This window comes from Haemaphysalis longicornis, unplaced genomic scaffold (genome assembly GCF_048455015.1).
Source record: "Haemaphysalis longicornis isolate Haplotype H1 unplaced genomic scaffold, Haemaphysalis longicornis Haplotype H1 scaffold_3, whole genome shotgun sequence".
Taxonomy (NCBI): Eukaryota; Metazoa; Arthropoda; class Arachnida; order Ixodida; family Ixodidae; genus Haemaphysalis; species Haemaphysalis longicornis.
Genome location: NW_027526335.1, coordinates 37,404,765 through 37,548,943, shown reverse-complemented (window position 1 = coordinate 37,548,943; position 144,179 = coordinate 37,404,765).

The window sequence follows — 144,179 nt, the reverse complement described above, 5'->3', positions numbered from 1 at the left end:
AAAGCCGACCGAGCAACCACCGACATTGTTGTAGAGCTTGCTGTAGACGCCGGAAAGGGAAGTGCGATTACCGTTTTATTTAAACGGTATTTAAACAAACACATGTTGACTGCCTCGAGAAGTAGTTATGCGTAACTAGGATATTGTGTTGAGCATGTCTATCATTCCGCGCGACTGTTATCTTCGGTACTTAGCATTTCGATACGGATAAGAAATATTCACCACGTCAGCGCTCCGCAACGACTGCATAAGTGGACATGTTTTGTTGCTGCCGACACATCTACAAAAGCGCGTTGGAAGCATAGGACCAAAGGACATTATGTAAATTTCTGTCGCTGCTCCCACGTGAGTTCCCCGTCGGCCGGCTTTTTCGACACTGTTTCCCACATACAAGTACGTCTACGCAAACGGTAGCCGAGGGACAACTTGCCTTTACGTCCCTTTCGTACGCCCTGCATCGTTTAGTAGGCGGATGAAGTTCTGCACCACGTCCAACGCAACTCATCAAGCTGAAACGACTCGAGGAAAATAAGCTTGTTTTTCGTACATGGCTAGCGTATAACTTGGACATCTTTATTACGTTTGCATCCCTTAACACCCAACTAATGGTGCCTATTTCAGCCTGAAGTCCCAGCGCTTTTTTTTTAATTGTGAGAGATTGCCCTACGGCCTAACAGCAAGTTTTAAAAGTGAATATTGCCCCCCGTTTCACGCAAAAATCTGAGACGAGACCGATGGTGGGTTCCCCCTATCTTACGGTTGAGATCTGGGAGTCTGCCAGGACGGAGCCCTGTGCCTCGGAGGTGTAGCATTCAGGCGTTTCTAAGACCTGAGCAAGTCCACAACATGTGTTCAACATCAGCTTCGGACGCAGGAGTGACGCAGAAGGGGCAGGTGTCGTGAACGGGGCGTGATATCGGGCAGGCCAAGTGTGGGTAATTGCTGGGAATAACCCCACCCAAACTCGAAGCCTCCACAGCAAGACCTCTTCACAGCGAGGGAGCCCACTGTGGAGGTCAATTCCACGCGGTGGAAATAAAACACGCGTGGCGCGGTGAAGGTTCTCCTTTTCCACCAACAGTTCATCTACGGTAGATACTGGAAGAAATGATAGGGGCCGTGGGAGGCCTCTTCAGCAGCATGCGCGACCTGTCGCTGTGTGGGCAGGAAGCATGTCCCGACGAATCCACAACACACGGAAAGAGCATGGGTAAGTGTCCAAAATCGCGTGAATGCATGCAGCCAGGTTTGCACAGCGTGCAACGTGACGTAAATCCCGAATCGCTGCCGTTGAGCCTGTGAAAGTGTCCAGCTTCACCCCACTGTCGATGCAAGCACCTGCAGACCACCCCGAAAGGCGGTAATTTCTTCTAGCAGGCTAAGTAGAGCACGAAGGTCCTCGTACGTGCAGCTTTGGCTCAAGGCAGGGTAAGACAGATACGTCAAGGCCATGGTGACGATGCAGTCGTGTGCCCTGTCATCTATGAAAGCCTGGACAAGCGGTTGCGTCGCAGGCGCCCTGTCAAGGACACCAAGGACGGTGTATGGGGGCTGAGGAAGGCCAGAGCTACGGACATGGAGCCTTGTCAGAGGCTTGTTGCGCGTCACCTGACGGTAGACCCAAAGCGGCCTAGCGGAAGAAAAGGCTGGCATCGTATAGGGCGGCTGCAGCCCAGTGCGCGACAAGAGCTGCCGCCTCTGGAACTAGTCCACGATTCAACAGACGGGAGGAACGACGCTGATGTATGATTTTATCTAGACGTGCTTAATTGGGCTTCTGTTTGCAACTGCGGAATTGGCGTTAAGCGGGGGAGGCCAGTGCTCCTGGTAAATGCCTCCCTTCGCTTTCCCGCTCACCTCACATGCTGTTCCTCTCCCGTCTCGTTCCTCCCGAGATAAAACGCTAGATTTCCTCAAATCAATCTAAATTTACCGCGTTACACTGCTCCATGCCAGGTGCCTCGATGCCAACGCTACCGTACTGCGGGGACGCGCGTGAATCGAGGCGCCCTACTTCAACGTTTATAGAACTACGGTGCCCTACTCCACGTGCGTTCCAAGCAAAACGTGGAACCTATCTAGTGGAACCTTTCTTAACTGTTGCCGCTTGATTTCTGGAAATGCCGGCAGAAGGCGCGGCCGACAGCAGGCGATGGAGCGAATTTTTTTTTCAGCAGTGGATATGTAGTATTTCATTTCGCAAACATCAAGAATCTATGACTTTTTTTATAAAAGAACACTGTAACTATCACTTATGTATTAATTTTTTGTCTTATATTTGCGTAATGTCTTCTTCTTGTTCAACAATATTGACAAGCATGAGCATTAAAACCGGACTTGGACGTTTAGATTTGGCTGTGAGTATATAAGACAATTGCGTAGATTTTGTTCCACTTTGGCCGGGTGGCTGAATCGAGTCACAGACAGACAGACAGACCAAAATTTCTGGGCTTAAGTAGCCCAAGAAAGATTTAATAGAAGAGCACGCTAGAGATCACGGCACGAATTATGGGCACAGGGTTCTCGAAGGTCGAGCTGCAGCGACACCGGGCGCTGCTCACGAGGAGCACGCTGACGTGCGCTTCCTATTTTCTCTTGGCTCTTTTTAGCGAGCTTCGCACGTGGCGCAAGCCTAACCGACGTTGGGCGCTCCTCACGAGGCGCACGCTCACGTGCGCTCGGTCGTTTTTCTTGGTATTTTTTGGGTAAATCTAACGGCGGCACTGTAAGCTTAAACAACTCTGCTGTTAATAACAATTCTTTTTTAATGCGGAGTAGAGGAATGTGCAGGCTTTCACTCCGAAAGAGGTTCAGAAACGGCCCAGCGCAGTTCACCGCTTTGATTTTGCAAGCGTCTCACCGAATCTTGCTCGATACACAGTCCGGCGGCACTGCCAGTTATGGAGGCCATCTGTTTCCATCAATGAGTTTGGCCGGTGAGTGCCCGGCCGGAGCTGTCAGAATATTTCTTTTTGCTTTTTCGGCACAGTGGCCCTTTTTTCCGGCGGTAATAAATATACAAAGATATGTTGACTTGTGCTTGCTGGCCTGGGCCTCTTTATTTTACTTTTGGTTAGTTTGCTTTGAATGGGGCCCATGCGTCAATAGGTTGGCTACAGGCTTCATGATTTACGAGCCCTGCGAATTTTTGTTGAAAGATTGGTACCCTTGGTCCAGGCACTCAACATATATTCTTATCTTTGCGTGATCTACACTGCGTCTCCGACATTCTCAGAGGGCACGCCTTTGTAGCAGATCCGCAGTGGCCCAGGGAACAGATATGCTTGCTTAAGATTGATTCACTCTGAACCCCCACCCTGGCCACGCCACGAAGTGCGCCTACTGCGAGTTCTACTTTTGAAAGCACAGAAGCGATGGCCGAACGGTTTTAGGGGTCACTAACCTCAACTTGATGCCGAAAAACATACATTAGGTGTTTTTCTCTTGTTTCTAGAGGAACAAGAAGCTACGCATTCCCGCATGCCATGATGTCTGCTTTAGAATCGCCGCCGGTTTTCCGCGTGCTTCTTCAGCACTAACACAGAACTCCTGACTGAAATGAAAATATCTAGAGTATGTCAAACTTTGAATGGATTCCTCCATATTCAGCTGGTTCGCGTGTGTAATATGTAGTTTTATTATTTTTTCCAGACCACGAAACTTCCCAAGAAAAGAGTGAAAGTTGGGCTAGTTGGTGTTCACTTAGAACCATTTTAGCTGCGAAAAAAGGGCAGGGACCTAGAAATAAGTACACGGGACAATCGCTAGAAAAAAAACTCTTTCTGTGGTCGGACTCCAACCTGGGTAGCTCGCGTTATGAAGCCGACGTCGATCCTGTTGCGCCATTCCGAGAGGGTCGAAACAGCTTGAATTTTGGACTTCGACCCACACTCCCTGGGGAAATGCATCGCGTTTTATTCATTTTTCTGGTTAGATAAAAAGGGTTTTGAATTATTTTATTTTTCCATCGCAAATATCAAGCGCACATCTATCACGATAGGTACACGGATAGATGCAGGTGGTGCGACATTACAGCCGCCACTCGGCTACACGTGATCTGGAAATGCGCCAATGAACCACAGTCCCCTGAACAAGCCATGCGTATTAGAAGTGATGAGCAGTGGGAAGCTGCGTTGGTCAACTCTCTTCCTGGGATATACCCACCGCGGTGGATCAGTGACTAAGGCGTTGCGCTGCTGAGCACGAGGTAGCGGGTTCGATTCCGCATCCGCGGCGGCCGTTTTTCTGATGGAGGCGAAAAGCAAGAACGCCCGTGTGGAAGAAATTTCGGCGCACGTTAAATATTCCCAGGTGGTCAAAATTAATCCATTACAAAATTAATCCATTAAGCCCTCTCCTGCGGCGCACCTCATCGCCTGTGTTACGTCAGCGCAATAAACCCTACAATCATCAATCACCTTCCTGGGAAATAATCTGCCATCGTCCAACTGGCCCAGGATGCCGCCAGGGAACCGGCTTCCTGACCACCGTCCGATGAGACGAAGACACCAGACATTCCCACACAGTGCGCTCATCCTTAAAAGGGAGGAGTGTAAGGTCTTTTCTCTCTCTTGCCTTAAACATACCTAATGCTTTTCTTTTTTTGCTGAAGGATGTTGATAATTATGAAGTATGGTACAATTAAGAGTAATGCTTTGGAAACGTTTTGCCTATATATAAACTTTCTTTTAATAATTCTTTAACCTTTTGGCAACGTTGCTTTTGGCTGAGTGGCTGAATGGAGGGATAGACAGACAGACCGGCAGGGAGACCTTTATTTTCGAGTTTAAGTCGCCCAATCCAGACCATCATTTTTATAAAAGTTTTGTCACTCCAGAGATTGGTCTCTTCCTTTTCATGACAAGCGCTGGCCATCTCGGCTCAAAAACCTCTCGGATAAGAATGACACATTTTTCGATAACATGTTCACCAGCTCGAAAAGGGATACTTTCCAGCTATTCCTTCGCCACAAAGATTGTGACAAGATCTCCCGGAAACTTCCCAAACTTATCAGACGAACCTCTCATTTTCTTCTGACAGGCAGATTCACTCCTGCTTCAATCATTTCCGACGGCTCCATCTTCTTTTGCGTATTCAACAAGAGAGACTCTAGAAATTCTATTCATCCTCTTGCGCCGTTCAGAGATGCATGTTATCATCACATCTTTCAGAGCATTGTCCTGAATACTGGGTTTTCTTCGCGTATCAGGCAGCCTTCTCGCCAGACTGCCTTCTACACGAAACGCCTGAACGCCGGTGCGGCCGTCTATTGTGATGCTAATTCCCCGCAGCAGTTTGCTCGCTTCATGGGCCGTCCGTCGCTGTCGTCTCTGTACACAGGCCAGTATGTGGGAGCTTTTTCTTTCTGGAAAGAAAATCCAGTTTCTCCTTATTTTTCTTGACCGGGGTCCTCACAAAAGAGAAAAAAAAACTGGGTCATTTGGGGGAAGCAAAATAAGCTTTGCAAACAGCTTCAATCCTCGCGCGCGGAAAAGAGAATAAGCACAAGACGTCTTTTCATGATGGGATCAAGAGCAGCCGCGGAGAAATGCCAATTTTCTCATTTTCGCTGTTCAGACTTGAAGCGGTCGTTTTGGGGAGAAATTGGCTACTTTTCAAAGCGGGACCGAAAATTTGGGGAGAATTCCATACACTTCGCTACGTGTGGTTGTTTTTGTCGAGTTTTTTGCTTTAAATTCAACACCGGCGTTGTAGCGAGGATGGGTAACTGGCGTAAAGTTCCACAATTTCTGGAGGGAAGAAAACATGAAAAAGAAGAAAATGGCAAAACAAAAATTCAGCCAACGCTGACTTCCCTTTGATGCTTCCAGCTACGTTGCCAGCTTTCAGTTGCTCGTTTCATTGTATTGAACTTTCTCTGCCATTAGGTTACAAAAAAAGAATCATGGGTTCGTTTTCAATGAGTTTTGTTGAAAGTTTCGATTTAAAAACAGGCATGCTTTTGACATAATTTGGGTTATTTTATTACTACAGTAGCAGCTTTCTCTATTTATTGGATAAAGCGGCTGCGATGATATGCAAGTAAAATCACCCAAGTGGCGTTCCTAGGCTATGGTTTTTACATTTCATGTATACAGCCCGTGCTTTCATACGTGGTGCAAGAAGGATATAAAGGAATATAAACACTTTAGAATGATTGAAAATTCATACATTTTAGGCTACTGCAATTAAAACTCTCAAAGGTTCAGTTCTACGCACCGAGTTTGTGCAAATTGTCAGAGACAGACGCACAAAAAAATAGATCAACCTTTATTTCTTTTAAGCACATAAAATCTTTTGTAGGTAGGCTCTTAGTTTGCTTTGATGCAGTGAGAAGCGTTGACTAGTACGGGTGCTAGTAAAACCACCGAAGTTACTTAGTGTAACAAGCTGTGTGGCGAACGAAAAAAAAAGGTCACACGTGTACATTAAATGTAATGGTTGAGGCATCATCGTAACCACCACCACCGCCACCACCATCGTCCTTATTTATTTTCTTAAAGATCCCAAAAAGGGGTATTACATGAGGGGCATAAAAATATTGATATACTGGGTTTTTACACCATTGCCACAAGTTATCCCTGACAGAGATGACTAGTTACATTTTTGTTAGATTTTTAATGAATGTTAGGTGAATGCGACGATGTAGTTTGGAAGCTCGGGCCAGACCTTTCCTGCACGGGGAAAGAAAGATGAGGAGCCATATTACAGTATTCCCCTGATGAGGGATGTGCATGCGAGCAAATTTACGTGTTGTAGTCCGCAAGCATAATAAAGAGAAATGCGGCAATGATGCAAATGCCAGCTTCTAGCAGTGGTTTAACAAGGGGTTTGTATATTTTTCCCTCAGCAGCAGTAACATCTTTCCTGTTGAATGGATAAGAAGGTAAAACGCAGCTCCGGTTTCCTTTGCATGGTGTGGAAATAAAATTTTCGAGACGATAAAAGCTCGGCCTTCTGCGTAAGTGCGTTCCAGGAAAGACTTCCCGTGCAGAATAAGCACGACCCAGGCTCTTTCAGCCGTGCTTGCGAAGGAAAAGGCCGGGTTCATTTAAGAGATAATCAAGCGAAGCGCCAATCTCTCCTCTTGACCTTAGGTCCAGGATCAGGCTGCATGGCAGAAAGCCTGTAGCTACGTATCAACCAACTGCATTTTACTAGCAAAAAAGAGACGCGGACGAAGAAGTAGTACAGAGGACACTCGCTAGACTACAACTAGTCTAGTCCAGTACAACTGCGCAACTAGTCTAGTTGTAGTGTAGTGAGTGTCCTGTGTACTTCTTCTTCGTCTGAGCGAAAAAGAGACGCGGACGAAGACGTACACATGACACTCGCTAGACTACAACTAGCGTAGTTGTACAGTTGTACTGGACTAGACTAGTTGTAGTCTAGCGAGTGTCCTGTGTACTTCTTCTTCGTCCGCGTCTCTTTTTCGCTAGTAAAATGCAGTCAGATAACCAACTAGTCCAACTTTCTGCCTTAACTGTATCAACCAAGTTGCTTACAAAACGGGTCACCACATTCACCAAGATACTAGACGTCATGCGCAGCCGGCCACCAGGCCTCCTGACATTAATACATTTGTCAGTACATGTATCGCGAGAAAGAGACATCATGCAGTATTAGTGAGTTAGTGGCCGTGAGGGCAACCTGTACGGTCAAGTTTTTACGGCTCCTTTCATGTCATGCATAATCATCCTGGATCTATACACCAGCCATCTCCATAAATTTTTAGTCGCTACTCTTTTCTTCTTGCTGAGATAATTTAGTGGTTCATTGTGCGTCTGAGTTATCATCAAATACCCTTGTTTTTAGCGCTCTTTGCCCTTGTTGGCCTTGTGCCATTAAACCGAAACCATCATCACCAACCTGTACTGGAAAAAAAGAAGAAAAAGTCGGCAGTGCTATACTTGTACTACTTGCCAGACCTCATGACTTGTGCAGTGACAGCTACATGTGTTTCGGACGGCAAATGATAGCCTGGCTCTCAGCCGTACCTAAATTGTCATGACCAAGTTGCTTCATGTCGTGCTTTCATGCAACGCTCACATCAACGCGACTAATATGTGACAAACAGGTAACGCATGCGCGGCTTTAACTGTTTTGTATGAAGTCTAGACAGCATGCGCTTCTGGAGCTCTGCGCAGGGGGAAGACGTACGCGGTGTGCCGCATTTGTATAAATGAATTGCTCTACCGCCGATGGTTACTACCGAAAGAGTATATGCAACCCATTCTTCTCAATTCGACTGCGTAAACAACACTTACCTGTCTCTTATCCTGACATGCAGTAATTTAGTGCTATCGCTCGGGATACAGACAACCAGACAATTACGCACGCTGAAGGAGGTGGGCTTATGGAGACACAACTATATGTTCCAGTTTCTTTGTATCAGCCGTCACTTTGATGCACAAATATTTAGAAAAAGATGTCCTCTTATTATTTTCACTAATTTTTTGTTGCTGCCTTTTCTTGCATAAATTATTATTTTAAATAAACTGATATTCTCAAGGAATGTCGTTTGTAGCTGAAGACGAATTACATTTCAAAAGGGACATAGGTGATACTAACTATCCTGATGTGTTCAGGCACAGCTAATATGCACGCAACCGCCTGCCGAAACAAAAGACAATGTTATTAGACCGTATGCTAAAGCTACAAAGGAATGTATTAGGGTAAGCAAAATGACGTTTGCAAGAGAGCCGAGAAGGAGCAGCTCAAAATAGTTTCGATGCGCCATATTCACCCTGTTTCACAATTTTTGAGGAAACACTCGCAGAATTTATTTGATGGCATCACTACCGGGGATCGTCTGACTTCCGATGGTACGATAATCTGCAATGCCTTGATAATCCACAGAGGAAAACTACTTCTCTATCATGAGTGCCTTCAAGGGAAACTAAGGTATTAAGTTAGTCTAGTTGGTTTCCACTGGACTTCCTGAAAAGCAGCGCTAAGACAGGGACCATGTCAAAGAATAATTAGGCTTGTCCGCCACCACTCGTGCTTTTTTTTTTCACCGGCCGTCTTCGCACCGTTCGACAGTATGTTTAGTTAAACTAAAATATCACCCGCCGCGGTGGCTCAGTGGCTAAGGCGTTGTGCTACTGAGCACGAGGTCGCGGGTTCGATCCCTGGCCGCGGCGGTCGCTATTCTGGTGGAGGCGAAAAGCAGAAACGCCCGTGTGTTCAAGATTTCGGCGCACGTTAAAGAACCCTGATTGTCTAAATCAAGCCAAAGCACTCCACTACGGCGCGCCTCATCGCCTGTGCTACCCCAGCAAGTTAAACCCTACAAGCAAGCAAATAAACTTAAATATCAGGACGAACACACTGCACATTTTACCATTTTTTTTTAATTCTGCTGTATTTGCTCTAGCGTTGCGTTATGTAAAGTGCCCTCCGGAGTCTTAGAACAGCGGCTACGGCATTTGGAATATGATAAGGTGTAAAAAAATGCTCCCGAATGCTTTAATTAATATAACAACTTTATTCTAATCTTACGATAAGTACAGGGCACATAAGAAAGCTGAAATTCAACTTTGGTTAAAAAAGGTAAGTATGTTTCCACTTTTACCGTCTTCACCAGCTGGTTCACCACGCCCGCTGCAGAGACATTTACTGATAAAGTCTCGATGCAGCAGTTATTTTCTCTGAGTGTTGTTTTTTATTTGTGACAGTTTTCCATGTATCATATCAGATCGATGCATTGTCAGAAACAATCTAATCGAAACACTTTCTTGGCGCTCTTTGCCCTAGTTCGCCTGGTGCCATTAACACTCAAACATCCTCATCATCATTTTCAGAAACACGAACAGGTTACTTTTGTGTATGAAGTTCCGGAGTTGCCGGTGAAACTTCACCATATGCATATGCTCTCAAACATTGATTTGCGCTCTGTGAGGTATTTATTTTTTCGCGGAAATGGCATCTTAGCTACCAGGAAATATTTCTTACTTGCTGCGTATTTGTTGTAATATATACCATCTACTTTTGGTAGTTCATCGCGTTGATATTGTTTGCCAATTATTCCGCTTTCTTCTGCTCTCTTTTTGATGTCTTTGTGGCTAAAATTAAAAGTGCCTTCATACTTCCTTTTTAGTTCACCTCTTTCTTACAAAGTATTACAAAGTATTACAAAGTGAATAAACTCACTTTCTACTTGTACCCACCTATGAATTGCATCAGTCCTAATTTTAAATTATTTCAATAAAAATCGACCATGCTCCGGTATTTCTACTATGATTGCTCGCGAATGTCGCACCCATGAGGATACTTCTTACTCATCTACGCCCACGTAGAGTATAGGCGTGCTTTGGCAGCTTTCAATTTCCCCAGATTTCCTGCTCAAAATGTTAGCCGTATTGAGTTCTGAGGCACACATTGTGTTCGTGCTAATTACTGAGAGCAACATTGCAGGAAACCCGTGCACAAATATGACTATTTATTACATACTCTGGCAATCTGGGCCAACCTGTACCTCGATTGCGCGTTGGTATTTAATATCAAGCCACTTGCGTCGTTGCAGAGCAAAACATCGATTCCCAAGATCGCACCAGTAACATTCATTTCTCCGTGACATGAAAGTGCTTCGGGCTGTGGCGACGGAGCTCATTCACACCTCCTTGGACCTTTGCTGCATTGTGCGAAAAATACAGCGCCACCAACGCAGCCCTATATTTGACAAAAAGAAGGTATTGTGTGAAAACCCGCATACGAGAACTGGGTATAAGGGAGTACATGCGGGCCGACAGCAGCAGGCGCCATCATATAACTCCAGAGAGCGCACTCGAAATTCCCGTTGAGGTACGTTCTTCCTTGTGTTTCTCTCTTTTCCTTATTCAATCGCTGTGCCATGTGTGTTGAGTCCGACGTGAATGAGTGTGTTTTGCATATTGCTTACGGCTGCGGTTAAAGCAGACGACGTTGCCGGTAGTCAGCGTGTCCGGCCTCCGGAAGTATTTTTCTATTTCAGGAACTTCGTGTTACTATCGAGGTAAATATTTTGTTTTTGTTTTGTTTTTTTGCTAGCACATTTGCTGAGCTTCCTTCCCGTTTATATTTCTGCTCGGCTCACACAGCGCACTTCACAAACGATGACTCCACTCAATTCGAGAAATGTTGGGCTTTTACTTGCACTTAGACCCAGTGCGAAAATTTGGTTGCATATGCTGTCGCTTCCTGCCCTTGGGAAAAATGTATGAATTCCCCCTCTCTTGTCTATGGGTCTCTTTTTTTCACCTTTTCTTGATTATTATATACTGGTTGCAGGGATTTTCACTCCCTCCCTATTTTTTCGAGCGGCTGAGCTTACCGTATTCGTTGTGTATTTTGTATGCTAGGAAGGATTTCTTTCAACGGGCCCAATTTTTGGCATCCAGCGCTGCCTGGAATGTGGGAGCGACGTAGAAAACACGAAAGGTCGACACTGCTGAACTATAAGCGTGAGCACGATCTCTGTGCTTGCGTGAACCACGATGGCACAGCGCGACTTGACGGCATCAGTAAAAAGAAATTCCTAAACAGGATGATGAAACGTTCATCTTGTATGACCGTGACTTGAGATAATAAGTTCTACGGCTTCCTTCAGATACCGAAAGTGATGTTCATTCAACTCCGCCTGCATGACATTGCTCTTCGCGTGAGCCGCCTTCCAGTGTGGATGGTAGGGACTCTTGGGCATGTCCGCCGCCGCGCGCCACACCACGGATCAGCGGAGACACTAGCCGTCCTTGGGGCCCGAAATATTGAGGCGTGATACCGCCACTGTTGCCATCGCTGGGGGTCAGACATCCGCTAAAAAGCAATGAGAAATCCGCCAGATTCCGCTAGATTCTAAAACATATCCGCTAAATTTCCCGCTAGGGCCTATTTTATTTAAAATAACAGTGCAATTTCGTATCATAAATACCTTTATCATTCTTAAAAGCTCCCCAAAACTACGAGAGCTGAAATAATAAATAAAAGAGTCTTCCAAGGAGTCTAACAGAACACTTCAGGTTTCAGTGCTGCGCTGGTCGTCATTGGTCAACCTCATCACAGAAGAGGCTAAAAGTTATAAATGTTCACACTGATGAAAAAAAAAAAGAAATCACAGGTCAACGAAAAACACATCGATGTCTTCGTCGCCGCTGTCGTCGTCTGACACCATCTCCAGAGGACCGCTGGTACTCGTTGAGGGACCAGAAAGGTGACTTGGTTGCACATACGTTGCAGATGTCCCGATCGCACTAAGAACTGCTGCGGGAAGTTCGTAATCAAAACAACTTTTCTGGTGTCACTTCAGTCCCGCTCTTACGACGAGGATGGAGTTTGTTGTTTCGGGCTTCGGCTTGTTCCTCATCTTGGATTTTACTATGTTAAGCTGACTAAACCTCATCTCTACTTCGGCATTTGAATACGGCAGCCCCAGCATCGACATGGCAAATCCGGCCAGCTCGGAGAACGGGTTTTCGCCGCAGGCGTCCTTATAGAAGTGAACTTCCCACCACAACGACAGCGTGGACGATATTTGATTCCAGTCCAGGAGGGTAATTTTGCTCCACTGGTTTTGAATTTTTTCGATTGTCTCAGAGCCGTTTTGAAACCTCACGGATTTTTTTGTCTGAGATAGGCGGAGCAAGTGAACAGGAGCCCTCCTAACCCCTGCAGTTAAGCAATTTCTGCATTTTTAGAGGACACGGAAATGGTTTCTTGCAGGGCGATTTTGAATCGGTGCACTGCGTGAGGTATCCGCCAGAAATCCGCTATGTATAAAAATGGCCCGTCAAAAAATCCACTAGCCGCTAGACTAATTTTTTCCCCGTCAGAATAAAATGAAATCCGCCAGATTTAGCGGAAAATTCGCTAAATTGGCATCACTGAATACCGCCCCCTTTAGAAGGCTTGACGAACCCTGTCGATGTTTCTTATAGTTTTTCTGAAACGGAGCTTCCGGGCGGACAAGTACTCAGTCCTGCAGCACGCGGAAAGCCTAGCAAGCAGAGAAGGGCAGATGAGAGAAACGGGGAAGCGGCCGTTTCGCCATTATCAGCTGACGCGAGAGGCAATGTTTTGCCGGCGGCGCTAGTCCAATTCATCTTGTTTTGTAATAAATTCGCATATTGCCGTGCAATTCAATATGGTATGCATGGAAAATCAATTGGTTAGGAACATCAAAAGTATCTAGGTTGCGTTAACATGGTTCCAATTTAAAAAAAATAGGTTTTTAAACCTCTTTTTAACGGCCTAGATTTGCGCTACTTCTCTTTCCGTTCTCTTTCTGTGCGAAAAGAAGCATGTCAAGCCTATCATTAAGTGCGCGATAGGCATTGTGTATGAGATTATTTTGATTTGTGGTAAAGTGTATATCGGCCAAACCGGTCGATGCATCAATGACTCTTTAAAAGAACATGCCCTGTCGATAAAAAAAATAGAACTGGTTCACACTCGCCGCATCTTTTTTTTTTTTTTCGTTTCTTTTTCTTCAGCGCATGCCTTTTATATATATGCTTGTATTTTTCGAAATAATTTCAGTTAGTGGCGCCTGTCTCGTCTGCCACCGTCCTTGTCTTTTTTGCGCTAAGCCTCTCAATCAGTCCTCCATTTCTACGGCGTTTTTCCCTGAAGCTACCCTGTTTAGAATCAAAGACTGTCTACGCTATTAACTCAAAGGGTAACACTGCACCAATCTAGTCTAACATGCATACATATTGAAATGCATGGTTAGCCTTAACACGTCTGCTTAGATCCTAAAATATCACGCACGTGACAAAACTTTAGTTTCCTGGATAAGACCAGGCTTGCAGGCGAGCACAGCCGTTGCCTCCTCGCACACGCGCTGCTTTCTACTAGTTAGTGTGCTTTGGGTGGAAGCAGCTCTCACGAGGAGTTCTTCCGCATCGCCCAAATTTCTAAACGCTCATGTGTTTTCAAATGAACTGCACACAAGGCAAACACGGCCGTTGTGTCAAACTCAAATAGACACTTTGTGTTTTTTTCTTGCCGCAGAACTCTTCTCAAACATCGCAGCCGTGTGTAGTGCAAACAAGCAATACGCGCCGTTCGCCGCTTTCGCTGCAGAACCACATCTGGCCCCGCTCCTTCACTTGTGACCTACATGTGCGGGACCGCGCGTGGAATTCCGCTTGTTTGTGTACGCTTCGAACATGCCAAACACTCCACTTTACAGCTGGCAAAAAAATTTGTCGTTTCCAGGCGAGCCAGCGAAGGCACTAGTTTGCATCGTTTCCGTTCACCTAGCAGGAGGGGAGAAGCTCCGCTCAGGTTCTAGCTGGATTGCAGAAGACAATCAACAAGCTTCAGTTGATATGGCCAACTAATGTTGTTGCGACTGACCACCCGAGCGCAGTCACCGGTGTAGCGATGTTGCCTTGCTCCGTCCGCTATCGACGCGGCGCAGAGCAGAGCGACGAAGTCCTCGAGCCGACGAAGAGTTAAAGTAACATTTATATATACAGTATTTAGAGGGTAAGCAAACGTTACATCATTCGCACAAAGGCGACAGCACCCTTTTCACTCGGTGCTTCCGAAGAGACTGGTGCCGGAGAGAAGCCGCCGAGGAATGCCGACGATGAGAGCCTCCGGGCTTCTTTTATAGCCCGGGAAGTTCGTTGTGGCCCCAAGAAGTTCGAAAAGCTCAAATCAGGGCTCTCGCTGCCGGAAGTTTGAATTCCGACGAATGGTAGCGAAGCGGTGAGTCAGCTGCGCCGCCAATGGGGAAAGGGAGAGCGATGCCGCCGCCGTCTCCGTGACCTCGCCTCCGGGCGTAGCGACATGCCCTTGTTTGGGTCCATGGAGGAAAGAAAAGTTTGGGTCGTTCTCCGCTGAGGGATTCGGCCGCGCCGCAGCGTTTCGAGATGCAGGAGTCGGCCGCGCCGCAGCGTTCTGAGATGCGGGATTCGGCCGCGCCGCAGCGACGAAAGGGAGAGGCGTGACTCAGCCTCGCTGTCGGCGCGTCGCCTCGTGCAACGCCTTTGGGCCAAGCGCTCTGGCACAACAATGTGAACATAGACTCGGAGTTGTGGAGATGAGTACAATGGCTGTGCGGAAGAATAAGAACGATACAGTCGTCACATAAACTAACCCTGGTGAACCTATAAGGGCTGTCCCCATTTAGTAGGCATCGTTTGCGAGAGACCCACGTACGCAGACTGTAAGAGGCAATGTGCGTTTGTATTTACGCCTAATACTTTTGACGGACCATGAGACAGACTCATACGTGCGAGCAAAGCACGCGGGCGTTTTTTTGTCAATTGTTAAACATTACGTACTCGATTTAAAAGTTCTGCACATTGCTTTCCCGTCAGTTTCTATCCTTATCTATCCTCTAAAATTTCACATCACCTACTCAAGCCCGTTCACGTTAAAATTCCTTTTTCGAGTTTTAAAGCAATATGTACTTCATTTAACAGTCTGATCAGTTTTCCCTTCAGTTTGTATTCTTATCTGTCCATGAAATAGTGATTCTGCCTAATGTGTAACGCTGTTTTTCACGTTCAAATGAGCGTGCCATTTTTTACGGCGTGTTTCAATACTGCATGAAAACCCAAGGCAACCGACCTTTATTGAAAGAAAAAGTCAGAAAGACATAACCACTGTTTTCGCGCTCTTTGCCCCAGTTGGCCTTGCGCCATTAACATCCAACCTTCATCAAAAGCTCAGCAACATATTACAAACACTGCTACGACCATTATCGACAGACGGGAGCCCAAAAAGTACATTGCATTAATAAAAACAGTTTACAGAAATTCGTTCGTCGCGGAGAGCGTCTCTGCGAGTTTTTTGCTTTGTTACCAATGAATGATGTTCTTGTTTTGATTCCCGTATGAAAAGCTAGGGATAATCCAGTGAATATAAGTGGGACCTTGTATCAATCATCGCGCAGCGAAAAAAGGGGGCCCCCTGCTAACATTCAAGTCAACGACTCTAATAAAATTGCCTATATCCAGACTTTCAAAAAATATCTTAGTTTTGCCCTTTAGTCGAAGCCTGCTTACGTTCAATAAGAGTTAATGGTCCTGCACAGATTTTACATTCCTTTCGTTTGCAAAACATCCTACTTCTACAAGACGTTTATCCCGAAAGAAAGCTCTCACGATATGCCGGCATTTTTGCTGCAGCATAAACCCCTTCTATTATAAGACAACCTCGGAGACGGCTTGTCAGATTCACGATAGTCGGGCGTTGTGACATTTGGCCGGGCCTCAACGCTACATTGTGACGAAGACAAAGGCTGGACTTTCTTCGAATGGCAATAAAGACACAGAACTTTTATAAATGAGCTTCTCTATTGTGGATTTCGAGAGTTTCTGGTGCCACACTTGTTTCTTCTTGCTGGCATCAGGGAGAGTTATGACAGCTTAGACCAGTGACAAAGCTGTTCCTTGTTTACGGCCTGGGGCGAATGAGCGAGACAGAGTTAATGAATGGGGAACAATCAGAATAATTCTCGCAATTCATCCCGTATCATACACACAAAAAATGTCATTGATATGATGTAAATGCTGAATATGGAAAAACAGCGCTAAAACGGGACAAAGAACGTGACAAGACTGGGCGCTGACTAACAACAACGAGTTTTATTTCGCCGTGGCGGAATATGGCGGAACTCGTTGTTGTTAGTCAGCGCCCAGTCTTGTCGCGTTCTTTGTCCCGTTTTAGCGCTGTTTTTCCACATTCAGTTATGTACCAACAAGCCCGCACCAACACAGTTTTTCAGTTGAAGACAACACACTTTTTCAGCTGAAGACAAAGCAAAGCATTGGTAGGTCCATATCCGCTCATAAACATATGGAGGCCAGCTAGACCGACGATTGGACAAGAGACGACGACTGCAATTCATGCGACAGCGACAACGATCCAGCGTTTCCGGAGTTTAGAATTTTCATCAAAGAAATCATAGGATCGCATATATACTTGTTATAAGCAGGACTGGTAGTCTGATGCTTGTGAACACAATTTGGTACTCCTTCGGAGATATGGTAATACATCAACCTTTCCTTAATTGTAAAAATGCCCTACTATTCGCCCAGTTTTTCTCGAAAATTTCTAGGCCTAGCTGAAAGTGCTTAGGTCGCAAAAAATTCAATGCACAAGCTTACGCCCTGACCGAGGCTGAAACGTTTTATAACAGAAAGCTAGAGAAAACACCTTTCATTCTTACTGTAAAAAAATATTTTTGTCACAATTCAAGGTACAGCTTTTTCTTTGAAATATTTATGGGGGAGAAGGCTTTGGATTGGCGTAGAAAATTTTGACAAAGCGTGTACACCTATTGTGCCTCAAATAGGGCATTCCTAGCTTTAGGATAAATAATGTTCACACGTATTGGCCATGTCATGTGGTACAAGTTTGTAAAGGTCTTGCCTACATCAGCTTCATGTTCCCGCTGTTTGGTTTGGCAGAAATGTCTTCAATGGGCGCCAAAAAGCAATGATGAAGGGGGCGCAAAAAATATACGCAAATATATTTCGGGGCTCGCGGAGATATGCCCGGTATAATGACAACCCGACAAGCGACATATGTTCAGGTAAACTGCATTTCAGAGCACAGTTGGTTCAGAGAAAACACAGGTTACGTGCATTTTGGAGATAGACGTATAAAGAAAACTGGAAACCGGAAAACAGCAGAAATATTTGTTCTTTGAGCCCCTGCTTGAGTGTCAATAATCTTGTTTCCTTTTTTGTGGACTTTCTCTCGGCTGCCCGACTCTATGTATCCGAAGTTGTGGATTGTTTTGTTTTGCCTGCATTCAACCTCGCTCTTGCGAATACTCTGCTTCACCCACAAACTCGTGAGGCTCACATGAGGCGAAGGCACGGATGGGATGTTTTTAATGGCGCCATAAACGTTCCATGAGCTTGTCTCCCTGTCAGACGTGGTTACACGCATGAAGGGTACTTCGTTGTTCTGTTGTCTGCTCCCTACTCTTTTCATCGTTGTTTGCTTCGTTTAGTGTGTGTTGCACGATCTAAGGTTGCTGCCGTTTAAGGCAAAATGTAAGCGAATCACGTCAAGTTTGTATCTCCTCTGGCAACGTTGAGCCCATTGTGCGTAAACAGTGTTGCTGTTGGGTACTTTTTTGCGGCTATCCCGATTTTATGGTTACTTTGGCTTTGTCGCGCTTGTTTTTACGATGTGTTGGTTTTGTGGATCACCAGAACACAAAATGCAATCTGTTATCGTAGCAACTTGACTTGGAAGAATTTTTTGTGTCATTTTAATCACTTTTCCTGCGCTCCAACTTCCCAGATAGCGAAATAAAATGGTTTTTCTTTGGGAAATTCTTTATAAGAAACAAGAGATAAAACTTTTTTTACTGAAACCTGGTCTGCCCCCGAATCAGTTGAAGCCGGCCAGGTACATCTTAAAGGCTTGTTATAACCTTCTGTGTTTTTGCTATGAGGCGTCTGAGACTTCTTGGTCGCCGCATAAGTATAACCATTTACAAGGTATACGGAACAAAGCAAAGTAATTCGGAGAATACTCGGTGCTATACTCCAGCGCTGTACACCAGGCAATGACATACTAAGATTCACATCATACGAAGTCGAAACGCCATTGGAAAGAAAAATGATTTTTTCCACTTACGTTAGCCAGTCAGACTCGATACTAAAATGTACTCCAAATACTAAAGCGCACTTTAAATCTGGACACTAAATGAAAGATGGCTAATTCAGCTTCTTCAAAATGTTCGATACGCGACGGCCATTTTCTGATGGAGGCGAAAAGCAAGAACACCCCTTTGTACGAGATTTCGGCGCACGTTAAAGATCTCCAGGTGGTCAACATTAATCCAGAGCCCTCCACTACGGTGAGCCCCATCGCCTGCGTTACGTCGGCTCGTTAAACCCTACAATCAATCAATCAACCAGCTTCTTTAAAATGAAGTGAGGCGAGAAAGCCAATCTCTGGGCCGTAATTCGAGTTCTAGCACATACGAGAGCCCGTGCTTGTTTGTAGCATACATAACCTAAATTAAACTGTATGAATGACCTCCCAGATGTCCTTTGATGGCTACTGTGGCAGCCATGAAATGCTTAAAACTTAAAAGCGCAGCCCATTGGTTGCGGTGACCTCATTCTTGCAGTAGATTGGGTTAAGAATTTATATATCTTACCTCCTGTGCGACCCATCGCAACATTTTCTACCAGAAAGGAACGCTGTCTTGTCAATGGTAGGTTCTTATCTATGGTTGCTGTCGCATTAAGCTGCACAAATAAAGTTTTCTTTCGCTGATGCTTTATAAAGGAACAGAGAAGCTACGAACAGCAACGTATCTGGCTCAAACTCAAATATGTCTAAGTGTTTCGGTGGGATAGGGTACTATTGAATGGCGTAGAATATCAGAAATAAAATGTTAACCCTAATACTCCAGAAAAATATACATGTCATATCAGAAAGGAGTGTGAAGAACCTATGACGATCACATGAGAGCTTCTTGGGAAGAGACTGCTGCAACAAAACGTTTGGCGTGCAGTGGGCACCCGTGCCCCCCACAGCGCAGTTCTTACGGCAGCAAAGAAGGAATAGCGAAATAACATAAAAGACAAAACAACGAAAGTGTCCATGTTTCTGATTCTTATAAGATCAGTTGTAACGCCAGGAAACGATTCATTTAGAAACAGACCCGTGTAATCCCTTGTTTTGTTGCAAACTGCGCAATATCATTGACGGACGTGCAGACATGATGGCTGACATTGTGACTTACCTTCGTCTGACAGGCATATAAATATGTGCGCATTTGCGTTTTTTTAAGTGTGGTTGGACCCAGTATTTGTTGTTTTTTTCAGCAAGCCCACGGAACGTCGTGTGCCAGGAAGTTAAACGCCCAGGAAGGCAAGAATGCAGGCAGGAAGCAGACTGCCTAAAAAAATTGTACAATAACACTATCAAGCCAGCGCCTTCAAACGTGGACAAACCTTCGTGCTAACGCCATGGCGGCAGATAAAATATGCCAGAAAACAGCTTCATCCTAGGCAAGTAACCGCTTCCTACATTGTCCCACAAGGGTAATGAAAGAAAAATCAGGCGGACAAGAGGATATCATCGCAGGAATTGCGCCTTTTGCCATGACCATTAAATTATCCATCACTTCTGTCCAGCACGTGCTTCCTATGGCTACTGCGTAAAAATAATGATGTAGAAATAAAGTTCACCACGAAAATGCTCCCGCGCAAAAAAAAATTGTTATGTCTGTTGCGCTCCTTGGTTCCTCCTTTCAGAAAGACGCAACTCTTCGGTGTTCAAGAAAAAGGGTAAACACGCATTACAACAGAACGAGAACACTCCGCCCAGCCATTGTTAATAAAGCTACTACTAGAGGCTCATTTGGCACTGCAAAAGCGGTCGCTGCGTCGCATCCGGTTCTATGCAACGCTGGTGTCTTCCACCAAAAAGGAAACTCCGTGGCTGTCGTGGTGCGTCTCACTTGTGCCCAGCCGAGAACGCGTTTCCTGGGACAATAAGTCGAGTTAATTACGTGAGTCCCCACAGTTCCGAAAATGGAGACCCCTCTTTTGGTAGAGATGGGTCGACACACGTTTGTTTATATCCAGCTTAAGTAGAGGCAGTAGATGCTTGGGCTTTTTTTTTATTTTCTTCTAGTGTGTTGCCATTTTTGTTTATAATTTCATGTATTTCATAATATCTGTTGCGCTACTTAAGGGTTTACTGGGAAAGAATCCCAGATCCACAGAAGTCCTGCCTAGGCAGCTGTACGAGGATGTAGGAATCACATAAGTAACCAGATTTTATTACGAGCGTAGGTTGTATGTATGATCGTAATAATTACATTTTGTTTAGCATTTATAAGGTCCCGGAACTGAGTGTTGCGAACGTAATTACGTTCCACTAAACCTGCCTTGGTTTACCTTATCGGCAGCAAGTAATAAAGTTTTCTGGAACGTCAATGATCATTCAATGTGTTCCTTCTCAACCCACTATACCCAACACATCTCATTATTATACACGCACGCTGACACCTCTCATTCCATTGCACAATTTGATCTTCCACGAGCAAGTTAAAGGGATAGGCCTAATTATCAAGGGCCGAAACTATTTCCACATAACAACTCCTACTACAAAAAGGCCCATGATAAGATCAAGATCAGCTCCATTCAAGAACTTAACCTTAGCCCTATCCGTTATATTTTCCTCAAAAGTCTTAAACCTCCTTCCCTAAATAAAGATGTCTTCTGTTTGCTGATTTCATACCCAGTGAGCGAGTGAGTGAGTGAGTGAGTGAGCGAGTGAGCGAGCGAGTGGGAACTCTTTCTGTTGTTTTGAAGCTTGGTGGCAAGTTTGAAAGTGACCACTATGCTATCTAAATAACTATTTTAGATGTGAAGGCATCTCATTCACTCGTCTCGCCCCTGCATCCGGCGTCGTCGTCGGCGTCCACCCCTCGCCCATTCTCCTCGCCGCTCCAGCTGCGCTCTCCGCCGCTCACCCCCTCTCCTCTCCGATAGCGAACACTCTCTCGCGAGGGGCATTGGATTGGATTCGATTGGATTGGCTTGGCTTGGCTTGGATTGGATTGGATTGGATTTAGATTTGGATTGGATTGGATTAAAGTAGATTGTGTTGCGTCATAGCCGCGGCAGACGCACTGGCGCCGGCGCGTCCCCTCACCGTTAAGCGTGAACCGCATGGAGCGTTTTCTGCTCGCGAAAACGCGCCGCGCAAGCCACAGGCGCGCTGCCGCTGCCGCGGAGCCACCCGCACGCTGCGCGCGGCGTGGCAGGCGGCGGAAACATGGCGGCGGCTTCGGCTGCGAAGTGGCGTCGAGAGCTCGAGCGACCGCTTCTGAGCGCTCTCTAAAATGCCGCTCAAGACACGCACGAAGTTGCTTGAGCGGTAAAGGAGCTTATAATGTGGGTAAAAACGGTACTATAAAACATCATCCGTGCCGATACTGAATGCGCCGAAGGAATATCTGCCGGGGTGGTAAGCCTAAAGATCCCCGGCGGAGCCAGCCGGCTGTCTTGAGTGCTTTGAAACCGCCGCCATGAGGCGCGCGCCTCCCCATTGGCGCAAGTCGCCAGGCTCCTCCCACTGCTGCGCGTGACGCGCGTCAAAATCTAGCGAAGGCAGATGCTGCCGCGGGTGCGGAATCGTCGACTTGGGCGTCGAAAAAACGCACGCGCAACGCCGACGCGCGCAAATCGCGTGAAAAAACGCTCCATGCGGTTCACGCTTTATGCGCGCTATAAAACGCGGTGCCTGCGCCGCTCCGCTCCATCGTTCCAGCGCCGTTCCTCCGCTGTCCAACGCTGAGACGTGAACCCCCTATGCGTCGCATCTACACAGGGGTTCCCGCGAGGGGAGGTGGGAGTTTTTTTCAGACACGCTCTAAAGTAGTGATTTTATAATCCATAATTTCTGTATTTCCTTTACTAAATCTGCACATAGCGTTCACGGCGTCTAAAATCTGGGTAGTCAAAATTATCTTTTTTGTCGGTACTGCCGGAAGCTTGGCTTTTCCGCGGATCTAGTTAGCTTCATGAATATTGTTAACCTAGGTGACAAGGACAGGTCGCCTGAGGTCACTCTCCTAAACCCCGGGCATGACAATCAGGAACCAACGAGGCAAGTTCAAGCGCCAGTTCAGCCCGAAGCAGCATAACCAGTGGCATATCTCCCTTTACAATAACGCATTGACCACCTTATTTGGTAAAACAGCTTACTGACAAATCATTTATTTTTGGTTGTTAATAGAAAAACAATCGGCCGCTGATGTCAGAAAGGTAGAAGAAACTACCCGCCTAAAACGTGTGCTTCCCAAAAATGAAAACGATCATCAATGACCTGAAATCGCAATGACGACAGTGCATTTCACCGCAGAAGTTAAAAGTTCACGGCAGGTTAACCGATTCGGCCGTGGTGTACTATATTTAAGACATCAACCAAAACACTTCTAGAAATTTGAAAGCAAAACCAAAACTGCTAGTTTTCATGAAAATAGTTCTTCAAGGACGCCTTTTAGGTGTGGAGTACCTTAGGACCGCACAATGTCCGTCCGCGTCCGTGCGCATTGCATTCACAATCGCAAAAATCACACAGGCACCGGCAGGCTTCCAGCCTGAGTCTGGTAGACCGGACTGAGTTAGTGTCCGTCGTCTTACCAATTGGGCTACGACCGTAAGTTAGCACCTGAAAGTCAAACGGCTTACTCTCTCACTTGTAACCGTGCGGAGTACCTTTAGACCTCCCAATGGCCGTCCGCGTCCATCCGTGCGCAAAAATGAAGCGAAATTCGATTTGAGGTGTGAGTTGCAGTTTACTTTATGGAATAATCAAAATGCAACTCACGACTCAAATCGAATTACGGTCGAGGCGCAAATCGGATGTCACTCGGGGCGCAACTTGGATGTCATTTCGAGTCCCCGTACTCCGCAACCTCTCCATCATCCACGGGGTGAAAACGCTGCAGTTTTTATAGATATCATTGTTGTTAATTTTGTTGAAAGCTGAACGCTACAAAAAGGAAGGCATTGCAGTGAAGACCAAATTGACGTCTGGTTGCTCATCTCATTGACGTTACTCATTGGCGTTAAGGTTACTAATCTTCTCATGAGTTAATGAGAACGAATATGGAGGCCATTACGGTAGGAGGAAAAACAGGAATAAGACAGTAACGGATTGATGTTAGCCCGTGCATTATGGTGACAGAATGCGCCTTTAGGGGAAAGGTGCGCAGCATTAGATTTGAATATGGCAGGTGTGGGCAGCAGGTGTGGGGAGGGCTTATCCGTGGTCAATCTCCTAATCACATGCAAGACACTCGACACAACAAGACACAGACTGTTCAAGGAACTATACAGACAACGCAGTCCGCTACACCCTCCCTTGTTTTCGGGTGACAATGCCATGGTGTATGTGCAACGCGTTTTTAAATATTTGTCTGATGTAACTTTTTAAACCTCATTTCCTATCATGCGTAATCAAAATTGGCCCTACACCAACCCTCACCATTGCCTTTAATTGATTTTACTGTTATTCTGGCTTACACATTTTAGTAGCCACTCGTTTCTTTTAGATACTGTTGTTTGGCGCTCTTTCCCAGCTAGCCTTGCGCCAAAAAAATCCTACAATCATCATCAACATTACGGTTCCCGAAGAAATTTTGTGATTCTCCAATTTCCTAAGTACAGAAAAGATGATATACAGCAGATATTGGATCATCTTATCAAATACCACGTTCCAAGAGTTAAAAAGTCAATGAACATAAACAATGAACAACCTTTTCTTTGTTTTTATGGAAAAAACGCTTGATTTATTTCAGAAGAATGGCATACTTGTATAAAAGGTTGGAAAAAATTCTGGTGCGCCAGTTTTCAGAAGGGGAGCTGCCACAGAGGACTTCGAATTGCGAGTGATGAATGGAGCGCCCACTGTTATCGTTGTACTGCCTGCATTAGGGTCGCTTTCGCTCGCCCGTCAAAATTGTGATGGATTAATCGTCGTCGCTCCCCGGAACGCACTCATTAGTGAAACTTTCCCAAATGGCGTGCATGACGACCCCTTCCATGCCGAACTCTGAAACCGACTTAGGGCAGCCATAAAACCGGATGACCAAGCCACGCTAGGCTGGCGCTGCCTACGCAGGAAGGCGCGGTCAGTTTTAGGCCGTCTAGCACTGACATATCACCGTGCAGGCCAGAAGTGTCCTTGAAAAAGTCCTGTTTCAAGCCTTGTTCATAAAACATGGAGTCGCCACACATCGTCTTCGCAGACATCGAACATTGAGTTTTATAGCATTGCTGACAGAAAATAATGCCGTACCGTCTTTTGAACTTAACTAAACGATAAGTAGTCCTTTTTAAAGGGCAGAAGTCTGCATAGCTTAGGGTTAATTAGGGGAAAATGCTGCAGTAGCTCAGAGAATTGGGATGTAGTCGCCTATATATGCGGTATAATGTATTATAACTTACAAATTGTCCAAAACAGTTACAGAAGTCACGTTCAAGGGGACTCAGCTGATCACATTCCTAAGGGACTTACTGGTTCATGACCCACGGGCTTAAAAGCATCGTGCACTAACATAAATAGTTTTATAAATTCATTAAAATGCTCTTGAAGGCCTAGTTTGCTTCTTTTAGAAATATTAGACATATTTAATGATTAACAAGACAACTGATCAGCATTAACAAGATTAACAAGGTTACTGATCACCATTAACAAGAAATGCATTTTAGTTTATCTAGTCTGAATTAGAAGGTGCTAGAGGTGGTCCATGCGAGAGATTTATTTTTTTATTTCTGTGCAGAAATGAAATATTTTTGAAATAAGCAAACGAGGCCTTTTTTCGTATTGGTGCGAAACTTTACGTATTTGTGCACGATGGTTTTTAAGCCCGTGCTTCATGAACTGGTAAGTCCAATGGGAACACAGAATAAAACAATTTTTGTTTTTTAGCGCCTTGAACATGTGTTTATTGACGAAACTGTGCACTGGTATCTGTACTTTAAAAATTTGAAGTAGACATTGGAGGATAACGCGACACAAGCAGTGCTGAGGAATTTCATGGAAAGTAACAAAAAATATTGTTGATACCATCAGCAGACACTGGACGTTGAGAGACGACAACGAGTAAGCTTCTGAGATCGGTTGTACGCGCCTAATCCAGGCACTATTGGAAGAACCGAAAATCTGTGGTATGTGTGGCTCATAAAAATTTACAGAGGCTATGGTTGGGGCTAGGCCATTCCTTCGCGCCCTCTCCGTATTTTGCAAGGAGGGTTGGCCGAAGAAAGGCTTCAATGCCTTTCGATGAAAATGTCCGGCGAGGCGTGTTGAACTTGTCATTGCGGAAGCCTACACTGGACGATGTCTTCCACAGAGAGCGCGGAAATGTCCACAGTGGTTATAAGGCCAGCCGTGTTCTTTACGGTTTGGGAATCAAAGGTTTTATAATCATACGTGTAAGCTTTTGTACGTTTCTGTTAGACCTGCTTTGGAACGTAGATGCATGATGGTAGAAAAGGCGCGAGTAAAAGAAGGCTTGCGATCTCATCTTTCTTCTGCGTCCAGGGATACATACAACTTTTATTGGCCCTTCCTCATTCATTCGTTTGTTAACGACTCGTGGAGGTGTCTTGCTTCGAGATGATCCCTGCAAGTTTGAACAGGTTCGACATGGTTTGCGTATACCTCCGTTGCAAAAGACTCATGCGTTTATAATATTACGTAAAGAAATAAGAGAGACATTTGAAGTAGTGGATTAACAAAAAGAAGTTACTTCGTGCATGGTAGGCTTCATACTGAAGTTAGACAGCTAATACAAATTCAATATTGCGAAGTTACTAGAAAGAATTCGACAAACAGATCTATAGTGGACATTAGGCTGGTGATGCTTGTTTATTGAACGATGGTAACTTTTCAACTAGGCGCAATTTTATTTCACGTGTCAAAGTTAGAATAGCGCACTACAATGGCGATGCAGCATATTTTTCTAAGCATGTTTAAAACAGGCTACAAAAATTAAAACATGCTAATTAACCTTCAATATAGCCTAGCCTTCCGGAGCAGACATCTTCATTAATGCCGCGAACGAGGTCTAAGATTAGGCCTGACGAGGCATGTTTAGGCTTAACCTTATGCCCCTGTAATGTGAGCCTTACGATGCGCCAAGCAAAGTTATGCTCACTGTGCGTCGAGACACCCTAAACTGCACCGTTAGGCCTAACGTCGAACCCTCGCATACTCACGTGGTACCTTCCTGCTGCGCATCAATCTGCGTTACCGCTCACATCGGCTGCACTCCTTGAAAACAAACACTTACGCGTCACGTATCAGGAAACAAATACGAATTTAACTGCCACGTTTCTCTAACGGTGGCTTTTCCCTCAATGGGACACATTATGCTTTATAAATAAAGACATAGGGGCTGAAATAGCGGCGGTAGAAATCATTGCACAATGTGAAATAATTTACACCGTTAAGGGGTAGTTTTCTCTGTAACTAACACCGTTACAACACAGCGAAGATACAGAAAAAAAAACAATTTAAAGGGTGTTATAAATGACGAAACACCCTATAGAAGGGTGTTTAAATTTCCCCTGTGGTTTTGAGTGGGGTAAGGGTGTTAGCTACACTCCACGCCCTTCAAGGGTGTTTCCTGGGGAATTTTGGTATGGCATAAGGGCGTTTGTGATAGACAGTGGAAATTACCCTCAAGGGGGTGAATCACTTTGCCGCGCAGGATTAGCCAAGGTACGCTTCGACAGTGCGTGTGCATACATAGCCCAGTGCGCTTGTATGCTTCGTGGGAATTCCGCGAATGCGTCATTTAAGCAAGTGTCTCAGCTCTAGCCACGTATAAGCGGTGCTTCAGACTTTGTCAGTGGCATGAATTAGGAAAACAAGCAGACGGCCAGGACCCGTCAAGCAAGCGTTCCTTGAGTTCACACCAGCCGAACTTGATGCTGGATCGCCGAGAAGGCAACGTCAAGGCGCAGGAAAAGAAAAAGGAAATGCACGTTCTATAAAAGCCACCAGCAAGTTTTCTTATATGCTCATCGATTACAACTGGCGGATTGACGGGTATGTCCCCAGGGTACGATAGTGGACGTCGTTCCCGCGAAATGAAACATACTGCCGTTTATAAGGACGAGCAGAAAAAACGTGCCGACATGAAAATAAAAAGGAAATGTTGAACGAAGAGTGAAGGGAGGAAGGCCATCAAATGAAAAGGAGAATAAATTAAACTCCTTTTTATTTTGGGAGGACTTAGGTTGAGCGTACTATAAATATGTACGCGTCTGGGGAATGCCGTTGGCTGCTGGTGAGCCTCGAAATCCTTTATTTGTTTTGAGGGCGTTTCCTTCGCTTTTGTTTGCTTTTAGAGGTGAACCTTGGTTCGCCATGCGTACTTTTTGTCTGATTTTTTTTTGTCTTGTATTTCGTTTATGTTCTCGTCGGCGCATTTAAGGGTTGTCCATCAGCTACAATCATACTATGTAGTTAGATGGCGCTAAGTTGTGCTTACTCGACAGGCCACCCGAAAGGTGCGGCACCAAGGGGGGCGGTGCTGTTCTGAGGTTCTAGAGAACGCCTTCACCTTCCCCCTCGCCTAGCCTCATCATTTACTTCTCGAGTTTAGCTCAAAGGCTGCGGCACGTTTTATTTAAACGTTTCTCGTATGTACTAATGACATTTCTAGAATGTACGTCCTTGAATCTGACTTCTACCTTTCACTGCTGACAATCAAACTCTAAGCAGAGATATGTGGTGTTTCGATGTTGTGCTCCTTACGAGCACTGAATTATTATGCGCAGACGTAAAAGCGGATTCGGGATGTGCTACCAGTTTCCAAAGAAATGGAGTTAAAAGGAGATCATGTGGGAAGCGTCTAGCGTCCGTTATTCCCGCTGGCTACTTGGATCTGGCTCCTCCGATGCCTCGCTCTGCGGAAATCTTCATGAACAAAACTATTGCTAACGCAGCCCTCACACCTTACATCATAAGACAATGGATTCACCCAGCAAGATCTCCACCTCCTTACTGCCCCTTCTGTCAGTCGTCAGTATTCGTCACCCTCAACCACTTAATCTGGCACTGCGCCGCATTTTCTTTCTACTGCCCTATACTCATCAACGCTTGGCCACGTTATGCCTCTCAAGACGACTTCCCCTTCGAAGATCCCAATTTTCTCACAGCCCTCGGGGTGTTCGGACTAGAGAGTGGTCTCTCAAGATTAGTGTAAACCGGGCTCTACCCCAGTCGTAATAGTTGACTTGACCTCACTTGACTCATATGATCACAACTTTAGCCTGGCTCTGCTTACGGCAGTGATTTCTTCTATGGCGTTCAAGGGCCCACCATTTGTGCTACTCGGCTACTCTTCCCTGCCACTTCCCTCTCTTACCGTTTTTTGTCGCATGGCTTTCTCTCTCGCTCTGAAATAAAGGATTACAACAACAACAGCAACAACAATTTGCGGTTCCGTTCGTTACCACTTGAGCAGCCCCTTCGACAGCACCCTCCAAAACTTATTCAGCTCGCTAGCCATTGCCATTTCACGACGTGCGCTGCATCGCCCCATCGCCGAGCCCTCCTCCGACTCGCCTTCCGCACTGCTGTTTTAACAGCGGAGAATGTTACTTGCCGTAAGTTCGGTGCTACAAGAAAAAATACCAAGAAAATGCCGAGCGCTCGTGAGCGCGTGCCTAGCGGCGACGTCGAGTCCCCGGCTCGCGCAGTTGTTTAAAAATTAAAAACTCTAGCGTGCGTTCTAAGCGTACCTGCATGAAAGAGGTCACAGCGGCCGCCGCATTCTCTAGAAGCCATTACGGATGATTGGAGACACGGCTACGAGTGAGCCCCTCCATCCCGAGACGACTTGTAGGTACCGACACCGCTGCCTCGAGTCGATGACGAACAGCTGGTCTACAATGCTGAGGATGACTTTGCATCAACCACTCGCAGCGAAAAAGACGACGACCTCTTGGATTCCTATGACGACGATTACTAACACCGCAACCACGCAAACAAACATTAATACTCAAACTTAACTATGCGTCCACCAGTGCTCACCTACAACAGCTTCACCATTCAAGTCTTGCACGTGAGTGCAAGCTTTCCTGAATTTTTCTTTCCTGGCCCCCTATGACGGGGTCAAGCTTCCCGGCTCACGCAACATCTTCAGAAGTCTACACGGCTTTCATCTTCACAATCTGAGAAGGTTCTAAGCCTTCCGCACAATTTTTGAGAGGAAAGCCTCAAACACCCCATTTTTCGAAAAACCTAGTCTTCTGGTTTAGAAAATGGCCGCCGCTCTGAAGAGTAAATAAGAAATAGACACAGTCATTTAGAGGATTAACCGTGGTTAATCCTATAGGGACTACTACCTTTGCACACTGCCAGACGTTTTTCCTCGGTAGATGGTTGACTGTTGCGTTATTGTGCGATATTTTTACTAAATCGCAGCGTGTGTTTGTTATAGGTGTTTAGTGTGTTAGGCGGGACAACCAGCGGCACAAGTCTGGCCGCTGAGTTTACTAGCAAGAAACATCGGGCCAATTTTACCACCGACAATTGCATGGGCCAGATATTCATTTCATTTATTGCATACTGCAGACCTTCGCATTTCCAAGCAGGTGGGCACGGTACAAGTAGCAAGTACATACCAGGCACTCAAGTCAGGTAGAAATGTAAAAGGAAAAAGGAAAGAATTCAACATACAAGTACAGGTTTACGGACCCAACAATACACAGTTAGCAAAACAACCAAAGTGAATCTTTAAGCAGAGTCTTTTAGAAAGTTCCATTCTTCCACTGTTCGTGGAAAAAAAGAAAATTTAAATGTATCTGTCTGTGCAAAATAAGGTGTTAGGGTTCCCGGGTGATGGTGTCTCGTATGCCTTGTCGATATGGGTGTCAGGTACTGTGTCGGGTCTAGTGCTCTTTGTCTCTGAAGAAGTTGGGAAATAAAATCAAGCCTAAATGTCTTCCGTCGTGACTCAAGGAGTTCAATGACATTAGCTCTAATTGAATCAGAAGCTGAATCAGTGTGACGAAACTTAGAGTATATATACCTTACAGCTTTTCTTTGGATTCTTTCTAGTTTATTGACGTTTTTCTGTGTGAACGAGTCCAATATTACGCATGCATATTCTAACTTTTGTCGGATTACTGATTGGTAGGCCAGGAGTTTGACATCTGAAGGAGCGTTTTTTAATTTGTGTCGTAAGAAAGACAGTTTACGGAAAGCGGAAGCAGAAATATTGTCAATATGTTGATTCCAAGATAAATTACTTGTGAGTGTTACTCGAAAATATTTGAATTCAGAAACTTGCTGTACAGGTGACTCATTTAGTGTTTAAGTATACTGAAGTGGATTTTTCTCCCGGGTTATACGCATACATACAGTTTTATCTAAGTTCAAAGCCATGCCCCAGCGATTGCACCATTGGAAAACATTAAACAAACTGTCATTAAGGTCATGTTGATTTCCAGTTGATATTCGTTAGCCGTTGATATCAACGGCGAACGAATATAGGGTAATTAGGGCTTAGCATGAGGCTGAATCATTTCAAGGGTAAACACGCATGTTTTGATGCATGAAAATTCAATTTCCCGCCATGCCGTAACTCCGAAGTGTAAACTTTCCGAAAACCTAAACACGGACGATAAACGTCCTCGTGTAATGCCTGTTGAGGCATGTAGCCTGTTTCAAGCACCTTGCGTTGAAAATGGCTTCGTGAATCCCGGGAAAATTTTCAGGTTGGAGGTTTCATCCTGAGCATACAAACTGCAGCCAAATGTAAGACAAGTGCGCGTGCAATCTGGCTTTGAGTTTTCTCTAACACGCTAACGCAATTTCAGCGAGGTTTAATCTAATTCTAGCATGGAAGACCCCGCTTCATTTACAAAAGCTGATACGAGTTTTTCTTGTCGGATTCTCGTAGTCCCTTTACTTGCAATCATTCTTGCCGCTGGTAGAAAGTGCAAAATTTATTCAGAGCGAGAGCACGGTAAAAGTAGGAAAACGTAAGCGCCATTTGCAAATAAAAGCGAACTAAACAAGAGAGCGCCTCTAGACGCACTGCCGAAAACGCTTGCCAAGTGCCTGGCATAAATTATAACGGTTGGAAACGTTGCTTGGAGGCCCAGATTAGAGCGTGGGTAAGCTTCTCCCGAGATTCATTATGCATGTTGCCCAAACAACGCGGTACCCATTAAGAAACACCGCGTGGCAGAAGGAACCTTTGCTTTGCGTTGCGCCGCATGCTTCTTCTGCGGCGTTAAGTGCCTGTTTGCTTTTTCTTTTCTGTAGGAGCGCTGTTGTTTTCAAACCGTCTTGAGTTTCGGGCCTTCGAATTCAAGTGCCGGAAACTTCTGCGACACCGCCAACCTTTGTAAACACGTTAAATCAGACGGTTCCTTTACCGATGTTGATTCAATTAGGCCTCCCAATTTTGGGTAACATCGAATTTTTTATTTCTTTTATAGTCGCTTTTATCCTCCAAAAACAGTGTCTTGCCACGCCATTAGGTGCATAACGCTAGCCTCTATTGCATCTATTTAGCCCTTATGTAATGTCCATGACACCGATTGCTGTCAAAACCATCACTTAAACCAACCAGTGACGTTTTATACCTTTGGCAGTTTGTCCTGTCCGTAATTTAGATAATCGTGGTCCTAACACTGAGAACAATTATAAACTGCAAGTGTTGTTCCAATGATCTCCAATAGTAGCGTTTTCAAACTCGACAGAAGAAACAGCGAAAACAACAAACTGCACTCACCACCGGACGCTTTGAGGAGAACAGCACCCCGACTGTAAGGATGCCATTTCGGTTGTTTTCCTTTGCTGTTTTTTAGGAGCCCATGCGAACACTTAAATAAAACCAAGTCCCATCAGGCCCCCCTTTCCCTTTTTTTTCTGGGCGGCACAGATACACTTTGTTGATACACAGCAAGCGAAGCTTTGCAGTACGTTAGCAGTATGTCGGCTGGTCAGATGGACGTGATGCGTATTGTGCCATCTGTGGAAAGCATGCAGCAGCCCTCTCCTGGATAGTGGGGCCATCGAAAAGTAACCAAGCCCAAAGACCATAAGCAGCGGAGGGATAAATGATACTGGCCAGTGGCGCAACATGAATATCTCATGAACAATCTTGGCGCCTGTTTCCGCCGCCGCCGAAGCAGGCTCGGATTGGGCTGGTCTGATGCACCGGCCACGCATCCGTGCGAGCCCCGTTCGTGGCCGACGGATAATCAATGTATGCATGACTTCGCACAAGGTGGCACCAGGAAAGCAGGAACTACGGCTCAACGTATCACCACCGTTAGAACGTGTAGATGCGGGTATATGTCGCCTCTAAACCTTGCTAGGATCCCGCACCTAGTGTAGTGTGAGAGCTTGCTGAGATTCGGGCACTGGTTTTGGTTGCAGAAACAACCTTTATTTTATTTCAGCTTGATCTTAACAGCTAGCAAAAAAAGGAAATGAGATGCGCATTTAACATTTGGTCGCGGGATTCTCCAGGAGAACGGAGTGCAAAATTTCCTGCAGGTCTTTCCTGCCAAAGCCAAGTTTAGCTATTAACAAGTTCTGGAGTGGTGGGGCAAGCTGCCGATGGTAAGTACTTATATATCCTTTATATATGTAGTCGCGTAACCCCATGCCGAAAGAGTAACGTCTAGCGGAATTTCTCGCCGCAGTTTTCTTCTTCGTTGTGCGAAAACAAAAATGCCCTAGCTAACATTATGAAGCACAGATCAGAGTGAACTGGAGAAAAGACGCCTAACCAGCTTTAGTTGCACGTGGTCTTCTGGCGTGGAGTTGTGAGGTTACTAGGACCTTCTTATTTGTGTGCACTGTACGGAACAATCACTCTACGTACAATTGTCAGTCACAAGGTTTTATGGGCCGCAATATTATGGTCAGTGAACGTGTCCATCAAAACCACAAAAACGACAAAAACAAAACAACCTTCATTCGCGACGAGAGGACAACACGGAAACCAAACTTTTAATAGCTACGCGATTATGTTTCAAATGTGGAATATTGTTTGGTATTTCCATAATTATGGCCGCTTGTTTATTCAGGAATAATTGAACCAGCAATAAGTTTTGTAGTCACATTTCAGAGGTGTCAGATGATTATGAGGAGTAAATTCCATAATAGAAGCCAAGGCATTATTAGAATACGATGCAGATCGGGCAATACAGTATAAAAAATCAGGCATGCTCACAAAAAATAATCATGGTCATTGGCTAAATCAATGAAACCGCGTCCGCTTTTGCAGCGCGGCACTCGCCCCCGCACTGGTGGAGAATGGCGTCAACAGCCGAGCGCCGGCGCCCGGGCCCTGGGAAAAAATGGCCGCGTTATTTCTCTTTCCGTTGCACATGTAACAAAAGACGATAGTCGTCTTGCGCCCCTGGCAAGTAAACGCCTCCCTTCTCTTTCCCGCTCACCTCTTATGCTGTTCCTCTCCCGTCGCGCTCCTCACACGATGAATATCCTAGCGGTGTGCTCAGTTTTAATTTACGCGTTCCACTGCTCCAGGTCAGGTGTCTCGATGAAAACGCTGCCGTACGGCGGAGGCGCGTGTGAATCAAGGCACCCTACTAACACAAGCAAAAACGCCCGTGTGTACGAGATTTCGGCGCACGTTAAAAATCCCCAGGTGGTCAAAATTAATCCGGAGCTCTCCACTACGGCGCGCCTCATCGCCTGCATTGCATTGGCGCGTTAAACCCTACAATCAATCAATCAATCAATCAATCAATCAATCAATCAATCAATCAATCAATCAATCAATCAACCCTACTAACACGTTTATAGAACCACTTTTCCATACCCCACGCACATCCCAAGCGGAACGTGGAACCTGTCTAGTGGAACCTTTCTTTACTGTTGCCGTTTGATTTCTGAAAATGCTGCCAGGAGTAATAGAGGCGCGGGTGACAGCAAGCGACAGGCTAATTTATTTTTCTGCAGTGTATGTAGTATTTTATTTTCTAACGCAAAAACAAGGAATCCATGTATTTTGTTAATAAATTAACACTCCAAATATCACTCATGTATTGATTTGCTACCTCATATTTGCGTGATGTTTTGTTCTTCTTCAACAATGTTGGCAAGTATGAACATTGCCACTAGACTATCATTATCACGTCCGCGTCACCACTTGTAGGAAAGAGCTGTGGACTCGGTAGAGCGGATGTGGCTTCCTACATTTATTGCGGCTGCGTAGGTCCGGCCAGAGCAAGGAGCGGACATCACATGCGACCGCCCAGGCCCGCAGTCGTATTCGATCTGTAATGCACCGCGTGGCACTCCTCACGTGCCAAGTAACGCACCGCTGCTGATGATGGTAGGTTGCTGGTGATTATCATGATAAATCAATCAATAGTCAATCACTCAATCAATCAATCAATCGATCAATTAATTCATCAATCAATCATGTTTATTTATTGTGCCCATGGACATCCTTGTGGCCTCAGTACTGGCGGGCGCATAGGGGGAAACAAGTTGAAAAGATTGCAGGGCAAAAGAAGACAAGGCACGTCACGACAAAGAACTGACGATAACAAGAGATAACAAGTAAAACAGATCTTTGACAACCATATTGACGACATAAGAAAGAAATAAAGCAACCTTGACACTGTATACGAACCACGTATAAGTAGAAAACACTATAACACATTGAATAAAATATGTATACGCTGTACTCACAATAAATACAAGCAATGCTGACATGACACAACAGAACAGATAAACCGCCTACAGATCAAAGTAAACATCTCTATAACGCAGACAGATGTGAAAACTTGTAACATCAATCCTTAACGTTGCAAAATAACATTCCGTGGGCAGTATACTCTGCAGAGAGCAGGCCAACGTAAGACGCAGACAGTCTAACAAGCGTCAAACTAAAAGTAAAAAGATGAACGGATTGCTACAGAACAGAGAAATATACAGTACTTTTCTATGAATGACAATATGTGCGAGTGTCTAAATGAGGGAAAGCTGTGCTAATGTCTGAACTGAACTGATGGAATGAGCTGTAAAAAAAATCTACGTCAGCAGAATAAAAGTTCAAATGCTCTGCAGCCGGAAAATCAGGCAGTGTCTGTTACAGGCGCGGTGAGTACGAAAAGGATGACATTTTCTCATGGTTTTTAGAGGAATTATTAAATGTAGCTCAGTACGAAGATCATCATCTTCACTTTCATTTGCCCATGTATTAGCTTAAAAAGGAATGATAGGTCAGCTGTATCGTGCCTAGTTTTTAGATCAGGCAGCACTCCCGAGTACCGTCATCCTGAATCAAGGCGGTGATACTCCCGAGAGAACCGGTCCAACTATCGACAGGAACTTACTTTGCACTCTATCAATAGCCACGCCGTTATATCTGCGCTTGCCGTTCCATACAAACGAGATATATTCGCGCAAAGAACGACACAGTGAAGTACAGTTTTGGGAAGGGTGTTCCTGAAACTGCACGCAATCCTGCATACTATACTCCGTAGACATCCTGCACATCCTTCCCGCTATAACTGTAGACATCCTGCACACTATGCCAGGCGGCGGAGAGCTCGCTGCTTAATAGATTTAACAGGCGGTGTAAACGTCAGCTCGCTGTCAAAGAGCACGCCAAGATCACTTGTCGTAGAAATGCGAGGCAAACAAACATCATTTACAGAGTATTGGAACGCCACGCAATCATTTTTACGCATGTAAGACAATTTACTTTTCGCTGCGTTCACTATCACTTCTCTTTGCACCAGTGACCAAATGCATCGACGTCTCTTTGCAAATTGTTGCAGTCGCTGATACACGAGACTTCTTTGAAGATGTTGATGTCATCCGCGTAAAGCAGAAAGTATGATGCCTCATAGCGGCTCAAAACATCGTTTACAAACAAGGAGAACAATAGTGGGCCTAGAACAGACCCGTGCGGTAATCCCCTTGAGGCACAGTAGCGGTAAGACCGCTGGCCGTTAATATTTACGTAACAGGAGCGCCCACGCAAGTAACTGCTTAAGGAGTCAAGAAATGTTCAGGAGGGAGAGTTTAGACATTAGCAAGCGGTGACTGACGACATCAAAAGCCTTGCTTAGGTCAGAGTATACAGTGTCTAGCTGCCTCGTATATTGAACCGCTACTGTCATGGCGTGGCCTGACGAGTGAGAAAGCACCAGGCCACGCACCACTGATGATAATGGTAAGATGCCGCCTATGATAATGATAGTGGCTGTGATATCAAATGAAGCTGCCGTCATTATCAGCGCCAGTATCATGATAATCACCGGCATCCTACCACCATCATCGGCGGTGCGTGACATGGCACGTGAGGAGTGCCACGCGCCTCATTAGAGATCGAGCACGACTGCGGGCCTGGGTGGTTGCAGGTGATCCCCTCTCCAAGTTCTGGCCGGGCCTACGCACCAGCAATAGATGTAGGAAGCCGCACACGTTTTACCGAGGCCACAGCTCCTACCTACAGCATCAATAAGGGGCCCGCAACAGATCGTCCTTTCATAATTTTTTCGTTGCAATGTATGTTTTCCAATGATTTCTTTTTGCCGCAGCTTCTATATGCGGGGATAAGTTCCCTTCAATGCGCCCAGGGTATCGTTTGGGTAGTAATAAGGTTTGAGATTTATGAATTACTCCGCAAATTAAATAGCCTTGTTTTTCTGTTCTGTCTCGGATATGCTTCCTCAATAATTCTTACGTATACTCCGTATGTATACAATACGAATTTGCATGCATATGCCCGTCGGGAAAGTATGATTTTGGGAATACAGTCATACGCCGCTACAACGAACACAGCTACTACGAAATCGCCTGTACAACGAATTGCCTTATGGCCTAGCCAGACTCGTATGTTTTCTATGTATTGTGGACGCCGCTGCAGCGAAGACCACTACGGGGAGTTTGCGTGTTTTGCGAAGAAATTTATGCGTTCGCAATCACTGAATTGTTGTTTGATAACGGATACGCTTAGCCGCACTCGTATCAACGCGCAGCTGATAGGTGTGCGAACGAGCGTGAGTCATGCAGTTTTGTCCATGGAGCTGCAGGAATCGATAAACATATACAGCGCATGTTGCAGCGCAGCATCGGTTGTGGCGACCGACTATTACGCCTCGGTGGACGACTAGGCCTTGGTTTGCACTGACTTGACAACTGGCGACATCGTGAAAGCCATTAAAGACTAAAGGGGCGCCACAAATGATCAGGCGAGCAGTGATGAAGAGCTTGCAAGGAGCCAAGTGTTATGACTACCCGCGAAGCGCTAGCGGAATTTATCGCGCTGCAGATATCTCTCTACACTCCCTGACTTCGCGCCGCAGCATGCCTTGAACCTCGACAGCATCAGTTCGGCAGTGGTTGCGCATTCAGTACGTCATACTACTGTGCAGAAGAAAACTGTGAAGTTTTTTCGCCTACTGCAGCTTAGATATGATGATTTCTTCTCTAAATATGCTTATGTGCTTTTTAGGGGTGAAGTGAAGTGCGCGACGCATATAGCAAAGGGACGTGTATATCCAACAATTATCCCGGTCCCGCACGCTTCGCTCTACACGTGTTTAACTGTACCACAGCACAATAGCTCCGTCTGTATCCGCCTGTGTGAAACTTAAAGCATTTTTATAACGCCAACACATCGTGAGACCAACGTTACCCCACCCCTTTTCGCCCTGAAAGAGCGGGCTTAAAACAAATCCGTCACACTAGATGCAACTGACACTCTCTGTTCAATTTATACAAAAGCACACACAAAGGCCCCACGAGACGTCGGGAAAGTACACGGGGGAGATATTCTAGGTCTGAAGCTGTTGGGAACTGCGTCAACCAAGGCCTGCGCGTGACGGAAACATAAAATTGAGGTCGGCGTCTCGCGACATCCGAACACGGCCAAAGCAGGTCACCTGAAAGCAAGCCTTCGAAGCGAATCTATTGTGTACTTTGCGAAGCTGGAAGTTTCTGGCTGGTTTCCTTGGAAACTTATACGCACGGGTAAACCGAACTCCATAGTTCTTGCGAGCTATTCGCCACACACGCAGGCGTTTTAAAGCCCAGGAAAGACATAATCGCGGGCCTCGCACAAAGAGCCGAAGTAGCCGGATTTAAAGTACACGCTCGAGGATTTCTTACAAACGCCAAGAAAACCTCCTCCTTCTGACTTCGCCTCGCCGGTCGTTAGCCTGTTCAACGCAAGTTCACTTTCGAAAGCAGGCGGGAGTTCGGACCAGTCTCTGTTGACACTTTAACAAACACTCGCGCTTGTACTCTCGAGTCGAAAACGATCGCAGTATTGCGACTTCGGATATTTGTGCCACTCCGTTATGCATTGGTTTACTGTAGTGGCTAATTCATAATGCCTAGCATTCTTTGCCGAATACTCCTAAAGCGAACACCGTGTAACGCTCTGCGTTTCCACAAAAATGCAGATTTGGGAAAATGAACACCTATAATCGTTATAGTGGCGTAAATGGAGATAATTGGTGGGACACAATGTAGAAAAACTCAATGTTGAAACAAGAAAAATAGAAAAACAATAGCGACAATGGCGAACCTGTAACGCCCTGAATTTCCACAAAAATGCAGATTTGGCGGAAGTAGCACCTTTATTAGTTATAATTGCGTGAATGAAAATAATTGGTTGGATAGAACTTCGCAGAACCATAAAATAGGAAAAATAGAACCAAATAGCGAGAATGGCGAACCATGTAAGCATTTGCATTTGTAATAAATATGCATTGCCACAAAAATGCATATTTTCCGGGAGTAACACCTTTCATCATTACAATAGCGTAATTGGAGATGATTAGCAAAATCTTGAAAGCCCAAAAATAAGAAAAATAGAAAACTATAGTGAAAACGGCGAATCGCTTAGCATCCTGAATTTCCATGAAAATGCTGATTTGGCGGAAGTAACTTCTTTAATCGTTATGTTAGCGTGACTAGATATAATTTTTTGGTCGTACAAAATTTCGAAAAACCAAGAACAAAGAAAAACAGAAAGAAATGACCGAAATGGGGAACCCTGCAACGACATTCATTTGCCCAAAAATGCAGATTTCGCGGAAGTAACACCTGTAATGTTATAATAGCGTGAATGGAGGCGATTGGTCGGACAGAATTTATAAAAACGAAAAACATTCGCCGTAAAGAATTCACTCTAGACAAGCGCCATTAGAGCGCTGCGCATTAGTTGCCAATTGTCTTAATTTTTGCACACTTTTTATCCCATGAAAGCAATATCCTGTGATACATAGCAGTAAAACGCCTCTTTACTGCATTCAACGATGACAATTGTGCTGGAACTCCAATACGTGCTTACGTTCTGGAAGTTCTATAATATTGTTTATTTTCTTTTTCTCTCGGTAAGTCTTGAATCAATGTTTGGAACTGTCTTTAAGTAAAAATACGGGCTTAATTTGAATGAAATGAAATGAGCAGCTATGGCATGTCAGGTGTATCTAGACTATGTCGAAATTTTCAGGTAGGGTCCGGGAGAAGGGGGGGGATTCATCTTACAGATTTTCTTTTAGTTTTATAGTTCCGGTCATCACTACTTGAGCTGACAAAAACGTGTGGTGACAGTGATGATACTCTACAGTCAGCTGCAGGTCAATTCTGCCTGTCTTCAGAGACTGCGACAATTACAACGAAAAATCTTGCACCACTCCGTCTACCGATGACGATGGTTGAACGCGAAGTTTTCTTGCGATGAATTCTTCGGTTGGCCAATCCGACAAAGCGAGTATATGCTACTGTGGGCGTACGCACCACTGCTCTTGAATACCCACAGCTATAGTCTCGGGCGTGCACTCCGTAGGCCTAACTTCGGGGTTTGGGGTGTACGATGTGAATTGGTACCGACTGCTTGGCGTTTGCATCGATTCTGTCGAAATGGAGCAATCTAACAGATACCTGCTTCATAACGCGAAGGACCCAGGTTGGATTCCTGCCACGGGAAGGTTTGTGTGTGTGTGTGTGTGTGTGTGTGTGTGTGTGTGTGTGTGTGTGTGTGTGTGTGTGTGTGTGTGTGTGTGTGTGTGTGTGTGTGTGTGTGTGTGTGTGTGTGCGTGTGTGTGTGTGCGTGTGTGCGTGTGTGTGCGTGTGTGCGTGTGTGCGTGTGTGTGTGTGTGTGTGTGTGCGTGCGTGCGTGCGTGTGTGCGTGCGTGCGTGTGCGTGTGCGTGTAAGTGTGTGTGTGTGTGTGTGTGTGTCACCCAGGATATCATCCATCGTCTTTGAGAAAGTTGGCTTTCCTGCAGGACATATTCGCGTTCAATGGCACCAGCGAGGACGCTATAGCTTCGCTTTAGTAATCTCAGGTAGTCGCCAATAGTAGCCAAATTCGGGCAGTTTCTTCCGCAATGCTGTCATTCCATGAAGATTCATTTCATTTCTTATCTTCGCGTTTTCATCTTTTCTGTTCTTTATTTTTATTTTTTGTGCCGCACTTCGGCCGGCAGCAGAAAGTGCACGAAAACTGAGAGTGTTCCACGGCAGAGGCACAACTTCATCCGGGCCGTAGGCAACAAGTATCTGCACCTTTATTTCAGGTTGCCTCATTTTTCCCGTTGCTACTACGTGAGGGAAAACCTACACATAATATTGGTCGGGCCCCGACAGTTCAAATAAGCGTGCGTAGTGAAACAAATATCCAAGGACACCGCAGCACTTCTTGTGAGTTGTGAATTCCAAATCATCGAATAACTGAATGCTCTGGGGATGACGTGGCACCGAGCGGATATGCCAGCATCTTGGGCGCTGTCATCGAGCTGAATCAGCCGCAGCATCTGGAGTCCGTGTGGTGATTCGTGACTGCTGCGCCTCAGGGTAAGGCTAGCGCGTACCCACGTCTCTCCTTCCTGCTGCGCCGCCAGCAGCTCTGCTGGCTCCTTAGCAGCCATGACAGCGGTCTCACGCCGCAGCAAATGATCACGTCATACCGACACTTATAAATACTGCCCGCATTCAACCCCCATTAGAATTGAGGCGCTGTTTTGCTGCTACGAACAACGCCGACTTTGACGCCGGCTTTTCCGCTGAATGGGCCATTTGGTGCTTTCGCATAGCAGTTTCGCATGCTGTTGGCGTAAAAGTAATGGGATCAAATGTGCAAAGGGAGACCTCGGTCTACGTGTGGGTGAGTAATAATATCCTGGACATAAAGCCTCAACTTCCTTGATAATTATACTCCATATGTGTGGCACACCAGTATCTGGGGAACAGCGATGACAAGAGTAATTGCAAACAACGGTAAGAGCGACGTAGCCCTATTACCTTGAGCGTCTACAGACTCCACCAGGTAAAAAGTCGCGACAGCACGACTCTTAAAAGAAAAGGGCGCCGCAGAGGTCGTAAAGGTATTTAACATATTTACGCTACGACACTAGCCGTCCGTGTTGTTAATGCACAAAAAGTGCAACATAAAAATTTTTCCAATTAGAGACGTCTGGTTCTATGTGGGACAGGATTTTTTGACAGTCTGCAGCCACCCAGGGCAGTATTTCATTCTTTTATACTCGCTGTTCCGAAAGATTTGACTCCAGACGAAACTTAGGCTGGTCTTTATCCTCCGGCGACAACTTTCTTACTTCTACCGTGCCCCCTTTTATTTGTACGCGTCTCACGGAATCGGGTTTAGAAATCCCCGTTTGCAGGCTACGTATTGGCAGAGTGCTTCAATTGAAGTACTCTGGTATTGGTCTGTGGCTCGCACACTTGTACCTCCTTAGAGTCGCAAGTGTCCTGCTGCTAAGCCCTCATTCTTGGTGAATTCTATCCCCGATAGGTTGTACTCGTATTTTAATTGAAGGGAAAGCTAAAGTAATGGCTTTAAAAGCTACTGCGGTGGCCTCCTATTTTATGATAAATTAGGGCTGCCCAGTACAGAATGCAGCAGCAGCAGGTTCTTTATCAGCTGAATCAGGTCGGTACTTCTCCTGGTAAATGAGATAACACTTCCATTTAGCAGGCGAATATCTTGGAACATTGGCTTCGACCGTCACTGTCTGCGATTAGTGCATGAAGTTTTCAGTATTGTGCGAACGGTGTGCGAATGACACCAGCAGTATGCAGGGAACTGTGTGGACTCCTGTTGCTGTGGACCGGTAGGGCTTGGATAAATATGCTGCTACTAAACAGCATATTTATGAGCTGTATAACCCGCGGGAAGTTGCAACCTTTTGTGCAAGCAAAAGAAGAACGGGGAACATTTTATTTGACTTGCCCGCCACAAATATCGCATAAATTGTGTAGGCCTATTGAAAGAGTACGGTACTGAGGCCTGGCTCTAGGACATAACCAATCCGGGTAAAAAGACCACGCTAAAGAGGGTAATGGGGGGGAAGGGAAGTCTCGGGACGAAGTCTGGGACAATAAGCTATTGTACGCTAAAAAAGGAGACAGAATAAAGGTCCGGTTGCATACGCCTGTACAATAACGCGAACGGTTCACAGATGCGCAGCACCAGGTCTTAAGACGTGCAGAACAAATATTAAACGTCCAAAGGAAAGGGCTGCACTGCAGGCGAAATATTTCCCGCACAGGTCCCTGTAATGCCCCAGTTTGAAGAAACACACCTTTCGTAGCTTGGTAGAAACGTAATGGTAATTAATACCAGAGTGCTTGTTTAGAGAGTTTAAAAATCCCATTTCTCCACTTCGGGAAGCCCAGCACTATTTAAACTTCGGTCTCCGGCGTGCTGTTCCTTCTCAGAATTTGTCGTGTCATGTCAAAAGGAGGGAAAAAAGACAAAAAATTTCCACTCTTTATGTTTAATCTCTAAATGTAAGGGGCATATTCCATCATTGATACAACGAAAGAACGTATGCAATATCCAATTTTTGTCTTTAAGAAGATCTTTTAGTTTTTCGCAGGGTCGTGTACAAGTTCTGGCTCACATAATTCCCATTATGCACTGAAGTTAAAGAGCACAAGGATGTTGTGCATCTAACAGAAGTGTTGCAAGGAGTTCGTGATGAGAGATAAGGAACTCGAAAAGTTTAGGCAGGCCTGAGGGTGGAAGCATACATGGAGGGAGCGTGAGCTAACACTAGCGTTTGTGTTCCTACCGCACGGCACCTTTCTGGAAGGCAAAGCCCACTCCAGGAGCTGTGCCGCAAGCGGTGCTCAACGGTGTGAAGCAGGGAAGCCGGTGTGCCAACCCTGGCTGGCTTCGAAAGGCTAAGTGCCCAAGGTGTTTGGGGATGTTAGCTGAGCAACACTGAATCAAGATTAATTCAGCCTCATGGGATTTCTTAATGGAAGCAGCGTTCTCCTTGCGACATCCATAATGAATCTCGGTAGCCCCAAATGCTCTCCGACTGTGAGGGTGTGTGCAAAGGCGCCGTGGCGGCGTCTGCTATTCCTGCGACGCTCTCAGTACATCTTCCGAGAAATCTCGAGTATCCGGTCTTGCCTGCTGCGGAATTTTGGTCGAATTTTCTTCCTCGGATGCGCTCAACCCACTTCGTGCATAGTTACGAAAAGAAGTGAGGCGGATGGGTAGGACAGGCTTGAAAGGAAAGAAATGCCGCAAAATAGCTCCGGTTGAGGTCGAACAAAGGAAAGTCCGTGTGTGGTAAGGCTTCTCGAAACAGATGTGGGAGGTAGGGCGTCATTTCCAACACAATCATCTTCTGCACACACCATCCTTTTCTGCTTGACAGTTACAAGCGCAGTTGATTCTTAAGAAAACGCTCAATTCGCGCTCTGTCCTCAGGGTCATGTTTTCCCGTGTGGTTGTAAGGAACAGAAATCGCATCGCATTTAGTGCAAAAAGAGTGCAGCCCTGCGCGTCATATAATAGATTGTATTAAAGGGACCCTGCAACACTTACCATGGACTACTAGTAATGTATTTTGGGGTAAAGTCTATCGTCCCAGCAATCTCCTCCAAGAATTATGGAAATCCGTTCACTATCACCGAAACTACGCGCGATGAGAAATCGCGCATAATTATTCCCTCTCAACTCGACCGCGGACAACGCGACAAAAGCTGCGGGCTCTCGCCCGGAGAGAGGAGCGGCTCGCGACGTTCTGTTCGGTGGCCTTCGATATACCGCATGCCGGGGAGTTTTCTCCTTTTCTCCGCAACGTGGAGGGGTCTATTTCCAGTCCGGTGCCACAAAAAAGCAGGCATGGCTGCCTGCTCCCAAACGCGCGCTCAGGCTGGTGGGACGTTTTTCAAGGAATAAACATATGTTGTCGAGTGGTCTCATTGAAAGGGGAGTATTGAGTCCATCCCTCAAACTCCCCGCGCACTCAAAACACAAAATAAACGCCAAAACTACGCGTACGGGTTCAGATAGAAGAGGTTGGTACACAGCGCCGACGACGGCGGACGAGAAATAAGCCGTGAAGTTGACCAGCGACAGCCAATAGAACAGTAATGGTCCAAATGACGTCTTTAGGCCGTGCCAGGGGTGCATAATGAGGAGAACTGAAGAGAGCGCGGTTGGTTTTCCCGTGTCTTTCAGAGCGATTTCCGCGCTTACCGCTTCACGTGCACGTGTAATATTTGGCTCAGGTATTCTTGGCAGTGTAATCTAAATGTCGCGCAGGTTTACTTGCACTGCACAAAGAGTGTTGCAGGGTCCCTTTAAGGTCCCTTTAATTGCCATCTAGACGCAATATTGCCGAAAGGTTCCTGTTAGGCTGATAGGTTAGGTGGATCTCCCCAAATGAGGGAAGTAATGCTGGTGTGATGCTCGAAAAAAATGATCGTCTGGATGCTCGACAAAGCTTGCTTATTATGTGTATGTCTTCAGATCAGGTTCGTCAGCTTCAATAAAAATTAACCAATGACACCGCAAATTTAGTGGGAGTTTGTCAATACAATGTGATAGTCAGGGTGCCTACTCACGTACGACATTGCTTCATCAAGCCATCTGTTGTGCAATCAATTGAAAGGCCAGCCTTTCTTTTCTATCCTACTCCTACACACCCACTCCATGACTTCAGCTGCGGCGATTTTCTAGATCTATATACCAACACCTATTAGCTGGATACAGAATAAAGGAAAGGCACATTTGTTACAAAACATCAACAAAGAAGCGGCTGATATCCCAGGAGATTTGGAGTGGTGTATTTGATTGATTGTAGTTTTTAACGTGCCGATGCAACGCAGGCGATGAAGCGTGCCGCAGTGGAGGGCTCCGGATTAATTTTAACCACCTGGGGATCTTTAACGTGCGCCGAAATCTCATACAACGGGCGTTTTTTCTTTTCGGCACCATCGGAAGGAGTGGTGTATTAGATGCGACGGCATCTCATTCACTCGCCTTGTCCCTCCATACGGCGTTGTCATTGTCAATCCACACCCCTCCCCCATTCTCCTCGCCGCGCGAGCTCCGGTCTCCGCCGCTCACCGCCTCCCCTCTCCGATAGCGAACACTCTCTCGCGAGGGGCATTGGATTGCATTGGATTGGCTTGGCTTGGCTTGGATTGGATTGGATTTGGATTGGATTGGATTGGATTAAAGTGGATTGTGTTGGATTGTGTTGCCTCATAGCCGCGCCACGTTGTGTCATAGCCGCGGCAGGTGGTTCACGGCACGTTTCACGCGATGGGAGAATCAACCTAACGGAAACAACAACGGAACCCCCTATGCGTCGCATCTACTCAGGGGTTCCCGCGAGGGGAGGTGGGAGTATTTTTTTTTATGAACTGTCCAATCTCGATTCCAGGCCTCGAGCAAAAACAATTTAAAAGATCCGAACCGAAAATCAAGTCGAGCAAGCCGCCAATCATAGACACCCGCCGACCCATTCTCCTTTTCTCCGTGAAAGTATTTTGTAAAGCCACATTATCTCAGCTCGCTCCTCTGAGTTGGTCTGGTCTTGCAGAAGGCTTGAGTTATATTTGGGGCCTGGATTGACGGCAAGCGACGTCTAATCATCGATCACCCTTGGATTCCTGTAACCGAAAATTGCGTCTCTTTACTGCTTCTTTTCTTTTCACCTGCGAACCCATGTGTCGACACCTCTGTCGTTGCAATACTGGGCATATGGAGCAACAGCGGCAGCCATGTGCAGTCAATTTCTGAGGCAGTGCACTGCCAGGTTTCTTATTGATCTTTATGTTTTCCGATATGCCTCATCAAGAGTCTTCAAGACCAGTGTATTAATCAGTGGATGACACTTTAAAGGGGTAGTAACACCAATTTTCGGCATTAATATTATTGCATAGTTCGCTTCCTTTACGCAACAGAATGCCCTGGCTGAAATATGAGCGGTCTGTGACGCAAAGAACATACTTTAATTGGATCACATTAATCGCGCCGACAGAACAGCACGCGGAGTGGCGCTCAGCAAATGGACATCAGCGTGACATTATCCCGAGGTAGCCAAAAGAAGTGACGCGGCCAGCGCCCGTCAAAAACTCGTGACGTCACTTCACGCACCTGCGCGGCCGCGCAAGCGCCGACTGCGGGTGCACGTAGCCTTTCGTTACCACGCCTATTCAAATCGATCACCGGTGATCGATGATTTATATTTGCTATTTCAACATGTTGTAGTCGTTTCTCGTACACCTAATGCGGCCAGTGGTTAGTCTAGGCACTGCCCTTTTAGAATCAGTTTAAATTTTCCCGCTCCAGCGACATTGAGATTTGTGACGGCGTTTTTTGTGAGCTGAGGTGCATATGTTTTTGAGGAAGGGGGCGTGGCTGCTGCACTTGAGAAAAAAGGATGCAGATCGTGGTTAGGCTGCATTACCATAATATTTTTTTTGTCAAAAGGCTCCTGGCAAGTCAAATACCAAATAATCAAATAATGCGGTCAGCTTTGTAATCCGACAGCGTTGAGAGGTGATAATTACTTGAAAATGGCCCCAGCTATTCACTAATAATCTTTGGTTCAGGCAAAGGGCAGCTTTATTCTCTCAACGCTTATTTCTGATGGTCCCCCGCATGTCTAGCAAGTGTGCCTGCCATTCTCAACCAGTTTCCAGCAGTTTCGGTTTCGTTTTTGCATTCCGAAATTCATATTTGGCGCTACTACGCCGTTACCCAACTACAAACTCATTTGCCATGGCGCCTCCGTTGCCCACTACTGCTCCTCAAAACAAGCATGCCGCTCGCGCTTCCACTTTATCTACGCCTTGCTTCCGCGATAAGAGCTTCCGCGGAAAGTCAAACGATAGCACCAAGTCGTCGGGTATCAGTTCAGACGAAGAGAACGCCTCCAATTGGCCTTGAACACCGCCAGCTGTTCACCGGTCAGTTTCGGTTTCATACGGGGGTATTTCCGGAGGTCTAGTATCGCTTCTTAGTAGTACTGTCTATTCTGACGATGTCTCCAACAGCCTTCTATTTGTTTCTTTTCAAAACTGTTAGGTGGCGCTGCAATGTAGTAGGCTCGTAGTGCTGAACTCGCTTCACAGCCCGACGGCGGCTTGGTGAAAGCTTGCTGGGCATGATTCTAGCGCATCGTACCTTATTCCTGCAAGCAGGGCTACCATAGTGAGTCAGAACAGGGTAATAAACCGAAACTGAAAGTTCTGACTGATACGTGATCATAAGAACGTCAACAAGCATCCACCAAAGAGTTTGATTCTCAACTCCAAGCGGATTTTTTCACATCGCTTGCTTGCCTTCAATATTGTGCCCGTCATAATCATTGACAAGGTGTTTTTACATCACGTGGAGGCTAATTTGGGCCTTTAATAATGTCAAACCACCAGATTTCTTCTAGAGAACCATCCAAAATAGCAAACTTTGAAATAGTGGTTGGGCTTCACCACATGGCCCAGGCACCACGCGGGCTAGCATTTTCTTTTATATCTGACAAATTGTACTGCGCAACTCAATTTTTTTTCTAAGACGGGTTTTTGAAATGTCTACCTACAAAATGAATATTCTAAATTTTTTCTACTACTGGTAGTTATTATACACAACTGACTTTTTTCTTATTTTCTTCGACGCGTGGACAAAAATTTCGAATTCGATCATTTTTTTCTCAATCATTATTTAAAAACACATTATTAAAACTGGTGTCGTTAGAAAGCGCGTGGAATAATCTGCATTTTATGTCACTGCAATGTGTGCCTAAACAAGATGTATAGCACAAAAAAAAATGTTTTGTTAGACCCCTCAAAATTGGTCAATTTCCCACGGTAACGAAAGAGTTAACCGCTGACCAGAGCCGCTTAACCGCTGCCCAGACATGCCTCTTTGCTTCTTTTTTTTAAGCAAAGCTTTACTACTTTCGTCCAGCGATTTCGCGGTGCATGCGCAAGTTGACCTTCTGACCGGAGGCACCCCGGCGACACACCCCTCGAAGCGCATCGCGTGATTCTGCCAGGCCCGCTGTCGGCGCTGCGCACAATGCTCCGTTGGAAGTCGTTCTGCGGCGGCGGCCGCAACGGGAGCGGCCGACCAAACCCGCAGCCCCCCATGAATGCGGCGCTGGGTTGTCCCGGGCAACGTGACTCGTCTCGCGCCCGGCGAAGAGGGACGGCGCGTTCGCTGTGAATGAACGCCGTGTTCGCATTCGCCCCGGCGAACGCCGGGTTCGCCCGGCCTCCTCCTGTGAGCATTTGCACGCACCCGAATGGCTTTGAGACATGGTCGGCAATACAGCTAAATCAAAGGTTAACTAAGCGAAACCAAGACTCAATCTGACTAAGCCAAGCTATTGCTTTGCATATCCAAGGTTAGCTGAGCTCAAGCCGCAGCCATTTATTCAATGATCTCATGAGTAATTTTCTGAAAGAGCGGGTAGCCCCGAATTTTTATCTATACCAGCGTGAATCTCAAGCGTTTTATTCAGTGGGTTGCTCGCTCTCATGTTTTGTTCCCTGACGATCTCGCTTGCCTTTTCCTTAACACTAGGTTTGTTGTTGTCTATTTTAGTAACGTGTTCACGCTGGATGCATATACTTATTAGAGGTGAATTAAATACCCTTGTCAGATGTTATTAGGCATACAGGAGGGACGGAGGCCACACGTACAAAAGTGGGCAGTGATGTAATGATTATAACCGTGGTATTGAGTTATAGTACTTTGTAGCGATAAAAAATGACGCGTTCTTTTTTGTTCGTTATAAATATACCAAGCTGTATATTAGGTGACAGGTTCATGTAGAAAGGAATGCACGTACCGTAAAGCATCCGCAGGTAGCCGGAAGCTCTTGAGCACCAATGCGAAAAGCGCGCGAAGAAGGCACGAAGATTAAAATGGTGTTTAGACCTCTTCGCCCTTGTTTTGAATATATATTTATCCAATAGCCACATATTGAAATGAGAGGGTGACGTAAAGAGGCCCTAGCTTGTTTTTCTTTTACTTTCGTTTCAATTTGCCGTTTTTGTTAAGCGTTGTAAATGTGGTATTACCACTGTCCTCTAAACCAACTGAAATGTGTTTTCTAAAACCAACTGAAGTACAAAAAGGGCCAGAGACAAAGGGGACCATTATTAGATTTTATCAACGGCACGCAAGAAAGATGAAAATAAAAGGGGGGGGGGGGGTAGTTCGCGTACGCAAAAGTAAGAATGTTTCCTCCTTGTCTTCAATGTGTTCCCGTTTTGTGTGCCTAAAAACTTTGTTAGAAAGGGGGAGCCTTTTCGATGCATCCTTCCAAACTTCCCTGTCATGAATAATGTAGAAGCACTTAGCATAATTGGCAAAACTCGACGTTACTTGTCGATAAACAGGGTTAAACGCGTGGGTGGCGGCAAATTTTCGCTGCTGGTGTTTTTCGAAAGCTGAGAAGGGATTTCAGCCAAGAATTTGCCTTAAATGCACAAACTTATTTGTAGGAATTTAGACAGAAACAGAAAAAAGATAAGTTGCCCAAAAGTAAATAGAAAAAACCATTGCCAGTGTTTTGTGAAAAAAAAAACCGTTTACATTCTTCCAAAGTGCATTAAACACTTCGACTTTCGATTCGGAAACTTCAATTTTCCGCGATATTTCACGAGCTCGCGACAATTAAGTCTAAAGCGATTCAATTCACTTGAGGGTGGTGTTGCAACCTAGTTTAGAAAACACATTGGCTACCAACTGGAAAGAAACAGCTTGGGCCTGAATTAGTCAATCACCGTATCACGTAGACTGACTGCTACAAGTTATCCTTTATTACGGCGAAACCCTTATATGTCTCATCAAGTGCGAAAAGGGAAGGCGAAAAGTTACCGCCGTCGTCATCTGCGTCTACACTAACAGTACCAAAAGTCAAGCGACCTCAGCCGCTCGGAGTGCACAGTGAATACGAGTGAAGCTCTAGCGTCGTTGCTATGGTTTCGCATTCCTACGCGGAAGGGGTCTAAGTGTCTCGGCTAATTATTTTAGTATTTTGTTCTCACTCACTCTGTTTTGAGTATAATAAAAGGAGTGTTAGAAAAATCATTTTTTTAAGAAAACGTTTACAGTTGCCCCTTGTGTCTTGTCTTTTCGTCATTCCTTTCTAGCTCCGCCCTCCACAATACGAAATAAAAAATCAAATACCGGAGTTGCTAACTTATGTTAGTCTGCCGCCGCTGCCCGAAGTCATTCTAGCAGACCACTCTGCCCGCGGCGTTTCCGAAGCTCGTAACAAGGAAATGGCAGTAACCTAACCAACCAAGCGTTAAATTGGAAAATCGACAATTTAACTTCTACTCATCTCACCGAAGCTGACGTCAACATAGCAAAACACTTTAAAGAACGTTTTCGCAAAAATGTTAGTGGCTCACAACATATTTTGAATGTTACTTTTTACGAACAAGTTGGATTCTCTAACAAGAAGCGTCAGAAGTTTTGTATGCGCTCTACTCTACGTAACGTTGTCCGCGCTATGAAATAAAATCGAGAATTCGCCTAGAAACGCATAGCCTAGCCCAAACTTTTGTTTCGTGCGCGGCCAAACAGTCCAATGAGTTTTTTTATATCATTGTCTCACTCGGCAGATACAACTTCTGTTTGCAGATACATTTTTTTTACAACTGAACACGGAACTCAATCAATCAATCAATCAATCAATCAATCAATCAATCAATCAATCAATCAATCAATCAATCAATCAATCAATCAATCAATCAATCAATCAATCAATCAATCAATCAATCAATTCCTAATTTTTTTTCTTGTGTATACCAAATCCTTTGTATATCATAACTCCTTGTGTATATCAAATCCCTCTTTTTTCTTCGTATTACCAACGTGTCAATTAGTAACTAACACTGTTTACTGGTGCTCCCACCCCTTTAAGCCCGTTAGCACCAAAACCCAAGCCGGTTTTTTCCTTTTGTCTATTATCTGTATTATTCGAGGTCTGACTTACCCCCCAAGAATGCACACCTCAGGAATGCAACGCGCGCCGGTTTCCCAGTCCCCGCCACGAGCCCCCCTCCCCATGCTTTCTTCCTTTCTACCTCGGGGCAGACCACACGCGGCGTGATTATCGTACCGCGCGTGGGCGATCGATGGCTCATCAAGCCGCTTCCCGCGGGCTGTCGGAATTCGCAAATTATGGTCGCCTAACCAACCAAGCGTTAAATTGGGAAATCGACAATATAACTGCATCTCACCGAAGCTGATGTCATCATAGCAAAACACTTGAAAGAACGCTTTCGAAAAATGTTAGTGGCTGTCGAAACCTCAACCATCAAACCCCCCACACCACAACCACCACCACCACCACCATCTTTTTTTTTTCTTAAACGAAAAATTTTTTTCTCATTGGAAGGTGACCTTGAATGACCCTGGTGTCGACACAAATCGTACGAGAACCCAGGAAACACCATTTGCGAACCAAAACATTCCGGCTGTGTATAAGAGATGCCTATTGACTACCAAAGATTATTAATGATGGATTATTTAATGATAGCATTGACTAGTAAAAAGATTAAGGTAGATAAGGTGGATTGGGCCCAATTAGGTTGGATTAAGGTTGAGTCAGATTGATTAAGCTTAAGGATGACAAAGTAACGTGGCTGCTGTGTCGACGGGTGGGCGTGTATATATTATGGCACCCGTCCCAATAGTACGCCTCGCTTTCACTTCCACAGCACGTAAGCAGACTTAAAGCCTCAAGAAATTTTGAAACTTTTTTTTCTGTTTTTTAAACTTTGGTCCTTGCCAGTGGTAACACACAGCATGCTCTAGGAGGCACAGGACGCGGCCGCAAGAGTTCCGGCTCTTAGTATCAGTTTGCTCATGGTCAGTTGCGCTGCCTGTGATTCATGTACACCCGGCGGCAAAATAAGCCGGGGCACGCGAGCGCGTGGCAAAATGCTTTGCCGCGCCATCTGACGTATCACTTCTGGTGTCGAGACACCGATGTGCGCGTGCGCGTCCAACCCATGTATGCAACCCTGTCAATTTTCTTTCGCTTCAAGCGGCAAGGCTGACAGAATTGAGCGCTCAGCGCTAGGGGTAACTTTTTATGCTCAGCAAGTAACGCTGGCACACGCTTCGGCGGCGAACGGCGAGGGTGAAGACTGCTTTGCTCTATCTGCCTGGCTCTGAAAAAGGGCGCATCGCAACGAGATTTCGATATCTTAGTTTTAAGGGGTTATAGAGTTTCTTTCGCTGTCTAAACTCGAAACCTTTGGCCTGTGTATTTGTCAATAAATTCAACGCTTATTTCACCTGTTACTATTTTTTTTTCTCTAACCCACGACCATCCCGACCTCCTGCTCGAGTTCTTTTTTTTTTTTTTTGCGCCCGTACCTGCTGGAGTACTTGTGCAAGGTGACTTCTCATCAAACTTTATTCAAAAATTATATTTCTCGCCTCAATTCCTTTCCGTTTTGGTGTGCTCACTTTTGGTTAGCAACCAACAGCACGTATTAGTCAGCAAAAACGTCTGTCCCCGCACGGGGCACCTTGAGTAATCTTGGTGACGGTGTTGGCGACACCGCGGACCCCGAGCCCCCATACTCTTGCTGTAATCTACCGTGGCTACGAGTTGTAAGGTGAAGGGCAGAAACCGCAAACGGTGGCCGTCGGAGCCCAGGTCAAGCTCCGGCGGATGGGCTCCCTGTCTGTTTACCAGGCAGGGAGCTCCGGGACCTCTCAGGCTATCAGGGTAAGGTTTGAGAAGAAAGTACCCCCGTCCCCTGCTTTTTTCAATATCGCATGGCTTTTTCTTTATCCCTCCAATCCAATGATCGGCCCCCTAAAAGGGGCCGCACCGAAGTACTAGCTAAAGGTAAACCAGAACATTTCCACAAATTTCTTGTCATTCACTCTGCAGAAACCACTCCTGTTGCAAAGAAGTCTGTCATTCTGTTGGCAAAGTGCATTGAGTCTGTTGTTGGTTCAGACTATGATGCTAAGAAACTCGCCTCAGGTGATGTACTGGTCGAAGTAAAAAGGAAAAATCAGAGTGAGAACCTACTGAAACAGACGACGTTGGCCAACTTGACTGTCACTGTGACACCACACCGGACCCTCAACTCCTCGCAAGGAGTCATATCAGAGAAAGAACTAGAGTCTGAGACGGAAGCAGATCTTCTTGAGGCGCTCCAACCTCAACATGTAACTGCAGTAAAACGAATCGTAATTCGGAGAGCAAACCAAGAAATTCCGACAAAGCATCTAATCCTAACGTTTGATCGCACAACGCCTCCAGAAAAGGTCAAAGTGGGTTTTCTTAGCTGCAACGTACGACCGTATGTCCCAAATCCAAGGCGCTGCTTTAAGTGCCAACGATACGGCCATGGAACCCAATCATGCAGAGGGAAGTTGACATGTGCCAACTGTGCTGAGACAGGTCACTCCTCAGAAGCTTGTGAAAGCACCACTCAGAAGTGCCCGAATTGCAGCGGACCGCACGCTGCTTATTCGCGTGCGTGTACACAATTCAAGGCCGAAAAGGAAATAATTCACATAAAAGTAAATGAAAACATCACCTATCCAGAAGCGCGCCAAAAGCACAAGCTGCTTTCGGCCACATCGTACGCAGACGCCGCCCGCCGGGGGTTGGGGCGGCGTTTGGTCAGCACGGCAACACAGTGCAGCCTTCTTGCTGACGTGTTGCTGTCCCAACCCCCAGCTGAGCAGCCACCTGCTGCCTCTACAACACCTGTAGAGGCTGCGGGGGCCCCGTCTCTTGCCGGACTGCCTTCGGTAGTCCAGAGTAGTCAGGAATCGCCCAGTGTGGTACTCCAGCGAATGTGGCGAGTGCGATCGCCGCTGGGAGCTCTGCCGCTCTCACTGTGTCCTCTCCACAGGCCCTAGGGACACCTGAGGGCACGGAGGAGATGGACACGGTAAGGCCCACAGAAGCGCCCATCCTAGCCCCGCCGCCTGCCCCGCCCGCGGCGCTTGGGGCTGGAACCAAAGGCACCCGTAAGGGTGCCAAGTCCAGGGGGCCCGGTCCGCCGGACACCCCCCGAACATCTGATGAGGAAATGGACGTCGGACCGTTCCTGTCTGCATCGCTCCGCAAGGAACGGGCTGCGGCGTCCAAACCAACAGAAAAGCCAAAGAAACCCGCCCCAAGAATACAAGCCCCGATAGACAAAACATGAACCCACACACACATTCCAGTAGCTCTTAAAGGTACATAATGGGAACAGAAAATATCATACAGTGGAACTGTAGAGGCCTCCTTAACAATCTTGATGATGTCTACGAAATATTGCATTCCAATCAGCCAAGTGTGATGTGTCTACAAGAAACACATTTAAACTCCAAACACACAAATGTCTTGAATAGTTACATGGTATTTAGGAAGGACAGGGCTGGTGGTGGTACATCTTCAGGTGGTGTGGCCATCATTGCCCGAAAATCATTGGCATGCCACCCTATCCAATTACAGACTGTCCTTGAGGCTATTGCCATTAGAACCATAATTTTCAATAGGCTGATAACAGTGTGCTCCATCTACATCCCTCCTGACTTCCAGCTTTCAAGCTCCGATTTCGAGGGCCTTGTAGATCAGCTACCAGAACCTTTCATTCTTATAGATGACCTCAATGCACACAACACTCTTTGGGGCTCTCACCGCACAGATGCCCGAGGTCGCCTAATCGAAAAATTTCTAATATCTTCAGGAGCATGCCTATTTAACAAAAACAAGCCTACATACCATAATATAGCACACAACACTTATTCACACCTCGACTTGGCCATTGGCTCTGCAGCACTCTTTCCATCACTTGAGTGGGATGTTGGCACAAACCCATATGGTAGTGACCACTTCCCTACCTCACTAACATACATAGATAAAGGCCCTAGCAGTTCCCCTTCCCATTGCAAGTTTATAGAAGCAAGAGCAAACTGGAACACATTCACAGAGACATCTCAACTACACTACACAGACATAACACACTTACCTGTAGAGAAGGCAACACAGCTCGTCACGGAGCACATTCTCGCCGCCGCCAAAAAGTCAATACCCCAGGCCTCTGGGGCCTCGCGCAACCCGAGAAGGCCCTGGTGGAATGACGACTGCAAGCGTGCGCGGGAGGCCCAGAACAAGGCGTGGGGCATCCTCCGTAGACACCCCACAAGTTGTAACCTTATTTCTTTCAAAAGAGCGAAGGCATTAGGTAAGCGTGTGCGCCGTGAGGCAAAAAGGGAGAGCTGGCGCGCCTTTCTCACATCCATAAATTCATACACGGACACCCACAAGGTATGGACCCGAATACGTAAACTAAAAGGACAACACACACATAGCCTGCCCCTGGTTAGTACGACAGGGGACACTCTGGAAGATCAGGCTAACACACTTGCACAACACTTCCAACACGTGTCTAGTTTTGCGCACTATACAAACACTTTTATGCAACACAAAACATCTGCCGAAAAGAAGCCTATACGCGACAAGAACAAGTCAAAGTCTGGATACAACTGTGAATTTACACTCCATGAGCTGAAGATTGCTCTTTCCACTTGTAAACCTTCTGCTCCAGGTGCAGACAACATTACATACACTATGATTCAACACCTACACGCAGACACCCTTGAGACACTCCTGCACCTATACAACCAAATATGGCTATCGGGGCACCTTCCAAGGCTTTGGAGGGAGGCCATAGTTGTGGCTTTTCTGAAAGAAGGGAAGGACCCTTCTTCTCCCGCAAGCTATAGACCTATTGCCCTGACCAGCTGCCTGTGCAAGCTCTTCGAGAAGATGATTAACCGGAGGCTCATGTACTTTCTTGAGTACAATGGTCTTCTCGAGAGCTGCCAGGCAGGCTTCCGGGCAGGGCGATCCACAAACGATCAATTAGTTGCACTGGAATCTTACATTAAGGATGCCTTTATACACAAACAGTACTGTATGACCGTATTTTTTGATATCGAGAAAGCTTATGATACGGCATGGCGTTATGGCATTCTTGCAGACCTAAAATCCTATGGTGTAACAGGTAACATGCTGAACACTCTTTCCAGTTACCTGTCTGAACGAACATTTCGTGTCAGAGTCGGTACGGCACTCTCAAACATTCACGTGCAGGAGAATGGCGTGCCTCAAGGTGGCGTGTTGAGCTGCACCTTGTTTATAGTTAAGATGAACTCTCTCCGAAAGGCACTGCCGCCAACCATATCCTGCTTGATGTATGTAGATGACGTTCAAATATCTTTCAAATCATGTAACATATCCATTTGTGAACGTCAGGTCCAGCTTGGGGTAAACAAACTTTCCCGCTGGGCAGATGAAAATGGATTTAAACTTAATTCTTCTAAAAGTACCTGCGTTGTATTCTCAAAAAGGCGGGGCCTCCTGCCCGATCCCGACATAAAACTCTTTGGTGACTCGATTCCAGTAAAAAGAGAACACAAGTTTTTGGGTGTGGTGTTTGACGAGAAACTCACGTTCATCCCTCACATCAGACAACTAAAACATAAATGCCTCAAAGCAATAAACATACTTAAGGTCCTTTCACACCACTCCTATGGCGCAGACAAGCAACTCCTCTTACGTGTCTTCACAAGCTTGGTGGGGTCCCGCTTGGACTATGGGAGCGTGGTTTATGGGGCGGCAACAAAAACAGCGCTGAAAATGCTAGACCCAGTGCTTCACTTGGGGCTTCGCCTCGCGTCAGGCGCTTTCCGTACAAGCCCCGTACAAAGCCTATACGTCGAGTGCGACAAATGGTCCCTAGATCATCAGCGAACATACATAGATCTTCTGTACGCTTTTAAAATTTCGTCAATAACCCACCATCCTCTCAAACCATTTATTTGTGATACACCCATGTCCCAACTTCTTCTTAATCGTCCATCTATCTCTGCTCCGTTCTCACATAGGGTGAGACAGGAAGTGTCAGAATTATCGGTCACCTTTTCAGACACCTACAAATCAACCCTTTCCGACTTTTTACCACCATGGCAGCTGCGCCCCGTGTCGTGCGATTTGTCCTTTGTAGCAATTGATAAAAAACGAGTACCCACAGCTGCAATTCTTCAGCACTTCTTGTTCCTTCAAGATAAATACAAGTGTGCAGAATTCTTTAGCGACGCGTCAAAAACAGCCCGTATCGTGTCGTGTGCTGCGCACGGACCTGATTTTAGGGTATCTAACACTTTAAACTCGAAAAGCAGCATTTTTACTGCTGAAGCCTATGGGATATTTCTGGTTTTAAAGCACATAGTTCATCATAAAATTCCCAAGTCCATCATCTTCACAGATTCCTTGAGTGTAGTACGTGCATTGTCATCTAAGCAGTACTGTAAAAACCATGTTATTCATCTAGTTTACAAAACCATTATGTCAGCTTATGCATTAAGTCTTGAAGTAACTGTATGCTGGGTGCCAGGTCACTCGGGGATCGCCGGAAACGAGGCAGCAGATCAAATGGCCGCTGCTGCTGCACTTGCAAACACGGTGGACATAACAACAATACCGTACACTGACCTAAAGTCACACATCAGACAACACCTTCGCAATACATGGCAAGCACACTGGAATGAACAGGCAGACAACAAGCTACACGTTATAAAGACACTCTTGGGAGCATACACCACTGACACACATAACAGGCACAATGAAGTTACCCTGGCTCGATTACGGATAGGCCACACGCATGCAACACACTCATATCTGCTCACGGGATCTCCAAGACCCTTGTGTAGCAGGTGTGGAGACGGCCTATCCGTGATCCATGTGCTACTTCAATGCAAAGCACTCCACACAACACGACAGAAACACTTCGCCGACCTCTACAAACAACACATTCCACTACACCCAGCATTGTTTTTAGCGGATGACCCCATGGTTCCTGTACAACGCACGTTTAAGTTTCTTAGAGACATCAAGTTTTTACACCTGGTTTCATATCACGCGTAGTTGCTTTTAAACCCGATCTCATGCCACGCACCATCACAACCTGGCCTTTTACACCAGCCATCCTCATTGTCTTTTACTGAATTCACTTTGGTTTTTGTTGAACGGTTTTAGCGTTTACGGTTACATCCTTCATACCTAACCACCGTTTTGGCGCTCTTTGCCCTCGTTGGCCTTGCGCCATAAAACACCAACCATCATCATCATCATCAAAAACGTCTGTGCGTACGAGATTTCGGCGCATTTAAAAGATCCCCAGGTCGTCAATATTAATCCGGAGCCCTCCCATACGGCGCTCCTCATCGCCTGCGTAGCGTCGGTGCGTTAAACCCTACAATCAAACATCGAATGCATGTATTAGGCAAAAAAATACAAAGACACGAAGGGATATATTTGGCCCAAGATCGCCACCGAGAGGGGCAAGACATGCTGTCTGTTAGATCGGGGCAGAGCAAGAAACGCACACTTCACCCTCGTCGTTCGCCACTGTAGCGTGTGCGACCGAGGCATGTTGGCAAAGAAAGTTACCACTGTGGCTGAACGCACAATGTGATCAGCTTGGCTGCTTGAGGTGAAAGAAAAGACAGGGAAGCAGACGTGGTTGGACGCGCACGCGCACATGGATGTCTCGACACCAGAAGTTCAACGTCAGATGTCGCGGCGATGCATTTTGCCACGCACTCACGTGCCCCGGCTTATTTTAGTGCTGGGTGCACATAAGATAGCAAGGGGCGTGTGCAACGCCCCTGCTCTTTTAATGTAACGGGTTTATTTATTATAAAAGCTATTGCCTTGAAACAATCAGTGAAATAAAGAACATGTGCTAGGGAAAAAGCTCCCGCCATGACCAGATATTGGCATGTTTAGCAACGCTTCGTCGCTTCGAGAGTTACACAACCAAAACTGCAGCCTTTCTTTGCAGCCGACCTAGTTCTGGCCTATATGAAACCAAAAGAAAAAGATGGTTGGCTCGTTTAGAAAAGGGATTGCAAAGTAAGTACTATACAAAGCTTACGGGTGCAGAAAAAATAATACTAAAAGATTCACGTAGCGTCTGTAACTATCTCAGTGTATATAGCGTCTTCTTATTTAGCGGCTGGATCGCTATGAAAAACTCGATTTTAGCTATGAACCTTTTGTTCTCAATGTCTTGTGGAATTTAAGTAGTGCAAAGTAAATGGGACACACAAAACACCAGATCATCATCAGCATCACCAGACTATCTACGCCCACTGCAGGGCAAAGGCCTCTCCTATTATTCTCCAATTATCCCGGTCCTGTGCTAACTGCGACTAATTCATCCCCGCAAACTTCTTGATCTCACCTGCCCATCTAACGTTCTGCCGCCCCCTGCAACGCTTGCCTTCTCTAGGAAAAACCCAGTAGAAGGGCCCCAATTCTGCTTGCCAAATGACGGCTTTTCTCAGGGCCTCGATGCTCCCCTACTCGGAAATTTTTTCATAAGGTGCGGCACGCGACCCCACATCTAATTACGCTGTCTATACACCGACAGCATCAGTCAATGACTGGACTGGGGTAGAGCGCTTCCGCTATAGGATGAGGTAGTTTCTTTCTCGCGGCGTTGACCTTGCAGAGAAAAATATCAGACCTTGCCTTTTGCACTCCTATCGTCTGCATCTAAGAAATGCACACAGCCGCGGCCAATGTACGTCCCTAATTACACGCCTTTGTTTAATCAGAAAACAGGTCGTTCACCTTTACAAATAAAAGTTCAGTCTTCGGTATTTAATATAATACGGGAGACCATTTCAAACCACAGCTCTCAATTTCTTTTTTCCCGTGAGGGGCAGGCGGCCAGGTTCACTGAACGCTGCCAACAAAGACAGGCACAAATGCGAATACGGGACCACAGCCGCATATCGGCTTTCCCACGGCGACGCCGTCAATGTGAGTGCTATCGAATTTCACAGTATCTGCTGCGGGTGGACCCTGTGTTTGCTGGTGCAAGCTTCAATCAAAATTGAGAAAAGAAGCTTGAGGCAGTGATCGGGTCCTGACGTGGCGAGCAAACCGGTATCGGAGGACTGGCCCTGTTTTCTGGCAAGATTCTTCGGGTGAACCCCGGCAAACCCGCATAGACAGCCATTTCGTCAAAAAATCCGCCTTCGCGTTGCCCTGCCTACAATTCCAAGAAGCACCATGAAAAAAAGGCCCCGAGCTGCTTTCTGGAAGTGTGGTATCAGTTTATCCAAGGAACTTGAGCAGGCTGACTAAGGATATATTTTTCCGGGCAATTTCAACAGCACGTTATTAGACACTCTTATTTCTTATTTTTATCAGCTGTATTATATTATTCTTCCCTGCAAGCCTTGAATATATTATTCTTCCCTGCAAGCCTCTGGTGATATATCGACACCAGAAGACCGCCCTTCTGGCAGAATTGTCCCTCGGAAGTACGGATCAGCGGGTACACAAAAGCATATTTCAAACAATTGTGCTGATCATACTTTATATTTTACGGCGCATCTGACAAAGTGGAAACGCTTTTCAACGCCAATAGAATGCGTATTCGTAAGAATTGAGTCCAGTATTTCTTAAATTTATAAATCCTCCTAGTATTGCCCATTCGGTTTCAAACCAGTATGAACGTTCTGCGGACACCTAAACATTCCTCTTATTTTTCTCACAGGGCTACCCACACTACCAAAGCAGGCGCGTTGAAAACACACAAAAAAAAAACAAATATTGTTGATAACTGACTGCAACCGTTGAGGTAAAGGCTGCGGAGGGCTTGAAGTGCAAACCGTCCAGTCACGGCACACAGACGCACGAATGGCTCCCCACACCGCCTTCATTACTAGCACCGTTTTGTTGGCACTTCAATTGGCTCTTCGCCCCAAAATCAATTAGGGTCCGCGCTGCAGCGAATGCGTGAAAGACGCGTGCATGGCCACAAAAGGCGGCGGATGGGCCTTGTTTGGGCTTTGCGGTGGGGGTAAGATTGAGAGGAGCCAGCAATGAGCAGCTTTTTTCATGACTTCAAGCTCGCATTCATAAAAGGCCCGTCATGGGCTATGGTTTTGTTTGTAAAAAGAGAAAAATGATAAAAAAAATTACTCGCACCTCCCCTCGCGGGAACCCCTGTGTAGATGCGACGCATAGGGGGTTCCGTTGTTGTTTCCGTTAGGTTGATTCTTCCATCGCGTGAAACGTGCAGGGAACCCCCTGCCGCGGCTATGACGCAACGTGGCGCGGCTATGACGCAACACAATCCAACACAATCCACTTTAATCCAATCCAATCCAATCCAAGCCAAGCCAAGCCAAGCCAAGCCAAGCCAAGCCAATCGAATCCAATCCAATGCCCCTCGCGAGAGAGTGTTCGCTATCGGAGAGGAGAGGGGGTGAGCGGCGGAGTGCGCAGCTCGCGCGGCGAGGAGAATGGGGGAGGGGTGTGGACGGACAACGACAACGCCGTATGGAGGGACAAGGCGAGGGAATGAGATGCCGTCGCATCTAAAAGTTTGGAAGCTGGAGCTTCTGGAGCTTGATTACTCGTTTACTTTTTGCGTGTGTGCATTGCACCTGAAGGGCCCATATAGTTTGGTAAAGGTCACTGTTCCGCAGTTGCACGAACAAAGAATAGCACTTCGAGTTTCAAGCGCTGAACGAAAATTGGTTGGTTTCTTTCGTTATTCTGAGCTTTGCGGGGATTACTTTAGAACACATTTAACAGATATTTTACTGGGGGAAAATACCTCCGCACCTTCTTTTGACGATCAGATGCATGTGCATGTGGTTGAACGCCAGATTACAGATCTTTCCGCGACCGTAATTCAGAATTTCAACCTCGTTATAAAATAATCAGGGGATCAAACTGAAAGGAACATTTCTAGGCAAGTGTGGAAGACCAATCCCGACCCATCGCGCACTGGGTCGGGTCGCTATATAACTTGTTTAATGAACAAATTACTGCCGTTCCACTCTGTGAAAACGGATGACCTGCGAAGCTACACACCATCAACGGAGTGCACGAAACAAATTACGTTTGTTTGTAATTTACGACTGAGCATGCTTCTTAGCCAATTACATGAATGAAATTAGGAAAGACTCGAGCTTTATCCTAGAGGACAAACGTAGAGCTCTCTTTCCTTGCCCTGTCGTACTGTTTGCGTAACTCCCCAACCAAATCCAATCTACCACTACGGACACCGGACCGGTCACAGTGGGCTGCTTGGCGGCCACGCTTAAACCTCACACAAAAGACTTGTCAAAGTAAGGGCGTGAAAGCTATTGGCGGTGAGATGTTTGAGTGGCGCCCCCTGGCTCTGACGTCAGCTTAGGGACTCACGCCGCTGTCGTCTGCTACACTTGCGCCGCTGATACACTCGCTCCGCTGAGGTCCGCTTGTGACGGGCAGCAAAACCTAAGCTAAACATCGCCCGCTTTAATCTTTTAGGGCATCGAAAAGCGTATTTCCAGTAATTCAGTTATTTTTCCAGCTTCTGACAGCTCTTAATAACTTCAAGCTGTATACTTCAAAAGTTTGCAATGAATGAGGAGAGAGAGACCAACTTTATTCAGAGCATCGGCCAGATAATCGTGTGTAACTCCTCCTTTCTAGCTTATTTGCCAGGTCCAGGGCTCAGAGCTCCTCGATAAGTATGCAAAATGCGTAGGCTCCCCTAAAGTATTTTCGATATGTTCATATAAATACTCAACAGTCTAATTGTACGCACCAAGCAGCGCGTCCCTACACGCGCATTGCGAAGCAGGAAACAAAGCGGTTGTCTTCTATTTCTTTCGTTGTTGTTGAGTTGTATCAGGTGAATGCTTTTTCCAAGGCACTAAATTTTCTGCGCCGCCACGCACGTCTTATTAGGAGGTTTGGGGATGCTTGAGAGGCGCAAATAGTTCGTGTGGATACGTTCTTCAGGCTGTGAGGCATACACTACAATCTTCAGAAATTGGCTTTCGGTATGGCTGCGTACAAGAAGGTGCATATTCGCAGCGTGAGTTTATTTCCATGCAAATGCAATGAGAAGGTTTGTGCTACGCCACCGCGAAACGGCGCAGACGACGTAGTCCAGAGTACTGGAAGGCGACTTTTCCGCCCCCAATTTTTATCGTAACTAACGAGCTGAATCTCAACATGAACAGCTATGACATGATTACGGTGTTGAAGGCTTGATATACTCGCTGAGAAACGCAAGAAATGGTGTACGTGCCGGTTTTCAGTATTATTAAGAATCATAACCGATGACTACCTCCAAGCAGCTATTTTTTTTCCAACCCCTTCAGGCGCAAAGAACAAATCCTTGCCTACTCGGGATGACATTCGATGAAGTGAAGAAAATTGTCCTTACTGTCTGTCCTGGACTGAGGAACCCGCCCACTAACGAGATCGATTTTACTGCTAAAGTTTTTTTCCTCCTCCCCCTCCTCCTCGTACTCTTGAGTGCAGTGTTATTAATCTGAATATTGGGAAGGCATGGCTGTCGGAAATGTACCGAAATGTCCCTCAGAGGTCTGATGAAACATATTGTTACTGTATTTTTACCGTACACGTTTCCCGTTTTGCTCTATAAGCCTCCATACTGGTCAAAAGTATGCACCAGCATGCGCCTATACATACGAAGGTTATTTGGAAGTCAACTTACATTTTTTGCGCCCCATAGTGCATGTCGGCACACTTTCATGCTATGACAACGTAAAGTGATGTGATACAATACTTTCGAGCGTTCTGCAAGGTTGCAAAAACTGTTTTACCTTACATACGATTACCAGGAATCGTAGTGCCTTCTGCCAAAGCCGAGAGCCCCGAAGGCCTGAATTTTGTTTTGGTCTTGCATTTTCGCTGCTGTCGGTTTTTAGACTCAGGATGTTCTCTTGTCCGAAAGATTTCTGAATACAGAAGCTGACGCCTAGCTCCGACTCTCCGCGCAAGACCGGCTTCGCAGGAAAGGGACCACGCCGGCAATGTTTCTTCCGAAGCGGTGCCGAAAACTATACGGTAAATCACCCCCTCAGCTAGTGTATGCGATTTTAAGTCTTTTCTTATACTAAAAAGTTCCGCATACGCAAACTCTGGTGCGGACAAACATCAAAAGTTACCCGAGTGCAAAGAAACAGCATATAGAGCGAGCCCGAGTGAAGCAGACGACAAATGCGAGAATCCCTAAGCCGACGTCACGAAGACGCCCTTCGCAGCGCCACCCGTGGTCGCGCTCACCGCCAATAGCTGCGGGTGTCCCCCCTTTCCCTCCACTCCCAACCAGTGCACGCATGAACCGGCAACCGGTCATGAGCGGGTGCTTAGAATTGCAAGACACTGCCGAACATGTCGCTCTGATACCCCTTTAAACTGAACAAGTGATATTGGTCCACGTCAGCGCTCCAAGCGGGCCAGTTGCTGTTCATCCGGGAGGGATTCGCAGCTATTCGACCAGCTGGAACTTGAGATGGCAACGCTGGTGGCAGCGGCTTTGTGTTATTTTCGCGCCCCTTTCACGCTTCTGTTCGGGCTGACGCTTCTTAAGTTTCCGCTCTTTTTTCCTCCAAGCGAGCGACATGCGTCCGTTTCATAGCGAGTTAACACCTCGAGGACTTCGACCTCTATTCTAGTGTACACATATGTGGTGGGAATCCCTTTCGCTGCCCAGTCGTTGGCATCTTATTGTCCGTGCAACACCTAAACCCAGACCTAAACCGCTAGATTGCGGAGGACAGCGGACAGGGCGCATTGAACCATGAAACTCCTACGTTTAAATCTCCCACCACATCAACGGATATGTCACCGGTAGCGACATTAGGCCCACCTGTGCGTGCATGCCCTCTCTCTCCACCCCCAACCCGTGCACGCCTAATCCGGCAAAGGGATGGACGCATAATTAGACGTAAAATGCACCGCCGAAGGGAAAGAGAAAGGCTTTATATGCGGCCAGACTAAGATCTTATATTATTATTCTTCCGCCACAAGAACTATGACCAGCTGGTCAACGACGGCCGCCGACGCGACAATGTCGCTCGGGATGGATTTCAAGCTAAAGAGGAGTTATATGCTCACGCCGGCGTTCCAGCGTGGCACAATGCTTTCAACCGCAGGAACCCGCAGCTAGTGCGCGAGGTGGAATTTGAGGCGACGACGGCTGCAGCTACATTCTCGGCGGCGGCGGTGGTGGCGGCTTTCGGGAGTTTTTACACTCATTCGCGCTGCTGTTGATTATCTGCAGTCATCTGATAACGGCGCTATGGCCGCTATCAGACTACTTGTGAAAGAAGCATCGATGGTGACGACGAAAACAACCACTGTGATAACCGTTGTGAGAGATGGGTCGGCCGTGGCGTGGAGGAGCCCCGGAGCGGCGCCGAGTAAATCGGCTTCACCGGAGTGAAAACTGGGGAGTTAGACATATATTGCTTCGCAGTAAAAGGCTGGTTCGTCGGGGATATGCATCATTTACAGCCGATAAAATGCGGAGGCTATTCGATGTGTGGGAACCGAGGGCAGACGCACGTGACAACAGCACCAAAACAGGGGAGGATGATGAAACCGAAAAGTACATATCGAAGCAGAAGCGGGCAGTGTGCGCGACCAAATGTGGTAGTGTGTATTCCTCCGACGCCAAGCAGAGCGTGTTCGCGCAAATAGGAGGAAATATTATGCAAATTAACGAGGGGCAGCTTTCGCATTTTCTACGCAGGACGCCGGCTGGACAGGGAACACGGAGGGTCGTTCGACAAAGTAGTTCAGGCACTGGGCGTCCCTTCCATCCGTTTGAGATCCCAGCGGCCCTTGAGCGGAATTTCAATCGCGTTCGACTCAACTAAGGCGGCAGATCAAATGACTCGGAAGAAACAAATCTGGGAGTAAGTCTTGGCGCTTACTTTCAGGGGGGAAGAAACCCAAGCATCATTTTTCTTTGTATTTTGCTTAACTGTTTGCGCTCCACTGAAAGTAAGGGGGATACTCCAGGCCCTATTCACCTATTTGAAAGCAAAGTTTTCTATCTGTACCAACCAAGGCTTCTGTCGCGACCGTTGGCGTCAACTGAAAACTCCGCAAACAAATAAAAGAAACTACTGGCACCACCAGGAATCGAACCTGTAACGAATAGAGAAACGGAGCGAGAGCCCGTTACCAATTCTTACCAATTGAGCTACTAGCGCACACAGAGACGAGGGAGACAGACGGTGTTCTCACCAAGCACAGCTGCGTTTTACCTGTGTTCTCACTTAATGCCACGTGATAGCTTCACGCTACCTCTCGCGCCCCTGTGGGCTCCGCCCACGGCACGTGTGGCGGCCGTGTGCGCGCCTTGCGCGTGCACTAGGAGTTAGTAAAAATTAAAGGAAGCTTACACCAACGCATGACATCTCACTGCTCCTCCGTCTGGCCCTGCGGAGCTCGACCCTGGAGACCCAGACCACCCTCGTCTCCAGGGCCCAACAGGTCGCGGAGACCCTCTGGGCCCCCGCCACCTCCTCCCCCTGACCCAGCCGTAAAATAAAGTGATTCTCTCTCTCTCTCTCTCTCTCTCTCTCTCTCTCTCTCTCTCTCTCTCTCTCTCTCTCTCTCTCTCTCTCTCTCTCTCTCTCTCTCTCTCTCTCTCTCTCTCTCCGTCTCTGCCGCCGATCTCCTTGCCTCCGTCGGCGACGGCAGAAACGGAGAAGGGAGATCGTCAGACACCGGGTTTGAGCGTCGTTTAATTTTATAAAAAACACTGTTTCCACTCATATGCTTCACCAATACAACTCAACCAACCACCATTCATGGATCATGCATTGACTTAACCTTAGCGAAGAGTATCTCTTTGAAGTAATAAAGGGTGTGGTTTAGTGCATTTCTTGTGTATCTGGGTTCCCTATGTAGAGCCACGGGCGTGAATGCAACGGACGTCGCATGGGTAATCGTAGTGGGTGTTGTTTACAGCTTCGTTTTCCAATCAACTTCACAGGGTGGTCTGGCGCGCATTTTTTGGTTCTATTTGGTTTTGGCCTTCCATACGGAACCAAAATTTCTGGCATATTAGTAGTCAGAATGACAAGTTCTCACTCATAGTGTTTCTGGCGATTTTTGTGTCCGATGAGTAACTTACGCCAAAAAAAGGAGCCGATTGTTTTATGCAATTCACTTCAATTCACATGTGTTCCTCACCGTGATCGTTCAATGAGGGCATTGGGTACACTGGTCAAGCACGAACAATTAGTACCGACATTAGTCTTGAGACATGGCCCCAAATGAACGTTGCGGGTTTCTTTACCCGACCGCAGTTCAAACGTTTTTCGCCGTCATAGGTGACAACCTGCGATCGCAGTCGTTCCAGGGAATTTACAGAGGAGAAAATAACGATCCACCGAGCGGGATTACTCAAAGGTGCTCTTTTCATTGATTCCTGTTCAAAAGAAACGTTTCTTCAGCTGCAAAACACCGAAAAGTGGGTACCGTTTTTGCGCCAATATGATTAGATTTGGGTGGACAAGTTTGTTGTTTTAATATTTCTTCGTGTATTAAGTTTCTTTGTTAATGTTCAAGCCCGCTCACTTAGAAATTTAGGGGGGTGACCTGAAAATAGTTTGTCATGTTAGAGAGGGTTTTTAAGCAACATTATTACTGTTTTAAAATCATGATTTCGAATTCAAATCATGCTCGCAATTGTTTAAAAAAAAACGGTGGAACGGCGCACTAGAATTGAGTAAAAGAGCCGCTGCCTTAAAGTGCTTATGTGTAAAATAAACTGTCTGTTCTGCAACCCTCATGAAGAAATTGAGTGAAAAGGAAGAAATTCTCGGAGCACGAAGCGCATGCGTAGCGGCAGGTTCTGGGTCAATTTATGCCACCCGAGGTTGTAGGCCATGAACCCAAAGTTCCGGGCCGGAGAATTCTTTCATTTGACCTCCTGCAGAAACAAAGTAACTACAGGCGAAAGTGTCCATTCGGTCCAAAAACGAAAAAAAGAGCATGTCTGCCGCAGTACCGTTATGGCAAGTAAAAGATCCTGAAACTCCGTTCACTGAACGCAAGTACGAACTGCCAGCGGTCGAGTCCGACTATTTCAGCCGGATTTACACACCGCTTTGACTCCGAGTAAGTGTTCTAGATACCGGTTGCCCTGTCCCAGCTGGATATAGGATCCCTACGTTGCATCCAGTCGAACGCGAAGTTCACACATCACATTGTTTTCGAAACTAGCGAGCACATTTGCCACCGGCGAGCGCGATGGCAAATGTTCTATGGGCTTGTCCTCACTACGCAATTTCAAAACTGTCAGTGCAGGTATTTTTGCGTCTGCGCTGGAACTTTACGTGCTTGCTTTGTGGATGTCTTTCGTCGTTACGTCACACGACACAAAATAGGTGTTGCGTTTTCTGCGCTGCAGTGGTTTTAAGGCTCTGTAAATCCTCTGAATAAGTGCCGGTCTGTCTGTGTGTATGCGTCATTTTCACTTCATCTTCTGACGTAGCAATCCAGGCAGTTTGTCAGGTTAACTTCGTTTGTACGTCGAAACATATTATCTTTGTCTTACTCTAGAAAACGCTGGCAAAAGAAAAACAATGACATACTTTAATTGGGTAGGTAGCCACCATGCAGTCGCAGTTTCCTACCCCGAAATCTCGTCTTGCAGGGGATATAAGAGTAAACTTTTCAGGTGGTAATTTTTTCAAACGTAATGCCATCCTTCATTTTAATGGTTACTTACGCACTGCTTGCGCTCGGCACTAAAGCGGCAAGCCTTCATAAGGAAGTCAAACGTACAGAAACCAGGCATTTGTTTTGGTTGCAGCGCTATGAGTATTTTCAAACGTTATGAAAGGTAGGCGCCTATTTTAATCAGTGCGGTACCAGACAGCGTGCCCACATAGAGTCTAGGCAAGCGAATGGGAAGCGCTCTCCTATGGGTGGAGAAGTCAGTATAGTCTGACAGTCACTGTTGATTCCTTGTGGTGGGCCTAAATCCGGAAACGCGTATGCAACACCGCAAGCACGGCCAGGCAAGATTGATGATGTTGCGTAGACGCCGTGCGAGAAAGCGAAAAAGACACCCAGTGGCGGTGCAAAGAAAAAGCAAGCTTCCGTTGTTACGAAAGCGATAAATAGTCTTACCACGGGAAAACTTGATAAGAGAGATTGTTTGCAAATTCAGGGACTGATAATTCAGCTCAACCCTAAGGTAGACGTCGAAAGCAACAACAAAACAATCGATAAGGGGGGCAGGGTATTGTTTTCCAAAAACCAATCCGACGAAAGCTAGCATCCGCCTTAGGATTTATTTCTTCGGTGTAGTGGAGTCTTTCATAGTGTGTGAATATGTATCTACGGTTAAAGATGGTCTTTTTTCAGATAATTTCAATCCGCAACAAAGATCACGCAGACCACTGCAACATCTAATCAGCTATCACTGCTTGTCGTAGTAATCTCCCACTAATAGTCAGCCACAACGTTTTTTCTGCACGGAACATATACGGTCTGCCCCCAAAAAGACTAATACAGTGGAATCCCGATAATACGACTTTCAAGGGATCGCGCGAGAACGTCGTATGACCGGAGTGTCGTACGATCGGGGTAATGGTAAACGCCAGCCTGGTAGACTGTCTCACACGAAAGGTGGGCTAAGAACGTATTTAAACTAGTATATTTAGTGCATTCTCACATAATTTGCAAACCCCTAACTGAAATCTAAATTTTGTAAAAATAAAACGCCTATATTGTGCCCCCTCCCTTGACGGCATCTGCGCTAGCCCGCCAGCCATGCCACGCGTGCTACGCGACTCTCGGGCCATCTGGCGCTATGTATAGCCCGCCATCCATGCGCCTAACCTGCGCTAGATAATGTTGATGTGTTTGAGCAAAATTGAAAAGGGAAAAGGCAAGAGTGTGAAACTTCCAAGGCCAAGCGAAACGAACGATAGTACAAGGCGGAAATGGAAAAAAGGCGGCAAAGAAAGGATCGGAGCGACAACACGGTTTTGAAAGACGCTGATAAGCCGAGAGCAGAGAAAGAGTGAGAAAGCGCCGCGAAAGGAAGAAACTTGGATCGAGAGCGCGAGCAAAGCGGGTGTTTGGTCATCACTGTGGGGTTTTCAAATGTGTTTTCGACTTGGTCGGCTGGATCGGAGCTTCAAATTCGTGGTCCGCCGGCCACCTGTACTTTGACTTCTCGCGGTTGGCACGTTGACGTTCTGCTGCCGCATGGGACCGTCATAGGTTAACTCTCACCTGTGAACCTTTGCACATCAAGCAGCTTCAAACGGGAGTTAAGAATAGAGAATGTTCGAGACGAGGTGGCGAAGCGGTGTAAAATATAGGAAAAACGCCATTTTAGTCCCGCCAAGGTCCATAGTATGATACGGATCGTCTGCACTCGAGGGTTGTATAACCGGGATTTTTAATGAATTGCTTCTATAGGGAGTTTGCAAGGACCGCTATCATCCGTAGTAAAAGGCGGGTTGTCATAAGACCCGGGGACGTATCAGCGGGGTTCCACAGATTATTATATGGCTGCGCAATATGGTTGCAAAATTGTTGAAACTTTGTGTACGAGTTTCCCACAAACAGGTGCCTGAACGCACATACACACAAACACGAGAACTCACGCAAGCACCCATAAATATTTAGAATATTAATTCGCTCGGTAATTGATTGATTGATTGATTGATTGATTGATTGATTGATTGATTGATTGATTGATTGATTGATTGATTGATTGATTGATTGATTGATTGATTGATTGATTGATTGATTGATTGATTGAGTCTGCTGCGTAATCAATTTTTTCTGGCTCAAAAGTTTCTGAAACTGCTGAAGGAGCAAGTTGCAGCTTGGCTGAAATAAATTTTTGAAGAATATCAAATTCTAGCGTGACCCTATTCTCCCAAAGAAAAACTGAATTTGGGATGGAAATGTTGAAGTTGAGGCAAGGAAAATAGCGTCCTCATTGGTGAAGACACATCATGACGTAAGCTCTGTGAAAGGCTGGGAAGGCGCCGACCAGTCTGAATTCCGTGCACTAAAGCCTATTCCCGTGAGCATTGATCGGGCACAGATCACAATAAAAAATTTGACTTATCCCATGCAACTGTGCTCAGTATACCACGTTACTGTGGCGAATATCAGGGGGCTCTAGCGACACGCATTGATCAATTCAGAAAACTAAACAGAGATTAACTAATTCGTCTTCAAACTCAGCAGCATGAACTTTTGGAACAAAGTACCGTGAAAAGGGGTGATTTTGGAAGTGCTCCGGAACCCATTTTCTTTTCATTTTCTGAAAGCATAAGCTTTTAGACCCTCCAGAACAGTCTACCTAGCTTTTTGGCCGTGTGAAATGATAAGCTACCAGAGGACAGAAAAGCACGGCTTAAAGATAAACAAAAGGAGCTGTAAAGCTAGAAGAAGAGAAATCGATAAGGACGAAAGGACGAGAAGACGGGAGGTCATTTTTTAAAGCACCCAGCCGTCAAAATAGCACCTGGAGGCTCAAGTTAAAGCAGCAATAACGAAAGAGAAGCCTCACTTAGCAGCCGTTATTGCGTTTTAATGGGGCGACTGGGGGAGCAGATTGGGCCTCGAGTGGCCGGTCATTACTATGTGGCAGTGTCTTGCTTTTTCATTCTTTTCATATCATTTATTTCTTCCCTCCGATTCGTCTTTCCCTAAATTTCGTTAAGTGTAGCGAAAAAAAGCATAAATGTCCTAACGGTAGGCCAAGTATACCGTAGCGTGTGTAGAAATAAAGATCAGCGTGCAGTGACATGACCTCTCCTCTCTAACGGTGCCGCTTGAACCCGCGTTTCGTGGCCCTAGGTCACTCTAATTTCTGAATTTCCTGTTACCTTTTCTAATATTTCGTTGTGTGCTACTCTTGCTATCTTTCTGGTGCTTTCTCTTTCAGGTTAGTCGCGCCCGAGTTAGTGATGTTGAAACCTAGGTAGAGTGTCCTGAGTGCTGCACCTTGTTTTTTGATAAAACTCTTGCCGAATCGAACTACCAGCACGTTACACCAACACGCACTCATGCGGTCAACGTGCTATGTAAACAACTCTGACGTTCCATTAGAGGTCACAAGGCCCTTACGCTCTTCGCGAGTAACTCCGTTACGATTTACCGGTGTTTTTGCGTGAGATGAGCGTTTTCTCCTCTATTGGGCCTGACATTTTCTCACGCGCATTTGTTTTCGTGGTAGACCTGCACAGAAATGAGAGGCATTTTGGTTTGTAAAACCATTTTAAATCGCCGCGACGACCCTCTGCATTCTAGTATTAACGTCGATGACGCATTTATACCATACACATCTGACCAATAGATAAACGAACACCGTTCGCATATAGTACGTGTCCACATTTCACCACATCACATCTGCCGCAGATATTGACAGTATTTTTCGGACTTGCCCTCGTCTTCAACGCTCCCGAACAGGACTCAGAAGCTGTGGGAATGAATACAGGCTGACCAACAAACCATAAACGTTGACTGTTGAGAGCGTATCAATATGCCTTATTAACATCCGTCATAGGAGTATAGCTTTCACCGGTACATTTATTCACAGCCTTACGTACTGTATTCTACGGCAAATCAACCTTTCGCTATATAAAAAAGATCGACTATCGTAAGTTAGCGTCCGCCTCCCTAGCATTTCGAAACATTTCTGAGTTGTGCGCGAAGCTTTCCTCCGGAGAGACAGTTTTGTACAACTACAATAAAAACTATGCCGAAGGTTCCAGTTGAGAAACCTATTCTTAACGCTTGACCAAGTAACCTTAAGTTCATTCCATAGTCTCCATTGGCAGGAAGACGGCATCCTCATTCCTCTGCATCTTTTACGGACTCGGGAAACGCGAACAGACTGCCGGAACGTGCGTGCTTAGCAGCTCATCCTCCTCCCGCCGTCCACAACAGCTGCCGCACCGGTATAGAAGCGGTCGCGTCACGCTACGCTGATAATGAATGCGATCAGGGAGCGCCGCTGGTTGAGCTCTCGCCTTAATTACACGATATTGCACCCCCCCCCCCTTCCCCGCCCGAAGTCCCCCTACAGGTGCCCGGTTGAAGCAGTGCCAACGGACTGGCGCTCGGGCTACGTAAACACAGGGCCCAGGGCTTCGGAGCAACGCGTAGCGGTTTGGGGACAGGTCGAGAGCACCCTCGCACTCTAGTCTCGGTAAATTGTGTTTTCTTTTATCGCCTAACTCAGCTAAATTGCTGCGGGCGTAAACCAGAACTTTACTTCTGCGCTATGACTTGTGAGAGATTTCAGCCAGTTTAGCGCAAAAAATAAAATAAAAAAAAACGACACGGCCGCCACTCTCGTGCGCGACGTGTGAGAAAAATTGAGCTAGGATTTGTAGGGCACAATTATTTATGCCCGATTCGTCGCCTCATACTGTGGTTTGTAATATTCAGAGTCGTATAACTATACAATTAGTACTTAACGTTGGGAATATTACAAGTTGCTCGGGTTTTCAGAGATTACAAGGCAGGCTCTTCAGCGGCGCCACTGCACACGTCGCTCGTTTTCCTCCCGTTTAGGACCTTGGGCACTTTAGTGCACTCATTAAATGGAGCCGGATTTGTTAGGAAGTTGGATAAGTGATCTTAATGGACTACATAGACGTGCCAGTTTCATTATATTACAACGTTACTTGCCTTTGTAGCCTAATTCGTCTAGTGACCTTAAAAGAACTTGGTTGTGTACACATCACCCAACACTTTCCCGCCGTTATTTTCTCAAGTGGCAGGGCTAAAGAAGTGGCCAGCCCGAGTCTTGTTTCAAATAAAAAGCTACACAGCATCCAATAAGTTACAGGGCAGTGGCCATCTTGTTTATTACAAAAGCGTTGATTCTTATCGAGATGTCTGCTTGGGATAACAATCACTAAAAAATATAACACCTATAGTTGGCGATTTCATACCTCCGTTATTTGTTATAGGAGCTTAGAAAACGTTCTTTTTTAGTGCTAAAATTGTGTCTTCAGTAAAGGCTGTTGGTTTGTCAACAAGGCCACAACTCGAAAGAAAAGTGTTCGCCCTGTGCACATGATACCATTTCGAGGTAGTGTTTGATTACCATTGTTTAACACAAATACCTTAAGCTGTTAACTGCACTATAAGAGGACGTAATCAGAGACCACCGTATACATTTCGTATTCCTTTTTCCGTGGTTAAAAAATGCAACTCTTCTTCCTGTGTCACTCTTTTTAGACATAATAAAGGGCATTAACACTTGAATAAATGTCAGCTCAGTAAACTCAACCTAAATTGAAGCTTGTTTTATTGTATTAACTATTCAATCTTGAATAAAGTCTCCAATTTCAGGCAGTGCACTTATTAACAAATGCCACCCCAGCCAACGCAAGATAAATTTACACCTATTTTATTGTATTCGCGATTGAATTTGGAATAAAGTTTCGAAGTTTGCGCGCAGGCAGTTAAAGAAAGTATGGGACCTGTTATGTATGCAGCAACATTACAGAAAACTATAGCCTGTGTACTGTCGCCGCCTTAAAAGACACCGACATGCCTTGAAAGGATCATTTACAAACATCACGCAAGTTCATATTATCGGGTGCGTAACACGAACACTCAGTTCATGACATTCTCGCTTTACACCGAACTTGTTACAGGAAACGGGAGAGGGCTCAGTATCGGCGCTAATCCTCTTACAGAGTTACAAAAGAGCTTTGCTGCAAAACCACCCGTAAAAGACTGGCCTGAAACGCAGTCAGCTTAATCCTCCATAAAGATGCAAAGCCAGCACTCCGGTGCAAATTGATAAAGTTAAGAGAACGGTAGGCCGGTTGAGGATCAACCCCTAAAACAGAAGCCTCTAACAGACACCTACTCTGCAACCAGCCACCATCATCCAGTGTTGAACGATTTAAAAGCTCTTCCCATCCTTGCTTAGTCCGGAACGGCCTATATTCGAAAACGCGTCGAGAGCAGTTTACTGCACCTGTGTGCACCGCGTGCCAGCGGTAAAACATCCTGCACCTCGAACGACTAGGAGTGTTAGAGCGAGGTGCAGGAGTTAAAACATCCTCCCTTTTAACGTGATAGCGGTTGTTGCACTAATGCGAATGACAACAACGTAATAAATAATAGCATCAGCGGCACCTACGGAGGCAGATAGAAAACTGTTGTGACAAATATAACGTTTTTAAAATCAATGACAGAACAAGCAAATATGCTCGCTTTAAACAGAACAAAGAATAGAATTAGAGTTCATGAAGAATTTTTGCTAGTTAAATAAGTCATCTGTGCAGGTTTTGTTAAAATATTCTGAGGTTTTTCGAAATATTGGTGTGCTCCAACCGACCAGAAAGACGCGGCGCCACAGAATTCCTAATAAAATTCATCTAGCGGCAACAAGTAAAAGATCACTCTTTTTTGTCCCGAGGGCACGGCATCTCAATTGATTTAAATGGGTTTATTACTGAAACACATGTGCATGATTTTCAACTATTTTCAGTCTTCTATTTTCACCGAAACCCTTACTGCTTATCACAGTTTGTTAGCCCTTTCTGCCTACTCTGAGCTCGCAGACGTCAACCCACTCCTCGCCACATTAATATGCAATTACGTGTTTTTCTCTTCATATCCGAAGCCTTAGAAACAAACCGAAGTAATCTGCCAACGAGAACAAATTGATTTTAGCACGAATATTGAGACCCAAGAAGAACTGCGAAGCTGTGCACCCCCGTGACTATCACTGACAGAAATCATTGAAGTGCCGAATATTTAGGAATTCAAAAATGTCCCCTTCCCTTACCCTTTTCACGTTATAATACAGAATCTCTAAGCAAAGCTGCCACCTTTGCCCACATTTATAAGCCCTGTGAAAGTTGTTAGTGTTGCCTACTTCACTTCGAGTTTCTTCACCAGCAGTGTGCAATTTCGAAATTCCTACTTGTTGCTAATAGAGTTCGCCTAGGTGTCGTACGTCAAATATGCACTCAAATAGAAGCCCTAGTGAATTATACTGTCTTATATAGAATGAGAAATCTCCTTGAGCGCAACTCACTGAGAGATACCAACTTACACGTATAATAAGCGATAGTCCCGATGAATATCTTCCCGTAGAACAGCGTCAAGGCGAATAACACTGCGAATAATAATAGCCATCGCTGCCTTCGTAACATAATCTGGATTAGTTAAAATTAGTTAAAATCATATGTATTCCTCTTCATCATTATAATTATCATCGTCATCGCATTCATCTGGCGTTGCAAGCCAGGCATCTTACCTGGGCTGACATCGTCAGTTTTCATTAAAGACTGTTCTCTCTCTCTTCTCTAATCTGGACGGCAGGGACGTCAAGTGCTTGATGGGTAACGGTTATTACTTTCTGAAACATGCGACAAAGGGAGCACCACAAGAAATCGAAGTTCTCCTCAAGGGCCCAAAATAACTTCTGGGGAAACGACATTATAAGTTTGTACAGTATTTGGGTGGAACGTCCAGCAAATGGGGAAGTCATTGCATAAGTCGTGCTTTGTTTTTGCACCAAAACGAGCAGCAAGAATAAATATATATCAGGAACGCCTTTACTATTTTCCAATACCATTCCACGTGCTTTCTGCGTCTCGGGTATTGAAGCTTTTCTTTCGTAACTCTCCTTATTACTTCTAAGAGATGTTTCTGAGGCAGAAGTGGCCTTTGTCGATGGCAGTGTTTAAACAGAAAATAGCGAAGTCGCCTGGGGCTTGCCAAAGCCATGATAAAAGGCACGTCGTCGCCCGTCGTGATATAGAAGCCGCGTTACGCAATCATTCTGGTTCCTGAAAGACTGGCACTGAAGAAACCCGCGGCACATTTGAAGCGGTTTAAGACGGGTATACTTAGTATGGCGGTGTACCTCTTTTGTTTCACAAATTGGAGATGTGCAACCCAAGTAATTGCTAGGTAACTATTTTCTGAACTCAAAAATGCAAGGGCACAAAAACTTTGTGTCAATCCCAACCAGTGTCGAAAATGATACTTTTTATGTTGCAGAGTCCAAGTCGCGATAGAACGGCCGAACTACTGAATATTATAGTGGAGCGGGCGAAAGAACAGCAACTAAACTCCAACGGGATCCTGAAATACTGAATCTGACCACGTGCTCTTTTCTTGTGCGCCGTTAGTTTTACTCTCTCTCTCTCTCTCTCTCTCTCTCTCTCTCTCTCTCTCTCTCTCTCTCTCTCTCTCTCTCTCTCTCTCTCTCTCTCTCTCTCTCTCTCTCTCTCTCTCTCTCTCTCTCTCTCTCAATCTTATACGAGTAATGGGGAAAGACTTGAAAATTCTACCCTAATGTTGCTGTTTCACGGTCAATCGAACCACCGTAAATCATTAAACAGGCCTTCATGACTGACTCGGGGATCCCTGAAAACAGTGTCCGCCGTGGTGAAACGTGGCGAAAAAATGGGGTTTTGCGTTTCGTCTGAAAATTAAATATGGTCTCCCTTTCCCAATTTTGATCCTGCACTCTTTCCTTGAAAACGGAACTTTTACTATAAATGCAGACCCTAAGACCCGATAGAGGAAGAGAATTCGAAAATTCGTGGGGAAGGAATGGACTCAGAAACCCCGTGGCAGAATTGGTTGGAGATCTCTGGGAGAGACTTTCGGCTTGCAGTAGACGCGGCTTGGCTGTGGACGCTGCTGATGCTGATGATGGCAAAAATGCTTATGCTGCTGATGGTATCCCTACGTTTAGGCTGCAGCAGGAACGATCCTAAATGCCTATATCTATTTACATGGCGGATCTCCCTCCCTAAAATAAGCTGCTGCTTCGCACAGCGAGCCGCTTCGCGAAGCTTCAAATAACGCATGATGGAACATTCCCTTAATATACAAAGCGCATCTACGTGCAAGCGCTTTAGCGCTGAAGCCGGCATGATGGCCTCGGTGTTCTGGGTTAGGATCCCGGCCTATTGCCGTGTCGTCCGTTTTACTGAATGCTCACTGTGGCTCGACAATGCGTAACTGTACTCGGTCCCAAGCTCAGCTTCGAGTTGTTTTTAAGGGCCAACGCTACAAAAGAATCACTAAAGGTAGTACGTGGCCCAACGTGCTCAGGATCTCCTGGTCAAAGGATGCCCTCTGGAAGAGACGGAATGACATAACCACGTGGATACCACCAAATAAAACGTGGATACCACCACAACCTCATTCCCTTCAGAAAAAAAATGAAGGAGGTGGGGGGGGGGGGGGGGGGGGTCCCAAAGCAAAAGGGGGGCAGCCTGTTATATAGAATACGTTCTTCTATGCCACCTGAATTTTGCCTACTCTCTTAGGACGCCTCCCCGCTTTCCACCTCCTCTCAAATCACTTGTGCGCCTGGTGCCTGCCCCTGACAACATTGGATATCACTGTCCTCCCCCCCTCCCCCCCCCCCTCCATTCCGCCCTTTACCGAGGACCAAGCGATGTCCTAGCAGTAAGCTTGATTTTCTATGCTTCATGATCTCTTCCCTGCATCCTGTATAGAGTTCGCTCTACCAGCAAACACAGTAAGTACCAGATCCCACTTGAAAGCCCCAGCGCATCGCTTACACTCGCTCGTGAATCCGAGATGAGGGAGACTCGATAACAAAATGCGTTGTCTACCCTTGGCTGTCTGCTTGTCCGCACTGCCCTCGGTGCAGCTAAAGCGGGCTTCACAGGGCACAATCTGATTGGTCTAACTACCTGTTGTTGCTTTATCTGAACTATAGAGCACTGGAAGGAGGATATAAAACTTTCGTTGGGGATTATGCGGCGGAGTTGGGGCTGGTTATAAGACGATGGATCGAAACATTACGTTATGTTTTTGCTTTACTTTTTCTTGTACCTAGATAGCAGTTTAAACTGCTCCCGATGGAGGGGAGATGTAAAAAAAGTGCGGGGAGCAATAAACCTCAGATGTGAAAGGGGTTACGCAAGCCCCGTTTCTTATCGGTTGGCGGTGTGTGTGGCTGCAGATCTCCTTTATACGCCAGATCAACCATCGTAAAGAATTCACCCCTACTAGCTTTTATTTCACGGTCTATTGTGTTTTGACTAGAACATCTGATTAATTTGTAAGGCATACGTGCTTGAAATTTCCACAGGTACCTATGAACCGGGATATTTTGCATACTTGAGTTTCTCTGGGTTTACAAAGCCTCTTTGCAATGCACGTAACATATTTTTGGTAGACTTGTCGTCAAAAACTGACTTCAATCGCCAGCGCGAAGTTTCGAGGTTGAAGGCATAGCGTCTGTATAGTTGGTTGCTGAATCATGCGCTAATATATTTTTCTTGACTGTGAAGGTTGTTGTTGTTGCAGGGACTTCCGGCTTTTGGGGATATAGTTCGACGTACCCCTTTGATATCTTCGTAAAATGTTCGGCAAAGCCGAGGCCAACACTTTGCACAGGTTTTACACGCAAGCACGCACATTTCTGAGCGAAGACGCGGCCGTCGCTCCGATAATTGTACGGTTCGCGCAAAGAAATCGACAGCTAAACGACAGCGGAAGGAGGTTCCGTCTCCTGTCTGCCCCTAGCGGGAGGGCGAAAAGTCCTCGCGCCCCACCCCGCCTGAGAAACCACAGCGCCCTCTATCAGTGGGTCTAGAAACCGGTTTCTGCGAGGCCACTAGCGAGTAGAACCACTAGATCAGGTTTAAGCGTAGCTTATTTAGTGGTTCTACTAGCGACTAAAGCCCCTTTCTAGCGACAAGACCACTGTGCCCTCTATCGGTGCGCCTGGTAACCTGCCCCTCAACCTGTTTGACGCCCTACCTGAAGCAGACTCGCGAAACGATTAGCCCTACAATGCCTTTTTAGCGTGCTTTCGCTCAGAAAAAGCGCTCAAAACTTAGTCGACAAAAATTGCGGGCACAATTCATCTCTTCTAATGTCTTTAAATGCGAATCATTCTTTGGCTTCGAAGAATTCTTAGGCATTGCCTTAGAGACATTCGCAGATAACCATCCTTGAGCCTTTATGAGAAAGGAGTCGCGTAGTGCGAGTGTGAATTGGGCGAGTAATGCTTCAGTGGCAGTGCGCTTCGCATTGTGTGAACGTTTGCTTTCCCGCAATAATTCTATTTGTGCTATGGTGCACCTTTTACAAGCAAGTTAATGGGGCATGTTCCTGTGTGTCGGCACAGATTGTCAGCCACACACCGCAAGTGTGTGAAGGGGTAAAAAAAATGCTCCATTTTGTAAAGCCGTAACATGCATTAGACACGCCTACCTTACCCAATATGCGAATTAAACGAAGTTTAAAGCGGTTAGACAAAATTTGAAACTGTCTTTGGCGTTGCACTGAAATTTCCGCTTTGTATTTTGTGAGCGCCGGGATGCTTTGTGTTGTTGAAGGTTTTGCTGTCATACATTTGGTTCAAAAGTGTTCCAAATATAATAATGTGCTCGTTAACAGCCATCGTTTAGTACAGTTTTAAGGAATACCTTTCAGCAGCCAATAATAAAATCGGAGTGCACCTAAGAACTTCTCGTGAGTTGTAAATGAGAAACATGAATGTGCAATTGAAGGGGGTTGGGTGCTCCTTCGAGTTTCGCTCTACTAGTAGTGTTTTCGAGTTTTGTTAAAGATATCTTCTGGAGATTTGAGATAAAATTGGTGTGGGTTACGATGTCAACCGGTTTTATGCTGCGGTGAAATGCCGTCTACTCGCGCCGGCATTGGCGGCACATTTGTGTCTCGATAACGCTCAGAAAAGTGTGCTGGCCATGGTAAAGTTCCCTTCCATCAAACTGCCTAAAAAACGCATTTATGCATTAGTGCACCTGCCTGTAGTAACAAAGCCTGTTTTTATTTCTTTCAGTTGAGACTCAAAATTATTTTACAAGCACGATAGGTGTTAAAGGTAGCATAAAGTGTAAGAGCAGAGACACAATCTGTTCTTCCAAACCAAAAGCTAAGGCGGAGAAACATTACCAAGTGGAGTTATTCAAGTTTGTGGCGCTTCCCGTGTACATCTTCGGTCATTTTCATGGCATTGGACATTCGGAAATGAATATTCGGCCAGTTTCTGCCTGTTTTGTCAGACCCAAAGTATGTCAACTTGTCATTGGAATACAACTGAAGAAAAGTTAAAAGCGCTTTACGTACACACACAAAACTGTGCATGTAACCAGCTCAATACGAACAAGCCTAGAAAATATAAAAATACTAACACTCACTCCCCCTCTGAGCATTGATGGTGGGGTGACACCTATCTTCTTCCAAACTTTTCACGCGTCAGTTTAAATCCGATTCTTTTTAATTTGGCCCTCGTAAAAAAGACCTCATATTACTTTCGGAAGTCCACACCAGCTCTCTTACTCGCCTTATATTCCTTTTTTCTGCCTTGAATTCGCCGTCCTGCGAAGTCAGTGTACTCTCAAAAGGTCCCGACGAAAAAAAGCACTGGCGAGCACTGGCTTCGGAGTAGACGGAACGTCCGCATCCTGCAGTACTGCGAACGATGTCTCGCAAACTTCCACGAGCGTACAGCGATGGTGCCTTTATTGCCCTCATTCGAACCGGGCTCCAGGTATTTGCTGTTGGGTTTTACGCTTACGGCACGCAGCGCAGAAAGCGAGGACTGGGAGCCGGCAAGGCAGGAAACAGAAAGCAGTCGGCGAATTTCGGGTTTTACTTCCAACCCCCGTCGCTGTCAGCGCCACACTTTGTACGCCCTTGAACTTAGCCGAAAGTTTCGTTGTTTTATTACCGAAAATTCGCTGTCCCAACATAAAATCTTAAAATCGTAAAGGAGTTCAAATACGCGCGTAACATACTGCTATAGCCACTGTCCCATATATCAAACAACGCTTGCTATTTTTTTCTACTCTTCTTTACCTGAAACCCAAACGTGCAGCCGAGAGTTTGTTGTTTGTGTAGAACTTAAGCCATCCCCACCAGTTCAGGTAAGTCAGGTATTTTAACCGTGTAGTTTGTCACAAAATTACCCTTTTATATGTTGAATATTTTGAATGTGCCAGAAATAATTTCTAGGCACGGCAAAGCCGTTCTTGTGTGCTCCATTTATTAAGGCGAAATCCGTCTATTTATATGTTTCATTGAATGCGTGAGGTGCAAAAATCCCTGCGACGTACCCGGAATCACACAGAAAATTGGAGGGTGGGGGGGGCAAAGGGAAACAGAAGCGCCACAGGGGGTAGGCCACTGTCGCACGTGCAATACGAGCCGCCTTCAGAAGAGAAAGTACCGACACGGGCGAACAGGAGGTTCCCGGCGGTGATGAGCGAGCGTAACGACATTGGAAGGATGCTGTTCCAGAAGGCTGGTCAAGTGGCGATGGGTATCGCCGCTAATTTCAACAGAAAGTTCAGCAGCAGATTAACCGAAGCTTCAGCTAGTCTTTCGTTTTCACATTTTTATAAAGTTCTCACTCCAGTATTTTTTTTTTTCTTTTTTCTTGCGCTAGCCCTGGACACGGACATTTTATTTTATCTTGCTTTCCGAAGGGAACAGCGAGCAGGATGGCTTAATTACAACGCTGCCTTTTTCAAACGTACCGTTATTCTGGCATAACTTTTGATTCGGCCGTTGGGCCGGCCGCGTTGTTTTGGTTCATTACCCCTATTGCAAAATTTGTCCAGTGACCTCGCACCCTTCTTCAGTGGCTTTGGGTGACATTTTTATTGAAGCTGCTGCATAGAGTCACGTGACTTCAAGTGACCAGCGGTTTAAGAACGCAGAGGCTGTGCCGCGCACGAAACATAATAAAATGCATGATCAGGTTTTGCTGGTTTTGCTGTGAACTTTGTTTGCTCTATAAACCTTGATATCTATGTGACCTCTATTATTTTGAATTTTACGAGACAGCGGCATTCGTGACCCTCCGTAACTCACTGAAGCCTTACCCCATGTCACGCAATCGCGCTAGAACTTCCTCACCCTAGCCTTGAGTACGGGCTTGGGGGCCCGGATTAAGAAAGGCAGATGTTTTTACCTGCTTTCCTCCTGCCTTCCTTCTGCCGGCGTAGAAAAAGGAAATAAGGGAAGCCAGCAGAAGCTTTTTGGGGAAAAAAATGTCCCGACGCATAATCTATTTGCCACACCGCGTTGAAAAACCTTGACGTGTTGTGCCTAACACGGTTACTCTTGCAATACTATTGAACACAAGTACCATTGATTTTTCTTACTGCATGAAAGAACATGCCTCTCAAATTACCCCAGCAAGAGGGAGGCCAGATATAGCCGAAGTTCAAACACGACAAGCAACAGGGCAATCTCCTCTTAAAATAGGCTTTTCGCTGAGCGCGCAGCCACAGCATGACGGTCGATCAACCCAGCTATGCATAGATTACGAAGGTAAATTGAACAATCAAAAAGAAGTAATCAGTGAACACCGCTATCACTTGCTACAGTGAGAAGTACAATGTGTTATGTTACACAACTGTCTTCATTGATAATTGACCGTTACACAGCCCACAAACTCCAGCAGAGATCGATGTCAATCATTCTGTTTCAATTGTTCCGCTTCAGACAGTGAAGCGATGTGTTGTATATAGTTTTTGCTCAAATTTTCAATTGACTGCCAAGAAATTTCATCATGCGCCGCACCTTCATTTTTGCTAGCAATGCCAAGGCCACATCCAGCTAAATACTCAAAAAAAAGGGGGGATAATTTTCACGGTTACTCCATAACAGCAGCCTAATATCGCCCTTCAGTAGACGGAGTGTTTATGCTCTTTTACCAATTCCGATAAACATTTGAAGCGAGAGAAACGGGAGAGTCTGCTAAATAAAAATGATGCAAACGATACTGATCTTTTTCAGCAGAAAACAAGAACGCGTCTTGATTGGCAGCCGAATTCAAGGCGCCCCTCTTCAACTCGAAGATAAATTGCCACGGCCCTGAATGAGCGTCGATGTAATGGGAAACCCACGACTATTCGAGCTCCCATTTCGCGCGGGCGTTGGCTTTAGGCCTAATCCTGTTCTGCGACGGCACAAAAGCTCTAAACTCAAATCACAGGGGGATCAGTCTCTTTTTTTTAATTTGAACGAATACGCGCTGGCGAAAAGCATACGGCAAAATAAAAGTATAAGTAGCGTTGTGAAAAGTAAAAAAAAAAAAGAAAAACACAACCGCCTTTACTGACTGGCTGGCCAGTATGGTGGGTCAGGAACGCAAACTAAACAAAATTTCTACTCTGTCTTACTTTGCTTTTCCATCCTAATTTTGCGCGTCATTAGAGAAAAAAATACAGGGCTTCCGAATTGGGACTGCATCTGAAATGACTTTTCTTTTTCTGGCTTGGTGGCCTGCAGAGAGCATCTAAAACAGAACACTGTGATGCGTGAACGCGTTTAGAAACGAACTACTTTGTTTTTCGCTTTTAAGCGAAGTTCAATGCCCACGAAAAGGCTGGAAACATCGGCCGAATCAAATAAAAAAGACTTGCCACCCCATTTACCCCGCCCTTCCCCTATTAAATATTAATTCTAATGGCGAACAAAGAAATCTGCGTTGAAATATATTGACAGCGAACCAGGTTTGTGGATTGTTTCAAAGACTTCGACACAGTGGAAGAGACAGTGTGATGATGTAACTGCATTCTGTAATTTTCATTCACTGCAGTTTTATTACACAGTTTTCTCTAGTGGTGCCTATGAATGTCTACTCACGTAATGTTTTTACATGAAGCCGCATACACGTATCACTAACTGCGATGCTCCCCGCACAGGGCACCTTGAATAATCTTGAAGGGCACCTTGGAGGGGGGGGGGAGCGGCGTCTGGTTTCCACGGGGCTCAGTTCAGCGAGTCTGACCTGGTCCCCCCCCCTGGGTTGCCTAAGGCAGCCCAACCTGTTACCGCGCCGCCTGCCAAAGAGGTAGCGGTTGCGGTAGCAACCATCACCGATGGGGCCAATGCGGCTCCTCTCGTCTCTGCCTCCCCGGACCCCAGTACAACTGAGGGTGCTGAGGGGATGGACGTGGAGGGACCCGCAGCGACCTCCTCCCCCGCCGAACTGTCTGTGCCAGTGGCATCTGTGGTGCTCCCCGCGCCCTCGGCACTGGCAGCGCAGGCAAAGAACACCCGAAAGTGGGCCAAGTCCAGGGGGCCCAGGCCGCTTGGCACCCCCATGACTTAGGATGACGACCTGGACGTCGAGCCGTTCCAGCTTGCATCACAGGGAAACGAACGGGCTGCGGCATCCAGGTCCGTAGATAAAGTGAAAAAACCCTTCGCAAGAGTTCAAGCCCCGAAAGATGTTACATAAACACGCACATATTCCATGAATGATGCTCAGAATGACTCACTCAAACAGACGGACGGACGGACGGACGGACGGACGGACGGACGGACGCATGGACGGGCGGCATTTCCGCGTTCAGGTAGCTCAAGAAAAACTATCGCTTTTCAAGTGCTCCTCCTTAAAATGTATATATACACAAGCCATGGCACTAACCTAATTGATGTGTGTTTCAACAGTCATTGGCAGAAACGTGTTTCAATTCATAAATAGCACTTCCCGCTTGACTCTTGGTGGTATATCAATGCTCTATGTGAGAGGGGTCAGAAAATAAAGCCTAACTGATGTAGAATGAGCAGCCGTAAGTTTCTCGCTTCCAGACACTTGGAAATAATCGCTAGTCGGGAGAGCGTAAAATTATTCTGCGGTCTTTAAATATAACTCTATTGCTTCTCCTGTTCGAGCGCCTGTATTCTACTATCACAGAATGGTTCCCCACTTCGTTTTGTGGTACTGGCAATCAATTTTTTCAAGGCTCTTCTTGTATAGCGCAATCGAAGTTTTACGTTGTGGTCATAATCCCAGAATAAAGCGCATGATAGAAGCTCACTTTGCAGAGTGTGAAGTATCCAGGCACTTTCTTCTCTCCTGCCATTATTTTTTTTTAAATCGGAAATGGTGCCTCCCAAAGCCTTCTTTAGGTTCCGGCTAAAAATTTCTCGCTTGGTTGCCCTCTCTCTCGTATTCTTTCCGCCAGCCAGCTTGCATTTATTCTGCAAGTAAATTTAGTTACTCTACGGCACGTTGTTTCTTGATGTACACCGATTTCTTCTGTTTACTTGTATGATTGCTTGCGAAGAGTAGGAAGTCGTTTTGTCACCAATGTATCTGGTTTGTTTAATCGAACAGTTTCTCAGTAATTGTTTTTTATTTGTGTATGAAAGGTTCAACAGGCAGCATGAGTGTACCAAACGGTGCAGCTTTGTTAAACTTCGCAAAAATCTCTTTGCAGAACACTGCTTTTTCAACAATTTCGAAAAAAAAAAGATAATTCTTTCGAATCAAATGTTGCTCCTGCCTATTTGGCCCGATGCTCATCGTTGGCTGAAAATGGCATCAATGCGTCCGAGTCGGTAAAAGCGCGTGATTTTTGCGGTCTGTTTCGGACTTAAGTGGCTTCTCGTTTACGTGAGTTTCAGGGGTTTCATGGCTATAGTGTCTTCTCTGGCCCCGGTGGTGACGCTATTCCCGCTACTGGCGGAAGATAATGAGTAAAGACGCCTGGCTGCCTAGAGCTGTCTTTTAGGTACACGCGCTTGTAGCCGAATGGTCTGATGCTCCCGCTCTTGACCTAAGCTCAAACGTACAGCGTAAGAAGGGTTAAACACATTCGGCACCTCTTGATGAGGTATGAGAGCATGTAGGTCGTAACTTCACGATTCTGACACGGCAAACTTCGGCACGTTGCGTGACCATGGAAGGGACGGTTAAAGCAACCTCAACAAGACAATTAGAGACAATGATGTGCTGTTGTAATCCCTTTTTTGCCTGATTCTTTCCGTGGCAGTGTCCCCCAACCTGATATGCTAAAAGCCTTTTCTAAAGATAAATACACTAAAACTCGTCAGTCAAGTGGCATATTTTACTGTACAATGCTTTATAAATTAGATGTCTTTGGTGGGCCATCCAACGTCTGCGCCATTACCTATATTTCTCTCCTGAAAAACCTGCCAGTCAACGCGCCGTTACGGCACGAAATCACCACTATGGCAATGATTGATGTATGCGGCAATACAGTGCATGCCTGCTGGTATTCAAGCTTCTGATATAATATTCAAGCGGGTAATATAATGGCGTTTAGGGTGTTTCTGTAAAACTACATCCAGGTTAACACCTAATAGACAAACAAATTACAGGAATTCAGAGAATTGTCTACTATTGCGTAGCATTCATATGTCGCTTGTCTTGAGTGTGAGTTCTTTACAGCAATCTTTTTTGTTTTTTAAACTGTCCGACCAATTATATTCATTTACTCTATTATAACGATTACAGGTGTTACTGGCACTAAATCTGCGTTTTTGAAATATAAGGCGTTACATGGCTCGTCATTTTCTTTATTTCTTATATTTTTCTTGTTTTTTATATTTCCAAAACTCTGTTCAACCATTTACCTCCCTTAACGCAACTTTAACGATTAAAGGTAGAACTTCCTCGAAATCTGCATTACTGTGGAAATGCAGAACGTTACACAGTTCTCCATTCTTCGTGTTCTTATATTTTTTTCTTATTTTTTAGTTTTTCAAAATGTCATTACACCAATTCCATGTAGGCTATTACAACGACAACAGGTGCAACTTTCGCGAAATCTGCGTTATTGTGTACATGCAGGGCGTTACACTGTTCACCATTTTCCGCAGTTGTCCTGTTTCCGTAATTTTTAGTCTTTCAAAATTTCGTTCGACCAGGTATCTCCATTTAAGTTATTATAACGATTTTAGCTATAACTTCTGCGATACCTGCAGTTTTGGGGGAATGCAGGGCGTTACTCGGTCCTGGCTTTGGGGGGTACTCATAATGCTACGCATTAAAAAGAACGCATTAACGAGCCAGGAAAAAAGGAGAAATGGCTGTGTCTCCCTCAATCTGTCATTTGAACGCGGTGTGCGGCTACACTAGAACACTAGAAACACTAGATCTAGATGCGGTTGTCTGGTTATACCTTAAACAATACGGCTTGGTTAAGTGTCTCCAGAAGGCGAGTGCGGGATTTCTGAAACGTTTGCTCGTAAAATAGCGCACAGCACTCATTGGTAGTACGCTCGCATCAGTCATACGTCCTGTGATCAGCTACAGTTTCCTTCTCCTCTGATTTGCTGCGTTGTGCGAAGAATCCATACATCAACACAGTGCTCACTGGCCGTAGTCGAAAGATCGAGGCTGGTTCGCAGAGGACGTAGTGCTCATAACTATGGTCCCAATTCAAATCAAAAGGGCAAGTTTCAATGAGCCATCCTTCAGCAATCGGTTAGTGAAATTCCAACCTTAGGTTTGACATTTGCTGAATATTTCCATTTTTTCTTGGAAGGGGGGGGGGGTATTCACGCTTCACAAGCCGCTTGTATTGAATCTGGAAAGGAGGCTATAGGGTAATAGACGCCTCCGAACAAAACGCAAAGCAACAAGAAAGACTAGATTTTCAAGCGCTGGAGATGGAAACCCGACCTGCCCATTTCCGGAGGCCTAAAATTGGGCGTAGCATTTCTGAACTCAGCGAAACCCGACCGGAAGCAAATATCCTTCGCAATCGCGCACTTTCGCTTTCCCTGCTAAGCACATTTCGACGTGGCGGTATCCTATTACTTCTCCCCGCGTTGAACTTCGAACCTGGTGTATAGAATTACTCGTAGAACACTACAACGCCATTCGAGTTCTCCCTTGTTCCCTGTCACTGAGCCAGTGACATTTTCGGGTGTTGTGATTTGTATTGTAGTTGTTTATTTTATATATATATTGATATTTGAACCTTCTACTTCTGCACCTTTGGCGATGCCTAACATGTTTTGCGCCAAATTCATTTGCTATGAATCCACTCCTGCCATGTAATCTCAAGTGCAGTTCACTTACGTGCAGTTTACATATAGATTTCCGCGTTCTCGACAAACAACGGAGACTACACCACCTTAAGCACTTAGGCCTCTGTAAAAAAACGAACAAGTACATCAGTGTGCGACAGGCCGTGCGCTCTGGCAGAAACAGGCGAAACCATGAACTTACACGAGGTGTTTGTTTCAACCCGCACAGAACAGGGCAAAGTTACAGTTGTTTAAATACGCCTGTTACCAGAGAATTGTATGAATGCCGGCTCCAGCGAAATAAAACGGGTTGATTGGAGCGCGGGTGCAGTATTAGAGAACACAAAAACTCCATTCACACAACCGTGAATCGTTGTAGAAGTTTATGATTGAAAGACGTTAAATGTCATTTCCGTTCCTGCATATCCAAAATAGTAATTATCACCTTTCATTATTACGATTAACAAAACGATCATTTCACCTACATGGTGAGAAAAAACGTAATTTGTGTGTTCTGGTTCATATTTCTGAGTTTAGCGCTTCATTTGTCCGTAGCAGCATGTTTTCTTTTCTAAGACTTTGTAATAATACTTCAGCCCTCTCAAGTGTCGGCTATGGAGTAGCGGATAAGGCAGGAAAGGTTTGAAGAATGTTGAAGCCTTGAACAGGTTTCTTACTATTTTCGGTAGTGCCACTAGTGTACACATTCCGGAGGAGGAGGGTTTTCTTTTAAGATAAACTATATGCCTCGCACAAAGGTAATGTTTTTTACGTCAGGAAGCACCCTAGATACGTATAACCATGACTTCCGATACATTAACCGGCGGATCACTCGCTTTTCCCTCTTGCTGGTAGGTGATATCAAAGCCAAATGGCGCCAGATTCGAACTCAGTGTGGCCTTTGCGAGTACTCTGCACCCTTGTAACCAATTGAATTGAGCTGTATAGTGGCAAAAATACACGGGGTCCCAATATTGACAAGATTTGATACGCAGGTATAGTGCGGCACCATTTTATTTTCCTCGAGGCGTATCACAGATAATACCGTGCAGCACGAAGACAAGCGGTGTTTCAATAATATTTAACTTGGAAATTTGGTCGTTATACAAAATGTGTATTACTTGATGTACCTTTTCGCGCCTGCCTCGTTCTCCAACAAGAATATCGTATTTGTTAAAAAACACCGAGTTCTGCGATGAGAGATGTTGCGCCTTAATAATAAATTTTTCGGATTTGTCGACAATTGCTCCAGTGGTCAAGTAGCCCACCTCTTTAACGGTACCGGTTTAACTTCGGCGTACTGATTGCCCGCATATTTACAAAGACTACAAAAGCAACAATCTGCAAGTATGTTAGATTTCCGAGCAAACATTGTTTATCCAAAGATCTGGGTCTCACGCAGACATAGTTGAATATAGCCAACATTATCTTATTTATAAAACGCAGAACACTCAGAGGGTAGTTGTGAGGATCAGTGGGCTTGGTTGGGACACTAAAATCGATGGGTAACCAGTACAACCGTTTTAAAGCGAAAGAAAAAACACCCAGGGCTAAGCCGTCTTCTCATGGTGTGAGTATGCACCAGTATTGAGGGCAAGTAAACATCTTGCCTTTTTTGCTTTGCTCGAAAACTGAACCTGCAAAGAAAGAAAACGAACTGCTTCCAAATATTTTCGAGTGTTCTGTCGTCTGCAAGAGGCAACGCAACGCGGTTGTCGCAACTGGGAGAACGTGTCTGGCATGCAGAGGGCCCTCATTCACGTGTGGCCGTTTATTCACCAACCCATCACAGGCGTCCGTTTTCGAGTAAAGGAGCAGTGACTATGTACACAGGAACAATATTGAAGCGACAAGACAATTCAAACTGTCAACACTAGCGTTGTCGCGACGCACGTACTGCAATTGTGCGCTTCTCTCAAATCCAATATTACTTGTCGCCTGTGTTTCCAGTGTGTCTTCTACCAACTCTCGAGCAAGCTTACTGTTTTTTGTCTGTTAGTGTAGGTTGCCTGTGTATCTCTGAGTTTTAGGGAACAAAGCGAAACTGGTCGGCTCTTAATGTGCCAACCTTTTCCAAATGCTTTTTTTTTTACTTAATGAACAACTTGCCTATGGGTGTACACCTTGTTGACAATGTGACACGAGAGAGATTTGCTTGGGGGTGCGGCACCTGTAGTTCGAACAAAAAAAACACACATAAGACACAAAGCACAGGCACAGTAGCCAAAAGAAAACATAACAAAACGATGAGCCCGTTGTAATGGTTGATGGCAGCGTCAGCTGTGGCGATCCAAGCTGCAGAAATGATTGACGCAAATGCCTGAAATTTTCCGCTTTTATTTAGAACCCGAGTGTATATTTTTACGTCAGATTCGCGTTATATTAGATGGCACCGTCAACTGCAGCGCCTCCAAGCGGTTGGCATTAATGATTCAAATGCCTAAATTTATGGAGTTTGTTTTAACCCCGAATGTATAGTTTTTCGTCTAGTTCAACCACTCATAAGCAGGAAACAGACAACATTCAAGAAACAAAAATGTTAGTGCCTAAGCTGCACGGGAAATAAGGGCACTTGAATACTTGCTCAACTTAAGAATAGTTTGCGTGTGTGGAACAAAAAACTATGCACCAATTGCAGGCGGCGTGCTGTAAAATTTAACGCTGGAAAGTGCATGAAGCTCAGCCACATAAGCGCGCCCTGTTAGCCATACCCCGTAATTAAAACTGCTTTTTCTTCCAAAACTTCGGGAAGGAGGGGGGGGGGGTTACGATGCCTATAGAATATTCACGCTTATTCCGACGAGAACTCTTTAAAGGAGACCAGCTCCCCACGGTGGGAAAAAAATATGCATAACGAATGTTGAAATTTGCTTGGCGGCACTTGCTAAAACCACAGGACCTATTTTTTTTTACCAATTTCATCGCCATAATTGCCACCTTATTCTTGCTTAAATACCTGAACACCTCAATTATTTTCTTGAAACTTGCTACCTCTCCCGCAAAACCAGTTAGCTAAGTGCGAAGCCGGGATTTTTAGCCTGCGCGCCGCATCGCCAGCGTTGCGTCGGCGCGTTAAACTCTATAATCAATCAATAAATTTTGAGCCTGAGTGTATTTTTAAATACCACGAGTGTTTCTCCTTCCTCTGTCTTTTAGAGTCGTTACAGTGCTACTAATTTTCTTAATATCTTCAGACCAAGACCACTAAATTTTGTTTCACAATTGTAAGAACTGCATCTTTTGGTATGCTTACACTTCTCGGCGTATTTGTAATGCTGCTTCTCCGAGCGCCTTCAGGCGTTAGTGGCACCACTAGACCATCACACGCCAACTTTTGACCCGTCCGCTCAACCTCAGAAATATCAACATTCATTATTCTCTTGATACCTTTTGATCCTGGAGCAATCGTTGCACAGGTTCTCTGTTGTACAGGAAGACATGTGTGCACACATAATAGGACAACGCCTGAGAAATCATGCAATCTATAAAGTCGTCTAGCAAGCTGGGAAGCATATCAAAGAAATTCATTTTCTTCAGGAATAGATATTCTGCTTTAAAGTACATTCGCCCGGGAGCTCTCCTCGCCACCGTCGACCCCTCTTTCACAACGGTTATTCCCCTCGCCACCACCGATGCCTCTTTCACAAGTTGCGCAGTCGACTAACAGCGCCGTTATCAGATGATTGCGGAGAATCAACACCAGCGCTAATGGGTGTAAAGACGCCCGAAAGCCGCCTTCACCGCCGCCGCTGAGAATGTAGCCGCGGCTGTTGCCGCTTCAAATTTCATTTCGCCCACTATCTATAGCTGCACGCCCCTGCCGGTTGAAAGCAACTTGCCCCGTTGAAGCGACGCCGTGAGCACGTTATTCTTCTTTAGCTTGAAAGCCATTCCGAGCAACATTGTCGCGTCGGCGGCCCTCGTTGACCAGCTGGTCATAGTTATTCTGGCGGAAGAATAATAATATAAGATCTTAGTCTGGCCGCATATAAAGTCTTTCTCTCTCCATTCGCCAGTGTATTTCGAGCCTAATTAGGCGCCTATTCACCGTTGCGGGTATAGGAATGCGCGGGTTGGGGGTGGAGGGAGGGTGCATGCACGCACAGCAGGGCTTAATTCCGCTACTAATGACATACCCGTTGTGGTGGTGGGAGATTTAAACGTGGCAGTCTCGTGGCTCAATGCGCCTAGTCAGCTGTCCTCCGCAATCGAACGGGTTGGGTTTGGGTTGGTGCGGTGCACAGACAATGAGGTGCCTACAGCTGGGCAGCGAAAAGGACACCCACGTGTGCGTACACAAGTATAGACGTCGGAGCTCTCGAGGTGTTAACTCGCTATGGGACTGACGCATGTCGCTCGGTTGGAGGAAGGAGAGCATCAGCCCGAACAGGAGCCTGAATGGGCGCGAAAACCACGGAAAGCCGATGCCGCCGCCGTGGCCGCCTCAAGTTCCAGCTGGTCGAGTAGCTGCAACTCCCTCCCGGATGAACAGAAACTGGCCCGCTTGGAAGGCCGACGTGGGCCAATACCACTCGTTCAGCTTAGAGGGCTTTCAGAGCGACATGTTTGACAGTATCGCTTCTAAGCACCGGCTCATGACCGGTTGCCGCTTTATGCGTGCCTGGGTTCGGAGAGGAGGGCGGTAGAGGGGGCCATCACGCGCAGATATAGGCTCCATACCCTTACTGATGACATGTCCGTTGTGTTGGCGTGAGGTTCAACGTGACCGTCAAACAGCTCAATGTTACCGGTCCGGTGTCATGTGTGGTAGAGTGGGTTGGGTTGGCGCGTTACACAAACAGTAAGATGCCTAAGACGCGGGAGGGAAGGAGACAGCTCTACGTTTGTCCGCCAGGATAAAGCTCGGGTCTTCTCCGAATTTCATTCAAGTAATTGACTGGGAAGTATGCTCATAAATTACAAACAAGCGTGTTTTGTTTCGTGCACTCCGTGGAGGGCGTGCTACTTTGCAGATTATGCTTCTTCACAGAGTGGAAGGGCAGTAAATTTTTTGTAGATACAAAGCAAGCGGCGAGCCCTAATCAGAAGGCCTTCTTGCGTGCTTCTGTGCCCAGGGGAAGGAGGTCGGTGCCAGCATCATATCTTAGGCAGTGCGTATTTAATCAAGACATTGCGTGGTTTGCAGATACTGTCCCACGGGAGTTTTATGAATGGCTTTATCCGATCTGTATTCCAAAGGATAGAGACATGGAGGTAGGAAACAAGAGCCGGGGTGTTTCATTCGGCGGTAAAATTTAAGCCTATGCTTATTGAAAGTTTTTGTGATATTTAGCACATTTTGTACCGATTGCCGCGTCTACTTATTTGGTTCCCTCAGGATACTTTTTTAATTAACAAGCCGTAATCACAGAAAGGAGGCGTAGAAATGGTAAAACATGATTCGCGACGGCGTTTTCATGATCTAGGCTGACGTCCGGAGAATTACGAAAACTGGTAATGAGAAGCCGCTCAAGCAGTTACTTTTACGACTCAGTACGCGTTGTCAACCCTTCACGTGCATGGTGTTATTTCGAAACATAGATATCTGGAGTTGTTCTTGCCTAGCTTCAAAGCATTTCTTCTGAAACAAAACCAACGAGAAACCCACATTTAACTTAGGATTCTCAAAATTCTTTGTTTCAAAGAGGACGTTTTGTTACAGTGCATAACACGATGTAAAGATCACATTGAAATACGCACGTCTTGCCTGGCCACTCAAAAGGAGAAGCAACTGATTTCCAGTTACCCGTCTTCTATACATTTTAGTCATAACGAACGCAAATACAGACCCCGGGGCAGAAGAACTCGGAAACAGCAGGGATTTATGGAAGTTGTCTCTGAAACGACTTGTAACGATTTCCCACTCGTATTACATCCCTTGAACGTGCGTATGCAAAGCGCAGTTTCATCGCTCTTGCCGGCCTCTTCGTCATGTGCAACCCACAGGTCCTATTTCTGATGTCTAGCGTCCAGCGATTCAAAAGCTGGTGACGCTATTCCTCTCCCCAACAAAGGAGGCGCTTGGAAACGTGACACATCCTCATCATGTTCACTCGCCCCTCGGAATCGGACCATTTATCGCGGACGTGGCTATCAAACTCCGCGGTTTTCAGTATCGCTTTAGCGGAAAGAATCGCGGGGTTCTCTCGACGGCGTTCACTGCGGTTAGTTTTCAGCTCGCGGCAGTTTTCTCCCTTCTGTGGCCTGGGTTCGGTCCCCAGCAGTGGCAAAACTCTCGCAAGACGCTATTTTTTTTTTTTTTACTCTGAAACGTTCTCTTAGCTCAATTATACGCATTTTTTCCGTATAAGAGTACTTTCGTGTCATTTTACGCCAGTTTAGTGGTGAGGCTCAACACATAAACACGTTTATTAACGTCCTGCATCGCACCGGTAACAACCAGGCTTATATCTATCTCGGAACAAATTATCCCTAAGGCTTTGTAGTCAGCATCACTGTGTATCTGTACTCTCGTCTCTTTTCTTTCGCGTCTTGTTCACGCTGTTTTTTTTTTTTTTTCTGCGTCAACATGAAGCAACTAGCTCACGTGAAAGTAGTTTTGTATCCAGACCTCCGTTCGAAACCGTGGTGTCTTTCTCAACTTACCGCAAGAAGAATATCTGTTCTGCAGCCGCGTCAAACGCTTACTCAGTGACACCGCGGTGGCGTGTACAGATGGGCCAGGCCCTGTGGGAAAGCAGCCTTCGTTCGAGGGGGGTGAACGAAGGGAGAAGCCTGCCGTACGGGGGCTGACAGAGGCCGTGTAGGGAGTGGACCACGTGAAAGGAAAATTTCAGCGGCCTGTCACCGTCGTGGCTGGCGATGCTGGCTGAGGTACGAAAACAGGAAAGAACACATCGAATGCCTGGATACGGGCGAGCAACCAGCTCAGCCGAGGAAATGGGGCTGGACGACGAGTGAAGAGGGGCGGCGAAGGCATCCTTCACCAAGAAAATGATGCCGGGCTTCGGGTTGGCCTTTCATCAGGTTGACAGGTGCTCTCGCGAGGGACCACTCAACAGCGTTGTTCTCCTAGGGGCAGTGCAGGATTTCCGTTGTCCGATAGAGGCAGTGCGCGACACGAAGGGCAAGTAGAGGGGGGAAAAGATTGTTCTGGAACAAATACATTGTTAAATAGAATTTTATTAAGTGCTTTAATACGAGTTCACCAATAGTTTATTGTCGAATTCGTTTTTGTTCCTGTAAGGAAATTTACGAATTAGATTCGTCTACACTATGAAAAAAAGGCGTTTTTGATGCGTAGCAGTTTCTTCCGGGTATTCCCGCAGCCACGATGGTGTAATGACCTGTCTTGTACAAAAAGAAAAAATTAGCGGGAGCAAATCAGCTAATCATTACAATGACCTACCAACGGTAGGCCTGGGGTATTAACAGATACAAACTCAAATGGGTCCTAGTCAGTAATTAAACCCAGCCTATAGTATTTAATCACACACATTTCCACGTTACTTTTTCAAGTTTCGGGGTCCAGGTCGTCACCGCAGGCACTGTCCTACAAACGATGGATGGTGTCACGCGGGCAAGCGTCAGCGCAAAAACTGAAATTCTCCTTCCCGCCACGACTCTTAGAATTAACACTTTCAGACACTGACACCCTCGCCTTTTCACTGAAGCTGACCCACATCCCGACGCTGAAAGCTCTCACACCCACAGCTTAAGCCATACAAGCGTGGATGGCCACTGTCTTTCCTGTGCCAGAGCGTTAAAAACAGTTGCGGCTAGTTTCGCTCTTCAGTTCACCTTCTGTGCTTGGAGGATGTAAATGGTGAATGCATCAGCTCCTATCCAAAACACTCCGTCGGCGACGAAACAGTGCAATAACATCAATTATCTTAAGAGCTAAACTTAGATGTCCTCTGCAACTTTTTTTTACGAATGAAGATGTTATCGTAATCGTTACACGCTAATAATTGAGAAGTTGACTAAGCTGAACATGAAAAAATTATTTACTGCTCACAATAAATGGACGGTCATACTTAATTAGTTATTGATAAAATTCTTAATAGTAACTCTGGTGAAGTAAGCTAATCGTAACTCAGATAACTCTAATTTCAGAGACCTGCATCATTTTCTTACATTTTAGCCCATCAAGCGAACTTCGCTTAACACCTTCTAGGTTACCAAAATATTCCATCAAATGGGCTTTCTTGTATCTGTTAAATTCATTGTAACTGGGCGAGAGTTTTCTTCCACACCGAAATTTCTGTGTGCAGTGGGACAAATCTGGAAGAGCTAAATATTTCTCATTCTCTATGTTATAAAACAAAACTGCAGTTTCAACAAGCAAACTTTAATTCAGGATGTTCAACTACGATGCAAGAGAAAGCTTTACTCGCAAAATCGGCTGTTTTCGTGGCCTTGATTTACCTTTAAGCCGCATCTGCAGAACGTTTTCAGTCATTGCGCATGATGGCGCATAAACAGGCTGACAAGGTGTACAAGCATGTAGAAAGCTGACAAGGAACGACGCGAAGAAAAATTTCCTCGCTCATTAGTCCACAACATAATGAAGTAGAAGGAAGAAGAGAGGATAATTGAAAAGAACGAGCGCTATTAAGGTCGTTAACGGCGCGTTCCCGCCACGCAATTAATACTCGTCGAACTAATCTCGCACCCTTCAGCTTTCTGGGCAAAGCAGTCGGCAGTTCGGGCTTTGTTGATGCGACACTCAGACGAGAAGCTATAATCCCCGCCTACTAATCAACAGTTACAGGGAATGCACGCGCCTAAAATAAATCTTAATTTAGATACCCCACTTGACTACAATTAATGACCCTGGGCGCTTCGATTATTTCCCTTCGAAAGCTATCAGCTCGGGCGCCGTGCTGATATCTTTTGATGGGAATAGGTTTTGGGGACATAATCGATGGGTGAGGGCTTCAGGGAACTGGGCACAAAATCGAACACTCTAATAGAGAGTTGAGAGCGCGTAACTATATGAAACCACTCGGTATCAATGTTATAGAAGGTTTTAGAGGCCTTTTTAATGTACCGATTGTACATGTGGTAGGAATAAATATTTGCGAATGTTCTAACATCAGAAAAGCAGTCAACTGCACTAGTATATTTTGCTTATGTTTTAAGAATAAAAGATCACCTTGTGACATGAGTTCCCCAAAACATTTCTCTGCAGACAGCGTTGTCTCCGTTTGCTATGGTTTATTATTAAGCGCAAGAAGGGTAATAGAGGGGCTTTTCGTTTTTTTTTTTTTTTTAGATTTGGTTCTTTCTTGAACATTGCGTGAGTATTTTGATGAATTAAGAGGAGCAAAAAACGTGAGGCATTGGGTACAAATAAAACTTTTGATCACCTAAGAAACCGGTGGTTCGTTTCTCGTCGTCTTCAAGTCAAGTCGGGACACGATTTATAACATGACTTAAAGCACGATGTACAATGTAGACAAAACGTGTGGCAGCAGCGATGAACGAATTGAAGTACGAAGAAAGCAAAAAAAAAAAAAACAAGAAAATGCAGGGATAGTTAAAAGAAAAGGTTTGCTCTTAGCAATCATAGTCTTCTTAGCCATTCTTATAGCCGGGAAAGCTCAGAGGACTTGCTTTTAAGTGTTTTTGTTTACTCAGTCTATACATTTGCGGATATCGCAACAGTTCTGGTTGGCAGACCCCAAGCCACTCCTGGCAAGACGAAGAGTGACCGCGTGGCACAAAACTGAGAGGTGGCGCACGAAACTTTGTCCCACGAAGTCGTTTGCGGTCTCTTTAGACAGCAGCAGTCATATCTTTTAGGACCACGGCGTATCACGTAATAAGTGCATTTATTAAAAAAAAACTAGGCTTCTTTTTTTTTTACGGTGGGCTTTCGTGAAGCGCGTTGTTGTGATGTTAGCCGTGGAATGCGCCAATATTTCTAGGACCTGTTCAGAGAGCACTATCTTGGTTTGGCGTCTGTTAAACGTGTTTTCCTTGCTGGCGATAAATGATTGTGGTGAGACATTCCACACAAGCTTTTAATCTTCCCGTGTTCCACTCTCTTCGAAACATTCGAGCTTTCCTCGTCTCTAGGCATTTTTTCCTTTCGTTATCCTGTGTTTTATAGTCTCCGAACAGATTGTAATGAACGAAGGTCACTTCAACTGATAAAATATGATCGGGAAAGGAACCCTTGTTGATGTGAAATATTGTGCATGACTTTTCAAATACCTTTGTTCATCATGTTTAGTGTCCAGGAATTCTTAGCCGGATAGCGGTGAATAATTCATCTGGGATGATGAATTAGAGGATCTCATGTTGGCGCTGTGCTGAGAGCTCTCAAGGCTGCCTGACGTAGCTTCAACCCCACGGAGCGAGGTCAGCAGGCCACGGAACTGCTCTCCTGCTTCGGTCACACTAAGGCGCTTTTTTCACCAGCAAAGTTGCCAGGTGGAGCTATAAAGAGCCTAATGGGCTACTTAATTTTATGTTTGGCGGGAAAGACTGTTGATTAGCTACTTGGCTATTCTTGGTCTATTCCGTCATGCCCAGCTTTCCGGCTCTCCACAGTTCCTTCCGAGGTAACTACTCTGGAGTTCTTAAGTGCAACGCAAAATATTTCCCTTACTAGAACTTATGAATCAGCAGTAGTAGTTTCTCAGCAAGCGAGGGAAGGACTGGTGCTTTTGGATAATGTGCATCGGTGTACATTGCTATATTTGCCCTATGTTCGCCTTTGCTGAAAATTGTTTTCCAGCACGTCAACATAATTCCCACTGTCAACCTTATAACATCACAGCTGAAATGAGCTGTAATACATGCCGTTGCGCTTCCAGAGCCATGCCCGCACACACATTGCTCGGTAACTCGGATAATATCCATATGCAGTATAGGCCTTGCGATGTTCCTTACAGGGTAAACACTTGTGGTGGATCATCCGCTTCGTAGCGACATATATAACGAAGGTCCAGGACCGGAATAGCTTTTATTGTTTTAATGTGATTGCTTTTTAATGTTACAGATGAAATGTCGCTCTTACAAAACAATTTCGGTCACCTAATTTTAGTCGCCACGGAGATTTCACCTGCGAATTGTTGAACATGTACCAGATATTTTATCAGTTTATTTACATCTCGCCATAACGTTTGTTTTTCCGGAAAGCAAAATGTGTTGAATTTTTACAACCGTTGCTTTATTGACTTTGCGATAAAAACCCGGTTCAAATTAAGTCTGCTCCTTTTACGCATACCAACAAATTTTTACGAATGTCGTTAGTTTCCAAAACCTAAAACAGTTTCGCAAACTTATGGTCTCTCGTACACCGAGGTATTTTATCTCACCACTAAGTCTAAAATACATTAAAAGCAGAATTTAAAATAAATCTACGAACCTACAGTTTAAGAACACACTAAAACTATTCTTTAAATATGACTTGCAAATTTGGCTAGCGCAACGCAAAAAAATAATTATGAATACTACTGCAATACGACGCTAATTTCTAGGAAATGCAATCGTTCATATTGTTGGGTATTAGCGACCTAACTGCTCATAACAAAACGAACAATTATCTGATACCCCATAGTGTATGAGTGAAAAGCAGGCAAATATAGCTTCTTGTGGCGGTTCAGGCAAGGTGTGGCTTGTTAGTCGTGAATATGTTGTGCGTGAATCCTACGCCATAGTGTATACCAGCCCACTCAAATTTATTGCCTTTTTTTTCGCCTGGTTCTTCAGTTGGACCTCAAAAGCATAGTACAGCGGCTGTGGAATTAGGCAGTTCTATCCTGAAATAAAACCAAAATATGTAGGCTTCTCTTTTTCGCAAAAACAAAAAACGTGCTCCTGAATGTGCTTACTTTACCAAAGCGTAACCCTAGTATACAGTCAAACCCGATTATAACGAACCAGGATAGAGCGAATTGTGCTATATATCGAACAAAAAAAAAAGATCAGTTACGGAAATAAATGCGAAACATATTCCTTATAACGAAGTTCACATCTGATATACCGAACTAGGCGCTCATAGAATTGCCACCAAAAGGCATGGTCTCAGAGCGGCGATTGAGATGTAGATTGGCTGTGATGGAGATGTTGAGCCTCGTATGGACCGGCATGACGTACGACACCTTCCGTAACTGTTTCCGACGCACGAGATTCATGACGGAGCCCACCCAGTCAGTGAGTCCGGACCAACATGGTAGCATCTATGAACTGTGAGAACAGCCCGCCAACTTCCCGGATGTTGTGCTGAAAGGAGTGCCCTTCGAGGATTGCCTGAGTGTCGACGACGACGTTGCCTTCACTGCGAGCCCCTCGGACGCCGACAGCAGCAGCCGACACCGTCACGACTGCTGGTGCTGCTGGAGGAACCGAAGAGGCGGAGGATGTCGCGAGTGAAAGCCGTACGATGCTTAATGAAGCGCTTTCGGCAGTCAGTGTGCTCTACCAATAGTTCTCCGATATTGAAGGACATGCAATGCAACTGATGCAAATGATGTCTCATGTTGAGAATACTGTGCTAGTTGACGCCGCCAAACCGAAAGGGAAAACAAGAATCGCCGCTTTTTGGGAAAGTAGGTAGTTACAGCGGAAAGTAGCTTTATTGGTTGCAATAACTAGATAGTTTTTATTATGATAATGGCATACCTTATGATGTTCGTTTCTGCATGCGCGGATGGCAGGAGGAGGGGGGTGGGTCTGCGCATTTCGAACTCGCTATAAAAAAACTCGTTAAAGGCGGGTTCGGCTATTTCGAACTATTGGATATATCGAACTAATCGTGGAGCATATTGCAGTCCGCTATAACCGGGTTTGACTGTAGTGGTCAGGGCCCATTTAAAAAGTGCAGAATTTGTTTCTTCAGGTCACGGATAAAGATTTATCATATATTCACCCATGCAAACACGCTTTTGGATCATTATTCCGCAGAGAAGGCAATAAAGCCTTCCAGGCATCTTGCTTTCTGGCGCCTTTCGTCTGCTTGCGCACAAAATATATCCCCAGGTTTGTACAACTCTGTCGGCTAAAGAGAATGAAAGGCCCTACAGTATGCGGAGAGTGAGGCCCGCTCAATGATTGGTGCGTGGTGTCTCCCGCGCTCAGAGTAGGAGCCCTGCTTTAAAGATAACTCTTTTCCGCAGAGTATTCGCGGAAAAACTTAGATTTGATCGTTAGACATTCGGAAAAGAAATGCCGTAGCCGGAAGGGGGGGGGGGGGGGGGGCAAGATAGATTATTCAGCCTCATGATTTGGACACGCTCAATCTTTCTCCGTAGTAGAGATTTCCTCGGCGTAGATGCGACCCTACAAGACAGGCAAAAAATAAAGCACCAGCGAACTATTTTCTATCCTCGGCTGTTGTCAACTGTCGAGAGGGGCTGTATGGTACACCCAGCAGACTCCCCTTCGGATCGTTAAATACCCGTTTTTTTCTCATCGAATTTTGATATTGTGCCGGAAAAGCCGAAACAACTTCTTCCCCAAAAGAAATGTGTGGAGCTGCTTAACAGATTTAGTGCTGAATGAGACTTCATCATGCATCAAACAAAGGAGTTGGTATTTTGTCTCCTATCAACTTGAGTTGGAGCACCTGACGGACTGATTTTCACGGGCGTGTATGAGTCCTAATCGCGTAATTAAAAATATATGTATAACAATCTTTAGATGGAGAGATTTTAAAATATAAGAACTTGCTGCAAGCTACGGAAATCTTATTCGTCTAGAACAGCGAATCGTAGACACTTAGCTAATATAATTTCTCACCATTAACACGTCTTTCCAATACGGAGATGTAAGCTTTATTCTTGTCGCTCCATTTGAGTCAAACAATATTACGCCATTTTTTTCCTCGGCCCCTATGATGGTGTCACAGGGGAGACCATGAACTTGGCTCTTCTATTTTTCTCCATCATTCTTTCTTAGTAGCAGGTGTGTGCTAATTTCTAGCCAGTTCATGAATATGGTTTAGGCAGTAGTCATCCTTATAGGAATTGAAACATGAGCTGGTTGGTACGTAACTGTGTAAGAAAGCGGCAGCGCGACAGACGGGGCGGGACGAAAAGGCAACACGCAGAGGTTGAGACATGCAGGGCAAAATGTACTCAAAGTAGAGATACCATAATATTAACATTATAAGTATTATTGTCCTTACGATTATTACAAGCCGTGGACAAGAACACCAAAACTTTCTTTCTTGCTAATCAACTCTGTTTCCCACCAATCTAAATACATCCCACAAGAAAATTAGCTAATTTAGGTGTGCGCCTCTTTTGGTTCTATCTTTTAATTTGCCTCAAGAAACGACACGAAAAAAAACGAACTCTGCCTAAAGTGTTAGCTTCCCGTAACTGCCCTCTCTTTGTAACGTTTTTATGCCTGAAGAAGAATTGAGTGAGTAAAACGCGTTTCGAGAATAAGCTAATACATCCGAAAGACCAGTTGGAGCAACACAGCACCAGGCTGTTGATTACTTAATGCCTTTAGCTGACTAATAGAGCCCACTCTTGTTACTCTGACCCTAGATCGCTTATAGGTCTCGGCCAGTTCCTCCTTTTGGTACCGCAGCTAATGGGCCACTGGGTCACGTCTACTTGCTGCTGTCACAAGTCGGAGTCGTGAAACACTGGAAGAAAGCCTGCGTTTACCTGCATTTGTGGCTCAACAGCATTGCAGCGCATGAGGCCTCAGTCATTATCGGATCCCGGATATGTTTCCCTCGAACGGGGCCTGCCATGGCTCGCACCATGTACAAGGTGACCTTGACTTTAGACATGGTACAGTGTCACCTCCACCGCGGTTTTGATGATGATGATGACGCATTCAATGGCCCATTGAGCGACAACACTAGCTTCGGCGTTGACGTTGTCTGTAGCGGCGAGGCAGCACCTGAATCCCCATTGGCTGCTACGCGTCATGTGGCTCACCAAGCACGCGTCGCTATAGGTCAAAGCAGATGTGCTTCTGAATTAAAACACAAGGAAAAGCCCAGAAATGCCGAAAATTCGTGAAAGAATCAGTGAAGACGCGCCTGCTCATTGGGGGAGGGCTAAGTCCCCTCCAGAGCGCCATGTGCAACAGTAAGGGAGAGGGGAGACGAAGGTATGCGCTGGCCTCACTCTGGGGCGAAGCAGTCACCATCGAGCCGGGGCACTCTGCGCGCCGTTTAACCACAAGACCCATGACCCTTCAGAGCCCCGCCATCCCCACAGCTTTCAGTATACGGCAATAATCCCTTCGTGTTTGCGACTCAGAAAAAGTCCTTAGGTGTTTTCGAGCTTTTTGTACCTCGTAATTACAAAACTCATCTATGAATAGGATACACGGCTCGAGGACCCAACCAAGCTGAGAGGCTGTAATAACCGTTGTGCAACTGCAGAAATCTGCTTCAATTGCGATCACTTCGCGAGATGATGAGACAAATAAACACTGATCGGGATTCGCGGCTGCATTCCCTCTGTTTTTGAAAGAAATAAAAGGGGGTAATACCGGATCCAAATAAGGCAAAACCGGTTATATATGCCGGGGAATTCTTTGTACTCCATTATCAAAACTGCCTTCAAGAGGAGCTCCGTCTTTCCCCTTAAAATGGGTACTTCTGAATCTAGGTCACCATGATGATCACAAAAAAAAAACCCGAAGATACGAGGTGTCTGAAATTGCCCAGCAGTTTATCATGAAGCTCATCTCGCAATGTAACGTTAAACAACGAGAATATATTCTATTTCGAACACCGCCTCACTCGCAGTCACCAGTTACCAACCGCTGCTGTCTGTTGCACCCGCGTTCAGTCCGCAGTAATGCCGCTGGGTCCGCGAGTAATATCGGGACACGACGGCGCACGTGTAATAAGTGGACAGCGCTCATTAACATATTCAGAAGCACAGTTTTCACCTCATAATGAATCTGCCTTCAAAGGGGATAATTGATGCAGCTTACGAGCGGATAAATTGCTTTCCGCCGTCCCTAATAACTTTTTTGAGCTTGTTTTGGATTCTGCGCTTATTCTTGTTTTCTCCCGTGGGTGCGAGTAAGTCCCTCTTTATTTTTTTTTTATTTTTTTCAATGTCAAGGCTATTGATTGTAATGACGGGTACGGGATCCTTCTGCTGTAGCGTAACAGACAGAACTTTCCCTTTTTTGTTGGGTAATGATGGGCTCGTGTTTGAAGCGCATTGCGCGGTTTGCTAATCACCATTTTTCCATTCCAATCTTTCATCGCGCTTCCATTTTCGTGGTGGCTCTTTTACTGCGACGATAACACCCTTCATGAGGTTATTTCCTGAACACGCGATTTCCTCTTTGAAATAATAACTAACGCTGCAGCAATCTGCACAGCTGCTTTACTCGAATACGCAGAATCGGAAATTCGACGAATCCATAGCTTGCAGATACTGTCGTGAACATTTATATGAAGGTGAAAGCCTTTAAGGGACCATCGTGAGAAAAACCTGGCGTGCGGCGTCGGTAACACAAAAAATTACGCCCACCTCCCCTCGCGGGAACCCTGGTGTGATGCGACGCTGAGGGGGGGTTCAAGCGCATCGGAGAGCAACGGTCGACCGAAAGGCCGCCCATAGAGAAAGAAATAGGCCGCCGGCGAGTGGCACACCGGTTATATGCGCAGCGCACCCGAAGGAGAGGAGACCGCGGAGAGAAAGAGTACTGCACATGCGCAGCACCGCGCGCAGCGCCGCCCACCGGCGGTGTGAGAGTGCGCTGGGCCGCACACCCGCAGATTTGAGAGAGTGTGTTCGCTCTCACCTGGGCACGCGCCGGCGCCAGTGCGTCTGCCGTGGCTATGACGCAACACAATCCACTTTAATTCAAATCCAATCCAAGCCAAGCCAACCCAATCCAATCCAATGCCCCTCGTGAGAGAGTGTTCGCTATCGGAGAGAAGAGGGGGAGAGTGGAAAGGCTGCGGACAACAACGGACGCACGCAGGAAGGACGGACAACAACGGACGCACGCAGGAGGGACAGGGCCGCCGACAAGAGATGCTCTGAGCGTCGCATCTAAAACAACTCCTACACGATGGGATCCACTGGACAAGGCGTTCGATATATCATGTGGCGTTGTACGGCCGCGTTAAGATATGAAAGCACGGACAATGGCGAACAAAAGGCTGCTGGCTATGGGGTAGGAGTGCAACGATTTTCTGAGGGTGTTGTCCAGGGGCAGGTCAAATGGTGACGGGCGCATTCGCAAAGTTCAAAAAAAAAAAATTCAGGAGCGTTTCAACAGAATGTCCAACTAGGCTTTAGCATTCACTTTCTTTAAAAGCTTTAAACATCTTCCGTAATTTTTTACAGTGGAAAGGTCACTGCCCGTGAGCTGAAATCTGCTTCAAAAAGGGGACGCCAAAAAACTGCCTGCGTTCGCCATGATATGCTTCCCATGTGAAATGGGTTAAAATGCGAGAACTGACTCGCTCCACGCTGGCTGCATCTGGCGGACGTCAACCGGCTAGTCTGGCGCAAATGTTTGTTCGTGGTATGCGTTTTCCCTTCCTTACTTCGTTTATCTAACCCGGCCCTCCCTGCATCCAAAATTTAATCATGGGTGTGACGTGTGCCCCAAATGCCTCAATCCTAAACTGTAGCTTTCATGTAAGGCATTTTCTTATTGCGTCTGCTCTACGGGATTCCCGAAAAAGACGTGATGGTTGAAAAGTCCTCAGTCGCATCCTCTTCTTCACCTATATTCTAGTGTACTCGCAAGTTGGCTTTTTTTTTTTTTTTTTTTGCTTAGGTTTCTGCGGACTTACTCAGCGTTCGAATTTGTGATACGAGAACATGAAGCTCCTTGTTTGTGCCGTCACCGCCATTTCTCAGCTCTTGTTTCGTTTCACAACTCTGTCCTGTTTTGCGCTGCGGTTGAAGCATTCTGTCAAGCAAGAGATAAACTCCAAAGAGCGGCTCATAGGACAACGACGGTGCGGCGGGGAAAAAAGGGGAGGAGGAATGTCTGAGGGAAAGGGGAAGAGAAACGAGACTCTGCCACGCAAACAGACGCGCGACTCAAGTTTTAACGAGAAGCGGAGTTTTCGAGCAAACTCGGCCTCGAGCTTGTTTAAATAAGCCGATGCTACAGTGTCGGCAGAGTTGAGCGTGTGAGTCTCCCAGCGTCAGAAGAGTAGCGAGGCGGCTACAGCTTGGAGAATTGTCATCGATCGTCCTGCTGGGTACCGATGAAGGGCCGCAGTGGACGTGGCACGGAAAGAGGACTGATGTTCCATGAAATTGATGGCGGTTATGCCCGTGTCAGGCGAGCTTCAGTGGATTTGCGCTAGTGAGTAGATAAATACTTTAGCTGGGTTATCTGTCTTATTATTTGTTTGGCCTTCGCCCGTGTTTTCCCCTTGACGTGACGAAGTAGTAACATATTTCAGTGCCAAATGCGTTAAGGTTTGATGGAAGCTCGTAAGGCCGTTACATTACAATGCGCGTGCCAGAGAAAAAGTCAGTTTTATTTCGTGTCTTGTTTTATACTTTATTTGGTGGGGTAATACATATAATGATATGACGTGCATGTTTCTACGATGAGTGATAAAAAGTTGATGGCCTTGAGGCAGTGCGAAGGTGGTTAGCGCGAAAGGGTGATGATGATTCATGTATGTTCACGATTAAACTTTCCAGTCGCCAGTAGCGCTCCGTCCTGCCTTTTTCCTTGTCCAAGTATTGTTCGCGCTTTTCCCAACTTGTACTAACTTGTGCAGGGTGAAAATTCTGCTAAAAGCGACAAGTGCCACTATGGCCATCTTCATTTTTGCGAGCTTTACACATAATGTAAGTTCTTGAAAATTCCTCGCAAGGGTGAGTCTTAACTCAATTACCTGTTCTACAGTGCAAATTTATTTTACGAACAATACGCAGCGGCTGCATTTCGTTAATTTTTTTGTTATATACACAAACCAAACACACCTCAAGTATGCTCCAAAATGTGCGTTTGGATAAGGCAGGGCGTCAATCAAACCGAGCCCTAGCGCAAACCAAATTAATCAATAGGGAAAAAATTGCGGAAAGCCACACGGCCTACAATATGCTCTACAAAGAAGTGCCCGTTAGCTACCCCCCCCCCCCTGCTTCTGCAAAAGAATGAAAAGCAAAAAAACAAGCGGTTTGCTTCAACCAAACGCAGCAGAAGAAAACAACAACAGAAGCAAAGTGCAATACTCAGGACAGAGTTTGGATGAAGTGTCGGCCGAACATCTGCACGGAGCATCCGAAACACGGTGCCACGTAAATGACCGACGAGTCTGTCGCCAACGTGGCAGCGCCACCCAATGAACGGGTAGAGGAGAGGAATACAAAGGGCGCGAATTTCCTGGCGTCGAGGGTTCAAGCAGGGGGCACACCACCGCCTGCGCTGATCAATAGACGGCTCTGCCGCTGGCTCTGTTACTGCCTCCTCTCGTAAGCGGCGAACGAGGTTCAGCGCCCTTCTGCATTTTCTCTTCGTACTTCCCCTTCGACTCGTTTCCTGTATCCTGGCGGTTCACATCGCTGTACGCAAAAGAAGCCCCCAAATGTTTGTTATAGAAACAATCCCGCCAACTCGCTAGCGCAACAACGTTGAACGAAGCAGAGAAAAGGCACGCAACGTTGAGTGTTGTTCCCGGACGTGACGAGTGAAACGCGTCACACTTTCGGGATTGTCGTGCCAGCGCGAGCTGGGCTGCTCTTACCTATCTTTACACTACGTACGTCTCTCCAACAAGACAAGCGCTTGATGAGAGTGTCGGCATTGTGGTATTGTTTTCTGTACGCTCTTCTCTTTTTGTGTTAGTTTGCTTTAGCTCTTTCTCATGCCAGACATACCCTTGGTTCCGAGTTTCTTTATATTCGCGGCCTAAGCGCCGTTTCCTTTCCTGCCAGTGCCGAGCCCCGTTAGCGAGCTCTTAATTGAGCCGTAATTCGGCTGAATCTTTATTCGGCCTTTTAAATGCAGAGCATTTCAGTAACTTCCGATGTCACCCGCGTTGACGTCCGTCGTTGTCCGCACCCATCCCCCTACACTATATAAAAAAAAATACTATCCGGCGCCTGGTTTCGATCCCTCGACCCTGCGGGCGGAACGCAATGTACATGGTGCTCTACCCACTGCGCCACAAAGCCGACACAGAATGGGAGGCTACGAACGCGTTTTATATCCTTGACTCATTCAAACTACGTCAAGAAGCTGCTGATACAACGCATTCACTACCACCAACTCCCCAAACTCTAAACGTTAACACAATACACCCACCCCCTATGCGACGCATTTACTCGAGTCCCCCTCGCGGGGAGATGGGCCCAATTTTTTGCCATTAGGCGAAATGGCCGAAAGGACGCTTCGATCTCTCTCTTTAAGTGCTCTCCACTGCGACACACCGAATGCGATGCGTACGTGCAGGGTCAATAGGAATGACGCTTTTCCCAACGAACGGCCATGAACGCGCACGTCCCAATTGCGTATACATTCATCGAGGCGCAAATGCGTTTGAGCGAAAAAGACACCCTTCTTTTTTTCGGGTCAGATCAGTCAAAATGCTGCATAATCGTTTCGACGTGGAGGCCGTAACTTTTTATTAGAACAAAAAATGTTAAACATTTTGCAGTCAGGTACAGCCTTACAAAAACGTGTTGTTTCCGGGAAAAAAAGGGGCGCACCTTGCTGTAGTGTTGTGAGGCTAAAGAAACAGCGTACCTGGCGGTCGACCTAGATTCTTTCGGTTTTGATAAGTATTTCTAGGTTTTGCTGAGATTTAAGTTTTATTAGGTTTTGCGAAGTTCTTGGTAGGCTAGGCAAAGTGCTGAGGGGTGAGGCCAAGTCTATCCATATTTTACAGAGACGTCCGGACAATGCCCCACACTGACAGCGAATCTCAATGCGGAAGAAGCTAGGTCGACGCCCAGCTCCGCTGTTTCTCGCAGCCTTCCAGCACTAGTGCAAGCTGGGCCAAGTTTTAGCGTTTTGGTAGGCCGAAAAAGACTATCACCTTTAAAATGGTAAAGTAAGGGGTTCACATACGCATATGCCCCTTGTGCTCGCACTAGAGCAGACACGAAAGCCGACTACACTATTCTAATACCCTATCTGTGGCGGTAGACCTTCTACAGGCGGCGCAGTTTTTTTCTTTATATGGTTTTTGCTAACACCACCGGACCAATCGCAAACTTAAACAGCACCGCTGCTAAAATGTTTTAGAGGTCACGTTCATATGACGAGTCCGGGAATAGTGTTTCGAGCGGCACACAGCAGGATCAGAATCAATGATGAGAGGCAACACTCAAAGGTCCTTCGGCAAGGTGGAATGCATTTACTGTTGGGACGCACACACTCTTCAAATCGCACAAGGGTCCTCGCAGTGGGTCGTATGCACTGCACCGAAGAGGCGTTATCATTTCGTGCAGATGACATTTAGCAGCCATGATCAGCAGACTGTATTGTTCTTTTATTGTTTTGCATAAAACTAGTTGTGCACACAAAATTATGTATATATTAAATGGCGTTATAGATTGTAACATTGATTTTTAACATAAGTTATACTCTGAGGGTTAACCCCATCAGAGAGCTAAATGCTGTTATTCGTGGGAATGCTGCAATAAAATGACAGAATTGACGAGACCAGGCACGATCAAATGAATCATTTTTCCCTCCTTCGAGCTTCAGAAAACAGATAGATCCGTGGGGCTTGAGCCAGGGCGATCTAGCGAAAGCACGCTATCATTTTAATTCGTAACGATGCCAGCTTACGGTTTTTATAAATGATCCGGAATTCGAATCCTGTTGTGAAATAAATTTTGCTAGATTGGCTTTTCCTGTGGGTTTTTTGAAACAGCAACGCCTGAAATACACCACTTTAATTAACAAAGGTGTGTTAATTTTTGGTGAGTGCGCAGGTAAAATTAAGGGGCTAACTTTGTTGTCACAAAGAATGCCTATATTCCGGCTTAGCCTGGTTTATTTTAATATTTTAGAAATATCAATTGGCTTATGATTGCTTCTGGAGCTATGGGTCTATGCAACACTCTTGGAGATCAGACACTAGACTTCGACAATTTAAAGAGTCCTTAAAGGATTCCCAATTTCCCTGGTTGTTTATAGCTCTGTTACGCATAAAATTGTCTCTAAAGGGCTAGCGGTGTCTTTCTTGAAAATAACAAGGGAAAAAAACATTTTTATCGACTGTATATAGTAAATCTCGACAAATTTGATTTTGGCACTTGTTAGGTTAGGTCTATACTCAGATACAAGTTTAGAAAGGCAATGGCTTATGTAGCCAGGTTCAGGTTCCAATGGCAGCCTGTCGGGATCCAGGGATCCAGGGCAGCCAGAGGGATCCAGCACCCTCCGCTGCGTCACAGGTCTGACCACCACCGTGGCCAGTTGCTTCGCAGCCACTGGAGACTGAGGGCCGAGGGTTAATTGGCGTAGTAATGGCCTCTCCCATAGATCTCCAATTATCCCGGTCCTGTACTAACTGCGACCGATTTAGCAGGTCCTGTGATAACTGCTAAATTGGTCGCAGTAAGCACAGGACCGGAGTAATTGGAGATCTATGGGAGAGGCCTTTGCCCTGCAGTGGTCGTAGGCAGCCTGATGATGATGTTGAAAACGACTGTGATGATGATGATGATGATGGCTTATGTAGTGTACCACCCCGATGAAGCGACGGACGCTTCATGTCATCACGCATACGGATTTTGAAACGAGAGTGCGTTTAGTACGTGACATCGTCTGTCTTTTCTAACCTAGTTCGTTTGCCGTCACTGCAGTAATTTATGAGAAGATTAAGTCCAAGAAATAACGGAGATGACTCATTCCACGTTCCAAATAGTCGCAGTAACGAGGTATTCGTGCCGTGTGGAAAAACAGTAGGCTGCGGCGATGAGGCGCAGGTGCAACTTCCATTGTTGTTTCATAGGTTGTACCCGCCTATAGTAGACCTGATTCGAAACGATCAGTTTTTATATGCACAGGTCTGCCTGTGAAGTACGCTTTAATCTATTGCACTCTCGTCGAAGATTCGAAATGTACGAGATGGTTTGTTGCGTTCAAATGAGGCCATTTCTCGGAAGCCTTTAAGGCCATGTTAAACGGTAAAGCGGCATTCGTTTGTGGTCCTACGTGTAGGGCCCGTAGTAGGAGCACTTGAAAAATGGCAACTAAAAAATGGAACCAGCGGACGTGACCGAAGAAAAAAAAAGCACCAGTGGGAAATGAACGAGGCGAGGAGGATTTTCTGATATTTACTTCCCTGCTAGGTAGGGCTCTTCACTGCCATTTACATATTGTTCGACCACGCATAGTCAATAGACTGTTCGTGTTAGGCTCAATACCACATCAAGAACCAGTTATTAAACACTTTATGAACTTATCCCTTGTAGAATCGTAGATTGAACAATTTAATGTATAGGTTCTGTTATAACAAACCAACATCTATACGCGGTTGTTTCAAAAGAAAGGAACTTTTTCGTCCGTGCGCATAACGGCAAAGCTAGAATTGTTTGACTACGTTGCATTCAGATCAGTCATGGATAGAGTGAAAGATACGATCATCTTTTCCCTTTGTAGTATAGTTTCCTGGCAAAATGCTTGTTTTATGAGACCCGGTCGTCCCTCCTTGTGTTGTGGAGCAGCAAAGAACGTAATCGTAGTTCAAAACGAACAATAAAGCTATTGAAAAAATTATTAACTGAACAGGTACACTATCGTAAAAGAGCGATATGATTTTGGATGGGCAGAATATAAAGGAGGTTTTAGGAATGACTGCAAAAACGCAGTCGTCGCCACCGCAGTTTTCGTTTTGCTATAAAGGGAAAAAGAGCTAACGTTAATCTTTTCTTTCAAAGCAACGTTGCAGCTTATACGGAACAGTTTCTTTATCCAGCGTTTAAATTGCGGAAGATTAATCTCTCCCGCTGCCCCTCTCGTTCCACCACAAAAGTTCAATAAAATAGGGCGTCGCCCTAGTCGGTTTTCGAATAGCTTCGCCGAGTCACCACAAATGTGAGGCAAACACGTGTATGGGTAAAGATTACGTTCGATCGATAATTAATCATACGCGCTATACCGACGACATAATTATGTACGCCAGCTCCCCCGGGAAACAACAAGAAACGCTGGGCGTTTTTAGGCCTGTTTTGGTGTTCGAAGGGCCGGCACCCTTTGATTGCTGGTACCTGTGGCTTCAATTTAGCCGTGCTTTTCGTTACACCTGGAAGGGAGTAAGCTGCATGCAGGAATAGCGCTGATGCGGTTCAAGCGTTGGGCTGCTAGCACTTAATTGCTTGCACCTCCTTCGGCTATGCGAAAAACATCGATAACACTGATTTTTCGTCCTTGATGTCGCACCAATTTTCTTATAAGTTAAAAGCTATACAACTCCACTTATTCTTCAACTATGGTGAAAGAGAATGTGCAGCTCAATCCCGACATGATTAAAGGAAGAAAAGATGCTTCCTAACATAGTGCTTCAATCTATAGTGGGCAAGAAATTCATGGAAATTGGAGCAGAGGTCGCTGTCGACGAGCATTTCAATAACAAAATGTTTGGATCGGAAGGATGGTCGGAGGAAAGATCGGCAATAGGATTGAAGAGGCTGGCACACAAAAAAGAGAAAAATTGCGCCCACCTCCCCGCGAGGGGAACCCTGTGTAGATGCGACGTATAGAGGGTTCACGTTGCAGCGTTGGACAGCGGAGGAACGGCGCTGGAACGATGGAGCGGAGCGGCGCAGGCACCGCGTTTTATAGCGCGCATAACGGTGAGGGGACGCGCCGGCGCCAGTGCGTCTGCCGTGGCTATGACGCACCACAATCCAACAGAATCCACCTTAATCCAATCCAAGCCAAGCCAAGCCAAGCCAATCCAATCGAATCCAATCCAATGCCCCACGCGAGAGAGTGTTCGCTATCGGAGAGGCGAGGGTGTGAGCGGCGGGAGCGCAGCTCGCGCGGCGAGGAGAATGGGGGAGGGGCGGACGACAACGCCAACGACGCCGGATGCAGGGACAAGGCGAGTGAATGAGATGCAGTCGCATCTAAAAAGCATGGAGGTAAACTGATGGGCGGCTATTGGTGACAGCGTAAGTAATACGGCGCAGGAAAAGAGGCATCTAACCTGCGAACATAAAAAAGTTACCACAAAGAAAACCAGGCAGGTAACGTGATATGATGAGTGCCCTTGCAAGTCTGTGGGGGGGGGGAAATATTTTCACCGCGTGATTATGGCCTCCAACGGTAGAGAAAAAGGGTTAATTGGCCGTAGGGAGGACAGTATTATGTTTCTGTAAAGGGAGGCCGAATAAACGAAAGCCCGAATTTGCTAGGCATGGTTAAAATAAACAAACATTCCGTGACACATGGCGCAGCAAGCGAAAGCTTGGGTTTCCTGTGGGCAGGGTTCGAGACATATCGAAGTTCCAGGGGTATTCTTTTATTTTTATAATTTTCCGTTGCCGGTGGAGGTGTCAGATAGCCGTACGCACGTGGCATTAGGATCCCTTCGAAGGTCACTCATTTTGGGGTGATCTGTGTGGAACATCGGTTGTTTTTATCTTTTCTCTGCTTTTTTTGCTTTTTCGAGAATAGTGTCCTACTAATCACCTTTTCCCTCCGAAGCTTCGCCCTGAAGGTAGGAAGCTGAGCTGGCAGTAAGGTCTTCACGATAGGCGTGTAATTTCATAATTATGAGTCAGTCCTAAATCTTGCTAGTGACATATTTTGGGGCCAGGTAGCTGCCGAGAATTGGCTCCAAATATTTTGCCCAAAAGAACGCGTCACAGTCTAGAGGTATGCTAAAGCGTTTATCGTGTGGAACGTAAAATTGAGGCGACATGTTGCCTACAGCAGCATCTCAACAAAAATAATAAATAACGCTAATATCGGCAAGAAATATATTGCAAGTTTGGGTTGAGAAATCCCAACACTATGGATTTCCTTGTTTTTTAATTGTAAACTCTGAATTGTTGTTTAATATGTGATCACACCAGCACAAAAAATTGCGCTAAACGTTTATGCTTTAGGTATTATTCATTCAGTCTTTTGAATACCCTTACAGGACATATCTAATTTACTCACCTAGCCGCAATAAGCATGTAATTGTGGGCACATCAATGCCTTTAACTAGCTTTTCGCTAAGAAAGCGGTAATGTACAAAATTAAGTACAAAGAATCCACATTTAATACCTTTCAATGTCCAACTTTCGCAGCTGATCAACCCCTTTGCGATGAACAGTGCTGCGAGCTCTAATCTTAAATCTTTTTCATCTTGTTTTTTTGCGGTCAATTCCATGATATTTTTGCTTTAAAGCGATAGCACTGATTTTTGTAATTTCTCTTCCTTCGGTTTCAACGTGCACGAACTTTGTCGTGGCTGGTGTCGGGGAAATTCGGTGGCATGGGTGTTTTTAAAATGTAACAAAAGGCAAAAAAATTCGAAGTGTGCCGCCGTGCATAAGGAGTAAAATTGAAAACCCCATTTGGTTCGCTCGTTGGCGTCTGCGGGGATGCATGGTTGGATCGGTAATGTTGGTTGTAGCGGGACACCCCGTAAGGGACGAGGGTGGTTGGTCTCAGGGCTAGAAAAAAAATCCCTGGGCGCAGTGGTAGCAGCTTACGATATCATAAATGTGCGGGAAGCAGGATTGCTGGCTAATGCATTTTGGTCCATACGAGATTCCTGGGAGATTAGACGTTCGGGATATACAGCGCTCACATCCCCACCCAAGCAATAACTTTTGGGGACGAGGGACAACCATTGGGTTGATCAAATGAGGCCGGTCTCATCTCGTTTCCCCCAGTCCCCTCTCACTCCTCTCGTCTCGCAAGGTTTGTGGATAACTTTCACCCTTTATTGCCTGCGGCCTGCGGTGGATCCGCAACCGAGCTAGTAACCACGAAGCGAAGGAAAGAGCACGCGAAAGAGGAAGAAAGATTTCTTCCTGGTGGACAGTAGCATGAGTCAGTCGGCTATCACCCGGGAAAGGGGGATATCGTCGGTTATTAGAAAAGTATTCCTCGGGGTTACCCTTTTTTCTAGGGAGGCGTCTGCTCAGGCGCCTAAACATTATGTGCGCCATTTCACGGGCGGTGTTTACTGCTCTGTACCTAGAGTTCTTGTACATCGCGTAGCGCAAGAGTTGCGCATCTGATAGCCACATGCTGCAGGTTCAGCCTTACGACAGCGAAGCCCGCTTTCAGTGCTGCTCACAAGGCTCCGTTTTCTGTCAGTTCTGCTCAAGTGACCGACTACAGTTGCGGTGGTGGCGGCAGCGGCGGCCACTCAGCTGATAAGCAGCTGACTATCCCCGCAGTCGTGCTGCCCTGCAGCTGCTGGTACACGCATGCGCCGACTCCTCCCCGCCGCTGCCACTGGCACGGCGGTGGTTTCTACACACGTGACACAAAGTCGTTAAAAAACCATGTCATTATTCTTGTCTTCAAAACAATTATGGTAGCTTATTCCTCAAACCTTGGGGTGACTGTGTGTTTGGTGCCAGGCCACTCTGGCATTGGCGGTAATGAAGTGGCGGATGAAATGGCCGCCCATGCTGCACTCCGAAACACAGTAGACATGGAAACACTACCTTACACAGACCTCAAGCCGCACATTAGACAACAACTCCGTAAAACTTGGCAAGCAGACTGGAGCGAACAGACAGACAACAAACTACACGTAATAAAACCACACTTGGGACAATACACTACTGACTCACACAACAGGCACATTGAAGTTACCTTAGCTAGGTTACGGATAGGCCATACGCATGTAACGCACTCGCACCTGCTCACGGGATCTCCAAGACCCCTGTGTAGCAGGTGGGGGGAGGGCCTATCCGTAGTCCACATACTCATACAATGCAAGGCACTTGACACAACACGACACAAACACTTCAGAGAACTCTACAGACAACATGTTCCCCTACACCCATCGTTGTTTCTGGTTGACGATGCCATGGTTTCTGTGAAACGCGTGTTTAAGTATTTTTCAGATTTTAAGTTTTTAAACCTCATTTCCTATCATGCATAATCAAATCTGGCGCTATACACCAGCCATCACCATTATCTTTATTGATCTTACTATGTCCAGTTTACACCTTTTATACCTACCTTTTGTGGTAATCACTTCGTTACACACGTGACAGATGGCTTTCCCGCACGACTTTAGAACTCAAGATGGCTGATGGACGCGCAACTCTGCTCCCCTAAGGGAGCTATATACAGGAACCCTACCAGTACCTATCGTTCAGCGCCATCTCCGTTCCCGAATCTGAAACAGGTTGGGGCGAAAAAAAATGACGTGACCAGACACTGTGTGCTGCATTGAAGTATACTGGTAATAGACCACTCTCAAGAAGTTAATGTAAAAGCCGGGTTAAACTAGAAGAAAGAGAAAGTGGCTCAATATAAGCCCGTTTAGTAGCGCCTCAAACTGTTCCAACGGCGGTACGGCAAAAAAATTCTACTCTGCTCAGAGAAGCATAGAGCTATAGTATAGAAGAAGGTGGGCCTTACGTTTGGCGATACTTTCTTGATAAAGAGACACAATCTTACCTAAACTTTTGGTGTTGATGTTCGGTAAACGGGGCGTTAAAGAAGGCCACCGAATAAAGTGTTACTTACCGTCATTCCGGAATCAGTGTTGCCAACCGGAGTCTGCTTCAGTCGACAATGGTTTTATCTCTGCTGCTAAAAGTCTCGTTTAGGGGGTTGCAAAGGCTCCTTTTTTTATTTTTCCTATTACACTCTCACCTTTACCGCTGCAAAGCATCTCATTCCCCGACGTACAACAAATTACCTAGTCGTATGCAGTTGAATATATTCCGGTGTTCAGCGGCCCTTTCCCGGAGTTATTCATTTTCAAAGCTCCCGCGGCGAGAACATTGTCACAGTTTTTCTGTAGAGCAAGATAAAGTCACAATTGTTAGCACAATGCTTGACAAACTTAGGACTGTTTGGCTTAGCGTCTATCTGCATGCAGCCCTCGCAAGAGTGCTAGCTAACTGTGTAATAAAGGCACCGTAATTTATAGATGCGTTGCGCACTGAGTCAGTTTGACCTGCAGTAAAATTAGGACACGTATGAAAGTTTTCATTTATGACGCTACCAAAACGCACCTCGCTGCCACAGGTGAAGTGGACTACAACGAATGTACTTTTCAGTGGGGAGTTACTTAAACGTCATAAATAAAGAAAAAATCAACTACCCCTCTGTTTAACGACAACGATGGGAAAACGTGAAGCTTTAGTCGTTGAGTTTGTCACTTGATCGTTGGGTTTGATCGTTTGTTTGGATTGGATGTAGCGCTCGTTCGGCGGGTTACGGCCGAAATGAAGAGAGCCTGATGTCGTGCAGGATGTTCGGGGCCACGCCGAAGATGCGGTTTCAGTAGATCGCGTGGGCCACGGGATAGTTGTTCCACAGAACCACTCGTTCCAGGTACGTCAACTCGTTCACGGTGGCCGGTAGTTGTGCCGATGAGTCGCCGCTCTGCAGCAGCAAATAACGAAGTAGCTGGATCAGTCTGTCCCAGTGAATCTCCGTGGCAGACATCTTTAGGAACGCGTGGGGCTTGCCGAGCTGCCGGATCATCGCACACTTCGCGCTTGCTGTCCTGCCAGTGCATGGCCGTGTTGGGGATGCCGTTCACGAACGCCATGTCTCTCTCGATTACGTTCTTCACGAATGAGTCGCTGTCCAGTTGCTCGCGAGTGATCGCAGTGCAGGCTCTTTGTCTCGGCTAACCATCAGACAATATTAAATACAAAGAAATGACGGCAGCGACCGGGCGCAAGAGAAAGTTGAAATAAAACAAAGGAAAGGGGAGAAACGGCAGTTAAAATTGAACGTCACAGTTAAATTTTCCTGCTAATAAAGTGACGTATTTGCACTAGGGTTCTAGGCCATCCAAGGGCGTTTCAATAGCTAAGTATCGCGTGGCTGGTATACAACCGAAACCTTTTCCCTTTCCCTGCAATGCCGCATAACTTCCTTTTATGTTTCTTTTTTTCTCGTTTCCTGCGTGTTTGTGAATTTGATTATGAGGTTTAATGCGGCGACACTACACAGTCGATGAGGCACGCCATAGTTATTCAAAAGGAACTTCATTTCTTATGCGGTTTTGTGTCTTAGGGACAGCAAAGGGGAAGTAGGCTTCAGAGAAAAAACAACCCGTGGTATCTGGCAGCTAGAATGAGTCACATGCCCTAAAGTGCATGAGGAAAGTTTGTTTCGTTACTGTCCACCGCTGTCCATTAATGGGGTCAGCTGCGGGAAGAATTTCAAATTTTCAATTAGAAGAAATGCACGCGCGCGCATGACCAAAGTCTTAGCGTTCGTTCAGGGCCGTAAAAGTTACTTTTAGAAAGTTAAGACAGAACGTATAAGATTTACGGTACTTAGAAAAAAGCTTGAGTCAATATAACCACTTTGCGTAAGCTCAAGTGCCTCCAGTGAACTCCGTTTTCTTATCACTAAATTTTTAGGCATACGCTGAATCTTTTGTTTGGTTTTCGAAAGCACATTCTTGATTATAATTTGTTCGGCTGCAAATGTCCTTCCTACGCAGCGTTGTGGCTACAACAATGGTAATTCTTTATGACATTGCAACAACTCTCCCACATCTAAATAAGAAGACGTCATATCATATACTAACGAGACACCTATGCAGAAACATCCTTTTACTGTTCTAGTCAACTCTCCGTTTGTAATTTGTTCATTTTTCTTTCAATTGATGACATAGATTTAGACACAGGATATTTAATGCTATTCTTGTAAATTCTTGTAATTCTTGTAAAAGGTATAAGTGATTGTCCGGGATTGGGTAATCACATCCCCGAAACATATTTTTCTGCGACGTATACATTCGAAACAAAGCCATATTCGTTGTCCGCGCTGCAAAATGAAACCAACCTCTCACTGTGCCAGTATCAGGTCTAAACGAGGTCACAGTAGAATTCACTTGTGCCTGACGTATTCGGAGGTGACAGTGATGATATGCTGCTGCCGTCGCCCACGCCCGGAAGAGCGGCGACGAAGCGCGCAGAACCTCGTCCTCGGGTAGCGCTTGTTGGCGTTCGAGTACTCTATATAAGAAGACGCAGCTGCGTTTTAAGTGACCTAAACGTACTCTTTACTTTTAGTCGTCAGCATAACAAGTTTTATAGGGCGCGGAAATGCGAAGAAACGAAGAGAAACAGAACCAAAACAATACACGAGCCCCTATCAGTCACGCAGCGCAAATCCCGCAAACACCGCGGAGAAGCGGCGGCAGGTGGCGCAGCGATCGCGAAGTTCGAGGCGTATAACGCGCGTTTGTCGTCGTATTCACGCGTCTGTTTATAGAGCAGTCGGGAGCTCGTTTCGTGCCTCCCGTTTCGGCTAAAGAGTTCATGGCTCCAATCCCGGCGCCGCCGCGTCAATCGAAGTTTTTCTGGCGATGTCATTTCCGTGACGGATATGAAGTCAGTTAGATCTTGGTGGACCCCGGCAAAAAACACTTTCGGGTTGATATACGTGTAGCACCATCAATGCCTTCTCGAACAGGCTCCGAGTCCGTGAACTAACAAGTGTGTGTTCGATGTAAGTGAACCAGACGTCGCAATGCCTCCGAGACGTAAGCGCTGAAACTTTCCCGAAACGAATGGTAAAGAGGGGAGGGACATCGAGTTGAAAGCGGTGCGTGGAAGCATCGTTGGTCACTAGCGTGAGTGCTAGTGCAGAACCCATACGCGGCTTCTTTGTACCACTTGGCATAGAGCTTCGGCTCGAAGCCCATTCACAACGATTTCATTAATTCGTTCACCAGCAACCCACCCTATTTTTGAGTAAACAATTTTATGGCGAGCGATAATTTTTCATAAGCTGCAGAGGATCCCTAAACATATTCCTATGAGGTGGGAATGAAAACGCGCTTATTTTGACAAAGGTGTTATTTTTATGGAGGAGGTGCTGTAAACTCGTGCGGGAGAACTCGGTCGTGTGCACACGTAGACGGCTGCCTAGCGACTGACAGACTTCACACTCCTATTATACAATGCGCGTATATATTTAAGGCTTACACTACGCGCCTTAGACTAGCTACCTCAATCTACAACCTACAACCTCCCAGCCACTTTAACAGCGCCATTTTAACGGTACCTCCCGTTTCCTTGGGTTTTATTTCTCCTCTTGGCGCCCTTGTGTTCACACCTAAAATACCTCCAACGCCGTCTTCTTCATGGCATCGGCGACCATTGCATGCAGCCTCGCGTCCCGGGGTTCGACTCCTGTCTCCGCCATGGTTTACTAAGTTATTTGACGTAATCTGCGTGCGGCAAGTCTCGTCAACGTTGACGCCAACGCTGACGTCAACGCCAGTAGGAAAGGACTTGTGCTATACGGGGGTGCGGCTTTTGTGGACCCCGGTTGCTTCTACGTTTTCTTTAAAGTAGCCAAGTAACGCCTTCACGCTGAAAGCGTGGCTGGACGTTACACAGAATGCAAAATTCCAAAAGCTACCTATCGCGCACACATTTTACAAAACTTTATCGGTGATTAACCCAACATTTAGGTCACAGTTTTATACGTGTGGCATTGAAAAGGTAAAATACGGAGGATAACGTTCGAAAAAATACGGTATATCGTCGGCTAGAGCATCTTGCCGTGCTCGACACACTCTGAATCTTTAAGCGCCTCTGTGTCTCCCCGGCCTTAGAATGCAAGCTGGCGCTCCAGGACCGCGAAGCGTCTGCGGTGTCCTCGACGGGGCTCAGTCCTGCGCCGCGTTCCCCGAGCCTCTTCAACGGAAATGAAAAATGCAGCTTCCAGGGGCAGAACGAAGAAGGGGAGAACGACGGTGGTCAATAGAAGGGGCTGGGTGTGTTAAGCTGAAATAGAGGTGCCTGCTCGCGTTGCGCACGTTTTCCTTGCTTCTGCTGCAATAAGAGAGTAAATTAAGCCGCGCTTGGATGCGAGAAAAAGATAGTACAGTTCAGGGAAGGGGGAGTTTCAGAAGCCTGCAGCCTGCAATCCGTGCAAACAACTGACACTCGTGCATGGCCGCCATTATATGCTGCGTTTTAACCTGCTGCTGCTGCCGCCGCCTGCTATGCGTTGTTTCGCCCCTACTAATCCAATACAACACATGCAGAGACATGCGCGCAACGTTTAAGAGATTTCCTGCGTCGACGCTTCGTATAAGCGCTCCTGACAAACGAGCACGGCCGCTGGTTGCAACCAACGCTTTTTAGACAAACAGGGAACTCATCGCATAATCTTCTTACCATATTTTGTGACGTCACTAATACTTGCTGTGGTACAGTACCTACATTTTTAATATACTTGCCACACATTATTGACAACAATGAAGATATTTTGCCTGCATGCATAAGGTGACGACACTCGCGGGCCTTCGCCTCGTGTGTGAGGTGTTCTTTTTTAAAAGCTTTGAGTCACACGTGTTTCACCTCATTATGCTTTGAGTTGCATCTTTTCTAGAGGTTTCCCAGTTCTCGTCATTGCATTTCTATCTCTACGCGCCCCGCAGTTTTCTCTTAAAGCTCGTGTAAACCTCGAGAATAGCGCATATTTGATAAATATATATAAAACACAGGCTCAGTGTCGAGCACTGCTGTCACAAACAAATGAGTGGTTGAAGCAGGTGCTTTAATTCGTTTTTCCTACTATTCAGTCGCCTCAAACAGCTGGAACCAATTTTTTTCCCAGAGCCCAAAAACAGGCCATCCCATTTGTGTCACACGTATTGTGACACTGCGCTATGTCCCCGAAATCTGTTCTAACCAAACCGAACTTGCCAGAAATACAGAATCCCTCTACGCTGTTTCTCACTATAGAAAATCACGCCAAAATGTACGTTGCAGCACTAACCGGTACATTTTGCGCCGCGGGCGTTTTCAAGTTACAAACGCAACGAAAAAAGCGTATCTTCGGATTTGTTGCAACTCTTCGCGTGCGTTTTCTTTTTTTCTTTTTTTTTTTGAAATGCTAGTGTTGCTTCTTAAGTTCGTCTTTATGAAGGTCAGGACGCCGTATGTACCAGCTTAAAGTGCAGTGGTTCATGAGAATCCGAAAGAAAAAGAAAAATAATTTTCTGGAACATGGGGAAAAGGGTTGTGTGAAGGGGTGACTCATACGTAAGTCTGCCGACAATCTTTCAGTCTTCTTTCCGACTTTAGAACAGAGGCTTGAAAGTCTTAAGTAAAACGTTTACAGTAAATTCAGAAAGTTTGGCTTTCGGGTGAAACCGGAGTGCTTCTACGCAACAGATGTTCTTTTGACTACTCTATGCACCAGTTGCCTGCAGCTCTGGTACATTAAATTAATTCCAAAGCTGTTAAATATTTTGACGCCTTAATACCCTGATACTGTCAAAATAATTAGTGCGGAAGTTGGGAAAGTTGGTACTGGGATATGTAAAAATAACCCTGGCTTCCACGTTTCGCAAATACGTAGCGAATCAGCCATGCTTACAATGTTTCTAAACTTAACTAACGCCGCTACCGTGCAGACACACATCTATGAGCCAAACCAAGAAAGTGGACCGTGCTGCCGACGTGCTCCCACCTAACTCGAAGTAATCATCTTTTTGTCATGACAGTGCATAACTACTAAGTACTAAGAGTTAGGGGAAGACGAGACACGCAAGAGTGGATGGGGGAAGTTTGGAAAGCCCAGTCAGCAGAACGGGATCTACCGCCGACATGCATAACCAAGCATTCACGGCGTCGACCTATCATTTATCTCCCTTTACAGTTTACGATTAACAGTATGGACTTGGTAATATGGAATAACGTTAACACTGTTTTGCCGGCTGTAATGCTTGCACAAAGCCACACTTGAAGACATACACGTGCATTTTCACCTTGTCCAACGTACTTTGTGCCTGCGACGGGAAGAAGAGGGTAATCTAATGCATTCGCTTCTCGTCCCCTTCGATGCGATATATTTATCAGCGTCTAGTCCCATCTATCGCTTGCGTAATTGAGTTAAAACTACTAGGAGCGTCGCCTTGTCGAAAATTATTGGGTTAGCCTGCCCCGAGGCGATTGTTTTGAAACCGTACTACATATTCCCAAATTTAAATTTGCGAGCTACGCATGGACGGAGCACGGAGAGAAAGGCAGGCGGAAGTTAATTTCCTGTCACTTGGTGTAGGGGGATGAGTGCTTCCCATGTTGTTCTAAAAACCTGTAGTCTATAGAACATGTTTTCTTTAATATGTGGTGATATTTACGCCTAGAGTTTTTCCGAGGATCGATACATCGTCCTCCAAAGATTCCTGAGTGACGCCCACAAAGCAATGGGAATGAATGGTGCTTGTTCGTATTTTTTGTTTCAATAATGCGCATACTGATGGCTTGTTTCGCGCTAACTTTGCACATTTTATAGCCGTTCATAGAGCCTAAAATCCACCTGCTATTTAGGCTTTTTTAATCGCTTATTCTTGACCGAAACCTCCTAAATTCATAAATGCCTCACGCACCTTATATGCGAAGTCTACCATGATTAAACCTGGCAAGATTTCTCACGCAGGATTTTTGTGTTTTTTTTTTTTTGTGTGTGTGTCTCTTTTGAAGTTGATTTCAATGCCCAGGAACAGAACCACTGCAAAAGTGCAACGTGGTGAATACGAGTGCTAGCGCTCGACAGGGGGGAACACACTGCTTTCTTATTCTCAATTGGTTAAGCTCGTAAGAACAAAAAGCCCGCACGGGTTTCTGCAATGTCTTTTAACACTTTTGAGTCAGTCAGGGATCCATTACCAGTTCTTCAGTTACCACACATGCATATAGAGCTGGACGAAACCTCGAGTGCGGTGTCGCAATTATTCCCGTGTTTTGTCGTGAACACTTCCTATGTGGCACATCTGACGCTTTCGCACTAAAACCAAGTATGTCTCTGAGGACAACCAACCCGGATCAAACTAGTAAGCACAGGTGTTATCAAGGAGAGCACAGAAAGGGGCTACACAACGCCACTCCGCAAACGCTTCTGCCAGCAAGAAAGACTTGGCCTGGTCTTTCTTGCAGGCTCGTCATTCTTTGTACCCGCCGCGGTGGCTCAGTGGCTGAGGCGTTGCACTGCTGAGCACGACGTCACGGGTTCGATTCCCGGCCGCGGCGGCTGCTTTTCTGATGGAGGCGAAAAGCAAAAACGCCCGTGTGTACGAGATTTCGGCGCACGTTAAAGATCCCCAGGGGGTCAAAATTAATCCGCAGCCCACCACTACGGCGCGCCTCATCGCCTGCGTTGCGTCGGCGCGTTAAACCCTACAATCAATCATCAATCAAACAATCGTCATTCTTTGTCTCAGCAGGCAGCGCTTGGAACGTTGCCACCAGCAAGAAGGAAGCTACCCCCTAGTTCTGGCTTTCTAAGCGATCGCTCACTCAGCAGGCGAGCAGCTCTGCACATGCCCAGGCGTCGCCTTGGAGACGAGCGCTTCTCTTCCTTGCTGGCTCGGCCTTCTTTCGGCTATGTTGCCCTCGAAAAAGTGACGTAGCTAGCACTATCCGGTTACAACACTTCTTTCAAAGCAGTGTAAAGAAGACAAATTATATATCAGCTAAAAACTGCTTCAACTACTGCATCCGTGTCACTGTTCAGGCTAGTTAAATTTGTTTGGCGCACAGAAAAGCCTCCGCCCATTCCGACCATAACGTAGCTATGTAACAGGAAATGGCACCGGGATTTTACAAAACTTTAAATTAAAAATTACTGCCCTTCCACTCTGTGAAGAAGGATGACCTGCAAAGCTGAACGCAGTCCACGTACTGCACGAAACAAAACACGTTCATCGTAATTTGCGATGGAGCATATTTCCTAGCCAATTAGCTGAATGAACCTCTGACGGATCCAAGCTTTGTTCTTGCAGATAAACATAGAACTGCCTGTGGCCCTCCCGCGTCATAAGTATCTCACTGTTTGTGTAAGGCCGGCTTCAGACTGTTGCCGCAAACGTCGAAATAACTTGAAACAATGACGTCAATTCACGTCTCAGCCAACGTAACTGCGTGATATGGCATTTTTTACGTCCATAGATCACGATACGGCTTTTGCGTCGGTAATCTGAACATAGCCTAACACACAAAGCCAACCGCCCTACCACTAAGGACTCCGGACAGGTCCCATTGGGCCGTTAAACGTCCGCGTTTAAATCTCGCAACAGCACAACGGACATGCCATCCATCAGTACGGGCATGAAACCTATAGCTGCGCGTGCACGCCTCCCCTCCTCCTTCCCACTATTGTCTACTACAAACCTGCGCGCGCATAAACCGGCAACCGGTAATCTGCGTGTGCTTAGAAGTGACAGACGCCGTCGAAAATATCCCGTGAAAGCCCTCTGAAGAAGTAATGATATTGGTGGGCAATTTGCTGTTCATTCGGGAGGGATTCGCCGCTTCTCTACGAGCTTAACTTGAGGCGGTAATGACGGAGCCAGCAGCTTTCCGCTGTTTTTGCACCCAATCGCGCTTGTGTTCCGGCCAACGCTTCGCTTCTTGCTCTTCTTCCTCCAAACGAACGGCATGCATCCGTCCCATAACGATTGAAAACCTGCAATCGCTTGAGCTCTATCCTCGCGTAGAAACATATGGCTGTCCGTTTTCCGTCCCCCTCGTATGCATCTGACTGTGTGTGTAAAATGTCTGTGTAACACATCAACCCACACCCGAACCTCTCGATTGAGGACAGCCGGCTAACCGCATTGAGCCATGTAATTTCGACATCTAAATACCAGAACAACCGGCATTTAATCGGTAGTGTCATGAAGCCTACCTAGTTGTGCGTGCACGCCCCCCTTATTATCCGCGAACCGAGCGCGCATAAACCGGCATTCGGTGATGGCGCATACTTAGGCGCGAAAGACACGGCGAAAATGTCGCTCGGAAGGCCTTCCACGCTGAAAAGGAAATATGGGCTCAAGCCGGCGTTCCAACTAGGGAAGTTTCTCTTCTACCGGGAGGGATTCTCAGCTACTTGGCGAAGTGAATTTGAGTGGAAACGGTGACGGCGGGTTTCGGTCGTTTTAGGGGGCAGCCCTTTGGCAGCCGTTACCTGGGCTTCGCGGGAGCGGCGTCTGTTTATGTCTGCGTAAGCGAGTGAGCGAACGCTGCAGCGACAAAAGAAAGAAAACGGAGAGGAGCGTCTATACGCCTCGAGCGCGGCCTGTAGGGGCTAAGGTCCCTGAAAGAACTAAGGTAGCGCCAACTGCTCCCTCCTTCTCCGCTGCCCTCCTCTTTGTTCTCTCCCCTCACCCGCGGCGCCGCCGTCCCTTTAACTCCGCGGCGGGGCCGCCATATTTGTTGGCCACTTGAGAGCAGACGCCCTCGCTACGCTTCAGGGCGCTCGCTGCAGTTTGCTCTTGTTTTCGCGCCGAAATCGCTCTTTGGTAGCATTTATAGGATTTCTAGAGCCCCGTTTTACCAACAGGCACTGAGTGATAGTGTTTTGTTTTATATTTTTGTCTACAAGGGGATATTTGCGGGGCGGATGCCGCTGGCGCATACGCACAGCGCGGTTTTTGTTTACGTGTGCGGCATTCTGTAACACCTCAGGATAGCTCGTGAATGCGAAAGGATCGAGCGTGGACATTTCAAACTGCTCTGTTACGGTAGTTCCGTTCTTGCATTCGCGTGACTGTGGTCGTGCAATCACTGCACAGAGGTCTTGCGCACGGTTCGCGGCAGTATACAGTGCGCTTCATTCGCAAATGCCGTAGTTCGAGCGCTGCGCTGGCGTCCTTGCACTCGCCTTTCTTGCGATAATTGTGTATCCTCAGCGGCGTTCACTCTGCGCCCGCTTTTACTAACGACCTACAGCCTACCTTAATTATGCGCAGTTTAGAGTGCTTTGCCGTTTTTGTAGAAATGTTTCCTTCACCTTCATGTCGTTATAGGCTGCTGTGAGTAGACTAAAAACATACACATGCTGTTGTGCGTGTGTGCACGTACAGCGACGTGAAAAGCCCCTGCTTCCCCGACTTCGCAGCCGGATACACTAAACTACACTCGCGGCCGTACGTTCATGTGCGAACCTAGTGAAAAACGCAGACTTGTAATTCTGGGAATACGCGCCAGAGAAGACTGCGATCAATCGATCGGGTAAACTGAAATTACAGTCCCTCTAGGTACAAATTATGTAACTAGTTACTGCAGTTAATTAATCATGCAATACGTTTTTTCACCGGGCGCGGTCGTTTACAGCCGTTATTAATGGAGGCGCCTGGACAGAATTGTTTTGTGCTGGGATATATTCTGGCAGATTTGTACATTGCACTAACACAGGGATACACCCGAAAGAAATTCGAAAGAGGACCAATGTCACGATGATTATCAAGAGAAAACAATAAATCACAAAAATGAATTGGTGCCAGCAAATAGATATTTTATTGGAACAAACGTCCGTAATGACGTCGTGCAGGTGGCTTGTGCTGCTGACGTGGCTTCCCGTGAGAAAAAATGTTGGGAGTGGCATTTGGGTTTAGTTTTTTTAACGCCAAGCTTCTCCAATATCCGTTGCTCAAATTGATCCGTGAAATAATCCTATTGAGAAGGGAAAAGAAATGTCGCCACCGAGTTTGAGATGCGCCACAAACACTCCGCAAATATAGGCAATAATGCATTGCAGAAGGGAGTTAGTGACTGTTCTACCGTAGCATGGTCAAATTCGTGTTCGCGCATCTGCTCAGTGCCGCGTCCGCTCAACTCGCTACACTAAACCCGTTTAGCAAGCGCTTTGCTGGACAAAAATACGTCTGCTGAAAATAATATAGTCGCCCAGTGTGTTTTGGTTCAAATCGCAATGACTGGATACGCTGCGCCATTGACTAAGATGAAGTAAGCGCGCACACTGCAAATGTACGGCATCACGTGTAATGCAAACGTAAGTCGTAATTAACGTTCCTCTGTGCATACACGGAAGAAAGGGCGTACAGCCGTTACGGTGCGAATATGCATTTGAAGTGCTCATTCAAACGTGCGCGAATTTAATAAAGCGATAACAGAAATTGCGCAACAAACGTACGTCGACGGCGCGGTCACTATATTAGCTGACCTTAAATTTTTTTACCTAGCCGCAATTTTTTTTTCTCGCAACAGCCTCAATTTGCGCCGCACCGACCAAGCCCATATTACGCAGCAAATCACTCCGATGTCATAACAACGGGATTATAATACCACCCGGGTAGCTAACACACAAAACATGACTTCACGCCAAAAAGAGCGTACACGCACTCGGAACGCACACGATACATGGTCAGACGCAAGCTGCCGTCGGCCAAAACAAGCATGAATTCAGGTGAACAATTCTCGCGTCACGAAACCCTTACGACAACTGACTGAACATGCTACGCCGCTGATATTGATGCTGGAAGTTAAGCGCGCACATGACAAATACACGGCCTCTTATCCAAACCAAAGCTTACGACGGGACGAACTCGGCGCTGCGCGCAATGCCTACTCAGAACAAAGCGTGGACGACGGTCGCGAAGGGAATACGCATTTCTTCGTAAGTGACCGCTCAAGCTCGCGCAGAATTTAACAGAGCAAGAACAAGCATTCAGAAACTTACCTCGCAAAAGAGTGATGGTAGCGTCGGCCTGAAGTATGCCCGTTCAAATCTATGCAACCAAACTTTTCTCCTTTCTGCGTCGCGTTTCCCGGACGGAATAACGAAGTCTTGTGCCCTGCCTGACGATATTCGCGCTGCCTAAGGCACAACACATCGACACCGAGAAGCAACCTAAAACGACACCGGTGCGACATTTTTTCGAAGCGAGCAGCTAATTCCGGTACTGAAGCACGGTGGCCACGGTGGCTAGGAAGCCAGCAATGGCGTCGCAGCGGCGGCGTTGCGCAATGTCCCAGCCGGCGAGGCATCGGCGAGGCGACCCGGCGGCGGAGCAAAAAAAACAAAACCACGTGACTTTTCCCTTGGCCAATGGCGCGCGGCGTTCGCCGGCGAAAAAGAAAATGGCAAAAAACGAAGTAAGAGAGGAGCGCGGGCGAGGGCGAAAGGCGGCGAGATCTAAAGATGGCGCTACCTTAGTAATTTTAGGGACCTTAGTAGGGGCGCCCCTGAAATCCCCCTAGCGGCCCGTTTCGAAAGCAGGCGCGGGAGTCCGCGCCCCGCTCCCCAGTGCCGCCGCTGCTTTTGCGGCACGTTCACGACTGAGATTTACCGTTTGTGGGAGTTTGAAATTCATGTTTGTGTGGAGCAGTCCCTCTGTTCGCTAATAGGGTGTGTTTACGAGAGTGTAAATGTTTCCGACGCGATTTTTGTGTGGTATTTCCGGTTTGTATAAGCGCCAGGTGTGTGTCACAGGTCAGCGTCGCGGAACCGGCATATGATGGAGTCGATTGTAGTTACACTGACCTGAATTTACTAGCCGTGTCTCCGTAACCACCAGTTCCTCAGATGTTCATGCTACGGCTATACACTACGATTTAAATCGGTTTTGTGCGCTTACATAATCAGCGGAGCACTCATACCTGACAGCACACCAGTTACGTTTGCCAATATTATACCTCAGATATTGATCGCCACCATTTACAAGCCAGTCCGTGTTAATTTCGGGAATATTCAAGAAAAGTACGACGGGCAATGCATAATTATACTCGGGGATCAGCACACGACAGAGTCGTCTTGTCGTGAGGTGCGCGCCCGCCGACCATCTGCTACATATATCCTCTGCGAGCAGCGCGGAGACGGGCTTACAATATAATCCGCGTCCGCGACTAAATGCTTTTTCGAAATATCGTCTTATGGCACAGGGAGCCTGCAGAATAAACTATAAACTGAAATCAGAGGGCATTATCACATACCACACTCTTCCAACGACACTTTTCATCGCTTGTTGAACAGCCTACCCTGTATACTTCCAAAAATGCGTCCGCCGTACGATCAGATCTTCGTTGAAGTAGAAAAACAAAAGGAAAGTGAACGCGAGATTTATGCGTGGGATTACTAAAACGTTCATTGCTTGATTCCGCTCCGCATTTGTAAATGGCATCCCCCTCCCCGCCCCCCCCCCCCCCCCCCCCACCGATGTCTCGCGAAATAGCAGTGCATTTCGCGTATAGTTGGTCTAGTGAAACCTACGTGGCTTAAGTTTAGACGAACGTCTTTAGCATGCCAGAAGCTGCACTGTTTTTTTTTTTTTTTTTCATTTCTGTTAGAGCTATTATGTTTCTAAATTCCGCATTGGCACAGCATTTATTTTTCCGTGGTTTCATTTCCTTGGTACTTGCTATATGGCGTGTGTGGGCACATATTTAACGACGCACAGGCTTGAAATATACTTTACATTTTCGCAGGGTTTATCTTATAAAAGGCATAAGTCATTGTCCGGGATTGGGTAATCACATCCCCGAAACATGTTTTTCTGCGGCGTATCTATGCGAAACGAAGCCGCATTCGTTGTCCTCGCTGCAAAATGAAGCCAGTATCAGGTCTGAACGAGGCTTCAGTATAATTCATTTGTGCCTGATGTTTTGGAGGTGACATGGGTGATATGTTGCTGCCGTCGCCGACGCCCGGAAGAGCGGCGACGAAGCGCGCAGAACCGCGTCCCCGGGTAGCTCTTGCAGGCGATCGCGTACTCTACGAAGACGCAGCCGCTTTTTAAGTGACCTAAACGTACTCTTTGCCTATAGTCGTCACCATAACAAGTTTTTTTTAGGGCGCGGAAAGGCGAAAAGAAGCGAAATAGAACCAAAACACTGCACGAGCCCCTATCAGCCACGCAGCGCAAATCCCGTCAACGCCGCGGAGAAGCGGCGGCAGGCGGCGCAGCGATCGCGAAGCTCGAGGCGTATAGGGTGAAGTGGAGTACGACACGTGTGGCTACGGCGTCATCTCTCTCACTGCCTTTCCCTCACACATGTTTAATGTGTCGCAACCACGAAGGAGCGCCCTACCCCTGATACTTTCGCCAGACACTGTTCCATTCGCCGCTAATCCAAACCATGTGACGTTTGCGCGGGAGGTTCAAACACGATATGCAACAACATGCTCGCTGCTCCCTTGTGCGGGGCTAATCCGAACCACTTGGCATTTGCGCGGGAGGTTCAAACACGATTTGAAACTTGCTGGGCGGCGGCGGCGGCGCACTGCGCGGTAGCAGCAGAGTAGCGCACGCCGCCGTACATGCGCTGATCACGAGAACACTTCCTGAGACGCAGCAGAAATGCGCCCTGACCGACAAGACTGCAGCTCACGCTGCGTACATATTTCATATTAGGGAGTGTAGTAATCGTCAGTGCATTTTTTACGCCCATCCGTGCTTCTGTTTATTTTTTCGCAATCATCTGATAACCGCATACCGCCGTTAGCTGCCGACTGCGCAACTTGCCAAAGGGGCATCGGTGGAGGCGAGGGGGAAAATAGTTGTGAAAGAGGTGTAAGCGGTGGTGAGGAGGAGCCCCGGAGCGGCGCCGAGTAAATCGATGACACCGGAATGAAAACTGGGGCGGTTAGACATATACTGCTTTGCAGTAAAATGACGTAGTTTTTAAACAGATCGAAAGAACTTTCTGCACCAACCAAAACATGGAATCGAATAGACGTGATATAACTAATCAATAAAGTTTTGAAGTGGTCTCTTACAGCTACGCTTTAGGTGCGTATGCGCCGATCCCGGTTCAGCCATGCTGGCCCCCGCCCGTTCTTGGAACTCTCGGTTCGTTTAACTCACCTTCGCCGAACGCGCCGACACAACAAATGCTTACGCTACCGACCCCTACGTTACCCCCACGGCTGGTTGTTTATTAGGGTGCTGGAGATCCTGAGGATCCCTTTATTTGCGGGAGCTGTATAAGGGACAGACCACGAAAATCTACACCCTCGATCAGCGCGCACTGAAGGATAGAAAAAAAAATCCCCCTTGCGAGGGGCACGATCAAATGCAGAGCATTTCAGGGGGCGCACGACGTTAAGTAGTTTGAGTTACGTTAATGTTGTTGCACTTGTGGCAACTGCTGACGAGAGAGCGCTCGTCAGCAGTAATTTGAATGAGTCAAGGATATAAGGCGTGTCCGAAGCCTTCCATTCTGTGTCGGCTTTGTGGCGCAGTGGGTAGAGCGTTGCGTACATTGCGTCCCGTCGGCAGGGTCGAGGGATCGAAACCTGGCGACGGATTGTAATTTTTTTTTATATAGTAGGGACAACGACGGTGCGGACTACGGCCGCCAACGCGGGTGACATCGTGAGTTACTCAACTGCTCTGCATTTAAAACGGAATGACAGAGTCCGTGGGGGAAAGGGCCTTCAAGCCCATTCACTCGCCGGTGATGGCAATGTCTGCTGTGGCGCTGCGTTCGCTCCGCTGCCTCGGCCCGACACGTCCGTCTCCGTCTTGGCAATGGGACCCGTCCCCGCTTGTTCGCGCTGTACAATGAAGTGAGACGCATGTGGAGGACCAAAAGGTGGCTGGAAACGGTGGAATTGGATTGACGGTGACTAAATGTAGATACTGGTGGGCAGGTAAAAGAGCTACATGGAGCCAATGCTACTGCTGTACCACTAATACAGAATAAGAGCGCAATGTGCGGAAATTAATTCATTGTTTGTAGTTGAGATATATTCGTCATGGTGCTTGCTAAACAGTCGGAAAGGTTGCACTCAAACTGCCAACGAGGCCTCTTAGTTCATGACTCACATTGTTTAAGTTAAATTCAATGCTTCAAAACAAAAGATAACCAAGAAACTCCTAAATTTACGCGGAAGACTGGCATATTTCGGCTTTGCGCTTGCTTAACGCATGATCCCGTGCGCGAAATAGGCACGAACGTGCCAAGAACCTACTTAATACCGGTGCAGTCGCATAATAAAGTAGCTGAGATAAATCCTGCGTGGGCTGTAAAACAAGAAATTCTGCCCGGGTTAGTTGTGAGACTGAAAGCCGGTTATTGGTCATCCTGGGAAGTAACTAGTAATTATTTGATGGCACTACATCAATTAATATTTACAAAAATATACAATCTCCACTTATCACTGAAAACGCTTGTACGCCAAACAGAAAATTTTAGGGTGGGTTTGAACCAATCTTTTTAGTTGTTTTTGGCATGCTATTTATGAAAAATGTTTTGCGAATATATTTGCAGCATTGCGTTGTTTGGACCAGATCTGCCAAAACTACGCGCACAGCAGGACTCCGAATCTCCGTTTTCGTGGTACTCGCTCACATTCTGCAGCTGTCAAAAGCGTCACTAGTGTTACTTACTGAGCCAAGTAAAAAAAAAAAACATAAGACAGAAGTTTCTGTTAGTTTCAAAAGATATTTTTATGGAACACATGTCTCATCTTGTAAACAAACTTAGGAAATCGGAAAGATAGTTTCCAACAAAACTACGCGTCATAGCGGCGACATTTTTTTCCCATTTTCCACAATCATTAATACTTGCAAACTAAAATTTTGCAGTAATAATAATTTTTCGCGTGCAGAATTAAATATTACCACCTTCGTTCGGTAATTACAGCTGCCATTCATTTTAAACCATCACTAAATTCTCCTTGATATTTCTTATTCGAATGTACGCATTACATACGTAAACTAATATCAAGCTCCTTGTTACTAGAATACATTACAAATAAGGTTGCGGTTGTCCACGCAGTAGGTATAACCCTAATGAGCGTATACGAAGGCGAAGGAATTTCCTCCCTAATGATCTCAGCGGTTCGAAACAAGCCGTTCTCTGCCCTCATAAATATACGTTGGCTCTACAACTGAGACGCCATGGCCTGCTTAATTCTTCACTTTGTGGCCTGGCGAAGCATGAGCGTCCAAGGTGTAACAAAGCTGCGTAGCGATGCTCACGCCAATGCTGACTTTCCTGCTTCCACATTCATGAGGATACCGGCATGCGTCCGCGTTATAAAAGATTCAGCTTTACGCGGAAGACTGGCATATTTCGGCTTTGCGCTCGGTTAAGGTATGAACGCGTGCGCGAAATAAGTGCGAACATGCCAAGAACCTACTTAATACCGGTGCAGTCGCATAATATATTCACTGAGATATATGCTGCGTGTGCTCTTAAACAAGAAACACGGCATGGGTGATTCGGAGACCGAGCTGCGGAAATCCTGAATATCCGAACACCCATATTCCAAGCAGCACAACACCCACACAAAAAAAAACACACAAGGAACTCCGACCCAAAACAGGTATTTTAAGAAATATTTTGTTTTAGGGAGAGACGAATATTACTTTCAGCTGTGTTTGCGGCAATTCTTTCTTATTTCGAAAATTCTGCGAAGTATCGGCTAAGAAATATATCCTGGATATTATTATGGTCGCTTAAAAATTTGTTTTATCCGTCAGCCCAATCAAACGGTGCCCGATTCGTGGCTCAATCTTGCTTTGTCTTCAGGAAGGATACGTCAAGCTCGTACGTAAATGTTGTGGGCTAAAAATGGAGTTTCCGGTCCCCAAATAAATTGTATCTGTATGTAAAACGTTAACAGTTCTAGGCACGATGTGTATGAGGAAACCGCTAAGCTATGTATAATATTTACCCAAATCCTTTACTAGTGCCCAACTTTGCAGGCCAAAGCAATATACTATATATACTTGTTTCAAAACCCTAACATCGGTTCCAGCCAACTTAATACAACAATCCGAAACGGAAAAAAAGAACCACCTAGGTTAATAGACACAAAAAAGAAATCTTCAGCGTAAAATACCAAGACTTTAAGGTAATTGTTTAGCAAGAACGCTTTAACTGATATATTCCTCTTCGGCAACCATTCTTCCCGGAGGTTTGTGATTGATTTATTATGAACGATGTTTTTGAAGCCATACGCATCAGGCTTTTTGCAGCGCACTAAATAAAATTCAAATTTTCAAATTTTGGTTTTTGACATTTCAAAGTTAGACATAATTCAACGCAAACCATCAGTAAATCAACGTCAAAAGTTGAAGCACAGGGAGTAACACCTGATGGAGACTCACGCCCTGAAATGTCGTAGAGTCGTTTCTTCAAGTAATACGTTGCACACAGCGCGCACTACCACGTTGACTACAAAGTCTCTCGGAGTAGCGGGCAGCGCAATGAAAGGGACGAACTGAAGACGAGACAAACACAATCCTTTCGTGTCGTCTTCACTTCGTCCCATTCATTGTGCTGCCCCTACTCTCGAAGTTATGGACCGACCGGCTCAAGCTTCAACTCTACAAAGTCTCCACAATATATTACAGAACACTCGAGAATAGCTTAGAAATCAGACAGGAAACTTTTCCAAGCCTAGATGGACTGTAAGTGAAGAGGATGCCCTAATGTTATGGAGATAAAAATTGCGACGAACATACAGTTTTTGCGGAAACAGCTCGTTTTTACTTTCCGAGTGATTATCTTCTCTTTACTGTTGCCGTAGCCATAATGACTCAGCTTTTAACTCCATTAGAGAGAAAACTGATTCCTTGCTTAACAAGTTCTACTACAGAGTCTCTTTTCGTAAAGGTTTGGGCAAGTATCTAATGGTTTTGGGAGTGAAGAAAGGCTGCCCTTGGACCTTAAGAAAAGCAAAATTTCAATCTGTGCCTCCTACAGGCACCACCATTTCCTTGTGTGCGTTTGTTTTATGATGATTGAGCTCTGGGATTGCAGCACAGAAAAACCAGACGATCGACAATCGCATCCAGAATAACAAGGGCGAGACGTTTCATTTCTTCCCCGCCGCCACTGGCAACAGCGGGTGAACGTTAAGGAAAGGGTGTGGGTGCTGAAGAAAGGAACAAAACAAGCACCAAGCAACGGCAAGTGCAAGAAGATTTGAGCCCGTAAACTCGCATGCCTGCCACCGAGATCAATGGCAAATCAATCGTGGCCAGCAAAGACGAACGCCAGATGGTGCAAGGACATGACATTTCCGGGGGACAAACACAAAAACAATTATGCTGCTAGGATAACAGAACTGGAATTGATATTTTTTACCCTTCTGGTGGGGAAGCGCGCTTAAGACACCAAGACAAACAAGCGACGGTGACGACAAGGATGAATGGAATGACAAGGAAATGGGCGACTGGAAAGAGGAACGCTTACTGAGTCGCCATTTTTTCCGCCATTCCCTTTAAGGAGAGTTTATTCTCAGGGAAGGTGTCGGCCAATGTGTGGGTTTGGGTGGCGAAAACATTGTACGCCCAAAAATGGGGTGCGATGCCTGTGGACAAGGATATGCGCTGTTTTACTCTATGGTAGGATGACGCGATTCTCGTAGAAAAGAAAATATACCAAAGACAAAAGCACCCCGTCGATATCTTCACTTCGTATGTATTAGCCATGCATAACTGTTTCGAAACTACTCACCTACGTTCCAGCTGTCGGCGAAGAGCTCACATCGATGAAAATAATCTTATTGGGGGGATATATCCACCCCAGTGTAAAAGGACGGGAGGGCTCTGAAACAATTCTTTGTCTCTACACAATTCCTTCATCTACCATCTATTCATTTATTTGCATTCTGAAGAAAACGTTTAGCCATTTGCCACTTTCAATAAAATGTTGTTTTTTTTGTTTTTGTTTTTGCTTTTTTTTGCGGTGGTTAGTACAGCGTACGCCAAAAACGGCTGCTTTATTCCTTTCATTCGGTTTAGGCCTGCTTAACCGACCCTGTTGCGTTGGCCTCCAAAATCCCGGCATTTTTTTTTTTCGTGAAGAATGTGTCTGTACAAAGACGGTGCCCTGCCATCGGTTCATATTGATTGTGTGATTTAAAAACAACAAAAAACTATGTTTCTGTACCTGTAGTGCCAATGTGGCATTTTTTCTGCAACCCTTCTAGTCTGAAAGGACCCAGATCTTGTGGCTGAAAAGACTCCTCTGCCTGATGCTGTCGGACCCACCATCGCGGTGACGTGCTGTCACACGTTCGTATGACTAATGCATATCCGCAAACGACGCCCATGTGTACGAGATTTCGGTGCACGTTAAAGATCCCCAGGTTGTCAAAATTAATCCGGCGAGCCTCATCTCCTGCGTTGCGTCGGCGCGTTAAACCCTACAATCAACCAAATCAGTAATGTCCGCACGCGTGAATCCATTGCGCCTGAGATTTCGCATGATAACCTGATATCACGGGTAGTGCCCATGTCCCCCCTTTCCTTTAGAAAGGGAGGACATGTAAACATGTAGCCCAACATAGGCCCATGTGACATCTTATCGCCAATAAAACACTTATCTGATTCACTGGTGTCCGTTAACTGCAGTGCATATCTTAGCCTCCTATTCGGAATGATACTGTTAGGCATTGTTCACGCCGATTCTCAATCTGTAGTGTGAATATAAGAAGGCATATCCGGAAATACTGATACTCGTGAATTTTGTTTGACTGGCGCAGCTGAAACAAGACGACGCGATTTCCCCCGCTTTCGCTATGAAACTTGGAGCTGATTTTGTGGAAGCCCACTTTGACAACACCAGTACAATCCAGGTACTGCATTTTGCTCATAGGATGAGAAACGCCCAAAGGACAGAAAACGCGCCTGCTGGTTTGTTTAAGCTTAGCTTGTCACTTTACTACAACTAGAGAACCAGTATAATGCATGCGCCTTAATCTAAGCACCGCACATACATTTTTCGTATTGCTTTGTGGACGTCGTGCAGAAAACTAAATTGATCAAGTTAGGAAACGGGCCCCGAGTCATGAAAAATGGCGACGCTTTATGTCCACTGTGCAACTTGACGTGCGTTGCTCATTTGAAATATCAGGACCGTGATATCACACAGAAGCAGGAAGATCCGGCTGAGTGCAAAAGTTGGAGCAGGAGACAGTAACGTAGTTCGAGCCCCGTGTAAACCTGGCTTATTACAGCTTCGTAACGTCGATAGAAGTCAAGTCAGGTTGCACCCTCGGGTTGGTGCGCATTATGCCACTCCCACAATTGAACGGTCCTGGCCAAAAAAACTGTATGTCTGAGAATATTAGGACGAAAAATATTTATAGAACCAACCGTCTTCGTTACGGCTCATTGATCTAAACGGAAATAGAAGTAGAAAAAAGACGTGTGTTGTTCATCGTTTACCAGAACCGCATATACCATTACAGCCTCACAATACTGTGAATTAATTGTCATTGTCAGCTCTCTCCGACAGTTTCCCAGCTCTGTACAAGGCTGAAAAGGTTCCCAAAGCAATATATTACTCCCAGCACGTGCGTTATCGGAGGTGGCGACGCTGAGAGGTTACACAACGACGTCGAAGAAAAGTAGTCTGCTCCAAATGCACTCTTTCCAAACACCCGTTGCAGTGCAGCTCAACGCATATATCAGAAATACGACAAATTGTCAACACGGAATGATTGAACCTAATCTAACGTTTGCTTGACCTAGCTGAACGAAATGCTTTTGTAGAGCCGGTATTCATCCGCTGGATTGCCTTAAATGCCTGTGCGCTCCGTGCGTTGGTGTTTTTGGCCTCTTGTCTGTGTATGCATGAATAAAAAAGTGAAAAAAGCAGCCTGCATATTTATGTCAGTATTTCGGTATTCTGGAAAAATATTGCATTGACTGCCAAACTTAAACCATGCCGTGGCGCCCACTGTGCGTTTGAACAGGGACGAAGAGGGGAAGGTTGACGTGCGAGAGGGCAAAACCTTTGAACCACGATGCAGTGCTATAATTGGTAATGAAATAGGCTTTTTAGTTCTGACACTTTGATATTATCCTGCCAATCCGCGAGTTCCAGTTTATGCACTAGAACTTCTCCCAACAAGAGTTGAGGACACGTTTTTATATTATTTGTTATTATAAGCAATTTATTGCAGTCTAGTCAAACTTAGTTATGATACGGCAAAATGAAGGTTACTAGATCGAGCGACCACGCAAACAGAGTGTTCCGCTGGATGTCCATGACTTGCCCTTTTCAGTACACAGCAACACGCCATTCGCCCCTGTTTATGCTCCTTGAAATCACTGTGCCGACATCCACTGATCGTTACGCCATCGGTAGAAAGTAGTTCGCCCTGAGCAAACATAAACGTCGAAAATTGAGTGGAATATCAATGCTTCGGGTGAGTCTCTTTCTTCTCTTCCAATCGAGAAAGCACACACAATTCTCGCGCAACAAAAAAGTAATTATTAGGAGGTAAACTAAGAGGGGAAGATAACAAAGTTTCAATCTAGGCGCACACTCTCGATTCTGTTTGCAATGAAACCTTAGGACGCACTGACTAGCTCCCGCAACTGATTGACAGGGCCAGAAATTTGTTTCTCAGTATAATAAACTAATTTTCCCGCTTTCATCAATGAAGTAACATGATGCTGAAAGCATTAAACATGCTCGCAGTCCGGACCGATGTCTACTGGAGTGAGTTTAACAGAACTGTTCGCAGGTTAAGGTATCGTAAGGACAGACTATGATTATCCGGTGCCTCATCAGTCGTCTCACGTTACGCTGGACGCCCTTCACGCATGGCCCTGTGTCATAAGAACGGTTTGTGATTCCGGTGCGCGTGCGTCATTGGGCCCCCACAAAAAGTGAGGTGATAGCTTACCCTCCGACTAATCATAAACCGCCTTTACGATACCTTACATGCTATCAACTTTGGCAACATGCGTAATGGGCAACTAATGGGAAGTACACCTCAGAAGACAGGCGGTGAAACACAAAACTTCCGCTCAGCGAACAGAGAATTAGGCACTCGCTGCAGCTAGAACCCCCACAAGCCACCACCACTGCAAGCGTTTCGACGCGACATGCCCGACATAAATCCCTCTCAGGACGACGACATTGTTGACCCAGAAGAGGAAATAATCATAACCTTTAGCTAGACATAGAGGATCGCACCGCCTGAAATAAAATCTCATGCTTTAGTTTCACTCGCATGCAGTCCATAGGGCTTTCCTGAATTGTTTTTACCCTGATCCGATCATTCCTTACCCGGGAAAAGGACAAAAAAAGTGTGGGAGAACTTTGTCGGGCTTCTCTTTCAAAACGGCTACAGCGTTCTTTCATTGAGACGAAGTTTTTTTTTTTTGTTTGTTTGTTTGTTTTCACTAACGAGTAAATTAGTATAACATGCTGTAGGCTAGACGCCACAGCTGGCAAAATATGGGTAAAATGTAACAGTTATTAGTAGACTACAATTTGTGCAATACATTCGCCTATATTCAATTAGCGGTAGCCTACATTTGTGGCCTAAGCTGACCTGATTCGTCGTAGATTAGTTTTGTTCAACTAGTGCTATTCAGCACGGAGCGCCCAACAAATGAGGTATTGCTACATTGTTCGAGGTACCGTATTCTTGTGAAATCTGCCAAATTTGAGATTAATAAAAAATTTAATTTAAATGAAGTAGCCATCAAAGAGTACAAAATAACTGCAAGAACCACTGCGCAAAGTAGTTGGCAATCAGTATTCATAAAAAACGTAACAATTTAGGTGCCATTGCGGTTGAAATAGAGCTCAACATTGGTCCCGCCTGTGCAATTTTAGCTTGGTTCGTGTCAGGCGCCGTTAAAGGGGTAACCAAGATAAAATAGAAGTTTGCATTATCAAAAAAAGGCGTTTTTTTCTTGATAACAATGATAACAATTTTATCGCGGAATTCAAACAAATGACGGAAATTATAGGGAAAACAAATGCAGCAGTGGCGACTCCCCCGCCACTTTCTGGCGATTTCTGTATGACGTCACAGAACCTCGTTTGTGTGATTGGCGGCCCCCGACCTGAGCCACCGCCAAGAAACACGACTGGATGACTGTGGTGCTGCCTCAAGATTTTTTAAAGACGATAGTCTTTCTTGGGCTACTTAAACCCAGAAATTTTAATCTGTCTGTATGTCTGTCTGTCTGTCTGCCCGTCTGTCTGTCCGTCTGTCTGTCTGTGACCCGATTCAGCCACCCGGCCAAAGTAAAACAATGCCTGCGCAATAGTCTCATGTAGTCACTGCTAAATCTACCCGTCTATGTCCGGTGTAATGTTCATACTTGTCAACATTGCTGAAGAAGAACAAGACATTACGCAAGTATGAGACAACAAATCAATGCAGAAGTGATATTTGCAGTGTTCCTTTATAAAAAAAATCAAACATGCTTGACTTTTGCGAAAATAAATACTTCATCAACTGCAGAAAAAGAATTCACTCCACCGTCGCCTGCTGTCGCCCGCGCCACTATAGCTTCTGGAGCCATTTTAAGAAATCAACCGGCAACAGTTACAAAAGGTTCCACTAGATAGGTTCCACGTTCTGTTTGCAACGCACGTGGAGTAGGGAAACGCGGTTCTATAAACGTTGAAGTAGGTCGCCTCGATTAACGCGCGTCTTCGCCGTACGGCAGCGTTGGCATCGAGACACCCGGCCTGGAGCAGTGGAACGCGGTAAATTTAAAATGATTTAAGCAAACCTTTGGCGTCTTTATCTTGGGAGGAGCGCGGCGCAAGAGGAACAACATGAGAGGTGAGCGGGAAAGCGAAGGGAGGTTTTTACTTGACAAAAGTCGATAAAGACTATCGTCTTTTGTCAACATTTGCAACGAAAGGAGCAGATAGGCGGCCATTTTTCTGATCTCATCACCTGAATCCTAACGTGTGGTTGACATGGGGATAAGCGTGCTTGTAGGGCAGGCCCATGTTACGTAATTCCTGCTCATAAAACCTCGCTGTAGCACGAAATTTGGAAGTTCTTCAATATTTGGTTCGTTTTGTCGGTTAAAAAACGTTTTTTTTTGTAGCTGTAATGCTGCTTAGTGAGCCACCAAAAGCTTGTTCTTTCAAAAGGAACGAAGGGTGCATTCCAATGTCCCCTGTAGACGGCTTCGTTGCCGACCTCGCGGACAGTCCGCCATGTTAAGCTCCGTTCCAATTCGAACGAAGCGGTCAACGAAGACTGCTTCGAGGAGACAGCATCGAAGTCAGCAAATAAACAGACTGCCTTCCAGTCTAAACTGACAAGTGATGCCAGCGCCACCTTTTAGCGTATTATTAATGTTGTAACAAAAGCACTTGTTCTTTTATTGAAGTATTTAGTATAACTTACGAGTGGTGAAGATGTTTTGTTTTATTTTTAAAATGCGTTTGTTATGATAACGGTAATATTATTTACGAAACCTGCGGCTTGCATTTTTCAACATGTCTGCTACGAGGTTGTCGTCTGCGTTAGTGACCGCTGCGCCGTTCAAATACGTCTTCCCTTAGGCGTCTAATTAGACTGCTTCGTAAGCTGTCTTCCAAGCTGTCTGCGAATTAGAACGCAGCCAAAGTTGTATTTCTCTTCATGGCCCCTCTAACCTTCACCGAGGGAAGGAGGAAAACCGGCTGATCACCCTCTGCATTTCGTGCTTTCAGTGACCTGTCTTAGCTGCCTGCAGTTCTTGTCCGCAGTATGGCGTCGTGTTTGGCTTTAAACGAAGCCGTAATTGATCTTTGGAGTTCTGGAAACTCAAATTTAATTTGGATTCCAATAGGCCGGTTCCACTAACAAGAGAATTGTCCTGAAACACAGAGTCATTAATCTTGATTGCATAGCTTTGTGCCGGATTCTTCAGAGTCGGCCTATCCGCCACTCGACCCCACTTCATTGGGGGCTTCATTTATCGCGATTTTTTTTTTTTTGCGTGTATGGCAATATTTTACTTGTTGGAAGCCCGTCTCTCTCTGATAACTTATACGGGGTCGGTTTTTGTTTTGGTGAAATGGCTGACACCTTACCTGAAATGTAGAACGCACGAATTGATCGAGCTTATGGGAATAGTTTTGAGTTACAAACTATTGGGCGTGTCTGCTTCAGAACCGGAATTTATTCTTATATAATTTGTTTAAGCATATTTTCGATAAAACAAGACTTACAGCCATTTTCTGTAACCGCACTCTTTCGGTATGACGGCCAGG